The sequence below is a fragment of the Heterocephalus glaber genome, unplaced genomic scaffold (genome assembly GCF_053883595.1).
Source record: "Heterocephalus glaber isolate CG9 unplaced genomic scaffold, H.glaber_assembly_v1.0 deba00000331, whole genome shotgun sequence".
Taxonomy (NCBI): domain Eukaryota; kingdom Metazoa; phylum Chordata; class Mammalia; order Rodentia; family Bathyergidae; genus Heterocephalus; species Heterocephalus glaber.
This window is the reverse complement of record NW_028258142.1, coordinates 56,539,261-56,678,326: the sequence shown is the minus strand read 5'-3', so window position 1 is coordinate 56,678,326 and position 139,066 is coordinate 56,539,261. Positions and strand designations below refer to the sequence as shown.

The 139,066-nt window shown below is 48.6% G+C and overlaps 1 protein-coding gene and 1 non-coding gene across 8 annotated transcripts; one reads left to right on the top strand and one right to left on the bottom strand.

Moving 5' to 3' along the window:
* Window positions 1–19,516: 19,516 nt before the first annotated feature.
* LOC147830146 (U1 spliceosomal RNA) lies at window positions 19,517–19,675 on the bottom strand. The gene has a single exon (XR_015445063.1). It is a non-coding gene; the product is annotated as a U1 spliceosomal RNA (small nuclear RNA).
* Window positions 19,676–40,812: 21,137 nt separating this feature from the next.
* Window positions 40,813–137,519, top strand: Cables1 (Cdk5 and Abl enzyme substrate 1). Of its 7 annotated transcripts, none has more exons than XM_021265161.2 (10): window positions 40,813–40,922; window positions 80,707–80,778; window positions 86,240–86,332; window positions 101,612–101,689; window positions 121,123–121,219; window positions 122,340–122,496; window positions 123,591–123,694; window positions 133,037–133,143; window positions 134,268–134,475; window positions 136,308–137,519. In XM_021265161.2, exons 3-10 carry the CDS (start codon window positions 86,304–86,306, stop codon window positions 136,446–136,448), a joined length of 921 nt encoding a protein of 306 aa, XP_021120820.1. In that variant the 5' UTR covers window positions 40,813–40,922; window positions 80,707–80,778; window positions 86,240–86,303; the 3' UTR covers window positions 136,449–137,519. The 7 variants fall into 7 exon arrangements, with proteins under 7 accessions (XP_021120820.1, XP_021120818.1, XP_087050178.1 ...); XM_021265158.2 differs by lacking the exon at window positions 40,813–40,922 and adding an exon at window positions 41,825–42,767 and having other exon boundaries at window positions 122,427–122,496; XM_004853161.4 differs by lacking the exon at window positions 40,813–40,922 and adding an exon at window positions 41,833–42,767.
* Window positions 137,520–139,066: the final 1,547 nt, after the last annotated feature.

Here is a 139,066-nt window from a genome sequence, read left to right as displayed (position 1 = left end):
AATTTTCATCATGCTAATAGATGTGCAGTAGTATCTCACTGTTGTTTTAATTTGCCATTCCCTAATGACAAGTGATATTAAACACCTTTTTTAAACATTTACTTGCCATCTGTTATTTCTTTCACAGATTGTACCTTTTGTGTTGAATCTAAAAGGTCATCACCATACCCAAAGTCAAGGTCATCTAGGTTATATGTTATATTTCTAGAGTTTTATAGTCTTGAATTTTATACTTAGGTTTGTGATCCATTTTGAGTTTCTATGTAACTGTTGGGGTGTCTATTTCTAGATCACTTGATTGGCTGAGGCTATCCAGTAGTTGAAAAGATTAGTTTGTTATCTGCTCTGTTCCATTAATCTATCTGTTCTTTCACCAGTTCCACACTGTCTTGAGTATCGTAGCTGTATAGAAAGTCTTGAACTTGGGTAGTATCAATCTTCCAACTTTGTTCTTTCCTTTCAACACTGAGTTGACCATTCTGGGTCTTTTCCTCCATATAAACTTTAGAAGCAGTTTGTTCATATCCACAAAATAACTTGCTGGGATTTTGATTGCAACTGAATTAAATCCACAGATCAATTAGAACAGCACTTCGTGTGATTGAGCCTGCTTGTCTATGCACATGCAGTCTCGCCTCATTTATTTAGCCATTTGTTCCATGAAAACCCAGTGTAAAAGAACCAACTGTAAGGTGCTATGAGACCAAAGAAAGAGGCAGGCAGATCCAGGATTACATGGGGTGAGATTTACTGGGGATTTACTGACAGAAGCATCGAGGGTGGCTGCAAAAGCAGTGCACCCCCACATGCTAGGCCAGGGAAGTGTCTTACAGAATGGTCAGGAGAAAATTGATTTCATCTAAGCAGGAATGTGCCTGGCTTATCTCAAGCTAATATGAAAGACACTAGGCACATTCCTAGTTCTGATGATGCCTGGGTCTGGCTGTAATGCTCCTCATACCATTCTAATGGTTTTGTTTATTTATAGTATGCTGGGCATCTTTACACAGGTCTGGGTGATTACAAATAAATATAGCTATGGCCAGATCAAGCTGGATCCCTACACTCTTCCTTGATATCATCATCATCATCATCATTAGAAATGAGGTATTAGTATGTTGCTTAGCCTGACTTCAAACTCCTGGGCTCGAACAGCTCTCCTGCCTCAGCTTCCTGAGTAGCTGGACCTATATGTGCATACCACTGCATCCAGCTCTTTGATATTTTTTACCCAAGTTTTGTAGTTTTCTTCATATAGATCGTGGAAATATTTGGTAGATTTATACATAAGTATTTTGTTTTTAGAGTGGTAACATAAATAATGTTTTAAATCTCAAATTCCACTTGTTTATTGCTAGAATATAGGAAAACAATTGACTTTTTCATGTATTCTGCAACTTTGTTATAATTGCTTATTAGTTCCAGGATTTGTTTGTTTGTTTGTTTGTTTGTTTTCAGCACTGGAATTTGAACTTAAGGGCACTCTACCACCGAGCTACATCCCCAGCCCTTTTGATTTTTTTTTTTTTTTTTTTTTTTTTTTTTGTACCGGGGATGGAACTTGGGACCTTGTGCCTGTGAGGCAGGCGGTGGAACCACTGAGCTAAATCCCCGGCCCTCCTTTTACTTTTTTATTTTGAAACACGGTTGCTAAGTTGCCCAGGCAGGACTCAAACTTATGTCAGCCTCCCTGACACAATGTTTGATAAGTATGTGCCACTGCACCTGGCTCGGTTTTTAATCTTTTAAATCAATTATTTTGCAGTTTATATAGACAATCATGTCATCTGTAAACAATGATAATTTAATTTCTTCCATCACAATATGGATATTTTAAAATTCTTTTTATTCCCTTACTGCATGAGCTAGAACTTCCAGTTTGACACTGAAACACAGGAGCAAGAGGGGACGTGTATTAGTCAGCTTTCCCCTGCTGGACACAATACCCAACACCCACAACTTAAAGAAAGCTGTTGTAGTCAGGGTTTGCAAGATTTAATTCAGGACACATAATTTACAGGATTATTTTATAATATTCACCCAAAAAGTCAAATGCAGGAAGGCAAGAGATCTGTCCATATGCTAGAGACCCAAAGAAGCCAGCCAAGGGCCTGGATCCCAGCAGTGTCCCACACCAGTCCAGCTGAAGGCCTAGAGCCCAAAACAGTGTCCTCCATGAGTCCAGCCAGGGGCCGAGAGCCCACGGCACTGTCTTAATCAAGCCCGTATCAAAGATCTGCACTGAGAAGGCCTGAAGGCCAGTGGTGGGAGCCAGAAAGCCTGCGCCAGTGGGGTGAAGGGTTTGTGCCACCAGGCTGAGGGGTCTGCACTGGAGCCAGGAAAATCCCTCAAAGCATGAGCTCAAAGCTCCCCTGACGAGAACAGCAGCCATTCCCAGAGACAGCAAGGACATGAGCCCCTCTGACAATGGGAAAACCAGAAGCTTTTCCAAGAAGATCAACACCAAACGATCTTCCCCTCCAGTTTTCTTTTTATGCCATTGGCAGCAATCCTCAGGTGGGTCCTTCCATGCCCAGTACCACACTGACTCAGTTCAGCTGGGCGTTCCAAGTTGACCATTAGTTGCTGGCAACTAGCACTGTAGTAGTAATGTGTGGGGTGGGGAAGCATCCTTTGGACTGTTGATTGTGTCCCTGACCTTCAGTGAACCTGCACCCGTGGACTGTGACCTCTACTGGTGCTTCTTAGTCCTTCCTCCTCAAGTGGGATAGGATGGAGGGGGCGGGAGTGACAGTTGTATATTTCCATTCCCCCAGGTCAGTTAGGCTCTGGTAAAACCCCAGCAGGTGGGAATTAGCTGCTTAGTTTTTCCTAAGGGCAAGCCTTGTTCATTAAGAACAGGCTGAGAGTGTGGGTGTGCGGTTGAATGCTTGCCTAGCATGTGTGAGGTTCCGCAAATCAGAGGGAAAAGAAAAACCAATTTAACCCAAAATAACCCAGAAGGCTCTCAGGTGTTTCCTATTCCTCTCAGGTTGGGCGGTTACTCCAGTATTCACCAGGAGGACCCGGTACAGCTCCTGGAGGTAAAGCTCACAAAAGTATGCACTGCCCATCCCCCTTGGAGTTTGTCTACTGTCCACAACCGCAGGCTCTCCTCACTGTTCAGCTTTGGCTTCTTACCAGGGAGTGGCGACTTTCAAGCTATTTACACACCAGTCAGGGAAACAGAAGTCATGATAACTTTTTTAAAGCTTTCTTTTTGTTGATCTTTAGAAGATGAATACTCCACCCAAACATACTGGGGAAAAAAGCAATGAACACATCTAATGAAATGTCCAGTAGCAGATCTTTTCAGTATATCTCTGCAGCAGAGTCATGAATCACGTTTTTAACTATAGACTTCTCAACTTTAAACTTGGCTTTAGCCTTGTACTGAAGATATAGAGAAATCTCCCTATTTTTCTGCTTATATTTAATAAAGCATGGGAAGCTGCTGTGTAAAAATAGGACTGGACAGAAAAGATCTGACTTAACATCAGTAGACCTGGCAGAGAAACTCAGCAAGGACCATCCAACCAGATTTTTCTTGGCCTTTCTGTGTGACAGTCCTTCCTCCTGGGCACAGGGTGGGAGCGCACTGGAATGAGGGTCTTCTGATCTGCCAACAAAGTAGTTCAGAGAATGTCTTTATGCCCACGTCTTAAACAGAAAATGAAGGAAGGTTAGAGTAATATTTCTAGGCTTTATAGTTTGCTTTGGGAGAAGGCACTGTAACATCTTGGGGAAGAGAAATTCTTGTTTATATGGCCAGCCTTGGGAGAAAGGAGAACAGGAGATAGGAGGATGGGAGAAGGTCAAAGAGAGATTTTATGCTTTGAGACCCAAAGGGCCATACTTTGGGGTGTCATTTTCTAAGCCCCAACACAATCAGCCTCCCGGGAGTAGGATAGAGGCCTTTAATTCTCAACACACAAAATGCAATCCAGAACCAGATCAGTGCATAAGGAAGCCACAAATGGTAGCCGTGGCCCCCCTCCAGATTTTGTTGGTGGGTGGTAGGTGGGAGAAGACTGTAAGAAAATTATCCAGGCTCCCAAGTGGTTTTTGTTTTGTTTGTTTTGATAGACAACTGATAGATGGGAGTCTAGGGGTTGTAGCTCAGTGGTAGAGTTCTTGCCTAATATAAGCAATGCCTTGGGTTTGATCATCAACACTACTTTTAAGAAACAGAACTAGAGGGGCTGGGGATTTAGCTCAGTGGTTCCACTGCCTGCCTTGTAAGCGCAAGGACCCGAGTTCAATCCCCAGTACCAAAAATAAAAATAAAAATAAAAAACACAACTAGAAAGCACCTTAGAAAAACAGCTACCATTTATTGAGCACTTATCACATGCCAGACACTGAGCTGGTTGCTGAATCTATTCTTTTAAAAATTAAAACATAATTTACATACCATAAAATCGGCTCTTTTAAAGTGTACAGTTCTCAACACATTCACAACGTGGTACAACGAACACCACTAATTCTAGAAGATTTTCATTCCCCCAAAAAAGAATTACCCTACCCATTAGCAGTCACCAGATGAAAGTATTTTAAAATCAATTTCCTTTGTAACAACAGAAAGACAATTCTAAACTCTTAGTAATGATAGAAGAATTCTGTTCAGGAAGAAGCTTCCTTGGACATAGAGATGTTTCACTGAGTCCCAGCTGCAGAGAGAAGGCAAAGCGCTGTCTGACCGAGGAGAGATTCCCATCAGCCTTGTGGGAGGAGATGTCATCCAGATAGCGAGTAGTGGGTGTACACCAGGGGCAGGGAAAAGGGCTGCACTGGAATGGTGCTTTTGTTGTGTTCACTGACATATCCCAAATATCCGAGCAGTGCCTGGCACACAGAGTGTGCTCAATGAATATTTGCAAATGATTTCATTCTATATTGCTTACACGGTTCTATCTGTATCTACTAACTAGAGTTTTGCAGATCTCCTTGTACGAATTTTCTGTATCTTTTTGATGTGTTTGTCTCCCTGATCTCACAGTTTCTGAAAGGCTCCCATTCAAATCTCCCATTCAAAGCATGGCATTTGTCACTTTCTCCACGTAATTCTTGCCCTTTTTATTTTTATCAATTTCAAGGCTGTATTAGGCACTGTTAGGCGTTGTCACTTGGGATTCCAAACTGGAAGCAACAGAAACTACCTTGGGCTCATTGAAACAGCACAGGTATCTTTCACCATTGTTTGGAGACCGGAAACAGTAGGTTTAAATCTACGCAGCAAAGGGCTGTGCCTGACACCAGGCCACAGGAAAGGTCTGGCCAGGAAACCAGCTGCGGCTGTGCCACCGGTGCCTCAAGCAACTTGCAGGGCCAGAAGTGGTCCCTCCTTCTCTGTGTCACTGCTCCCTAAGCCACATGGGAACAATGTGCCCATTAGCAGAGCCGAGGTCCCATGGATGGCCCTGGAGGCGAGGAAGCCCGAGCAGACAGGGAAGAATTCAGAGCTTCCTCTGGCACAAGAGGAGAAGGTTTCAAGCCAAGAAGCAGGTTGGGCTGCTGGGTGTGCAAGTTCATGGTTACACTGTCTCCATGTGCTTGGTCCCAGATTTCCATGCTTTTTCTGGGAGATACTAAATTCCTAGTTGTGTTTTGCCTTCGCCATATCGGACAGGAGCCACTGTCCTGAAGTCTTTGCCTGCCTGGATCCCTGATTCATGTTGCTCTGTTTGAAGCACAGCAGGGTTGAGGGAGGGCTTTCCTTCCTTCGTTCCTAAACTTCCCACACCTGGCTGCTGGGAAAGACAGGCGCCCTGAACAACAGAATCTACCTCCAGCCCAATTCTTGGGTTCCCTAAGAGTCAAAGTACGGCCTGGGGGTTGGAGAGGCCAATTCTGAGAGAAATGAACAGAAAAAGGGAAATGGGGCTTTGATTTGTCCTCGAGGCTATAATGTATCTACATCAAAAACAATCTAGCTGCATATACCTAAGAAGTCATCACCTACTTCAGATAGACATAGATTTAGAGAAAAATACAATAAGCATGTATTTCCAGGCTCCTAGCTTAAGAAACATTTAAATATCCGTGCAACTCTCTCTGGTCCCTTATCCGCCCCCCGAAGTTGCCACTATTTCAAACATATTGCCTATTATTTCCATGCATGTTTTAAGATTTGAGGTAAACATTTGCATCAACATGTACTTGAGGATTTATCTATGTTGGTAAAGGTAGCTCTGCGGCAGTCATTGTAATTGCTGTATACAGTAGCATCTTTGCATGATTACACCACAGCTTATTCATTGCTTTGTTGGTACATATTTAAATGGTTTCCAGAGTTTTGCTTATAAGCAATGTTTTAGCGCTATTCTTGTTTCTTTTTGTGTTTGTATTGAAAAATTCCAAGGAAATTAATTACTTGGATTAAGGACATGAGTATCTTCAATTTTACTAGAAATAATTGATTTGGTTTCCAAAGTGGTTGTACCAGTCTATACTGTCACTAGTAGTTTCTTCCCATGGTTCCATGTTGTCCCCAATACTCGTAATTATCAGTTTGCTTTTCTCTTTTTCTGATGAAAATAAAACATTATGCTATTTTGTGTTTAGTTTGCATTTCTCTGATGATGGGAGAATTGAGGATCTTGCCTATATTTATTTGTCATTAGAGTTTCTCTTTCTGAATTGCCTCCTTTTTCACATTATTTGCTTATTTTCTATTTATGTCTCTTAATTTGTAGCAATTCTTTACATATTTTGGATACTAATCTTTTGTTGTAGATACTGCAAAGACTGTCTTCTTGTTTATGGCTTACTCTTTATTTATACTATCATTTGTGGACAACGTTTTTAAAATGAAATCAAACCTATATGAAAATTTGGAGTAAACAAAAAAGATTATCGGGGTCTCCAGTGGAAAGCCATGAATTGTTTAGCACTCGGTGTTTAGATTATTCCATTTTAGCTCCCCATTGTCTTTGAGATACTATACAACTCTTGAGCTGCAGGTACTGAAAGCCCTCCAAAATAATTCTTGTCTTCAGACATAAAAATACATTGTCTGGTGGTGGTTGACTTGACTTTCTCTGCCCACAACTCTTAATTTTCCAACCCACCACACTCATGGAAAAACCCACCCTCACATCCATTTGTAAATGTATTTCAGCATTTCTTTATTTCATAATAAGTACGTGACAAAATTCCTATAGCTTTTTAAGAGCCAAATCTGAGCAAGCTTTCTGTTATGTTCTTTGTATTTAAAATAACTGGCTATTATTGCCCCTTTTCTTTTCTGTGTTATGTTTTGAATCAGCTCATGAAGATCCTCAAAATAATCATTAGGGTTTTAATCTAAATTCCATTGGTTGAAGTCACAGATTGCTTTGAGGAGAATTAACTGCTTTAAGGTTTTAAATTTTCGTGTTATATATTTATTTAGTGGTGCTGGGGATCCAACCCAGAATCTCGTGTTTGATAGGCAAGTATTCTTCGTTGAGCTCCATTCCCAACTCAACTTTTTCAAGGTTTTAAGTCTTTCCATCCAAAATATGGTTGAAACCTCCAGATTTCTTAAAATGTTTATTTCATAAAGGTTCATAAGTCTTACACATACACAAATCTTCCACACTATTTGTTAGTTTAACTCTTAGATACATCGTGGCTTTGCTGTTCTAAATGGTATTTTTCAGATGTTTGCTGCTGATGTATAGTGATATAATTGATTCTTGATATATTGATATTATGTTCAGCAACCCATCTATGTTCTTAAAGTTGGAAATTTGATAGATGATCCCCTGGCCAATTCTTAGTTCTTCTTGGATACAAGGGACTCTTTTTTCTGTTTTTAAGCCTACCTGTGGAAGATTTTTTAAAATATACTTTCCAGGGTGTCAGGGAACATTGCAGACATTCCACAAATATCTGTTAAATAAATAATGGACAAATAAAAGCATCTCCACTTGAAGAATTGTTCATTTCTCTATGATACACAAATTCCATATTCGGCTATGTTAGCATAGTATGATATTTACATTCCCTACCTTCCAATTTTATATAAATGAAGTGTAGTTAAAATAAATACATAGAACAGCCCTAAAGAAGGGCGGGAGAAATTGAACATCACAAACTGATATCTGGGGGGGGGAGGAAAGAAGAGGACATTGTTGCTAGGCAACTGACTTCCTAGCAGTTGCTGACCTCCGTCTCATTTCCCTCCCGCTCTCCTCATCTGTTAGAGCCAAAGAAAAGATCATCCAGGATAGCGGGCGTGGGAATTAGGGAGCTTCCGCTGGTGCTGTCTTGGGGCTGGGGCTGACATGAGTTAGAAAAGTCTCTGGAGACAAATCATCCTCCTTTTCTGATGGGAAGGGGGAAAGAGACTTTTCTTGTGCCTGCTTCCTTTTAGTAGCCCTCGAAATAATCCTTATGCCAAAGTGGCACACTTGGGAGTGGCATATTCTCCTTCACAAGGACTAAGATACGCTCACCAAGCTTTTCTTTAAGCAGTAGTGGGGACTGAACCCAGAGCTTCATGCATACGAAGCAAGCCTTCTACCACTGAGCTACACACCCATCCCGTGCTGACAGTTCATGATGAGCCCCTGGCTCCTTCCATCTTTGTCCTCCCTCACCCACATCTCATCCCAGAAACATGTGTGACAATCTCCTGTTCCACATGTCTGAGCCTCTCTGCAGATTCCTTTGTGTTTAAGTTTCCTGTGAGAACCTTATTCTAATGCAAATGTGCATGACAGGACAGAGCTTCTTTGTACAGTGTCTCCATACTGTTCTCCCCAACACTCCCTTCAAAAGTGGATTCCTGCTCTACCCTAGACCTCAGTATTCCCTTTGGAATGTGACTTGCATTCTTGAGAAGTTGAGGGAACAAATTAGATAAATACCTGCTAGAGTAACTCATTAGAGGAATTCTGAAATGGAGATGTCTCAGTGACCCTTCAGATTTCTCCAGGAAAGCTTGCATGGTTGCTAGGAGACCAAGAATAGGTGTTAACCACACCTAGCATGAAAATATTTCCAACCTAAAGCACTGTAATTATATGCAGAAGAATTTTTAGCTGCTGTTCTATTATCTTTGAAAAAGTCAATCTGACAAATATTTATGGGACTAACACATACAGGGTCTTGCCCAAGGCAGAGATCTGATTATGTCACTCTTCTGTTTAAAAGCCTCCTGTGTCCTCTGCACCCCAAAAAGTGCACCTTCACAGAATGTATTCAGAGCTGCTTATCTGACCCAGGAAGCTAGCCTCACTTTATGCCTCCCCCAGCCTCACCCGGCCACTCTCCCCTGTACTGCACACTCCTGAGTCTCCCTAAAATCCCATCCTGCTCTTGAAAGCACAATGCCTTGTCATTCTTCAAAACACAGTTTACAAGATTCCACTTATTCTTGGCAGAATGAATTGCTCATTGATCATCTGAGGTGTGCACGAATTCAATCAAGGAGTCACTTTTTTGTCCACCATGTACTGAGCACATCTCATTTCCCTTCTTTCTTTATGGGGGACAGCTGGGAACTGTTTTCTGCCTGCCTGTATGGTACAGATTTCCCACTGGTGATACGACTATAGTAGATGGTAATTCTTTTATTTCACAAATTATGGTCCTGACTTAATAAGTACAGAGTTGAGGATTTTAAAATTTAAAAAGCAACTAGTAATTATCCCAGAGTGGTTTTTAAAAATTACACACGCTTTGTATGTAATTTTCATGCTTGTATATGCTTAGCACAGTAATGGGAAATGTCTTTCTTTATCCAGGCTTTGTTCAAGTTTTATTAAATTAGGATGCTCCCGTAAGGGTTCTTCTTAAAGGAACAAGCATTGTTTGACACTCCATGGTATCAAAAAGCTCATTCCTAAGGAAAGAAATGGCTTCTCCTGATAACACTAAACAATCTGCCAGTTAACTGCCATCAAGCCTGGTTATTAAGATAGCTAACTTCTGTTTTTCTGTCGACACATGCTTGCAGTTCACTCTAAATCTCGGTGCGTACATAGGCGCTACTTTCTGCAGCTCTGCATGTTGCTGCTGCCATGCATACAGATGTATCTGATGGTGCCACCCATTGTGTAATCTTTTCTCATCACCTCCTTTGTATATGTCTCTTGGAGCTGGAGTGCACTTCCCAACATGATCCTAAGTTATAGCCAGGTGTATTGTCTGGGTCTCCACAGAGAAGCAGAAACCAATTTGGACATTTTGGAGGAAACTTAATATCAGAGGTTCATTACGTAAAGGAAGTGAGTAAAAATGTGAAGCCACAAAAGCTAAAAGGTCAAAGAGAAGAGAGGGTGTTAAAGGAGCCCAGGATTGGGCGTCACCTGACAGATGTTAACTGATGCCCCTCGAGGTAGAAGGAAGGGGTGGAAAATTCCCTGAGCATCTCTGATTCTGATAACCCTGAGCTTCTCATTTTTCTGTTTCTGGGGTCTTTGCCAGGCTACTAAACCTTGTGTCCTGGGAGAGCGCTTCCATATCAATAAACTCTATATTTTTCATCCTTGTATTCCATTTGCATTCATCCAACACCCTCAGAATCCGATCCTATACATATCTTCCTAGCTTCTCCTAGAACATACTGCCTCAACTCTGCAGTTCCTTCAGCAGTTCATCCCTTTCCTCCCTTAGCAGGGCCAGCACTTCCTCTTCCAGGTTGTGTGCAGTTCTTGGGGATGATCATGAGGAGGAGCAAGGTTAGACCTTGGTGAGGCCTTCTCTTCTTCCCACTCCAATCTTGCAGGGGCGTTCATGCCACATCGATTCAGCGAGGGCAAGGAACTTGAGAAGTGCAGTTCTGTTATGGTTTAGATCAAAAATGTCTCATGTGTTCAGAAGTGGGGCTTTTGGAAGGTGATTGGATCATGGGGGCACTGTACTCACCAGTGGATTAATCCATTGATGGCTCCATAGCTGAATGCGCTTTCAGGAGGTGAAACCTGGATAGGGGAGGTGGGCCCCTAGGGTGTGACCTGGAAGGGTGTATTCTTGCCCCCCATACCTTCCCTTTGTTCTGGCTCTCTTGCTTTCTCTCTGTTTCCTGGGTGTCATGGATTGAACAGCTTTCCTCCACATGCCCTTCTCCCATGTCATTTCTCTCTTGAAGCCAGCCAACTGTTATATTTTATACCCAGATGTCCCCTCAAAGCATCATGTGTCACAGGTGGGGCTTTTTGGAGGTGGCTGGATCATGGGTGTGTGATACTAGATTAGTCCACTGATTGGTTTAGCATAGTATTGGGTATGGGTGAAGAGGGAAGATCCTCCCTTGCTCAAGAGGGAGGATCCACTCTGGGTGTGGGTGGCACAAACCAATAGGCTTGTGGCCTGGATGGAATAAAATGGGAAAGAACAAGGAAGTCTCCTTGCTTTCTGCCTGCCATGCTATGGACTGTTTCTCCTCTGTCATGCCCCTCTGCCATGCCACCCCAGCTAGGAGCCAGCCAACTATGGACTGAAACCTCTAAAAACTGAGCAAATTGTGAGTGAAAACAAACTTTTCCTCCTTTAACTTATGGATTTTGTTCTTGAAAAGAGAAAGACAGACCACAAGCCAAAACAAACCTTTCCTCCTTGAAGTTGCAGGGATCAAGTGTTTTGTTCCCGTGATAGGAAAGCTGACCAACACAAGTTCCCTAAGATAGTAGGTGGAAGCAGAGGAGAGGTCTGACAGCAATCAGAGCACTGCCAGAACAAGACCCATGCCTCAGAGGTGAAGCTCTGTGAAGGATTATTCCCCAGCCCATCTCTAGTCTGGGTGCTCACACACTCCTCATGATCCCCTCTCCAGTGATCCTTAGATCATGGGGTCCTGGGAGAGCTGCTCCTCTATTCTTCATGAAGACTTTGGGGACAGATCAATCTTTGTTTTCTTTTTCTAATTGAGGTTTTTGGGGGGTTTTTTGGTACCAGGGATCAAACTCAGGACCTTGCACTTTCAAGACAGGAGTGGTGCCACTGAGCTAAATCTCTGGCCCTCTAATTGAGTTTTGAAAATAATTTCCAAGGGAAAAATGAATACCTTTGCATTATCATCAGGTTCCATATTTAAATTTCCAGTGGTTTTTCAGTTTCTCTCCAAAGAATAGATGTCTGTCTTTCAACATTTAGTATTCAAATACCTGGTCATAAAAATCTTAGTCCTGTTTGCCACACTTATTCCCTATGGATTTTTCTTGGTCTGAGTCTGTGTTTAGCGGAACTTTCAAGTATGTAAATAAAAATAATCTCCTTTAAATTGGAAGTAAACTCATAGTACAGTGCAGGATTATTTGCTAGGCTGAGCCTCACTTGCCTAGAAGTTATTTGCCTAAAACATTTAATATATACTCCCGAAAAATTCTTTCCAAGTCAGGAAGATCTGAACCATTTAGTGTAACAGAAATCTGCAAAAAAGCACCTAGGATGAAGGAAAGCAACACAAAAAATTAAATTTCTGTTAATAATTAGACAGGACTATTAAAACCACAAATTTACTTTCCTAAACTACAATCTTCAGAAACTTTTTTTCTGGTCCTAGGGATCAAACCAAGGTCTTGTGCATGCTAACCAATCCCTCTACCACTGAGATTTACCATCAGTCCTAGAAATTCCTATCTACATTGAAGTCACAATATTTAACCCCTTTACTATTTTACATTCACCTTTTTATTACAGAAATAATAACAGCTTATAGATATTTGGAAAATAAGGAAGAATATAATAATTCTTCCAAAACTCATGTGGCTAGACGTGTAGCTTGGTGGTATATGTGCTCCTGAAGCAAGCACAAGAATAGCTCAGTGGTAAATCACTTGCCTAGTGTTGGGTCCCCAGCACAGCAAAAAATAAATACAGAAAGCCTAACCTCATAACTCCAGCATTCAGAGACAACCTTTGCTAACACTGTCACACCCAGCAGGCGAGGCAACCTTACGGGCTGAAGCACAGCACAGAGCACAGCCCGGGCGCCATCAAGCCTCAGTGATGGAAGTCCAGGAAACCTCAAAGAAGAGCAAAAACAAGACACCAGCCATCCAAAGAAGAGTGGCCTCACTCTGGTGGCCCCCCAAATTCCTCAAGGCAACAACCCCTCCCCTTCCCTTTAAATTCTTAGTTTTCTGGCTGCTCTATGCTGACTCCCCTTTGGATTCAGCCCGCTTGCTGGGTGCCTGAATGTTAAACAAACAAGCCTTGTTGCTCATACAATGCCTGCCCCAGATGGTCTCTCTTTCTTTAATAGAAACACTTCAATGCATGTCTTCCCTGTGTGTGTATAACACATCCATGTGATCGTACCACATGTACATTTATGTCCTGATTATCGATTACTCTTTCATTTTGAGGGTTTCCTCATACTACAATTTTCCACAGTTAAAAAAATTCATTTTAATTGGCTCAAAATATTCCATTGTATGACAGAATTATAATTTATTAAATTATTTTTTGTGTTAGACATTTAGGAACCACATTACTAATTATGTCTTGACAAGCCTGCCTAAGATGAAGTTTTTGGTTGGTTTTTTGTTTGTTTGTTTGATTTGTTTTGTCTTTAACAAGGAACTACCATTATCTTGAAAGAAGCTGAGGTTCTGCTTCTTGGCTTCTGCTTCTCTCTCTGCTGTCTTTGGTTCTGCATTAACTTCATTAGAAGGTCTTCTGATATATTAAAGAATAGGATTGAAATATAGAGGAATCTCAGCCAAAGGAACGATAAGTGGTGATTAGAATGATGGTTTTGTAGAAGATAAGCCTTGTTCTTATTTACAAATTGTAGATCACTGTTAGTATAACAATTTTTAAGAATGCGTATTTAGATGTTTAGTGTATTCATCAGGATGCTTCAGAGAGAATCCACGGGGAGAGAAGGGAGAAAGAGATGGGGTGGGCCAGTGAGGAAGACATGTGAGAGATGGCTGGGAGGTGATTAGGGGAACCGACCCCTTGATTCTGGAGGCTGAGAAGTCCTCTCCAGGCCAACTCATCTGCAAGCTGGAGACCTTCACATGCTGCTGGAGTGACTCAGGCTGAGAAGCCTCAGAACCTGGAAGGCCAGTGGCTGAGTCCAGTGGTCAGAGAGCCTGGAGTTCTGATGTTCCAGGGCAGGAGGAGGAGGCAGATGTCCCCGCTCCAGGAGACAGAACTTCCCTTCCTCTGTAGAGGGCAGGTCTTCCCCACTCTGTCCACCACCCCACCGGGCAGCTCCCTCTGGAAACGCCCTCATAGACACACCCAGAAACAATGCTTTGCCTGCTCTCCACATATGCCTTAACCTAGTCCAACTGACCTAAAATTAACTGTCAGACTTAGAAATCCGTGCTATGTGAGTGATGAATTATGGATGCCAGGGAAGGCTATAACTAGGTGTACATCTATACTTTCTATTCTAGCAGGGACCAGAATTCCCTGGTAACAAACTTTGATTTTAGGCACATTGCTTAAAGCACTCTCAATCTTTGGCCAATGTCAGTAACAATGGTGACATTACTACTGCACCTTATCATCTAGAGCTAATGTTAGAAGCACAAAGAAAGAGAAAGTAGTAAAAGTGATTATTTCTTTTTAAGAGTAGAATTTATTTAAGGAATATTCTGTTAAGACTTTCTTGAAAGACAGATGGCCTACTGATTGGCTGTGAGGACTCAAGCCTTCCTGGAGAGGGCTTGCTCTGAGTATTTAACACCTTCCTTCCACTGAGACCATTTGCAGCTCAGGCATATGGGAGCCAGCTGGCTCTTCCTAACACACAGCTACACATTTAACCATCCACCTAGGGAAGGGAATCAGGGGAGCATTACCTTTGTGGGGAGGAAATAAAGGATGGGGCTATGGTTCTTCCTAGAGCTGGGTCAAAAGTGGCATTCCTGCTTTGCGGATATAGCTCAGTAGCAGAGCACTTGCCTAGCATTTGCAAGGCCCTGGGATTCTATCCCCAGCACCACAAAAAAGAAAAATAAAAGGTTGCATTCCAGGTCAAGGCCATGACTCCCAGCATCAACAGAAGAGCCCAGAAGCCTCAAAGTCAAGCTTCATGTTTACAGAGCTCATCAATTTGTTTTCAAAGAGCTGCTCCAAAGTCAGCAGCTTAATCAAATTTAACCAGTGGACAATCAAATAGCCAGCAGAGGCATCCCAAGAGGGGGAAAGAGGAAGAAAGAAAAACACACCGCCCCTTGAATGTCCTAATCCTTTAAGAACCCATCATGGCAGAACCAATTGCTTCAACCTTCTGTTGCATATTAGCATTCACCCATTAACTGAGTCAACATGTTTCCCCCTTTTGTGCTATGCATTTCTGTAGACAAAACTTAAAAACAATCTCTTTGGTTTCATTGCATATTGGGATGGTCACTCCTATCAGTGCATCACCAGATGGATATTATCTTTTTCAAATCAGCAGGACAGGCAAGGAACAAAACAGGAGAGTTGGGTTAATAATGAGCTCAGAGTTCCCAGGGGACACCAGGAGAGGTAGAGATGGAAGCGATATGGTGGTGAACCATTTTGCCCACCTGAGAGAAGATGTGGTTGCGAACTCCCTCACTCAGATCACCAAACTAGCACAAACCAGAGTGATGACAAAATGAGCACAGTCCAAACATCTCTGGTGAAAGTCTCCTGATAAAAAATAGCATCTAGGGCCAGGGATTTAGCTCAGTGGTTTTTCCACCTGCTGCACAAGCTCAAGGACCCAAGTTCGATCCCTGGTACTAAAAATGAAAAAATTTTTTAAATGAAAAAATAAAAAATAGCATCTGGTGACCCTTGGCATTTTTTGTCCCAGAAGATAGAGGAAGAAAGGTAGCACCAACACTCTATTCAAGGCTGGCCAACCAGGAGGACTGTTGACTGGTGTGGAAGGGTGGAAGTCCTTGTGTTTTACTTTAACCCTTGCTGACCTAAAAAACAAACAGGTTATGAGAATGTTTATCCAAAAGGAATATACTGCAAATGATATAATGGCCGTGATTTGCTTCAGAATTATTTAGTGGCAGCACGAAGGGAGTAGGAGGTAGTTTGGCAGGATTGTCTATGAGTTGGTAATTGTTGAAACTAGGTGGTAGATCCATGGGGGTTCATTATATTACTCTACCATGTATTGTGTCTACTTGGATTGTGTTTGACATGTCTCATGATAACAAGGAAAACAAAACAAAATAAGTATATGATTCATTCCAAAGCAAAAAAACCCAAACTCTTAAAAGGAAGAACGACTTAAAGACAGACAAACTTTCAAAAAAAGAAATAATCTATCAGTAGAGGCTCACATAATCCTCACTGGGAGAAGTGTCTATTTGGGGATGGAGGGTGGGAAGACAGAATCTAAAACAAATGGCTTGGCTGGGTGTGGAACACGTTCTCAAAAGGGTCGTTTGGAAATTTCTGGGGACATTTTTGTGTGGTACACTCATTGCCACCATGCTGGTTCTCAGTGGGTGAAGGGGGCCAGGGTTACTAAATGTCCTTTAATGCAAGGACATAGAACTACCTTGCTGAATGCCAGAAATATACCCAGTTGAATAGTGCTGATGTGAGGAAACCATAGTCCAAAGTGGCCCTTGGAGGAACTTTTCTATTAAGAGATTTCAAAGACACATAGTCCATCCATGGGAAGAACATAGTGAAGGAGGAATAGTAAAGACCAAGTGGGTCAAGAAAGCCAAAGAGCCTGGCATGGTGGCATATGCCTATAATCACAGCCCTCAGGAGGCTGAGGCAGGAGGATTACCATGAGTTCAAGGCCAGCCTGAACTACATAGTGAGGCACTGTCTCAAAAAAAAAGCCAAAGACTGAATGACTATAGACTTGTCAAGTTTTAGGAATCAACACAACACAGACACAGTAGGAATAGAACATTTGCAGATTTCCCAAAATCTAAAAAAGGTCACACAAACATGGTTAGAAGAAAATTGAAGAAAACTCAACTCTCGCCCCAGATACTAGGAGCAATCCTCCCTCCATCCTGGAACTTCAGTTAAAATAATTTTTTTTTCCATTTCTTTTGGAGTCACCATCGAAAAATCCTTTCAATTTTTCTACTTGACTTCAAACTTCCCAATGATAGTCATGCTTAAAACAGCATTTTTGCTGGGCCTTGCACTCAGGAGATTTAGAAAAAGGCCAAGGTGGTCTTTACCCTGCCTCTTCCTCCTCCCAATCTGTACTGGGGATTGGACCAAGGGCCAGCAGTCCCACCTAGTTTAAACAGAATTTTTATATATTTTGAGACAGGGTCTTGCTCAGTTGCCCAGGCTGAGTTCAAATTTACATTCTTCGCAACTCAGCCTCCTAGAGCACAGGGATTATAGGCGTGCACCACCACGCCTGGTTTATACATGCCCAAGCCGTACATATAGTTTAAATTGGCACAGTAAGCAACTGGGAGAGGTAATAAACCACAGGCAACCAGTCCTGTCATGGTGAGCAGGCCTGACCTCTAAAATACAGTTCCTGATCTGGCCTTTCACTATCGATCAGAGACTAACCTCCAGGAGCACACGGTGTGGTTTGGGGGAACAAGACACACTGAAACAACAATTCTGAAACCACCAAAAGACACCACAAGATTTCATCCTAAAGGAGTTGCAGAGATGGTGAATGATGTTAAGTCAAGCAAGGAGGAATAGCCATGGCTTGCAGCCTACAGGGAGCACTTTGTGAAACAAAGAGGTGTGACCACGATTCTAAAAGAGAAGCAGGTTCTGAAGAACCACAGGAGAAAGAGAGGATCCACTTGTGGAAGGTACAGAGCTGGGGCAGGAAAACACACAAAGGCCTCCTCCATGACCATGCCCTGACTTACACTTCAACTCTAACCATTGGGCCTAGCTGACAGGTGCTGGATGCTGCCTTCTAGTCTTTCCCAGCCCTCGGGCATTGCTGGGCTCTCAGCTTTCAGTCTACCTGCTTCTGACATTGCTGCTCAGGTCCTTGGGGGCACTATGTGCTCTGGCCTCAGCTCCCCACCCGGCGCTTTTGGCTACATGCTGCCAGTGCCTTGGCCTGAAACAAATGTCTGTACCTGGGCAGATGGCCAGGCAAGTTCCTGAGAGAGGGACTGAGCACAGCCATCTCCCATGGGCAAGGAACAGTGGTGATTCATGCAATCAGAACAAGGGGAAAGTTTGCCCAAAAATGTTGGTTTTTTCTCCCTATGCTTTGATGCATTCCTTTTTATTTATTCATATTATTCCTATTTATTCCTTTTTGTCTTCTCTAAAAATTGGTTAACTTGGTAGAAAAATTTACCTAAATGCATCATGAATGATAGCCTGGGATAATTTGGAATAAGATTTATTAAAATCTTGGTAAACTGCACCACAAGAAAAAAAAAGTTGGTATGTGAATCCCTCACAATATGGTATCTGGAATCAACTTAAATTGCATTAGTCCAACCACTCCACCAAAAGTCAGTAAATCTACATGAGTCACAATACTGAGATCAAAATAATGCTGTTATGTAACTCATTCTATGATGGGGGTCATAATATTCATGATAGTCTGAAGTAAGTCATGTTCACTCTAAATCTGATTTTTGAAAAACTATACATCATAGATCTCTTATACCTTAAGTTATTTCCATTCACAGTCCTGTAATTAAAAACAATTTTTTTCTCCTAAAAATTAGAAAATGAATGTTCTAATAAAATAAAATGCCCAACTAGACAAATTAGAATGATAGTTGGCTACATGATAAAAACACATTAAAATACAATGCACATGGATCAGGAAAGAGCAAGCAGAACATGATACTTTTTCTTCATTCACTGGCTTTGCTAAGACCATATTTGAATTCTTGGGTTTGTGCTTATCTGTGACCATGTTGGCACAGGCATGAATGTTCTCAATTTTTGAAGGGTGTGTGTGTGTGTGTGTGTGTGTGTGTGTGTGTGTGTGTGTCTGTTATTGCTGAGCTTGTTGGCATACATTTCTCTTAATGAAGAACTTCTGATAAGCTGCAAAAATTTCACAACATACAGACACTTGATAACAACAGCATGTTTTCTTTGGGAAAAGCAACTGGAGATACAAAGCAGTTGATGTTTAAGTTCCATTTATTCTGTGCAAAACAACTGAGGGAGATACTGAAGAGACTCTATGAGGACGGAGTTTTCTAGACAGTTTTTAGGAAGGCCAGTTTTGACATATCATGCCAGTGTATCGATTACTGAGTTTTTAGCAAGACTGTATGTACTCAGCTCTTTAGTCCAATATTTCAGTCATATTCTGCTCCACATTTTAATTCATTCTAAATTGCTAATACCAACATAAATTGATGAAGGGATTTCTGGGCACTAAACCAGAAAGAATGTTTTTCCCTAAAGAGTTCTGGTAGGAAATGAGTTAATGAATCTAGCATGGTGTCTTCCACATCAATGGTTCTTTCAAGTGGTCACTCACATGTCTGCTGATTGATCACTATGCTTAATGCAGATCAAAGACAAGTATTAAAAATTATGAAGTTTGGGCTTCATCAAACCTCAAGCACATGGAGTTTCACTCATTTAAAGCAAATGTGCTTCTTTCTGAAATCTTTTTGGTTTCTGAAAATTCTTTTTTTTTTTAAACGCAAACACAGTCCCCCACTACCACAAATTATGCAGTCCAGTTTCTCACATTTGGGGAAATCGCAGGGGTCAGCACATCTGGAGCCCAGAGCATAAGCCTCACCCTGGGGAAACCGCCTTCGTGATCATGGTCTCTCCCCTGCCAAGTGAGTATGAAAATTCTTCAGCTACTTTTAGAAAACATGGTTTCCATGCTTTGCATGGTATATATACTTTGATTCCAAGAAACATAAATTATAAATACACTTGCATTTACATAGCCTAAAAGCATGCAAATAGCTCCGAATATGTCTGTTCGTACACATAATTGCTTTGTGGCATCGGTTCCACCTGAGCATATCTCCTACAATGGCTGTGAAAAACGAGTCAACAAGCTGGGGACAGGTCCTGAGGACAGGCTGGGAAAATACTCCCTAAATGTGCTGTAAGCAGCACCAGCCAACCAGGCGAGCAGGTCACCTCTAGGTCCCAGCCAGGCCTTTTCCACTGTTCACAGAGCCTGGCACAAGACTCCCAGGAGGCCCCTGTACCACTGAGTACCTCTTAACTCTCACTGAACTCAAAAACAAAAAAAAACCCTCAAGTAAACAATAATTTTATCAAATAGGCTGTTTAAAATCATTTTCCTTAATCTGCCGAACAATAGGAGAGATAACATTAGAGATGGCCAGAAGCCTATTTGCTACCCACCTCCCAATTCTCACTCCCAGGGCTCCTGAATTCTCAGCCCTCAAAAAACAACCCTTCTAGCAAAGTTTCTTACTTTTACTGATTCAGAATACAACGAAACAGACCCCGTACTCCTTTCTTTTTGCATCAATATTCTTAATCCCGTCTGAGAAGCTTGTTGGCAGTTGACAGCCTTCATGGTTACATTTTTTTTCCGTTGCAGTGCTAGGGATTGAACCCAGGGCCTTGAGTATGCTAAGTAGTTCTAGCACTGAGCCACATCCCCAGCCTGACAAATGACTTTTGTTTTGGTAGCAGCACTGCATTCCAGAAACTTCCTTCCACTTTACCTTCCACTCTTGCTCCAGCTAAATCATTGTCTGTTGATTGGTGGCAGTGTTAACAGTAGCTCAAAGGGGAACGAATGCTGAGCATGCATTATGAGGTTCAGGCTTATTCACATGCAAGCGGGGAGAGTTCACCTCCCTTGGCCAGAGCTGCAAACTCCCTTCCTCTTGCTGCACCTGCTCTTCATGTTGGCCACCAACTCCCAGGGGCAGGCTGGGAAGCTGCTGTGGACCTTCAGCCGTGGAAAGTGGACACCTGACTCTGAAAGCCCCAGCAAAATCAGGGAGACCTACCCTGAGAGGGTAGGGGCAAGAAGACACCCCCTCCCCAGAATTGTTTCTGCGGAAACCTTCAAGTCTCCCCCCTGCCCTGTTCTTCTCTCCCTCACTCACCAAAATGCCCCATAGATTCACCTAAAAGTGGTTGTGTTTTATGTAACAGTAACTTCTAGAGAAGACGGTGATGAATTTACATATATATTTTGGGATAGTCTTTTTTCAGAGTCTTCGAAATACTTCCAGCTATCAGAGTTGTTGATTCTTACAAGTCCGTAGCAGCATGAGTTTTAAGCTTGGGGGATGAGTCCCCACCTGAAGTATCAGTAAGAAGTACTGGGGGGAACCAGAAGCTAAAGACCCTGGCACCGATGTAGGCTTTGAAACTTACCAGGGCTGGGAGACACTTTCAAGTAGATGTCACAGTTCTTGTTACTCTGCTGCAACCCCCAACACCCTGAGAAATAAAGGAGCTGTGGAGGCAAAGCCCAAATGCCTTACATGATGCCAGGGACCCCACACAGGTAGACAGTGGGAATGGGCTGCCATGTTGTGATGCATAGCCCTCTGGGAATAGAACGTTTTTCCCACCACGTGAGGATGGAAGATTCTCTGGTCTACACTACAGGGGGCTTCCTGGGAGAAGGGCTGTTTCCAGTCTCGGGAGTAGAAGCCCATCCACCCTCAAATCTGAGAAGATATGGCAGTCAGTAAATAGGATTTAATTCTGTTTCTCATTCACCCAGACACCCTCCCCACAACCCGTGCACTCTGGAAACAGCCCAAGGTTAGGAATCAGGAAGTTTGCAGACTGGTTCTGCTGCTTCCAGACTTGTGGCTTTGGACAAGTTGTTTACCCTACTTGCTGGATTTCTCATTTGTCAGGTGACTTAGATGTGTGTAACCCTCAGAGTTCACACCTAACACGGAGAATTCTGTCTTCCTGCCCCATAGATTCTGTGTCTTTTATGTGGGGTTTGGTTAAGGTTGGCATGATTTGATGTACAGAGGAAAGAGCAGAGAGTTACTGGAGAAAGAAAGAAAAATATGCTGGAAAATGATGAGGAAAAAAGGAGACAGACAAAAGCCAAAAGGGGTAGGGAAATTGGAGAATGTGGAGGGAAGGTGGAGTGATTCCTGGAGCAGCTGCGGAACTTAGGAACTGTTAGGGAGAGCTGGGGGACTGTGGGATTATTAAATTCCCCTTTGGCGTTGCTAGATATTTCCACTAAATAAGCAGATCATTTTATCAGATAGATTACTTAGTTTTCTTTCATCAGCTTATTTAAGAGTGAAATAACAGAAGTGACTGGAAGCCTGTTAGATTCCTTCCCCACCTCCAGCTATGAAAACCTCTGGGGCCCCAGTACCCCCAGAGCAACTGGTGGCACAGGAAAGGTGTCCATAGGTGTCACTGAATGTACTGCTTCCTGGGCTGCTTCCAGGTTTCCAACCTGAAGGTTGACAGAGAATTACCAGCTCCTTTGACTATTGTCATGGGTCAGGAGCCCCAAAAGGTGTGAGGTTCGGGTGACCCCTCTCTGAGAAACCCTGAGGTGACAGCGCCTAAACTTCCTAGAAGCCCCACTTAGGTTTGTGGAAGTCCCTTGAACCTAAAGGAAACCTTATAAAAAGTCAGCTAAAACACTTGTGCACTTGAAAACACTTCCAACACTTCCTGATCTTTCGACATCAGCAAATAATAAAAGGAAGGAAGGGATATCTTAGAGTTGAAGGAAGTATCTGTATTTCTACCTGTGGGCAGGGAGTGTTCTGCCATTGTGAGCGGGCAAGTTTCAATAGTTCATGGGATTATCTGAACGCATATTTTTTAAAAACTTTTCCTTTTTTTTGTCCTATAAGATTTCATTTATTTTATTGATCCCCAAAGTGCAACGAAGTACTTTTATACAGGAATTACATTTAGAAATAAAGCTAGAGGAATTCAAGAAGGTTGAACCATTGTTTTATTTTATTTTTGTTTTGGAAACGATTCCCATCAGATTTCATTGCATGATTTTTCTGTGTCCTCATAAAACAGAAAGCTAAATAAAGGAGAAATAAGTAAACTTTGTTCTCTCCTCACGATCTCCAACGTCTCACCTCCATCACATTTGCAGTCCCCGGCAGGATCACATCATTCAAGTACCACCCCCCCCCCCAAACACGCGGTTCCTGGAACTAATTGTGTAACCCGTTTTTGCATGGGATGAAAATAAAGCAAATCCATTGGAGCACTTGCCTGTGGGACAGAAATGGTCCTGATGGGGTTGGAGTGGCATTTATTTATTTACTTAAATATTTATTTTTGTGGTCCTGGAGATTGAATCCAGGGCCTTTGCACTGAGCTACATGCCCAGCACACACACACACACACACACACACACACACACACACACATCCGCCGCCTTTTAAAAATTTTTAAACAGTTAGACAACGTCTTGCTAAGTTTGCTAAGTTCACTAAGTTGCCCAGGCTGGGCTTGAACTTGTGATCCTCCTGCCTCAGCCTCCAGAATGATGGGATTGCAGGTAAGTGACCATGCCCAACTGGAGTAGCATTTAGATGAACAAAGACCTTCACTCCCAAATCTTTCCACGTGTGGACAGAATGGCAGACCTGACAAATATTCTCTGGTTCTAGGGAACACAGAGCACCTATTCCCACAGTCATAAAGATTGAGGGACCAGCAGCAAGAAGAAACATTCATCCAAATCCCCCCCCCCCCACTGCATTCTCACAGGAGAATGGGCTGTTGGAAATGTGTGCCATGGGGCCTGGATATGTCTTCCAACGGAACAACCACGCTGGTATTCCTGCCTCTATTTAAGGGATAATTTCCTCACTACTGAAAAGCGATCATGATATATGTGTTTTTTCTTAAATAGAAAAGTAATAAAGCTAGTGTGGAACATTTAAAAAACACAGAAGGGAGATAGGAAGAATAAAATCACCCAGAATTATAAAATTTTAGTGTAAATCATTTTGGGCTTCTTCTACGTACATTTATGTTCATGGAATATATATGCATATATGATAAAAATAAAATGCCATACATTTGCTTTGTAGACCAATCTTTTAAAGTTAATCATAGAATGTGACCACATCCCCATTGCATTAAATATTATTCTCTATCAAGACTTGAAGTGACTGTATACTATTGCATTACAGAGTGGTGCTATGATTTATTTTACCAAGTCCCAATGATTACCCATTAATTCCAATTTTCTGCTATTAAAAACAATAGTTCATGGGAGCCTTTGTGAGCAAATCTTGGCAGATGTGAGCAATAAATTCGCAGGCATAAATTTGGAAATGTTGAAACGCCAGGTCACAGAGTATGCCCTAATTTGAAAGGTTTGTGACGTGAAACTCTGAACAACAACTTTCAGCCTCCCCAGTTTTGAAAACATTGCATATTATCTTTAAAAACTCTTTGCCAGTTTGATAAAAGAAAAATGTTGGGTTCTATACCCAGCACTGAAAAAAAAAGTTATTTCAATGTGGTTTGATCATGAATTTCTGTGGCTGTTAATGAATGTGAGAGATTTTTTCATGTGTTTATTACCATTAATATTTTTCTTTTTCTTTTGACTATCCCCCCTCCCCTTTTGGTGTGTTTGTCTTTCTTTTACTGATCTACAAGACCTCTTCAAATGTGACCCTTTGTTAATATACTTGCGAATCTCTCCTGGCTTCTGTTCGCCTTCATTTTATTTGCAGTGTTTTTTCATTTGCAGAGTTTTTCATTTTTATGCAGTAGCAGCAACTTTCTCCTTTATGTGTTCTGACTTTGCTGGTAGACTGTTATGGGTAAATTATGCTCATGGCTTGCAGTAGCTCTCCTAGGGTTTTACAAGATTAAATAGTAACTGATGACAAGGGCCAACTTCTTAAGTGTCCTTACTTCTCCTTAAGTGTCCTATATTTGTTAAGTAGTAAATTGCTTATTAAAAACACATTTTAATTGAGTACATACTATGTTCTAGGATTACTCCTACAGATGAGATAGATACTAGTACAAAACTATTTCTTGGGTCAGGGAGTCAGCTCAGTGGTTCCAGCACCTGGCTTGCAAGTCAAAGGTCCCGAGTTCGATCTCCGGTACCAAAAAAACCAAACCAAAACAAAACAAACTATTTCTTGGTGAATTCCACCAGCATGTCTTAAATAGTTAATGCATGTGAACAGTGAAGAGACCAGGGCAAGAATGAGGGAATCAAGATGAATCAAGAAGACCTCTGTCACTTGAAAAATTTATTGTTCAATAGACTTTATTTTAAATGTATTATTAGGGCCAGGAATTTAGCTCAGTGGTTTCACCACCTGCCACACAAGTGCAAGGACCCAGGTTCAATCCCCGGTACCAAAAAACAACAACAACAACAACAAAAACAATAAATGTATTATTATTATTTTATTATCATTATTATTATCATTATCATTATTATTATTTGAGGCACTGGGAACTGAAGCCAGGGTCTTTGTACTGAGCTACATCCCTAGCCTTTTTTATTTTTTATTGTGATACAGGGTCTTGCTAAGTTGCTAAGTTCCCTGGCTGTGTTCAAATTTGTAATCCTCCTGTCTCAGCCTCCCAGAGTGCTGGGATTACAGGCTTGCACCACCATTTCTACATCATTCTGTTGGCTGTTGAGAGTCAGGAGTCTACAAGACAGGCTGGGGTGGGATGAATTGATGGACATAAACCCTGTGACAGTCAGCTTTCCATTGCTATAACAAATCCCTTAGCTAATCAGCTTATAGAGATAAAAGGTTTACTTTGGCTCACGTTGGTTTGCCCCATTACTTTTGGGTCTGTGGCAAGACAGCACATCATGGAGGCAGTGCATAGCAAAACCACTCACATCATGGGTGGAAGGCTGAAGAGAGAAAGATATTGTGGTCCCACAATCCCCTTCAAGGGCAACAATGACCTCCCATGAGGCCCCCCACATCTTAAAGTTTTCCACCACCTTCTAAAGCACAAAACTAAGGAGCAAGCCTTTAATATCTGGGCCTTTGGGGGACACCCCAGATCCAAACTATAGTCAATGCCTTCTCTTGATGGCAGGGGGGTGCAGGTCACACTAGAGAAGGACACACACAGTGGGAGACACTGTTTTGGCCACCTCTGGACAATAGAATCTGCCACCGATTGTTTTTAGAGCCTTATTATGGGGTGAAATACAATGTACAGTAGTAGTACTGTAGGAGCGTAGACAGATAAGTCCTGGACTCATCCTGGAGAACAGGAGGAGGAGAAGGAGCCACTAGGCAGAAGGCTGCCTAGAACAAATGCCATCTCTCATGGTAGCTGCCACTTCCTGCTGAAAGTTCCTTAGGAAGCGGGATTGGGGTAGGTTCCTCTTTTGATTTTTTTTATTGTAGTAAAATACATATAACATAAAACTTACCATCTTAATCATTTTAAGTGTGTAATTCAATGGAATTCAATACATCCATAATGTTGCACAACCACTATCACCCTCCATCTCCATAGCTCTTCTCATCTTGTAAAACCGAAGCTGAGCCCACTGAACACTCGGTCCCCACTCCCTCCTCCTACCAAGCCCTGGCAACCACCATTCTACTTTCTGTTTCTTTGATCTTCACAACCCTAGAGCACCTCAGCAAAGCAGCATCACATTCTGTTGTCTTTTGGTGACTGGCTCATCTCACTTGGTGTAATGGCCTCAAGACAGGTCCTCTTCCTTACGCATCAGCTGCAGGCTGGGGTCACAGCGCACTCTCAGCCGGGGCCCTGTCCAGACAATCCAACTCTCAGTACCTATCCATCCTGCACAAGTTCGGTCTTCTAAAACACAGGTGTGGGCGTGTGTGTGTGTGTGTGCCAAACCCATTCTAGAAACCAATTTTGCCCCTTCTTTGAGGAAAAAAAAATGATTTATTGAACTCTAAAGAAAACTTAACATCTAAACAGTAGCCTCTGTATATATAGTTAACTGGACCTGAGAATTTCTCTGATAGATGGTTAATGTTCCCTTACATCTTGGAACATTTGCTACACTAAGAGTCCAAAGGTAACAATGTTTCCACCTCCAGGAAAGTAAACTGTTAAGAAGTTTCCTAAATGGCAGGTCCCAGGTAATAAAACAAAATGATTAAATCCCTCTTTACAAAGCCCCTACTAACTCAGTTGAAATAAACAGTCCATGTATTAGAGTTGGAAATTCTATTATTATAGAACGGTCTTGCCGAAATGGGTTGTGACCTCTGTGGAGAATTATAAAGAACTAGATACGGGCTGTTCCTTTAATGCTGTTTGTGCTCATACAAATGCTGCCCTTTTACACCCACGAATGCTTAACTACTGAGTTAAAAACAAGTACATGGTAATTTGGACCACTCCAGAGTCTGCTGGCTGTTTTGTGGTTTTATGCAATTCGTGCGTTGTATACAAGAAGGCTTGACCTGGAGCAGGCATCTAGAGCTGTGTAATTAGAAACACTTCCCAAGGAAATTACAGTGACAACTGCAGGCTTCAGGATTTCCGTGGGAGCCTGGGGCTGCAGATATTCATTACAGGTACTTGGGAGGCACAGCTGGCCCTGCTGAAAACCATGTCCAATGGTTGTGTCACTGAATACAAGCGTTGAAGACGCCCAGAGATGCCCAGAGCCAGAAATCGTGTCTATAGCAACCCACTGCTCCATTTTTAAACTTTTCATTGCTTAAAAAGGAATTGCTTCAGTTTTCTCTCTTTTTTCTCTTTTTCTTCCCACCAATTTCAGAGTTTGTACCAGCACTGAATATACTCCTGGTCTAGCATTTCCTGGTGGTTAATGACTAGCTGGGTTAAGTGCCCTTGGCTTTACTTCCAGCCAGTCCTTAATTGCTGCACCAGGAAGCACTTTCCAATCAAATTATTGTTTAATCCACACAAAAGAAAATGAACTATTATTGCCTTCCACAATGATCGACTTTCCTTGAGCCTGTGTAGGAGTGGTAGAGGTTGTAAATTAAGGAGAGTGTACCTCTGGGGTTCAGGGAGAGGGGCGAAGTGAAGTTCATGGAGAACTGTCAGGGTCGGCTCACTGTGGGGTGGGCTATGCCGGCTGCAGACAGTAAGAGCAGGACGGTCACTGTGCACCATCTTGGTCCCTCAGCCGCTCTTTGTCAAGGCAGCCCTGTAACATAAGCCAGGTGCTCCAAATCCTCCTGTGGGAGAGACTGAGAGGGGAAGGTGGCTTCCTTGAGCAGCAGATGCCTGAAATCTGCAAGCACAATCACCCAGGCTCCTGAGTCTTGACCGTGTGCCACAAGGCCTGGTGCCTGAGGCTCAAGCACTGATCTCCAGCAAAGCTAGCAATGCCGCCGAGGGAGAGTGCAGTCATCGCTCAGGTGACAGGTGGGGAAACTGAGACTCAGGTTAACCTGGCTGGGGCCCATCACCCTGGCAAACGGCAGAGCCAGAACTGGATTCTTAGACTCTCTATCACGGCCTTAAAATTTCTGTAAAACATGTACAACATCCACTTTATGATCTTCACCATTTTCATGTGCAAAGTTCAGCGACGTTATATACAGCCACATGATTGTGCAATGCTCACTGCCTCCCATCCCCAGGACCTTTTCATCTTGCAAAACTGAAACTCTGTGCCCATGAAACACTAACTCCCAGTCCCTCTCCCCCAGCCCCTGGCAGCCAATATTCTCCTTTCTGCCACTGGGAGTTTGACAACTCCAGGCACCTCACAGAGGTTGAATCATATACCATTTGTGTCTTAGTGACTGGTTTAACCTACGTAGCACAATCAAGGCCGTGCACCCTGCAGCATGCATCACAATTTCCTTCCTTTGAAGACTGACTGATACATACGCTCCTTGTTTAAAACGACAGAGTTAAGGTCCTTCGACTGGGTTGTTAAATGAATTGGTCACTAAATGAGGAAAGGTATATAGTATGTACATTAAAATAGAATAAAGTCAACTTGATGACTTTGCTTTTATTTGCATAACTCTTACATGCAGTGCTGTAATGTATAACAGAACATATAACTACAGCATGTAAAGCACAATCAGCAAAAATTACAGTATTATATAAACAAGGTGTACTGTACAAAAAAGACATTATCACTCTATGAACATGATGCATCAAAGTGTACCAATAAAAGAGGGTCGAAAGTCCAAACAGAGTACCTTACCCGTAAGTCAAACATTTGTTAAACAGGTAGGTCATTAAAGGAAGAATGTATTTCAATGTATGTGTGCACCACGTCTTGTTTATCCACTTATCTGTGGTTGGACATTTGAGTTGCTTCCACCTTTCAGCTATCTTGGAGAACCCCGCTGCAGTCAGGGCTTCACCCCCAGCCTCCCTGGGCCTTGGAGGTGGAACTCTTAAAAGAGGGATCCCAGCTGTGACCCCTGCCAATCTGGGGAGCCCCGTAGCCCACTGATCCACACCACCCACCGCCGTGGCCACGAGCCTCATGCAGGGCTGCCAAGATGGGCTCCCAGGCTCACGCTGGCACCTCCGAGGAGGGATTCTGGTGCTCGGGCACAGCTCCTCTGGGTCCACGAGGCTGGGTTCAACCCCAGCACCAAAACAAGACACTGTTCTGTTCTGTTGGAACTACTGGATTCCACACCCAGACCACAGCCTGACCTGGGGCTGAAGTCTGATCTGCCAGGTCGCCAGCATGGTTAGGACAAGGGGTGTTACACACCCAGAGGTCCCACTCAGAGTGGGATTTGTGGGCATGAGGAGCGTTTGGGTTGTCATAACTGATATTTAGCCTGTGAGGCCAGGACTTAAGGTGACCTACAATGTCTGAGGCAGTCACTTACCCATAGAAAAGGATGGTCCTGTATGCTGAACCCCATTCACGTGAGGTTGTCACTCAAGTGTCCTTGTCCTCCAGGAATCTGGAGGGTAGAGACAGTGATCACTATCCCATGTGACATGTATGACTCTGCCCCCAGACTCTTAGAGGCTTTACTTGGAAGAGAGTGTTTAAACTGGGCTCTAGGCTGGGGATTTAGCTCAGTGGTTTCACCACCTGCTGCTCAAGCACAAGGACCCAAGATCGATCTCCGGTACCAAAACAACAGCAAAACTGGGCTCTAAAAGGTGGAGAAGGAGAATCAGGCAACTCAGTGTGCTGCGACACAGAGCTGGCGGTGACTCTGTGGAGCTGCCCAGGAAGGTGAATCCAGGGAGGACAGCAGAGCAGGTCCTGACAGCTGCTGCATTATGCCGGAGGGCGGGTGCAGACCCCGTGTGACCTTGGATTGCATGGGGTGATGTTTTCAAGGCCCTGCCTGGGACACCCAGCACTCCTCAGCCTCCTGACCTTGCCGAGAGCTCAGGGTTCCCTCCAACTCCTCTCCCAGGAGCTGTGCCGTTCCCACGGAGGACAAGAACTCACATTTGTGGAACAGCTACTTGATGTGCCAAGCGCTTTGCACAGTTCTGTTCTCTTCAGAAAGGGGACCCTTGCTGGGGTGGCCAGGAGACAAAGTCTCCTGTCGCGGTCTTTCCTGAATGTTAATTTCAGGAACGTAAATTAGCGTAAGTGGTAAACAATCTGAAGCATCATTTTTACATCAAATCAATTGTGGGTAAATTATGGAGCAGAATGCTAAATAAACGCACATTTTTTTTCTTAACTTATTATTTGAAGGGGTAATACTCATGGTCCAAAACTCAAGGGTATATCAGAGAGTTGAGAATGGAAATGTACACATCTAGTCTCCAACACCTCTCCTAGGAGGTAACCCAGTGGTGACGAACTTATGCCACGTGGGCCACAGCTGGCTGTTTGTTATTTTTGAAACCTCTAAAAGGTTTGCCATCAATGGGTTAGGGAACCACTATTTTCCATTTCTCAGGAATCCTGAAAGAGACATTCTACCCATAATAAGGAAGTAAACATCTATGTATGCAGGGATTTTTAAAATGCAAACAATAGCATAATACATGCTAGCGTTAATAGCATAAAATATACACCCCTCTGCAGCTTGCTATTTTCAGGTAACACATCTTGGCGATCTTTCCACCACATATTCAGGTGAGTCACCCCATTCGTGGAAGAGCTGTACCAGGTGTTATTTGCATAGCTGTGCTGACTGTGAGCCAGCCTTCTGACGATCACTCCCAGTGTTTTCCTATTACCAACAACAGTATAATAAATACAGTCCTGGAATAGTCTCCCTCATACACGTGCTAGAATATCTGCAGGGTAAAGTGAGTCACAAGGTACACTGTACTGTCCAGTCACTGTCTGAAGAGATCGTCCAGCCTGCACGCCCTCAGTGTGTTTCCTCCCCTCTCAGGCAATGCACAATTGACAGCAGTGTGTTCTCACACTTCCGGACCTCTGCCGATCTGATACGTGACAAGTCGTTTCTCCTAAGTCTTTATTTGCTTGTCCTGTACTAGGAAAGAGGTTGAGTATCTCTCTCTATGTTGTGGAGTCCTTTGTGTTTCTTCTTCTGGGAACTGTTTATTTATATCATTTGCCCATTTCTATACTGTGCTGTTGGCTTCTTTCTTATCAATATTTAGGATTTCTTTAAATATTAAAGAGAGGGGAGCTGTGATGTAGCTCTCTGGTACAGTGCCTGCCAGGCATGCTTGAGGCCCTGTTTGAGCCTCAGCACACACACACACACACACACACACACACACACAATTATGGAAAGGTGCAGTTTGTGATAGGAGTTACAAATATTTCCCTCCAGTATGCTTGCCTCCCTCATATGGTCATTTGTAATTTTTTTGTAGCTGAATTTTATATTTTGGCCTCTTTTTGGTTTTATGTCATCCTTAGAAAGGCTGCTCCTCTACCTGAAGTGATTAAAAATATCCTCTCATGGGCTGGGGATTTAGCTCAGTGGTTTTGTGCCCTGCTGCGTAAGCGCAAGGACCCAAGTTCAAGCGCCGGTACACCCCCCCAAAAAAAATTTTCTCACTAATTCATTCCATCAGAAGTTTACTAAGCTCTGACTCTGGCCCGAGCACTCTTTCAGGTCATGGTGTTCAAGGGTTGAACAAAACAAACTTTGCAGAGTTCTTTTGTGAAGGTTCTTTCTGTAGCACTTTCCCAAAGGGCTTTCATGGTTTTGTTCTCTGCATTTATATCTTTTTGCCATTGGGAGTTTCATTTGATGTAAACTGTTAGGGATTCCCCTCCCTCCGCTGGCAGCGAGTTGTCCCAACACCTTTGAGTGAAGAATCCACGGTTTCTGTACTGAATGGAGAAGTCAGTTTCATCACATGCCAAATTCCCACAGCTCATTCACTTGTCAGCTAAAAAGAAGGCCTGGAAGTGTCCTGCCTCAATCTTCACGGAGAGATCCCACTGGCTGTTAGTGTTTTCTGCTCTGTCCTTGGGGGGCTTGGAGGGAAGTCAGTATTATTGACACTTTTTACCTTCTTTAATCATTGCAGTAATCACCTGCAAGCCTTCTCCATTTTGCAAGTGGGGAAACTATGTGGAGAAGTCAAGAGAGTGCCTGCAGTCTTAGTGTTTGGCTCTGGTCCACATATCCTTTTCCAGTAACTGCCTACTCCCATGCAGAAGGAGGTCCCGCCCGGCAGCTGTCAGGTCTGGCCCATTCACAAAAGCTTCGTCAAGCCTTCCTTTATTATACATTTGACATGGAAGCCTAGAGGGCCCAGTCTCTGTAAATTATCAGGGTGACCCTCTGCCCAGGGCCACACTTCTTGCCCCAGGGACCAGAGCAGCAGAGACAATCTGCAGAGACAATGGAGACTGAGTTAGGCCCACAGAGAAAGTTGGGGGCAAGAAAAGGAGTCACCAAGTGTGCATGTCTGTGGTTCTCAGCTGAGCTGGGGCCCAGCTGTATTCCCATCTCTGTGTTCCTTGAGGCCTCCTATATCCTTAGAATCAATTCTCCCTAAGATTTGATTTAGGTTTCTGTCACCTGCAGTTAAAGGGGTGGGGGGTTCTAGGAAAGGGCTTGGGTGAGGCTAATCTTGGGATGGTTTGTTTCCAAAGACTTCTGGGAATTCACCACAGGGGACCAGATGCCAATTCACTTCCGACTTCTGTGTCAGCGGGCAAGTGGAGCACAGAGGTCTGCTCTTACCACAGGGAACATGTCCCCAAACCATGGATAGTACCGAGTCCTATATACACTTCCTTTTCCTATATACACATATATTTGATAGCATTTCTTTTATAAATTAGGCATGGTAAGAGATGAACAATTACTACTAATAAAATAGAACAATTGTAACAGTATATTATAATACAAATTATGTAAATGTGCTCTCTTGAAAGCATCAAGGCAGATATTAGTATTTTCGGACCAAAGTTGACCGTGGGTAAGGGGGATTACTGTGCAATTTGGCCAGGGTGGCAGGCTCCAGAGACCAATGTCCTCTGCTGCCCATGGACTGAGGCCATGTGTCAACAAAATGGTGGGCTTGTCCCGTACAAACTCAAAGCCTGCTTCTCTCTCAGTTGGTTAAAGACATGAAATTGTGATTTACAAAGAAGAGATGGACTCAGCTGCTTCATCGAGCCACTGTGTGAAGATGTAGGAGGGGAACTCAGGCTGAAACTTTGCCAGCATTTTCCCTGCAGATCTGTTTTCCCCTCCTCAGGGTAGGAATTACACCTGCCCACTAGATTAGAGATCTGTATGCTAGTTTTTCCTCATAATGTCCCTGTCCCTTGACCTTTCTTTTCCACTCTTACTGCCAAGTCCAACTTTTCTTGCCTGGGGCCTGAATTATTGTAGTGGAGACCGAATGTTCATGCCTCTGTGCCTTGCATGGCCTGAAATGCCCTCACATGTGAACTAGAGTCAAAGTTCACATAAGGCTTTCTGTGCGGGCCTCTCTGCCCCTCAAAGTCACCATCCATAGTCTCTGACACAAACCTCCACACAAGGACACAGTGGATGGTGACTAGCCACAATCCACTGTGTGACCCGAGGCCTGGCCCTGTGCTCGGCTTTGCGCAGCCAGGCCTTTCTCCTCCAACTGAAGATAAACAGTGGGGCTGTGGTGAGAATGCAGACAAACAACCCTTTCAGGACTTGCACACCAAAGGTCACCCTGCTCTCTTTCCCAGTTTTCTCAAGGGAACGTTAACTCTACAAAGCCTGGTACTCACCTACCCTTCTTGCCCAGCAGAGTACAATGTACAGCAGGAGTTCAATGAATGTCGAATGAGCAAATGTATTCCTTCAGACTCTCTCTTCAATCCTTTATGCACATGCCAGGGCAATATTAGCCAGTGATTTGTTGTGCATTATGTCTAAAGGATATAGACACATATTAGTATTTAAAACAGTTCCTTTCTTTTTGCAAACTTGAGATATTATAAGCAACCTAGTTTCTATTCTGGTTTGTTTGGTTAGCATTGTTTCAAAAATGTTTTTCACATTATTAAAAAAGCTTGGTAAAGATTTTTTTTAATGGAAGCACAATATCCCATTGTTTGAGTGAAATGTAATTTACTTATTTTTCCATGTTCCACATTTTTGGGGTTTTTTTTAAGCTTTATTTTAAACAATGCTGGAATGAATAATTTTGTGCATAAATCTTTGCCCCTGTTTCTCAATAGCTCCTTAGAATTATTACAGTAGCCAGACTTTTTGAGTACTTACCATGTTCTAAGCATTTTTTTTAGATGTCTGCAGTGAATTCTCCTAATAATGCTCCTCAGGAGATAACATCATTTCCATTTCACAGATGACAAAACTGAAGCCCGGAGAAGTAGAGGAATGAGCTTGATACCCTGAACCGGTGATAACAGGGGCTGTCTTTGTCCCTTTTCTGCTGCTAATAACAAAATGCCATAGGGCTGGGGATTTAGCTCAGTGGTTTCACTGCCTGCCTCACAAGCGCAAGGTCCCAAGTTCAATCCCTGGTACCAAAAAAACCCCAACAAACCATAATGACACAGACTGGGTAAATTATAAAGAAGTTTATTTTAGCTCATGTTCCTACTCCAAGGTCACTGTCTCCGGTGGTGGCTTTCTTGCTGCCTGTCTCGAGGGTGCTCAGGGCATCACGGGGCCCTGAGAGACAGGGCGTGTGCTGTGTCTCCTCGCCCTCCCTCCCTCTTCTTAGAAAGCCACCAGCATCTTTATGCATGATGACCTTACCCAACCCTAATCACCTTCCAAAGCCCACCTCTGACCAAGGTCAGATTAGGTTTCTACTCTCTAATTCCTCACAGTGGGGGTTAAATCCCAACCTGCATTTCAGAGAGGAGAAACAAACCATGTTTAAACCACAGCAGGGGTAGAAATGGACCCTGGCTCTGTCTTACTCCTTGTGGCAGGCAAGATAGAGGTGTTTCTGAGGGAATCTGGCCACATCCGCCCACTCTGCTGCGAATGACTGGAAGGAGCACGAACACCACCCAAGGATGCTTTGGGGCTGGACCCACATGCCTGTCGGTGCACCTGGCAGCCTTCAGTCCTGCTGTGCACTCCAGCCATCTGGAAGTTGTGTGTTTGTGAGCTGTAATTACACATGAAGTGGTTTCTTTATTGTCTGTAAGCTGCTTGTTCCTGCGTCCCTGTATAATTTCAAAGAAAATAAAACCAAGGGTTTGCTACAACTTAAGTACAGAGGTAACACAAGAAAGAAAATCCACTGGTTTTCTTGTGCCGGTGTTGTTTAAATTCTGCAGTTAGCTCTGGGAGTGAACGATCATCCTTTGGAAGTATTTGAAATGTATTTTTCCCACCAGTTGTATTCCAGGGATCCTCCAAGGTCATCGGTGGTGTGAGTGGTGTGACACACTCAGAAACACATCCTTGGTCTCTGCCCCTCGTTCCTGGCCCAGAGCTCCTAAAACCCTCAGTTTCCTGACTGATACGGATGCCAGGAGTATGTTCTGTCCTAATATTTGGTCTTTGACCCCAGTTCCTGACACATAGTTTCTAAAAGCCTTGTGATTTCCTGGGTGATAAGAGCATCCTTTGTTCTAATGAGGCCATTCTTGATGGATAGTTTCAGGATGGGTACTGTCACCGGAGAGGCCAAGCCAAGATAACAAGCTTTCTTTCCCTGGGTTCCATCACAGCGAATTATTGAACCAAAGGAGAAGCTCGTGGGCCCTGCTTTGTAGCCAAGAACAGAAGAGTGGGTCACCAGGGGCTCCCAACTGAGGCCTGAAGTGGCGCACAGTCTCATGGGACTGAGCCCTCGCAGGCAGGCAGTGTCTGCATTGAGCCGCAGGACTCGCAGTCAATGTCCCGAGAGTTGGAGGCTGTATTGTTTCCCCCATGTATTTGGTGTCAGAAGTGTCTGTGTGAGTAGAGAAAATGGAGGCTTCCTGCCATTGGGGCCATGAAGCCAGGCTCCTACTGTTTCTCTGTTACAGCTTGTCCTAAAAAAAGGCAAGCACCCACTCCCAGAAACCCACTCTGTGCTGGACACTACAGCCACACGAGGCCAAGCCAAGAGACACACGGCCAAGCCTGGACCCGCACACTGTACAGGAGCCTCTCCTGGAGCGCTTGGGAACGGATGTCACCGTCCGTCCCTCCTTGTCCACAGGGAGAATGGAGGTGAACCCGAGAACTCTGGACTAAACGCATCTGGGCCGTCATCTCCATCTCCATCTCCGTCTCCTCTAGCAAGACTGTGGAGGTGAGAAAGGGTCACTGACAACACTGTTCCTTCTTCTCCCCGGTTTGACAAGCTACCAAAACCTATTCTTGCCCTTGATGAATCAGGAACACTTTTTTTTATGGCACTGTTCGTGCAGTCCAAGGGACACACCCATTGCCAGTTTTTCAGTTTTTCATGCAAGTTAGAAAAGCCCAAAGGCCCCACATCAGCTTTGGCAAGAATTGGAGTAAAATAATAAAAGTTGTTCTTTCTCTTCTCCTTGCAGTGTCAGGGGCCTGGAGACCAAAGGGCCCTGTTTCAGCTCTTGCTGGATGGTGTCAAGGGTTGTTGTTGGGAGTCACAAAAGAAGGGCAGATCCTCTGGCAGGGAGAGGAGAGCTGGGTGCAGAACCATGGTAGGAAATGGAGGAAACACCCTCGTCTCCTCAGCATTGTCTGGGTAGGGAGAAGAGGTGGCTTAGGTGGTCCCGAGGGACAAGTAGAAATAGCCTTATGCTAGGAGGTATGCTGGGGCTGCGGGCTCCTGCAGAGTTTTGCTTTTCTTTCTTCCTTTCTTTTTCAGATACTTACTGCATTATAGTGCACATATTAGCATGACTCCCTCTGCTTTTAGCTTGAGGGCTCCAGAATAAGATCACAACCTGGTTTCCCTGGTACTCACAGAAACTGGCAGGAGATTGGCATTTAGGAAATAAGAGATGATGGCTACAGGTAAGTCATACTGTATGAGCCCCCTGATGGTGTTGTATATACTCGCTGAGCTTGTCTCTGCAGCTCATTTCCCTCAGTTTGAATATTATTTGAATTTGTGTCTCATCCTAGATGTTCTGGGAAAATCAAAGAAGGAAGTCAAATTGACTGTGCCAGATTGTAAAGGAGGAAACAGTGACCCTTCCCATCCCCCTTCCCCTTCCCTTTTCTTCCAGGCCCACAGACGCGACCACAAGTTCCCCCAGGAGAAGAGGCGGGGCATTAAGGACCGCCTCTGGGGCAGTCCCACCTCTAGCTTTGGAGGCTCTCAGCAGACTGAGGGTGGCAGCAACAGGCTTGTTGGGCACCACACTGTTTCCGGTCTGCCCGCACTCGGATAAAACACACAGTAAAATAACCCGGTCTGAGCCCGAGCTGATGGCTAGAGTTTCTCCTGGTCTTGCCTGCTTGGCAGGATCAGCGAAAACTCCAAAAACCTCGAACCTTGAACATCCTGGCCTTTTCTATGCACACCATCTATATTTTGCATTTTCTCATAATAGCTCCGCAGTGAATGCCAGACCCTCTGTTGTAGGTTACATAAATTATTATTACCCGTAATCCTCACAAATCACCCTGGTAAAATATTGTTCAACTTACCTTTACAGATGAGACCACCAAGGCACAACACTTATAGTCTGCCCAAGTTGGGGACCTTCTAAGGTCACATACTTTTAACCTGGGTCTGGGTCTAAAGCCTTATTTCCATTATATCATATAGCTTTTGTTATGCACGATGGTCACTACATCTTTAAATTAATTGTCAGGCTTCTTGATTTACTAAATTATTACTTTTTAAAGAGCCAGTCACTACTTGAAGGTTCTTTTTATTTTTTATTTTTGGTTCTTTTTATTTTTTATTGACCCCCAGTATGGTATGTGTTCATCTAAATCATACATGCATTTTGTGGTCATGCATATAGAACACGTTTTCAGACTGAACTTGAAAAGAGCAATATAAAAGTGAAGGTGGGGAGCGGATGCACCTTGAGACCATAATGTTAATTGACAGAAATCACATGCACGAGCTCAAATATCACATAGCTTCTCTTATATGAGAAACCTAAGTCGAAATAAATTAAAGAGCAAGATAAAAGACAGATAATAGGAAATGGGGAGATAGATTTTTTTGCAAAAGGGAAGCAGATCAAGGGATGGAGGGAGGGGGGAGAGAGGAGAGGGAAAAGGGTTGAAAACCGAATTGAGATGTGTTATGTGCATGTATCAACTCCACACAAGGAATGGGATCATTACGTACTGCAAACAGGTACTAATAAAAATAAAAATTAAAAAAGAAGGTGGGAGTGGGGTGCCTTTGCAGACCAAGAGGAATTACATTTCAGGTGTTAGTCCTCTGTGCCTGCAATGCATAAAGGTGTCGGTGCAATATGCGTTAATCAGTTTTCTGTCCTTGTAACAAATTCCTGGGATAATCAGCTTATAAAGAGAAAGGGTTTATTTAGGCTCATGGTTTTGGAGGTGTCGGTCCATGATCAATTGGTCCCGTTGCTTTTGAGCTTGTGGCAACGAGCCCACAGTGTGGAGTCTGACACATGTGAGTAGGAGCCTGAGGTACAGCAAAACCACTTACCTCATGACCCGGAAAGCACAAAGAAAGGAGAGGACTGGGGTCCCAAAGATTCCTTCAGGGGCAGCCCCACTGACCTAACTTCCTCCACCCAGGGACCACCTCCTGGAGCAGTGGTGGCAAACTATGGCACATGTGCTGCAACAGGCTGTTTGTTATCATTGAAAGTTCTAAAAGGTTCACCATCACTGTCCAAGAGGCTCCACCACCTCCCAACAGGGCCTCCCTAGGAGCAAGCCTCTGTTACATGGGCCCCGGGGACACTGAAGATCAAAACTAGCAACTTCCTCTTCAGCGCACCTCCTTCTCCCGGCTTCCTTTACCTCCCAGGTCAGCTCAAATCCTGGCTCTTGCCTAACACCTGCCCCACAGGCTCACTTCAAATTAAGAGCTCTTTTCCCACATTCTGATAGCATACTGCTTATCTGACACGTAATCAGAGCAAGCACTGTACTCTTCTCTAAACGTGTCCTGCGCTTCTTTTCTATTTTAACTAGCAAGCATACAAGGGTTAAGGGTCACACCTTATTATCTCTTTGTCGCAAGATGGCACTGTACATGTAGAAGTTGCTCAATAACACTTGCTCAACCAATTAATAGCAGAAAATAAATGAATTTAGAATTATTTGGGAACTAAATAGATTAGAATGGCATAAAAACTGTCATTTTAAAAATACTTAAAGGTTTATAAAACACTCCACATGCAGCCATATCTGTACCTCTCAGTAACCCACAGAAGAAATGGGCTCAGAGAGGTTAAAGGACTGGCTGTTCAAACCCAGATCCTCTCTCCAAAGCTTTATTTATTTCCACTACAATTGACTCAGGGATAAACGCAGGATAGCTGGACACTGCTCCTTCCTGTAAAACATCCTCACCAGCAGAGGGCGCAAGAACACGCATGAGTCTCAGTCAAGGCCGTCTACACGCTGGCGCAGCCACAATGAGCTAGGTGACCTGGGAGAAGTATTCAAATTTTCTGAACCTTGTCTTTGAAATATTAATGATAATGCCCTCACCATCATCACCATAGGGTGGTCAGAAGGATTAGCAATACTCTCTGGCTGGTACACAGTAGGTGAATAATAAATCTTAATTCTCATGATCCCCCATAAATTGGCAGAAGCATGGAGTTTAATAGACATTGATTCCAATTTGATGCTTCAATAAATGTTTGGAATGAACTACTATACTTGGCACTTAAAATAGGGAGAGTTATACCAAGTAGGCAAATAAATGGATTTTGATGAAAAAAAATTAACACCCAGCAAATATAAGGAAGCCAACTGGAAAAAAAAATCTTTCTGGATGGAAAGCCTTACATGACATGGCATTGATTTAAAAAAAACACAAGACATCTGGGAGGCTGAGGCAGGAGGATTGCAAGTTCGAGCCCAGCCTTGGGTAACTTAGCCACTTAGTGAGGTCTCAAAATAAGAAATAAAAAAGAGGGATGGGGCTGTAGCTTAGCGCAAAGGCCGGCGTTCCAGGCCCAGTACTAAAACAAACACAAACTGGCAAGACAGAAATCAAAATATTAAGGCATTTCCATAGGAAATCGTTAGCGATGCTTTTGCTCTCTGCTTTTCTTAAAATGTATCATTTTTGTAATTAACATACCACGCGTAATAAAAGTCTTTCTTTTAGAGGAGTGGACTGGGACTCTTCCACTTAACGCTCCCTGACCCACAGCCAGGCCAGTGGCCATGTAAATTAAATCACTTGTAAGAGAGTGAATTGGAAGTTTCAAGGTAGTCAAAGTAATTAAAATCCTGATGAAATTTCCCCGACTTGGGTGCCAAGCTTTGACTTAGCTGCTGCTGTGAGGCTGCAGAGGGAAGGCACAAAAATAAAATAGGAATAATTGTTTGCGCAGAGGGCCAGGCCGAGAGTTTGTCCTGAGCACACGTAACTTGAAACCCACCCTATCTCTTCCTCCGGTTGGCTGCGCGTCTCCGGACAGCGTGTATTTGCTCTCCACTACTTAACTTTCCTGAACTTGAAACGGAGTGGAATTTCGATGGAGAGTTACCCATTAGCTCCAGGGCTAAATTTAAACCTTTAATTAAATTAATCCGTTGATCTTAAACACACTGCTACTCCTTCAGAAAACTGCAGTGGAGGTTTCTTAGGTGTCGCAGAGCTTAATCCAGCGTGACAGTTGTTCCTTGCTGCATCTGGTAAGTCACCCAAACCGCACACTTTAGCTCCGGAGAGCCCCGCACCCCAGCCCAGAAGGCGCTGGTGGGGGTGGAGCTGGGCTCGTCCCGATTCCGGGCCTCTGTTTTGAAAGGGTCACCGCGTCCTCGGGCAGGAGCCCATCTTTCTAGAACACAAGGTGGATGCCAACCAAATGTATGTTTGTGAAGTAAGTGACAGAGAGAAACCGACATATCAATCCCAGTTTATGGGGGGGGCATCATAATCCACAAAAGTTGGCGACAAGGAAGAAGTAGTGTGCCTCAGTCGTCATAGAAATGAAACACGTGTCGGGGCCAAAGTAATTTCGGTTGGCCTTTGCTAAGAAGTGAAAAGCACCAGCACCTTGGGTCGGGAGCGTGTAAATCAAGCCCGGGCACACGAAGATGTTCCCACACTGGGCTCTCACGCGCCCCGGCGCAGGCCTGTTTGGGGGGCGGGGGGGGGTTGCAGTCACACCTGGGTGATCGGGCCGCTTTCAGGTGCGGCGTCCGCGGGGTGACACCCTAAGGACTTACTCGTCCGGCCCAACGGCAGCGCGGAGTGCACTTAAGCGCGCTCGCTGTCCACATCTCCGCGTCGCCCCCAGTGATCGCCCTGCAGCCCCCTAAGTCGGCGTGACAGGTCCCACGCTGGGGCTGCAGGGGCTCTGCTGGCACCCCACTCTCGGAGCCGCGCGCCGTGGTGACGGGCTCGCCTCCCGCACCTGGCTTCAGCACGCCGCGGGAGCCACCGCCTCGGCCCGCGCTCCCTCCTCCTCCTCCTCCTCCCTCCTCCTCCTCCCTCCTCCTCCTCCCTCCTCCTCCTCCCTCCTCCTCCTCCCTCCCCTCCTGCGCCTCCCGCCGCCCGCCTGCGGCTTTGTTTTCCTCCCAGGTTCCACGGCCCACACGTGATTCTGTTATTGCTCGGAGCGCGAGCGCGGGGCGCGTGCACCTACAAATACGGCGGGAGCCAGCGCACGGGGAGGCAAGGGTCGGCGCGGCGCCCCCGCCTGGTCACCGCGCCCGCAGCTAGTCCCGAGCATGGCGCGCCCGCAGGGGGGCCGGGCCACCGCGCACCCCGCCCGCGCCCCGCGCCCTGCCCAGCCCGGGTCGCCGCGGCTCGCGCCCGCCGCTTAACGCTCGGCGCCGCTCGCTCCTCCGGGCGCCGCGGACCCCGCCGCAAACGGACACAATGGCGGCGGCCACCGCCACCCCCGGCACGGCCGCCTGCAGCAGCGGCAGTGCAGGCTCCGACGCCGCGGGTACCGGCGGGTTGCAGCCGCAGAAACAGCCGGGCCCGCCGCCGCTGCCCGCGCACCCCCGGAAGCCGCGCATGGACCCGCGGCGGCGCCAGGCTGCCCTGTCCTTCCTCACCAACATCTCGCTGGACGGACGGCCGCCGCTGCAGGACGAGTGGGGAGGCGACGGCGGCGCGCCCAAACCGGGCGCCAGGGCTCGGCTCAGCCCGCTGCCCACCGGCTGCAGCGCGCTCGCCACGCCGGGCCCCTGCGTCTCGCAGCCCTGGCTGCTGCCCCGCGCGTCGGGGGAGCTGTCACTGCCGCCCCGGCCGGCGCCCATCGCCGCGTGCGTCCCGCTGCAGTCGCCGCCGGAGGGGCCCGGGCCGGAGGAGCTGGAGGAGGATGACGCCTTCGCCAGCGTGCAGGTGCCGGCGGCCGCCTTCCTGGGCTCCGGAATCCCCGGCAGCGCGAGCGGTAGTCGGGGTCGCCTCAATTCGTTCACTCAGGGAATCCTGCCCATCGCCTTCTCCAGGCAGACCTCCCTGGAGCAGCCGGGCCCGGGCGGCGGTGCCGGCGCCGGCGCCTTCGAGCAACTGCAGAGGTCCCGGTGAGTGTCCGGGACGCGCTGCCCTGCGTCCCTCCCCGCGCCCCTTGCGCTCGACCCCGGGCCGGCTCGGGGTTGGAGAACGGGTCCCCCTACCCTTCTTTCCGCGCCCTTGACTCCTGCGATACGGGTCCGAATCCCTAACCACAAGAACTCGCGAAAGAGGAAGGGCCGTGGGAGTGTGTAATCACGTGCGTGTGTGTGCCTGTGTGTGCGTGTACACGAGCCCGGCGCTCGCAGAGGGAAAGCACTCCGCCCGTGCTCTAACCCCAGAGTTGCAGGAGCGCTTTGAAAAGTGGCTCCCAAACCTCCCAGCACGAGGAGAGATCACAAACTTCCTGAAACCGGGTCCAGACCCGGAGGCGCGCTTACAGGCCTGGCAGGGAGCTGGGGGTGGGGTGGGAGCGAACGCGTGAGCCCCTCGGAGAAGTCCGGGGGTTCTGCAGCTGGGGAAGCACTTTCCTCATAAGAAATTCTTCCTGTGTCTCCCTGAATCAGGCCCAGAGGCCACAGGAAGGGGAGGGAAAGCTTGACCCCATCCCCCCAGCGAAGATGAATTTGCTGGCGGTGGTTAAAAGCCACTTGCCAGCTTAAGTTGTCTGCAGCTGTTCGGCGTCTTAGCAAAAGCACGAAACGGTGGACATCTGCTTAATCAGGAAATAGCCGGACCACGTGGCCATATGTTCAGGGGCAGTTGGTGTTGGGCATCTGCAGGGGACCAGAGGGTCTGGAGGTTGGGGGCAGCCAGAGTGGGGAGCAGACAGAAATGCAGCGTGTTTCTTGTTAGTTAGTAAGGCGGCCTCTTGTGAAGTTAGTGATAGTGGAGGCTCCACCTTATCACTAACTTAGGTGGCCTGGATCCTTGGTTTCCCCTTCAGGAGTAGGCCTTTCCCAGCAGTTCCCTGGCTCCCTGTCACAGCCCCTCCTGTGATACTCCCTGAGCCCGGGCTTGCGGTGGCCTGTTGCAAAACCCACCGTCCTCCCTTAGTCAGATGGACAGACCGGTCTCATCCAGAAGTTTGCTCTCTTCCCAGCTGGTGAAGTCACAACCGCGTTGGTGTGGAGCATGGACAGGACTGCAAGGCTAGGGTGTGGGCCAGGCGGAGGCCTGGTGGTTGCACTGCTGAGTTATGGGCTCTGGGCACAGGTGACAGTCCTGCTGTGGTATGACTTGCCTGAGCTCGCCTCTCCCCACTAGCTGGTGAGTGCCAGCCGGGGCGTGCTCACTCAGCAGTTCTGGGCAGTGTGGCGGAGCACTTGACATCACAGCCTGGCCCAGAACCCCTGGAGTTTGAGCCCAAGGCCAGCAGTCGGGCATGACAGGAACAATAGTAAACGTGGGTGTTGTTCTAAGCCAGTGTGCAGGGCTGGCCTGGGTCACCTGGTAGACAGTAGCTGGAGACAGGATTACTTTGCAGTTTCTCCAAGAAACTCATTTCAGGGGATGTGGAGGATCTTGTGTGTTAGTATTTTTGAGCCAAAGAACTTCCAGAGCTGAAGTCTAATCCTGCTGCTCTGAGCCTGTAGGTCTCATTGATCCCTCCCACCCCACTCTAAAACACCCTTCCCTGGCAGTCACGTTCCTCCTGCTACTCCGGAGCAGTACTACTTCTGGCAACTCCAACAGGAAGTTTATAATGACAGCTGTCGACAGAAGCAGCATCAGATTAGAGGTACAAAGCGGGGGGGGGGGGATATAAAACTGATTTCAGAAAGGTCTCTGAAGACAGGCCAGCCAGGCTAGGGATGGTGACCAACTTGGGACATCCTAGGACACTTTGTTGCCCTGCTTTTCAGACCTTTGAGGTGTGCTGCTTTTATGACCCCTGAAGGGCAGGATCACCTGCCAGGACCCGGTGCAGAGTCCTCTTGCCTGGCCTAGGCGGCAAGGCTGCTCTGTCTCCATTCGGCTTTCGTCGTCAGGAGTCACTGCCCCCCGCGGTTCTCTGTGCTGCTTTCCCAGGATGTGCTCTGCCAATCAAACTAGACTTTCCTCAGGTTGATTTCTAGCTATTTAAGGGATTCCACGGCACCTTGCTGCTCAAACCCTCAGCCTCCCTGGAAGCGCTTAGAAATAAAGGTGGCCTCTCTGGCCCACACTGCCCTGCTTGCCGCCAGAGCTGCATTTTAACAAGCCCCCGGGTGATTCCTACACAAATGAGAGTTGGAAAAGCGGGCGCGGTGAAGCTGAAATCTGCCCCTTTTTATGACTTTTCAACTTTCTGCGTAGAGTTTGTTTGGGGTACATAAAAATCAGGATTTCATGACCTGAAACCTTGAAACCCTTCCTTTTTGGTTCCTTCCATTCCAACTCCTGTGAAACCAATCCCAAGGACTTGCTAAACTCTGAAATACAACAGGGAGGACCATTTCTGTGCCAAGCCTTGGTGCGGGGATGCGCTCAGCACTTGTGCATCCAGGCAGTGACGGCATAACTCGGTACACGGGGCTGACTCCCAGCCTCCCTGGGTGTAGGCTCTGTCACAGGTGAGGAGATCCATGGGCCCAGAGAGATTGAGCAACTGCCTCAGAGCACCCCAGCTACTGAGAGGCATGTGTGGTAATGGACCCAGTTGGAGTCAGGTTAGGGACTTGGATCACTGACATCCAAGGCTGGTGTCTTGTACCTAATAAGCCCTTAGATAATTTTCAAGCTGTTAACTATAAATGTGATGTGTGCTTGGAATTCAGCAGGCCACTTTCCGTGGTGGGATTGTATCAGTCAGTGTTTACTAGAGAAACAGTTCTAACACAAAATATGCAAATGTATGAGAATTTACAAGACTGGCTTACTGTGGCCACCCACAGAGTGGGATGAGGAAGAGTGCAGAGGGTCTGTCTGCACACTGGAGACCGAAGGATTCAGTCGAAGGTCTGGAGCTCACTGCAGTGTCCCGTGCGAGTCTGTATCAGGAGGCCTAGGGGTCTGCGATGGAGGCTGAAGACTGAAGGCTCTGCTGGAAGCCAGGAAATGACATCCAGGGCAAAGACTGGAGCTCCTCCAAAGGAACAGAAGCAGGTCCGTCCTTCCTCAGTTCCCTGTTGTACTATCCTGGGGACGAGGTGCCAGAGAGTGGGTCCCCCATATCCTAGGGTGTGGAATTGCTGAGCTGATTTAAACTTCTCAAGTTGACACAATCGATCAGTTATCACAGTGGTGCTATACTCCCTTTCCCCTCATCCCTCCAGATTTAGTCCCATTGTTTGGGGCTCCCAACTTTTCTCAGGCTCTTTTCTTTTGGGGTGCCCAGGGCACCCAGGACTGGGCCTGCGGATCCTCCACGCAGCTCTGGGAAGCCAGCATCGGGTGTGCAGTGTCGGAGGTAGGATGCCTCCGACATTTAGCTTCATGCCCTGTTGTGGTTCCTGTCCACTGGGGCCGAGAGCCCGGATCAGGAGGGTGTTGCTAGGTGACAGGAGTGTGCGTTTATAAGGTGTGTCTTAAGCTTTTACTTTAACAGCTTCATCCTAGCAGCAGCTGGCAGGGGCCCTTGGTTTTTCTATTTCCGGGAGCTCCTGAGCAGCAAGAAGCAATGGAGTCAGGCCGAGTGAACTGTTCACCTGCCAGGAGGGATGCAGGGGGACAGACAGGGTCTGTAGATTACACTAGTTTGGTTTTTGGAACATCCAGGTTTGCATTGGCCTTATGGAAGGGAGGGTGTGTGAGGCAGAGAGCCCAAAGCTCCAAGTTCGAATGCTGAAGCCACCGTGGCAGCTCTCTGACCCAGGCCAGGTTAACCAGCCTCTCTGTGTTTTTTTGTTCAGGGGAGGCTTGGCCTGTGGCTCTGGTCCATTCAGTGTCCCCTGCACTTGGTTTGTTCCTGGAGGCTGAGTGTGGGCCCTGCTCCCTGCCCAGGCTCATCAGGATAACTTAGGGATCCCCTGCCTCTTGTTTTGGGACGGGGATTTGCTATGTCCCAGGCTGGCCTGGAACTCACAGTGATCCTCCGGCCTCAGCCTCCTGAGTATTGGGCTTCTAGGTGTGCACCACCATGCACAGCTTACCTGGGCATCTCTTGTGTGGCACATTCTCCCTTTCTCACCAGCTCCCTGCACGCACACCGACCTACCACACTTTGCGGAGGGAGGCCTTGCTCTATGTGAGGCTGCTGAAATGAGCTCAGAGATGCTGAGTAACTTGTTTGAGGTCCCTCGGCCACTCCTGGTGGCCCCACTTGGGGCTTCTACCCATGCAGAATAGGGGAGGTGGCCGTTCTCCCCTTGCACGGTCAGCACCGTGCTTGGTTACTTTGACCTCCTGTTTACCGCTGATCTTGGAGCCATTTTTCCAGCAGCGTGCATTGTGGAAGCCAAAGCTGCAGTCTCAGGCTGGGCCGGGCTCTGGTGGAATCACTTTTCCCAGACACAGGTGGGCCATGCGCTGCTTTGGGCTGAGGGCCATCGGCTTGTGGCCCTTGCTGATGACAGAGGCATCCTGGGTCCTGAAACCCAGAACGTGGTGAGCTGGGGAGGCACCATCATTCGGGAGCCTGCTGAGGGCAGGTGAGTGCCCATCAGGGGCGGGAGCCCTGGGGCCACCTGGCTCTGTGGGAGGACAGGGGAGCTGCTCTGTGGAGGTGCCCACCTGCCCAGCAGCTGGCCTGGAAGCTCCTGGCACCTGGACTTCGCCTTCTTGGAGGGCTGTGCAGTGGGCAGAGGCAGAGCAGGCACCACGGTGGTGAGATCCCGCCAGCACCTGTGTGGCTGCGATCCTGTCCCCTTCAGGGCCCCGTGTCCTCGGGTGGTCACAGGCAGGGTGGCGCTGGTGGCTGTGCCCCTGGCCCTGACCCAGTCCTCACCGAGAGATGGGAATAACGACCCTGCTCCTCCAGAGCGTGTGCCCCTTCTTTGGACTCTGGGTCTTTTCGGTGTCACCGGATCCCCATCCAGGGGGAGGGGCCAGCAAACTGTGGCTCTGCATCAGGCGCTTTCTTGGAAGAGCCATGCACGCTCAGGAGTGTGTTGTCTTTGGCCGTCCGCGTGCTTTGGGGACAGAACTGTGCAGTTGTGACAGAGACCGCAGAAGCCCAAACTGCTTATTCCCTGCCTCGTTCCTGGAAGAGCACGTGGCCTCTCCCAGCGTTTGGGGCACCAGGCTGTGCCATGCCAGGATGGGCCAGGCCTTCGGAGGGCTGCAGGCTTCCTTTGCCCGTGAGCCCTTCTCCCTAGGCAGCCAGAGGGAGCTTTCCGAAACCCACATCTGACCCACTGCCTGCAACTTCTCCTGTGTCACCTCAGGCTCCGAATCGCCTCTGCCACCTCACCTGCTCCCTGCCACTCCCCCACCCTTAGAACATCTTCCTTCTCTGGGTCCCGCTGGTCCTGGTCACTGCTCTCCCACCACCTGCACCTTCCAGTGCATTTCATTTTCCCCAGTCATTTATTTACTGGAACCAGCTGTGTACCAGCACCTTCCGCAGCCCCTGCCCAGAGTATCCTCCCCCACGGGCTGTGCCTGTGTAGGAACAGCCCAGTTGTATGAGTTGTGCACCCACCCAGGCCTGCTTCTGCCTGCCCAGGGAGGGAGGTCACAGGCTGTCCTTTCCTTCTGTCTGCTCAGCAGTCCCGGAAACAGTTTGTACCCATTTCAGAGCTGTGGACTCTGAGGCGGGGTGAGTTGGAGAAACTTGCCCCTGTCTACTTTGCAGCACCCTGAGGTGGAATTGAAGCCTGGCTTTTTGGGCCCCTGAGCTGGGTTTCTGCTAGACATCATGAGCTGTAGCTGGCTCCCAAGGGGCTCCATGGGGGCAGTGCTTGTTTTGTGTTTTTATTTTTGCAGTACTAGAGATAGAACCCCTGGCCTTGCTCTCGCTAGGCAAGAGCGTTACCCCTGTGCTACATCTCCAGCCCCTCACCCTGCCCCTCTTTCTGGGTTTTTGAGACAGGGTCTCGCTATGTAGTTCAATCTGGCATCGAACTCACTATGTAGCCCAGGCTGGCCTCAAACTCTCAGCAGTCCTCTTGCCTCAGCCTCCCGAGTACTAGGGTTACAGGTGTGCACTACCATGTCTGGCTTTAGTCATTTTTATCATTTACTTTTTTATGTTGAGAAAGGATCTCATTAAGTTGCCCAGGCTAGCCTTGAACTTGCAATCATTCTGCCTCAACCTCCCAAGTAGCTGGGATTACAGGCTTTTGGCACCATGCCTGGCTCTTGGAGGCCATGGAGGACTCTGAGCTGGTTGAAACCATCGTGGCGGAAGTATTTATACCACAGGAATCAGCCAGTAAGCTACAAGTTGGGCTTCCCTACCCCTTCCTGAGAGCAGGTCATTAGCCTGTGTACCTAGGGCTAGACCATACATCTTTTTTTTTTCTCTTCTCCCTCTCTGGGGGCTGTGACAATGTCACTATCAAAAGAAGCCATGTAGGGGCCTGGGGATTTAGTTCAGTGGTTCTGTCGCCTGCCTCGCAAGCGAAAGGTCCTGAGTTCGATCCCCGGTACCAAAAAAAGAAACAGAAAGCTATACCCTTTAAGTTTCAGCTTATGTACAGTTTAAAGCCAAACTTTTCAGGTACAGGAGCTAAAACAGATGCTTAGCATCATGTGTAGGAATCATAAAAGCTTTAGCTGCTGCTTAGTTTACAAACTGTAATGTTGTATTTTTATTTTTGTTGGGTTTTTAAAAGACTCCAAGAACATAAAATCAATTAAAGTTTCTGGGTCCCGTTTCTCTGTTCATAGTTTAGATTATTGCACATGAGTTTATATTCAACAAGGTCCTCATTAGTGTGGTTTGGGTTTACTGCTGCACACTTAGTCACAAAGCCAAAGGCTTGTGAAGCAGAGCATACAGACACGAGTGGCCCAAGACCTAGAATATTAACTGGGGAGAGAGTGCAAGGAGCCACTGCTGTTCCTGCCTTAAAGAACACTGTGTACTTAAATCCATGATAGATAAATAAAAGGCATCCAACGAGTGACCAAAGCAGTTTTTGAGAATGCCAAAGTTTCTGAGTGCCTAGCACATTGATTTTTATTTTAAAGCCCTTCTCTCATTGACCCGATTATTTATAAAGCAAAATGTCTACTTTAATAGCTTGGGGCGGGGGGTGGAAGACGAAGTGCAGGTTTTAGCTCAAGGACAGAGATTGGCAGTTAGGAGGCAGAGGGCTGATCTGCTGAGAGCTGTGTCTCAGGGACCTGTTTTTCACTGGGCTGAATGTTTGCTTAGAGGCTGAGCAGTGGAGGAGGAGGAGGATTGCAAATGTCTAAGGTAACTGGGACTCGATTATCTGTCTTACCACTAACAACTGGTAATACTGTAAGTTCTGCCTCTTGTTCGGTGCTTTATACCTTACAGAGTGCTTTCCTTTATACTTTTTCATCAAAGCATTTCAAAAAGTGGGTGAGAACCAGGCATGGTGGCACACACTTGTAATCCCAGCACTTGGGAGGCTGAGGCAGAAGGATCAGTGCAAGTTCAAGCCCAGCCTGGGCTACATAGTTTGAGGCCAGCTTGAACTACACAGGGAGACCCTGTCTCAAAAAATCAAAAACCAAAACAAACAAGCAAACAAAAACCAAAAAGGCAGTGGAATCGCATAAATTAGAAAGTGGCCATGTGTGATAGAGCTGGAGTTTCAAAGTCTGCATTTTCTAATTTTAAGTTAAGGGTTTTAAAACAAGCAAAAACTGTACCATAGCTGTATCAGTTAAGGAAAACAAAGGTTAGTTCCTATTAAGTACTTTAAAAATGTATTCTCCTTCCTGCCCCAAATTAAACCTCAGAAGAGCAAAAATTTTAGGACCCCATTTGTTTCAGACCTGTGGGCCAGAGTCAATCCAGGTCAGTGTGTTAAAGTACAAAGAAACACTGTGCTGTCCCCCGGGCAATCCCCGCCTGGGAGGACGCGGATCTGCTCATGATAGCCCCTGGATAGGCCAGGGGAACCCTGGGCTGGGGCGTGTGGGGGACAATTTTCCCAAGAACAGCAGCTCTGCCCCAGTAGCCGTGGAGTCCATTCCTCCCCCAGGGAGTGGGCTCTTGCTCCCTTCCCAAATCCATGCCTCGAGGCCTGGTTTCAGCAAGATGTGAGGACGAATTCGGGGAGAGAGCAGCTTTCAGGTTTTTTTCAGCCCCTCGTGGGCACCCCAGTCCCTCTGAGCCTCGGAGTCTTCATCTGGAGCTGCCGGGGGTAGCAGGTGTTAAAAGTAAGAACATGACACGAAGTGCCTAGCAGAGGTTTGGCCTTTAGTGCTTGAGCAGTGAAGTCGGAGCTGCTGCTTCCGTTCACAGCTGTACCCAGCTGGCCGCCCCTGCATCTCCATCAGGAAGCAGTCGAGAAGCTGGACCAACCGGGCCGCCAGGATCACGGGGAACTGATTTGACGGTGCCCCAGGGATTGGATTGCTGCACTTGGTTTCATACACAGTAGGAAAATCAGAGCCGTGAAGGAAAGCGGTTCCCCTCCATCAAGCATGGATTTCACCCCCGTGCACTGGGACCTGACAGTTTCCATCTGCAAAATGAAGCCAGGCGCAGCAGATTCCCGTGTTCATCATTGTGCCTTTGGAGCATCGGTGCTGATGTGAGGAGCGATAGCCTTGCCTCACGTGTACCCGGGGGTCCCTGTCACCTCCACTGGCACCCAGGAGGGGAATGTGACTTTCAGAGACCACTCAGGGAGGTGAACCTTTGTGCCCTCCCCCTGTGGAATCTGTGGCCCTTGTTCTGAGGTCTTTGCAGGGATGAGGGGTCCCTGGGGGATCCACAGGGCAGCGTGGCCATGGCCGGGAGACAGAGTGGCTTGACCTCACCTTACACCCCGTTTCCCCTCCCTGTGCTCGGGTGTGGCAGGGCGAGGGTCGGTCCAGGGCTCCCTGGTGCAGCCCGTGTGGCATCAGGTCAACGTGGGTGTCAGTGTCAGATCTGCACGTGCACCTGTGTGTCAGGCGGAGCTTGGTCATCCAGAGGTGCACAGAGCCTCAGGTCTGCTCCAGCTGGAAGGAGGGTCCCTGGATGGCAGAAGTCAGGGGGCCACCTTGCCTGAGGAGGGAGCAGGTGGCAGCCCTGGCAATGGCCTTGGAGCTGGGCCAGCAGGGCGGATGTGACCTCACCATGGGCACGTGTTGGAGCACGAGGTTGCGCTGTCATGGAGAATGTCATTTCCTTTCAGCATCTTTTTCCTTGCACACATCAGTAGAAGGGAGCCAGGAGACTTTGGAGCAGGGACTGGTGTGAATAGAACTGGATTTTTGGAAGCCGAGGCAGGTGGTGTGGAGGAAGGAAACCGTATCAATACTTTTGTTTCTAACTCGGCATTGTAGTTGTCTTGTCCTTTTTAGAACTTGTGCACTTCCAGAATGCTGAGCTCTAAGGAGTACATCTCTGTTTACACATACAGAATTTAGGAAAGAGTTCCAGGACACTCAGGGACACCTGGAACTTTCTCCCTCAAGGAGGGAGAGGTACTGGTTGAGGAGTAAGGTAGCAGAGTCCCAGGGAAAGGAGGGCCCTGGGCACAAAAGCAGGTCAGGGCTGTGACTGTTACTAAGAGGTGACGCTCGCCCTTTTACTGTGGCTGCTCAGGAACCATCTGGTTCAGGATGGCCCCTCCATGCATCACATTATGGCCTGTAGCCCTGGGGTCCATGTTACGGTAACCGCTTTTGCAGCCCCTGTTTCTGCTCTTCTGGTGTACACTGGCTAGTGTACCCCCCCCCCCCCAGTTTATGTCCACCCAGAAGTTCAGAATGTGACTTCAGGTGGGAATAAGGCCCTGGCGGATGCCATTCGTCAAGTTGAGGCTGTAGTGCACTAGGGTGTCTGCAGTCAGTGCCTGGTGTCCTGAGCAGGCCATGCGAGCACGCAGAACAGAGGACAGACGACATCGACCGAGTTGGAGTGATGCTCCCACACCCAAATCATGCCCAGGAACCGGCAGCACCAGTGCTGGAAGAAGCAAGGAGGGAGGGAGTCTCCCTAGGGGTCCAGAAGAAGCCCATCTTGAAGGTCTGGTCAGCTCCCAACAGTGCCAGGCAGGGACCTCACCTTTAACACTCGACTCATTGGGCAGCATCGCATATCCCACCACAGCAAGCCCCAGTGCCCAGCCTAAATTGCAGGGAGGCTAGAATTTGGGGGCAAGATCCCCTGCTTTTGTCAGTGTTTCGTGAGATTAGGCCCACACTTCTCAGGAGGTGCTCCAGGCCAGCAGCTCTGGGAGCTTTTAGAAAGCCAGCTTCCAGGGCCGGGGATTTAGCTCAGTGGTTTTGCTGCCTGCTGTGCAAGTACAGGGACCTGAGTTCGATCCCTGGTACCAAAAAAAAAAAAAAAGCAGCTTCCAGTCCCTGAGACCTGGCACCCCGAAGTCTATTGCAACAGCCCTTAGTCGAGGTGTGACTTTTGCCCGTTTAGGTCTGGGATCAGCCCCTTCTCAGACCAAGGCTCGTGGTCTGGAGCTTTACTGTACTTTCTGAAATACGTAAACAGTGCCTGGCGCTATTTTCATTTGACTTCAAAGCATTTATCCTAGCACACACGGGTGGAGTGATCCGGGAGCCAGGGAGGCAGGATGGGGTCTCCGTGTCTCTGTCTCCCTGCCAGCCAGCCGTCTGTGAACTTCTGCACTCGGCTCCCAAGAGTTCTGTTCACTGCAGCTTTCCCGTCCTCCTCCGTCTGGTGTTCCTGTTCCCTCATCTGTGTCCTCCTAAAGCATTTTCTATTTACATCTATTTTAAGGTCTTCACACTTTTTCAAGTGTTCACACAGATTTGTTGAAAGCTTTCTGCCTTGTGCCAAGGCCGGGGAATATGGGGGGTGCACCAGAGAGGAGGCCCAGTCACCATGGATCTCAGCATCTGCCGTGGGAGACAGGCAGGAAAAAGGCAACCAGAAACCTCCAAGGAAAACACGTCCTGGAGGGTGCTGAGGAGGCAGTCATAAGGGCCGGAGGACTAGAACATCTGTTAGACATCGTGGCCGGGAAAGGAAGACAGGAGGCCGTGCAGGTGGCTGAAGATGGGACGCGGGACCCGGGCACTGGAGCCGAGGGCTTGTGAGCTGTGTTAGGAGCTGAGGGAGCTGTGGGCAGAGTTGGCTGATACCATGTGCCACCACCAAGACGTCCGCCCCTGAGAAGTGGCTGGAGAGTATTCACCAGGGAGCCCTGTGCTCCGCTTACAGGTTAGGGTCCTGCCGGCAGCTGGGGGAGCTGATGGACAGACAGGTGCTGATGCAGCCAGACCCCTCTGAGACGCAGAGGCCTGGGCTGCGTGGAGATGGCGAGGGCTTGATGGTGCCCGGGGCACAATGGAGGTGGGATGGTAGAGGACATCGGTGAGTTGCCTGGTGCCTGCCGTCGCGGGGCTTAGCACCGACTGGAGTCTCCACAATAGTCACACAAAGATAGAAGACGATCGGTGAGGTGGCTTTGACCCTGCTGGACTCTGATGCGTGCCGTGGTGGTGGGAACTGTGGGTCGGGGAGGCTTGCTTCTGGGTGACAGCCAAGCTAAGCTCTCGAGGAGGGCTGGGAGGGCCAGGGTGACTGGGGCAGATAGCAGGAGCAGGCGGAGGCCGGGGCTGGAAGGACCCGGGAGGAGCAACGGGTGAGGAGAGCAAGAGAGTCAGTTGCAGTGGTCGGGACAGCAGACGGCTGCTTGGACCACAGTGGTAGGGATGGGAGAAGTAAGTGGACTCAGCAGACACAGGGCACAGTGGGTCGTGTTTGAAGATGGCTTGGACATGGAGGGTGGGGGGCACCAAAGAAAGCGCCGGGTTTCTGGTGTGTGACTGATTGGATGGCAGCGCCATCTTGAGACAAGAGCAGGGTGTGGCACGGTCCACTGTTCTGAGATTTTTTTTTTTTTTTGGTATGGGGGATCGAACTAGGGTCCTTGCGCTTGCGCAGCAGGCGGCGAAACCACTGAGCTAAATCCCTGGCCCTGTTCTGAGATTTTTTAAATGCTACTTGGAAGCAAAGCTGTACATCCTAAGAGAACCCTATTTTTTCCCTTTATCTGTTTTCTCCCCTAATCTTATGTCTTTATTCCCCTAATTGCTTGAGAGGATGTATCTGCAGGGCTATAAATAACTTTTGAATGAAGATGTGCATAGCTTCCTTTTTCTCCCAAAGTGGAGGAAAATGTTCATGCTTGTACTCATTTCCAACCCACGTGCCTTAAAAATCCTAATATTACTTCTTAAGGTACATATTGAACAGATCAGTTTCCAAAAACAAAAACCCCAAATCAGATTTCATTAAAAGATAATTTTTTAATTAAAAATCCTTGCACAAGATCATTAGATTTTTCCAAACAATTCCCAGTTCAGTCCTGCACGTATTCGCAACTGATTACCAGGTGCTGACATCTGAGCCATTTCACATATGAGGGGAGATCTGTTCTCCACGAGAAAGAGAGATGTCCCGGTAACTGTGGAATGGAGCGCTGCAGTAACCAAACCTGTGCCCAGCGCGCAGGCAGTTTGTTCTTACCCTGGATTCAAAGTACGGCTGAGTGCGGGTTCAGTACCACAAGCAGCAGTTGCATCTTTTCCTTCTTTTGTTGGTGGTTTTTTGTAACAAGGCCACTTAAGTGAATGCTCCGCCCTCTGAGTTTAGGGAGCCACATGGAAATTGGCTCACATCCCAAATCTGCCCTTTCCTAGGTCTGTGGCTTTAGGCAAGTTCCTTAATGTCCTTGAGCCTCAGTTGTCACCTGCACAGGGAAGGTAATATTTAATCATCACACACTGGGCAGAGTGACTGCAAAGAGCACATCCAAGGATCTCTGTAAAGACCTCATCACTGTATCTCGCTAAGCATCTGATGCGATTATTAAATCCCAGAATCTCCTCTGTTTTACACGTTTTGCAGGAGCTGATATCGCCATATGAATGAGGGAATTGAACTTGAGAGCATTTGCTTTTCTCCCCAAGGGCTGGAATCTGAAGACCAGGCTCTTGCCCCTCTGCCCTATTACCTTTTGATGCATGTAACATTTTATCTTAAGTTTTGTGACTTCTGGAGCAAGGCCAGTTCCGCCTTAGGATCTGGGTGGTGATTCTTGATTCTTGCACTGTTGAGGCTTTTGCTGTCTAAGAAAATACACCAATGTCCTGGTCATTTACTGGCCCAGCCTGTGATTTACCAGGCAGGGCTCTGTCGGTGAGAAGGTAGTGTGTGCTCACAGTTAGGAAAGCAGATTTTAAAATCCAAATGTGTTTGCTACAAACACAAGTGAATAATTGAGGCCAGGCAGCTTGGAGGTGATGGGGATGGTATATTTCATTCCAGTCATCACGCAAACAGTATTTCACAGAGCTGGAAAGAATTTAGTCTGCAGAGCTTATAAAGAGGTACGATGGTTGTTCTGAGTAACTTTAGTTCTTTTGGAGCCAGGAAAATAAAAGTCAAGAAGACGGAAGTATAAGGAAATGAATAAGATACGTGCAGGCTGCTGAAATCTGGCATAAAAAGAAATATTTACATGGAGTTCATCATTGATTTTATATTGTCGCAAATTGGTAGCAGATGCCTGCGTTTCAGACAGACTCCCAGGCTCATCTGAGAGTGTGAGTCGGACAACAAGTCACTCTACCACTTGGAATGCCGACTGATACTTCAGTAGTTTTTTTCTGTTTTCAAAGGGGAAAAGAATGCATATTACAAATCTAGAAAACAGGACTCTTCCAAATGTCAATCAACAGAAGATGCCCAAGGGAGGAAATCTCCAGTTTGTTCTTCTAACGCTGGCAGAAGTAATTGAGGTGACACTTTCTTAGCCTTGGCATCTCCCTCTTGCCTGAGAGTTAGTTCAGCCATGTGCAGCCACATCCAGAGCTGGACACCCCCTTTCCATTTTCCTCCGACCTCGGGGCAGAGGAGAAACACAAGAGCTTTTCTGTCTGGCTGCAAGGCCTCGCTTGGGCTCCATGTGGCAAGGGCTCAGAATTGTGGTGTGGCAGAGCACATTTCCCCTGTGGGTGAAAATAGTTCATTTTGAGGTGTAGGTTTGGTTTCCACAGTGTTTCCTTATCCTATCGGCCGTTTTTCCTGCTGGCATTCGGAGGCCTCATAAAAATAAATTTGGGATGGGCTGACACCTCTAGCTTCCCTGGAGTGCTTTCTCCAGTACTGCCACGTGGGCCCCTGTGCTGATTGTCCCCAGGAAGCCATCAGAGAGTCACCTGGGTGGACAGAAAGCCCAGTCCATGCTGGCTCCGGACCTGCCACGTGGTCAGATTTGGAGAGATGTTCTGCGGGTCTGCCTGAAAGGGAGGAGACTGGGTTGGGAGGATGAGGTCGGAGATGGCGCGTGTGGAGTGAGGCCCTGAGGAGATGGAGGGGCTCCCGGAGGGTCCTGCAGCCCCGGGCAGGCCTGGCGCTGCCCACGTGGAAGGCCTGTCATGTCTGCATAACTCGACAGCTCACTTTAATTTATTTATTTTTGGTATGGGGGATCGAACTTGGGACCTTGTGCTTTCGAGAAGGCGCTGGAACCACTGAGCTAAATCCCCAGCCCTACAGCTCACTTTTAAATCACTAAGCAATTTTCTACCAGATGCTGCTCCAGAGTCTGTTTACCTGCTTACCCATTGAAGGGCATCTTGGTTGCTTGTGGATTTCGCCCAGCATGAGTGAAGGGACAATTCCGTGCCCTTGGCAAGAAAGAGCTCTTGTCCTGCATTCCACGCTGATCCTGGCCGGAGGCTTCTGGGTGGCAGATGGGAGACCCACAGGCTGGAGAGCACCATGAGTGGGATTAAGGGCTTCTGACCTTTCCTCTTTAGGGCCAGGACTCTGCACTTCCACGTCTGTGCTTTGTCCTCCTGCCCTAGCCACCTCTGCGTTAAGGGTGGTGAATTTCTGTACTAAAAATTTGAGCTAATATACTCAGTTCTCATTATTCACAGTGATCTGTTTTATACAGTTGGCGTAGACATGGAATTAGGAAAAGTGGAACCATTATTTCTAGGGGAAATACACAGGTGATCAGAATATACAGTAAATGTTTGAATTTAAAACATTTATTACAATAAAAGACACATTGCCATTAATCACCCTCAAAATGCATTTATCTCAGTATTCTTGCCACTTTCTCCAGCAGTTCTGGAAGTTGTCTTGCCTGAGTGTCTTTCCAGGGTGTGATTAAAAAAATATGACAAGGGCCGGGGATTTAGCTCAGTGGTTCTACCGCCTGCCTCGCAAGCACAAGGTCCTGAGTTTGATCCCCCGTACAAAAAAAAAAAAATATATATATATATATATATATATATGGCCAATGCTTTTGCTGAGTGCCCGCTGATGGAAAAGCAGCCTTGCAAAAACATTACCATGCATCTTCACCCACCTTATCCACCGCATTTGGCACCATGTGACTTCTGGCTCTTTCTCTAAGTCCAAACAACTGTGAAATGTAAACATTTCAGAAAGCAGCAAGAACGAGGGGGAGTTTTTGAGGGGGATGAATGCCACTGTAATAATTTAAAAAATATAATCATTCACCCTAGTTTTCAATCACACTGCATAGGATATCAGATTCCTGTAAGCCTCTGGGCACACCATTTTCGTCGTTTGATCAGAATATACCTTTGCTCTCCATGTGTTTTGGTTTGCAGACCCCTTATTTAATATGTGCTGTTGCATCATAATCAGACTCCATACGGTGCTGAGACTTATACCGGAATAAAACTCCTCTTACATGGATTTTTTTTTTTTTTTTTTTTTTTTTTTTGCCACTCACAGATAAGATTTTTCTTTTTAGTAGTATGTGTTCGCAGTACACAATGACCACATCCCTGTGGGGAGCTGATGTGTATACAAAATGCTTCTTCATTCTTTTCTTGCCCCTTCTCTCTCCTCTCCTCCTGTCCTCCTCTTGATGTCCTTCTCATTGAGAAAGATCCATCTACTTACTGTTACCTATCTTTTTTAATTTTTACATTTTTTTTTATATTGAGGTGCACTATTATTGTTCTATCAGGACTAAGGCTTATCTATATTAAAATACAAAGTCTCAGTTTTTTGGTTTTTTTTTTTTTGGTACCAGGGACCCAACTCAGGTCCTTGCGCTTTTGAGACAGGCGTAACCACTGAGCTAAATCCCCAGCCCAAGACTCAGTTTTAACAATGAGTATTTTAGAAAGAAATATTTATAATTTAATAGACACTTGAGATCAATTTTATTTTTTGATTATACACAAAAGTAGAATGCAAAATTATGCATATGACAATTTTCAGTTAAAATTATTGAACATATTGGAAAGGTGACGCATATACATTCAGTCTGATAAAATTTTATTAAAGAACTAAAATCGAATGGAATACAGGCAAAGTTGAAGGGGAAGAAAATTAAATTAATAATATAAATCCATTGAGATTTCCATTTTAGAAACAAAGAATCATTTAAAATCAATGATCAGTGAAGATTCAAATAAAAAAAAAAAATTATTGAAGGTCCTTAAGCATACCAGAATACAAGAAACAGAAGTAGCACATTAGGTCAGTAGAAAAGAGAATTTTGAACAGTGAGTATAAAAATTAAATAAACCTTCTTTGATATTTAAAGAAATCTCTTGTCTGGACGTATTTAAGATAGAAAAGAAAGGAGGCTTATTCTTTCCTTTTCCCTTTGACAGGAGCCTGATCTGACTGACGGCTGTCATGTCCTGCCCTCTGTCCCCTCACACCCTCAAGGACAATGTAGAAAAACTCGAGCCAAGGTCTTCCTGCCCGCCCTGGGTCTCTATCTTTTATTATGCTCTGTATTTATACTTTGGGTTTCTCACGTAGGAGAAACCACATGCTATTTAAGCTTGTGCCACATGGGTTCTGTCCCTAAAGGACACTGAAGCCTCTTTGTGCTCAGGAACCGCCCCCCCCGCCCCAGACAGTGTTCCAGCACTGTGCTTTGGACCATTTTAAACAGTGGAATTACCAAAAGAAACCCCAGAATGGGAAAAAATGTGGTACCAAGTGGTATGAAAAAGACACCGCGTACAATATGAGCTGAAACAAGCAGGCAGAGCATCACCTTGTTGATGTCACTGGGCATGTGTGTGTTGGGTAACTCAGAGTTTTTACCATTCTGCACACGCATAGGAAAGTTGTTATGGGCATTGATTTAGGAGTCACAAACTTTAGGACACAGGCAAATTTGCAAATACAGAATCTGCGAACAATAAGGACCCTGGGGTACGTATTTTTTCAGGTATTTATGAAGACACTTGTTGGCTGCTGAGGGCTTCCTTAGCTAGACAAGGGGGTGTCTTGGAAGGAGGCCATCCTGTCTTTCACAAAGGCTTGTCTCATTCGGTTTCGTTACCTCCCTGCAGTGACAGGACCAGCACCTTCTCAGATGGTAGAATTTAAGTGCTGGCTTCATAGTGTAATAACGCTTAGAAATCATCAGGAAGAAGGTGATTTTTATCTGCATGACAGTTAGGTGAGAAGCGGCATAACATCGTGATTAAGTGCATCAATTCTTGAGCCAAGCTTCCTGGGTTCAAATCCTGCCTTTGCTGCTCCCTACCTGTGAGCCTCTGGGCGAAATAAAGTAAAACCTTTCTGATCCTTGGTTCCCTTATTTGTAAAATGAACATAATGATGAGCTCGGCATGTGGTGTTAATGTGAGACTGAAGTGAATTCATCCAGATTGAGCTCGGAGATCTTGCCAGGCACCCTGTAGACCCTGTGTGTGCTTTAGCCGTGATGATCATTGAGGTGAGGAGTCCCCAGGAAGTGCATGTCCTGTCCCTTGTGAGGGTTGTAAATAAATGAGGGATCCAGGGTAGGGTGGCTGTAATTGCACGGCTCAGCCAAGAAGGGATTTTGTAATTTTCCGTTTGGGTTACATGGTCTGGGGCTGGAAAATCTGTTTTAGAGATTTATTCATCCAATTTGACTGTCAGCAGATTAAACCTGTGTCATTTTTGATGCGTGGACATCTAATCGGATGAGCAGATATCAGTGGGCACCTGCTAGGTTCAGTAGGCCCTGCCTCCGCGTGTGGATATTTAAGTAGGAGAGGATGAGAACAGGAAGCAAGGGAATGTATAATTATTCATGTAACGAGGAAATTTATCTGTGACCCCCAGACCCCCAACTTTACAGCTCCTTAAATATATTTAAAACTTCCAGTTTCCGCTCTTCTCTCTGCTGTTTAGTACAGAGCAGTCATGGGGACACGGAGGACAGAGCCACCTTGTGTGCGGGGTCCCCAGGCTCATTTCTGCTCTGGACTCCCAATAGACCTCAGGCAGTGAGCCCGCCGCTTAGTGTCATGCACTTTATGCCACCATCAGAAGATAATTACAAAGGATAGGATTATTTTCTGTATCCATGTAATTATGACATGCTAGTGATTTGGGAAATGGAGAGATTTTTCTTCTTTCTTTCTGTATATCCCCACCCCTCCATCGACCCTGGTCTCACAATGGAGGGGACGCTTCAGTTAGGGACAAGTACTGGGCCTTGGTGGGGAGAGCAGCATAGCAATTTCTCTTTGCTCTCATAGAGACACAGGGTCTCAGAACCTGCCAGTCTGTGTTCTGATAGAAAACTTTGCCTGCCCTCCTTACATTAATAGAACGTGCTTGCTGAAGTGTTGTTTTCGGAAAAGTCCTATTTCCTTGAGAGAAAGGGACACCTTTCTGATAAGTAGGTATTTTGTGAGATGTTTTAAGGAGACCTAGTACCCTAGGTAGTTTTTCCACCGCAGACACTTTATCAGTGAACAAGTGGTTCTTTCTTCCATGTCACTGTAGATGATGCTCAGGGCGATGGTACAGGATCCACTGCTAAATGATTCCAGTCAGGTGACTTGACTGTGAGCTTAAAAAAGACATCTGCTTAAGGTTAAAAATAATTAACACAGACACCTAGACAAAAGGTTGTTGCTCCTTGCGAGATTAAAAGTCGTCTGCTGGTGCACCGGATCTTTGTGTTTGTCTCGAGAGAATCTTTTTTCATTTCATCTACAGATAAAAACTTAAGTGGAGAAAATGATACAAGTTTGCTTTTTTTTTCTTCCATAAAAAAAATATCTGGCAAGTCACACAGTTTACAGTACCCTGCCTTTCATGGCTCTAGGAGGACTCTTCATTGCTCTGGAGGGTTGGAAGGCAACTTCTCTAAGGCCGGTTTGAAATGTTCTAAGATAAAAACAGCAAAAATTTTTTAAAAGAGTTGTTGAATTTCAAATAGCTGTTTTGGCGGATGAGGGTGAGTAGAGTTTAGAAATGGAAAGGTTGTAAGCAAGGTCATGCCCTCGGGGCCAGGGCAAGCCTGGCACCCATCAGCACCTGCCTGTGGTCTGCAGGTACTCCAGTGACCCCACCTGCAGGGACCTGGGAATGTTCCCCTGGGGTTGTTCCTCACGGCCTTGTGACCTCTGTGGTCTTCATTCTGAGACTGTTGGTAGAGAAGGCTCCTTCTAAATAAAAAGTGACCTACAGGGCTGGGGATTTAGCTCAGTGGTTCCACCACCTGCCTTGCAAGTGGAAGGACCCAAGTTCGATCCCCAGTTCCAAAAAAAAAAAAGTGACCTACAGTGAGCCCTTAGTGACAATGTCCATAGTCCCAGCTACTCAGGAGGCTGAGGCAGGAGGATTCCATGAGCACAGGAATTTGGAATCAGCCTGGACAACACAGTGTAAGGCTCAATCTCAAGAAAAGACAATAAAGACCCGTGGACTATGATTTTTTTTTTAAAATCTGACTTTAAAATTTTACAAATGGGCTGAGGATGTGGGCTCAGTGGTAGATCCCTTGCCCAGCATGTGTGAGACCATGGATTTGATCCCCGAAGCTATAGCAAATAAACAAAACTAGAAATAACAACTTTTCTGTCGTGTCTCCCCTGTTTTCCCCTAAAATGCTTTACTGATACTTTGGGTGGGGCGCCGTGTTCCAGAGGGCTTTATCTAAATGACAGTTGTGTTTAAATGAGTAGCAACTGGAAAAGAATAAGCCAAATGCTTGTAATCCCATCACTACTTCTGGTGGACTTGCCCCTCCGCTGGGCCCTGGCTTCCCCCGTCATCCATCTGTCCTGCATTTCTTCTCCTGCTGTGTGCGAGGCATTAGAGTTGCACACACTTTACATGTGCTTTTTGTTTACTTTTCACTGTCAGCGATACAGGACCATTTACGTGGTGGTGCTTGAGCTTGAATCCAGAGCCTCGTGAATGGTAACTTCATGCCGTACCACGGAGCTACACTTCTGCTCTGACCACATTTTTAAAGTACTTGGAAAACAATAAGAAAGCTGGGTATTTTTTGCACAAGTGAGAATGAGATTCTTTCCCATAGTAGATTTAACTCAAGTCCAGGCTCCTGAAAGAAAGGTTGGATGCCAGGAAGAGAGCCGTTTCTGTGTTCTTCCCAGTGTCCACAACTCAGACGGAGCAGAGAGGGTTAAACAACACTGTGCTAAGGCTCCCTGCCCCAGTGGATCAGCCAGCTTTGTCCTCACTGAGGCACAGTGACTAATACAGCACCCCTGTATAGAGGGGGAGAAGCTCAGTTCAGTCCCTGGTCATCAGACTCAGGGCAGAGAGATCAAGGCAGAAGGGCCCGAGGAGCAGAGCTGCTTACTTCATCGTGGCCCTGAAGCAGAGCTGCAGAACAGCACAGAGAGGAAGGGGCCAGGGCCAGACATGGACCCCAGGACCGTGCCTCCAGACACACCCAAAAGTGTGCTCCACCAGTCAATCCCTGGGGCAGATCCCAAAGCCAATCCCGTTGACGCTCCATCCTCACTGCCACACTGGATAATCAAAACTTTAGAGATATGGTAAAATATAAATGTCACCATCTTTCGATCATTGTGAAGTGTGCAGTTCAGTGGTGTTGAGCACATTCACACTGCATTGCAACCAATATCCAGAACTCCTTTCATGTTACAAAACTAAAACTCCATACCCTCTAAACAACTTCCCTTAGTTTCACCACGCTCTAGCATGCGTCGGAATTTCGTGCTCACCCACCACGGGTACCTGTGCTGCTTCCTCCTCTTCGCTGTTGCGAATGCTGCTGCTGTGGCCGGGTGTGGATCAGGCTAAAGCTTTGGCTCTTTCCCTATCTTCTGGACGCAAACTCCAGACAAGGGCCAGTTGCAGAGGGAAAGGGAAGGCTGCTTTGAGTACAATGATTCCTTTATGGTGCCCAACATTCAAATTTCCAGGAAATGAGTGATTTTCTGTGTTGGAAGGCAGCAGTTTTAGAGTGAGAGTGTGTGTGTGTGTGTGTGTGTGTGTGTGTGTGTGTGTAAGCATCTGTGACATTAATCACGACCTTTTATTTTTTAGTATTAGCCTTTTCTGTTCCTTGCCTTCTTATCTATTATGTTTTGTTGTTGTTGTTGTTGTTATTGTTTTGGCACTGGGATGGAACTCAAGGCCTTCAAATTGAGCTACATCCCCAGCCCTCTTTTTATTTATTTTAACCTAGGGTCTTCCTAAGTTTCTAAGTTGCTGAGGCTGCTTTCCACTTGCAGTTGTCCTGCCTCAGCCCCTACATTGTTTTTTTAAAACTTTTTCTTCTCTGATATACATAACAGATTTAGAAAAAGAAAAAGAAATTCAAGTTACCCATAAATGCACCACCCAGAGACAATCAGTTAATATTTTAGTGTAGGGTGTGTGCACACGTGGATGGTTTAGGTTTGGCAGTTGTGTTTTGTGGGGGGTGGGTATGTTTTCTTTAGAGACTGGGCTGCATGTACTTTTCGGGCACATTTCTTTTTCTCAGTGTCCTGCACACTGGGAACATATCTCTGTCACTGAGTTTGTTCTGCCCGTGACTGAGCAGCTGCTCCAAGCTCTCCATTCCTGCAAGCATGCTGAGTTCTTAGAGCGGCTCTTGTCAGAAGTCGGGGTGTCCAGAGTGTCCATGCTGAGCATGATTTCTTTGTCTTAGTGGAGCTGGCGAGCAGGGCCTCCCGACTTTCTAGTAAAGCAAACCAGGAGTCCTAGGTGGCTCTGAATGACTACAGTGGTGTAGGGGTGGCAGGGGTGGCACCCCTGGAAATAGAAACCAGATCCTTCACTCACCGCCTTGTGCTTGATTCACTCGACAAAACGGTCCCGAGATGCTTATCAGCGGAAGTCATTTCCCCTCCTCTCCTGAGAGCGTGCTTTAATATTTTTATGTTTTCTTCACGCTGATTTTAATTCTGCATCTCTTTTTCTTTGTTTGTTTTGGTATCGGGAATCAAACCCAGGACCTTGCGCTTGCCAGGCAGGCGTGGCGCCACTGAACTAAATCCCTGGTCTTTTTCCTTTTTTTAATTAAAAAACAATGAAAAGTTTCTCTGCTTCTTCAGGATACTTCCCGAATCTTTGCTCTCACGTGGCTGGTAGCGTGGCCGCGTCACAAACACCGCCGGATGTGCTGAAGGCCCTGGCCCCTCGGGCTGTCCTCCCCTCCCCGTGGAGAATCGGCAGGCTCCGGATGGTCCAGCTGTGGACCAGTTTTTTTAAAAGCTGTTTGGAAATTCTGGGCCTGTTTTATATACCAGATGTCTGTCTCCTTTTTCTAACAGTTTTATTAGGTTGTTTCAAATATACTTCAAAAGGACTTACAAGGTGCCATCCATATGGGAATGGCATGGGTTAGATTCTACTGATTATTATTTGTAGGGTGCTAACTTGGTGCTAATTATCTTAGGGTTTCTTGGGGTGCTGAGTATTTTGACTCATTCAGTCATTCAGAAGGCATTTGCTGTGCACCTAAAATGACTTTGAGCCCTAGACCTAGGGAACTAACTCTAGGGAAGCCAGACCCTGCTAGTGCAGAACCTGCTAGAGGCAGGCCAAGGAGGCTGGGGCCTTGGGGTAGAGGGGGCTGTAGCCTGTGTGCATGGAGCAGTGGGAGGAAGATGGAAGAGCCATTCTGAGGAAGGGCTTGCTGGAACCCATGGGTGCTCCCTCGGGGACCTTGGGAGGTGGCTCTGCCTCACTGGGGAAGGGGGCCACATGGGTCATGGCAAGGATGGGCATGGAAGAAGACTGGGGCCTGCAAGGGTTCCCACCCTTGGTCCATTCCCAGACTTAAAAGTGACTATCAGCCAGCGTGGTGGTGCACACCTGTAAGCCAGCACTCCGGGAGGCTAAGGCAGGAGGATTCTGAGTTCATGTCCAGGCTGGGCAACTGAAAAGTCTTGGTGAGACCCTGCCTCAAAAAGGGGTGGTGGTGGTGCTGGGAATGTATCTCAGTGCAAAGGCCCTGGGCTCAACCCCCAGTATCATAAACAGACCCAACAGACAGATTCCTGTCAACACCAGGAAGCTGGGCAGATGCCTTGCAGGGTGGCACCAGCATCTTTGAGCAGGACCAGGCCGCGGGCTCCTGGCTCCTCAGGGCCATGCAGGATGACCCCACCCCTGGGCAGCCGATCATACTGACAGCCAGTTTGCCCTCACAGAGTGCAGGAAACAGGAGTGGAATTTGCACACCTGTGTTTACAATGGTATGATTCACCATGGCTAAAAGGGGGAAAGAACCCAAGTGTCCACCGGGGAATGAACAAAATGAGGTATACACAAGCGGTGCACTGTCATTCGGCCTTCAAGAGGAAGGGGACTGCTGTGTATATTTTATCATAGTACATTTGGACGAGGAGCAAAGGTGTGCCTGGGCCAGGACTAGAGGAAGCCTTCTGGGCACTCTTCCAGCCTGTTTGGCTCCTGCCCGGGATCTGCACCCGAGGGCACAGTTGTTTCAGTTATCAATGACATTTCGCCTCCACTAGGCCCTGGTCACCTACCTAATGATTAAACGTGGAATCTCAGGCCCCTCTGCAGAAAAGCGAAGTTATCTTTCAGGTCCACGGCCCTGCAGGATTCCAGGAGTGGTGCCCCCTGGAGCCCAAACCAGGTTCCCAGGGTTATCTAACAGCCAAGTCACTCCTCTTCAGTCAGTGGGGAGAGCTTTTCTTTCTTTGCTAACTTTCATTTGAGAAACAAAACTTCAAAGTTGTTTGGAAGCTAAAAGAGCCTCCTTTCATGCAAGGCAGGAGCGTCACTTCTTTTGAAACAAATTTCTGGATAACTCATTAGAATTTGAAAGGACCGGAAGCCAGGTTGCCGTTGCTGTAAGAGGCACTGGAGGTGTTGAAGGGCCACGTGACCTGCAGAGGCCCCCGGGCGCCTTTGAAAACCAAATGTTTCCGGAGATGGCAGTGCTAATTACCCTGCTCTGATCAGTGATCAGCACCGGTTTACACATGGGTCGAGTTATTCTGCTAGATGCCGTAACTGTACACAGATTTTGTGTGGATGGTTCCCCAGCTTCTCTGTTTGGCAGCCACAGGGTGAGGGGCTCATGTGTGGCCGTCGTGGCTGAAGGATGGCCCAGTGTGCCATGGTTGGGAGCCACCAGCCGGAGGGCAGCCAGCCTGAGTGGAAGGTGGACGGCCAGGCACCCCGTGCCCTGCCAGCCCCTCAGTCTCACAGGTAGGTGCTAGCTGCGAAGGTCTGGATGTGGGAATTGCCCCTGGTCACAGTGGGGCTGTCACTTTTCCCTCACCTACCACCTCGGCTCTGTAACCGTGTGGAATCCTGAGTTTCTTCATCTACAAAATAGGAGTCAGAAGATGTTAACAAAAGTCCCGGTGCAGTACTTGGTACAAATTGTTCTCAAGAGAAATATAATGTAATCAGGGCTGCAGCTTTTGCTCCGTTCTGACATCCTTCCTGAGACTCTTCACGCTCTGTGTACGGTCTGCCTGTGCACGGAGCCAGGTCCCCTCCCTCCCTCCCCATCTGTCTTGGAGGTTCGGTGGCCAAGGTCGCTCCTGAGCTGTACCTGTTTCTGGGTCCCAAAGCCACACCCCCAGGTGTCCAGCAGCACATTGATGGGCCTTGGGTCCATTTATGCCCTGTATGTTTTTTATTGCTTTACTAGCAGAAGCCAGGCTGCTGGGATTGTCTGATCCTGGAGAGTGACTCTTGGTGCTGATGATGCCTTCACACTCAGAGCATTTACCAGGCCCAGTCCAGCATCGCAGTGCGCCTCGCGTGTCCTGCCTACTGCCTGAGGATTTCCATTTGGAAGGACACTGGGGGAGTCCAAACTGAGTAGGGACCAAGGACTAAGCAGAGGGGCTGCTCCAGCTTGTGAAGTTTAAGACTGCCTTTTCCCATAGTGTTGGCTGGAAGGGGCTGGGCAGAGTGTGTTCCGTCCCTTACAGATTTGGTTGAGTACTCAGCTGGGATGGGACGAGTGGACTTGTGACCTGTGTGACTGGCCCCACCCCACCTGGGTTCCTGACCTCCAGGATCTGCACTGGCACCAGCACCTACGGAGCCTCCTCTGATTTACCCCTCTATGTCCCCACCCTGGGCTAGCTAGGCTCCTTCCTGGTCTCATAACACCTGGGACCCAGGTCAGCACACTGTCCTTTTCTATAATCGTCTCTTCTTGTGTCTGCCCACCAAGTTGTTCTTGAGAACAGGGCCTCGATCCCTTCGTCCCCCCTTGGCAGCCCAGCACCTCTTGGTGTGGGCACTTGGTGGATGGTGGGGAGTGGCTGAATACATGAACGAGTGATGGTTCAGAGTCTGAGGATTTGGATTCCGGGGTGGGGTGGGGGTGTCATATGCCTTGAGCCTTTCCATGATACCCACCATTCTCCTCTCTGTGAAGCTTTACAAAGTCCACTCTGTGCCCCATTTTGGTAAGTTGGAGTGGTCTGTCTCCTTGTGATCTTAGGAATGTGCTCATTTTTCAGAGAAGGGCTTCATCCCTAAGCTGGTGACTGTCACCTTTCAGCTTCTCCCCAAGCCCCTCCCACTCCTTTCTCCAATCCCAGGCTGGCTGTTCAGATACTCAAAGGGCACCCACTTGACACCAGCCTCTTGAGTTCCTGCCCCTCCAGGCTGAACTTACCTGCATCCCAAGCTCCAGCCTTGGGTCTGACCAGGGTCTTGGAACTGGATTTGTCCTGTCTTCATACAGGGTCTTAAGCTACCTAGAAGGAGAACCAAGTCTTCGATTTCTTGATACTTCTTGGAATCCCCAACCCCTACAGCTGTGAATTTTAATATATGGGTGGCGAAGATGGTGAGAATGAAGACAGTGACAACTTAAATCACACAGTTGAGTCAGTTCAAACTCGAATCCTGCCCTTCCCCATTGCTACCCCTGTGAGCCTTGTCCTTTGTATTACAGCAGTGGTTTCTCGCCTCTTCTTGGGATCATTTGGTCTGTTTTAGAAAGGACAGGGAAATAGAGACATGGATACACATACACCTTTTGTCTGATTTTGTCTCTATTTCCCTTTTTTGTCTTTTTAAAGCTCTTGCTTTAAAAGATGTCATTAAACATGCTTGAGAAAATAAATGGTAGTTGATTGCATTTATTTTTTGCCTGTTGCTTTCTGAAAACGGTATATCCCTCATTTTCCCTGGTTGTTGAGAATGTATTATTTTCCACGATGGCTGTGTGGTATCACACCAAAGCCCTGGCATAAAGGGGCCTTTCAGACCTTCGAGATAGACTTTGAGTCCATTAAGCAATGGAATCCACATCACACCTGAGTGGCTATTCATGTGGCTTTAGGCACAGCTCTTGCTACTCATTCACTTTGGAAATCTTTCTTGAACAGCCTGGTAATTAGAACTGTGGTTGCTAATTATGTATACAGTGAGGCAGATGCACTAATAATATATCTTCAAAAGGCTCTGGGTGAGCTATTAAAAAAGTAAACCACTCTCAGACGCGGTATTGTCTTTCCATTTGGATGACTGAAGGTGGGTTCCTTGTCCGAAGACCAGAGCAGCCTTTAAAGAAAGGGAGTGATTTGCAAGGATGTCTTTGAGGAGGGAGAGGGTGGGCGTGGAGACTGAAGTCTCAGGGCACAGAGAGTGGGGCTGCAGTGTGAGCTGGTGGGCAGGTATGGAATGATGGTGCTGGCCCTAGGCAGAGTGGACTTTGGAGGGCGACGCTGCAGAATCCGTGCAAGTCAGGAGCTGGCCCTTCTCTGGTGAGGGTTTGCCCACGCTTGCTGCTTTAGCTCTAACCTGGTGACTGCTGCCAAAGGCTGGAAAAAAGCCACCCAGAGGGGCTCCTGGACCCACACTCGAGAGGAAGGGATAGGCTTTGCAGGGAGATGGCCGAGTCCCCAGTTCTGTTCCCCACCATCCAGCTCTGACCTGGGCAGGTCATTCAACCTTGCAGCGAAAAGACACTGAACCCTATTGATAGTTTTCAAAGTGAATCTCAAGCCCAGAGAAGCTCTATGAAAGCTTTAGAAGTTCCACAAATGGTATTCTTTTTCCCTGTGTGTTTTTTCCAGCATGTATTTTTTCTACATACATATATCATGTATTTTAAGAGTTTTGTTAAGATACATTTCACATGCAGTCTATTTAAAGTGTACTGCTCAGTGGTTTTTAGTATATCCACAAACGTGTGTAGCCATCACCACTGTCTAATTCTGGAACATTTTCATCACCCCAAAAAGAAACTCTGTGGTCGTCAGTGGTCGTGCCCCATCCCCCACCCCATGTGCCCACAAATCTGCTTTGTGTCTCGACAGATTTGCTTTTTGTGAATATTTCACAGATATGGAATTGTACACTGTGTGGTCTTCTATGTCCAACTGCTTTGGCTTAGAATAACATTTTCAAGATTCTTATTGTAGCATATCAGTACTTTATTCCTTTTTATGGTGAAATCACATTGCGTTTTCTTCATCAGTCAGCTGGTGGACATTCATGGTTATTCATCTGTTCGCTATCTGAATAGTGCTGCTTTGAACATCATGAGGGTGTCTTGGGGTGGATATAAGTTTGCGTTTCTTTTGGATTGTTTCTAGGAGTAGAATTGTTGGTCATATGAGGTGTTTAACAATATGGGGTATAATTTATATGTCCGTGTGTGTTATATATAAAATATCTATATATAATATTGTAGTTATCTATAAAGTATTTTAAAAGTATTTAAAAGTACAGTAAAATAGTAAAAAAAATATAGTGTCTCATATATATAAAGAGCATAACACACCAATGATCTATGCATTGATTACTTAATTATGTACTAATTAACTCACTCTCTTAGGGTAAGTAGATTTTGTGCAATTAGGCTGTGCCTGCCCCATCTATTAAATTGAGTTGGGTCTTGAGATATTTCAGATGGCCTCCCGTGAGCGCACCCACTTATCTCTGTCAATGGAAATTACATTCCTCCTCTACAACCCAGACCGAAAGAAACCAGTTCGATGCTGAGTAGACCTTGAACTAGACGTTGCCCCCAACTTCTGGCTTCACATTTGTTTAGACATCAGAATAGCTTTCTGCTCTGAAGGTGATGGAGTTGTAAGAAAATATTACAATTCCAGTTTATAGAATTTGCAATTATCCTAATCTTTTATATCTTGGGATTTGGCATAGATTTGATTGGGGGGAAACATTTGGCTGCTGAAAAAAAGTTTGAACGCCATTGTTCGGGATGCTCCCTAAGATTCTGGCTTTGGTTTTTGACTTTCTTCCTGATGTGGCCTGGTTTGAAGAGTTCTCAAAAGAGAAATGTTAGTTTGACTCCATGGGACTCTTCAGTTGCACCCCTGCCCCTCCTGGACCACCTGTGGCTGTGGAGTTGTTCATGCTCTGCTTAAGCATTTATGGGGCACCGACTGTCTGCTGGGTAACCTTCTAGTCATTAAAGGGATTTCAAAGAAGGAAAGACAAGGGGTAATTAAACAATGTGGTGAATGATTAAATTAAAAATTGATTAAATTTAAAAATTGATTACTGTAAAAGACACGTTCCTAAGAATCCTCCTCTCCTTCACTTCCAGCACACTTTGCCCATTCTTCTTGCCACTTCCTGAAGCAGTTGTGGAAGTCCTCTTTCGTGAGTGTCTTTACAAGGTGTGAGTTTTAAAACAAACAGATAAATGCTGCTTTTGCGTGCCATCTCACAGAAATGCAAGTTTATGAAAACATCACAGTGTGTCTTTCTCTGCCTTATTTGCCACATCTGGTACTATCTGCCTTCTGGCTGTTCCCCAACGTCAAAATGACCATGAAAGTTAAATATTTTGAATCGATCAGTCTGTAAATATTTAGATGTGACTATTTCCAAATGTGGCAAATGTAGGAATATCAGGACCAGCTTCCCAGGGCAGGTGGCGCTGTCCTGAGGCCAGATGAAGGTAGGATTTGGGTGGATGAAGAGAGGGTGCTTCAGAGTCTGCATTTTCTTTGAAGTAGGATTTGGCCACCCTACGAGATCCCTTCTCCCAAGACCCGATTCAGAACGAGGCCAGCTGTTCTGTGGTGTCCCGTCCCATTCACCTTTTGATAAAGGGAACATAAACGGGTGTCCAAGGAGAAACAGGCAGTTTACAAAGGACTCCGTTGACTCAGGCCCCTGGTAGGAGACAGGATAGACAAGAAAGAGGCATCAATCTTTGTTTCCCTAAACCGCTGTTCAGTGTGGGCCACGGCTAATCTGACTCATAGAGAATAAGGATTTATGAAACCCCACCAGTCTCACGTTTGGTATAAATAATTGCATGCTGTTTCAGGGCTGTCAGAATCCGTTTCTGCAGAGGCCCCTTCAGTACAGAGAAAGGTCAGGCTAGAAACCAGAGAGACACTCCGGGGAGCATTCAGTGCTGGTGTCCTTACCAGGCGGGCAGCCTCTGAAGGTCCCTGAATACTGGCTTGGATATTGGCAGCCCTGCGCGGTTCCCTGCTGGCTCCAATTAAATCACCTCCTGTTGACATCTGGCTCTCCTCGTCCTGCAGGAAGGAAGAGGGTTCACCACCAGGCAGGGCTTGGCTTTCTCCAGTCTGTGCTGCAAACCCCGCAAAGCTGGGGCAGAGGGTCCTCATTTTGCTTTCTGAGGAAGAGTAAATGTGGAGGTGGCTCAGAAGTCCTGAGCATATAAAGGCATTCTTCAAAGCCCCAGCAAGTCCATCCAGTGAGTAAGAAAGAAAGAAGAGTGATATCCCCAGGGTTCAGGCATGGGGGCCTCTGGGTGAGTGGGGCTTGCCTGTATTCCCAGTAACTCTGGGATGCTGAGGCAGGAGCATACCAAGTTCGAGCCTAGCCTGGGCAACGTAGACTCTGTCTGAAACTAAATAAAAACGTGTGGAGGGTGCTGGCAGGGCACGTGTGCCCTCAGTCTTTGAGGAAGGGGCTCAGCCTGCTCCCCAGGAGGCCCTGCAGGTGCTCCCAGCCTCCTGCTGCATTGCTGCGCATGCTCATGTTTACTCCGTCACCATTTGACACCCCGACCCCCTCCACACATGTAGCCAATGTGTCCACTTGGCCCTTAGGGTCCCCCTGTCCCGTCCCTCCTGGAGCCGACCTAGCCATCTAATTGGGAGCTCGTCTATCCTGTGGCTCCTGCCGACTCCTTCCCTGGGCCCAGAATTTGCTTCAGAGAATTCCTCCTCTGCTAAGACCTGTGTCCTGTTCTGCCTGAGTGTGAGAAATCTCACCTCTCCTTTGAGCTCCTGCTGCCCTCCCTTGCCTCCTCCACACCTGGTCTGTCCCGGCCTTAGGCACTGGCCCAGGTGCACATTCCCTGCCACCTTCCCACCTGGCTCAAGGAGCCCATTAGGGAGAATACCTGAACTGGATTCCTCCCGACGCCTGCTCAGAACGTAAGTGCATAGGCCCAAGCTCCTTGGATTGGCACTCAGTCTCGAGGCTCATTTCTGCTCAGGGTAGAGCTAGCCTTTTTATTCAGAGTGCTTTTTCCCTTCTAGGGTCCCCTTCCTCCCTCACTCTGCCTTGGCTTGGCCCCTACTTTTCGTCTCCTCTCCCTGCTTCAAGAAGAAGTGTGTTCTGTAGCAGCATTCATCAGTCCTACAAATCTTTCTGGATCCTGACTTTTTATTTATTTTTTTATTTTATTTTTTTTGTTTTTGTTTTTGTTTTTTTTGGTAGGGGGGATCGAACTCGGGTCCTTGCACTTGCGCAGCAGGCAGCGAAACCACTGAGCTAAATCCCCGGCCCGACTTTTTAAAACCAATATACCCGCTTCTCCGGGTTCTTCTGTTCTGCACATTTGACCCATGTGCACCTCCAGGATGAGGCCATGTGTGACTCAGTGCATCACTGCCACTCAGCCCCCATCCCTGGACTGGCCTCTGGATTTCCTGGTACCCAAAGAGGTCCCAGAAACTGGCCAGGTGCCTTCAGGGTGGCCAGGGGGCCTACATCTGTGCCTGTTTAGTGACCTCCCCTGCAGTCCCCTTGTCATTTTTCATTTCTTTTGAGACAAAGTCTCACTATGTTGCCCCACCTGGCCTCAAATTCCTGGGCTCCTGTGATCCTCCTGCCTCAGCCTCCCGAGTAGCTGAGACTCCGCTTGTGTGCCACCATGTCCAACATCAGAGGAGTTTGAATTTGTTCCAGAGGGGATCATGGTGGATCTTCCACTACCATGAGAGGACGGGAGTTTTGTCAGGTTAGCAGGGTAGTAGTGGACTACAGGGACAAACACCTGGCCATTTAGCCAATCCTACTAACAGGTCTGTCTGCTCTAAGTAGCTGGACACACTGAGGCCACCTCACACGTTGGCTTTCCAGAATTTGGCGAGTCTTATGAGAATCCTTGAAATAAAAGTAAACTTGAGGAAGCCAAGTGCTTTTTGTATTCTCTGTAAACATTTAGGCAGTCACTTTCTTGACCCTCCTATAACAGCGTAGAAACAGATCTTATTTGAACAGGCCGATTGACAACTTGATATTTTTATTTTAATGTGATTCTTGCCTGACTCACAAGCAGGAAGCTAAAACATACCCAGATTAAAATCACTTTTGGACCTTTTTAAAAATGTCTTTAAAAACCCTACCCATTCCTCCTTTTCTTAAAGACAATCTGATTTTCCTTCCTGTGTGAGGAAACCTCCCGGGATCCCCGAAGAGTTTAACTTGCTCCAGTCTCTGGTGCAGTTCGGTGCAGCTCCAGGTTAGCCGGAAGGAGGCTCCCCTTGCAGGAAGCAAGCCAGCCCTGTGCCCTTTGCCCTGAGACCTGGGGGCACTGGCCTCGCTGTCCTGCCCAGCGCGGTGAGCCAGCCCAGCCAGTCTCTTTCCGTGATGGGGATTCCATAGCTGTCCGCTGGGATTCGGTCTGCAGGCTAATGAGCAGCTGTTGCCAGGTGAACAAGTAAGAGCCTTGCTCAAGTTCATTGGCACCTGCACTGCTGGTCGTAGCTTGAGATCCCTGGAAACCAAGGAGCACAGCGCTGACGAACGCGCCCTCGCACTGTGGCTGAGGCCATTCTTAGTGTGGACTAGGAAGTGACAGCTGTGCTTCCTCCCCTGTGAACACACAGGCTTGGGTGCACAAGTTACCTTCCCACGTGAGCCAGCCTGACTTGACTCCTGCGAAAGGAGCATCTGGGATCTTGGCTGTAAACCTTGCCAGCTCGTGAACAGTGCCACCAGAACTCACTTGCTGAATGCAGAGAGCGCGCCTGGGGTGCTGTGGCTCGTAGCGGTGTCCAGCTGTTGGAGTGGTGAAGGAAATACGGTTGGACGCTACCATAGAGGTGCCTTGTGCTGTAGGGAAACCTAGGATCTGAGGAGATAGTATAATTTGATAATCTGTAATTCTTAGGTTTTACATAGTTCTGCACTTTAGGGTTCCTTTTCATAGTAGACCTCCATAGTAAATCAGTTATAAATGACAGATTTACCCTGCAGGTTTTAGAACCACCTTTTCTGCATGATCTGAATGCTATTTCCAGAGCAAAAGAATATATTTATGATGAGGGGGCTGGTGTGTGCAGGAACTACAGTGTGGAAGGTTCCGCCCAGAAAGTACGAGATCTTACATTTCTCCGGGGCTCTGATGGCCACCCTGGAGGCTCATAGATTGCGGAGAGTGTCCACTAAGGGCTGTGTAAAGAAACATTGAGTGGAGGGTTGGGTCCATGCTGGGAAAAGCCTTGAGTCCCTCCTGTCTGATGAAGGTGTTCACTTCAGTCAGCCCGTCTTGATTGAGTGCTTACTGTTTGCTAAGTCTCTCCCTCCCTAGGAAGCCCAGGGCGTGGGGCGGCTATGGTCCTGCCCTGCGCAAGCCACTGTCTCACCTGCTTCCACCTCACGGGGGCAGGAGGTTGGGCAGTGGGCAGCAGACGCAAAGAATGAAGCCGTAAATTACAAGTTTGCGGGTGTCTCAGGACTACACTCAAAATTTATTTTTACTGTGGGTTTTTGTCGTCATAACAACTGATTGAACAGATGTGAAGTCATCATGACCTCAGCTTGTCCGTCACCTGTGTGCTCGAGGTCTCTGACACCCCCACTTTCCACACCTTCGAGAGACGGCCATGCCCTCTGGTGGCCCCACTCATGGCTGGGAAACGGCCTTTTTGTGGACTGAAAGATGGCTGGGCCTGGTGTTCCCCAAGGTCCCTTCCTGCTCTCCAAACTGATGTTTTGCTCCCAGAGAAAACAGAGCTAGGTCTTTCATCACCTGATTCTTTACATAGCCGGCGAATATTCTAGACTTCCTCCATCTGCTTATACCTGATCATTCCCTAGTCTCAATTCTCTACCATAGACAGCGAGTTCCCTTTCCTTTGGTCCTCAACTCTTGTAAGATCCTCCTTGCTGGATGCTGGGGACAAGGTGTTTCCAGGGGGCTGGCTAGGGTCACTTCTGTCCCCGGTAAGCTGATGGGCAGCCAGGCTTCAGATCACTGGTCGGACCTAACTTCCTCATTCTACACTGAGGAATCAGACCCAGCCCAGGGCCGCCTTCACCACGTCACAGGCCCAGCCTAACGCTCCCTTGCGTCCCCACTGCCTCACCTTGTCCCTGAGCTGTGATCAACCTTCTCCACTGGACCTCGGGATGGCCCTGGGGCAGCAGGGTCAGCCCCAAGCCCCTTCTCTTCCCAGCCAACACTCTGCGAGGTGCTCCACACACCAGGCTAAGGAGAGATGAGTTACCTTGCAAAAGGGCCCACTAAGTGCCCCGTCCACACATGGTCCCCACTTTGGCCCTTGTTCCCTGGTGTGCTCAGAGCTGCTGCCCACCAGGACGTGGACAGTGTTCGCTAGGAAGCAGCTGCTGTGAATGCTGGCCTTTCTCCCCAGATGTGGGGCCATTTACCCTTTGTGGGTAGAGGGCACTTTAGAAATGCTGGCCCTGTGTACTTGGAAGCAAGGAATGAGGGAAGGCAGGCAGGCAGGCAGGTGCTTCCCCCCACCCCATGAGCTGTTAGCCCTTAAGTATGTATGGGTTAATTTGGTTCACGTCCATATATCCAGTTATGTACAGAGTCAAGACTTCTTGCTCAGACAGAGCCACACATTCAAAGCACATTGTTATAAAGCAAGTCTGTTGCTTTCGGGAGGGAGGCTGACTGACACGTGTGCACTGAGTGTGAACCACACTGGCCTCCTCGTGTGGCCAGCATGAAGGTCCTGACTTGTAGCTGTTGGAGCCCAAGTATAGGCTGGATCTGGAGATCAGACATGGGCACTTCCATTGGATGATGTCAGCACGTAATGCTTTTGCTTCGAGGCCTGCCAGTCTTCGTGGTTAATAAGGTGGTGCTACGCATTCTTTATCAGTCATTAAAATCTGCAAGACCTCTGCTTGTTAAGTGTGCCCTATGATACAGAGGTGGCCTAGCAGTGAGCTTAGGCCAGGAGGCAAATTGCAGGGTGAAAGTTCTGGTTAAGATTGGCCACCTGGCCAAGCCTCTCTGCCCGCCACAGGCTTCCTGAGGATAGAAGGTGGAAGATAGTGTCACCGAATACCTTGGAAGGATTAGCCAGGGGCTAAGGGGTAAGGTAAGCTCCATGAGTCACCGTGCCCAGTTCGCAGGGTGCACCCTGGTACCTGTGAATGGGTCCTTAGCTTAGGTGGGAAGGGCTGGCCCCACATCTGCTTGTCTCGGTGCTCCTGGTGGCATCTTTATGACCAGTGGACCTTTCTGAGCGCTGTAGCTCCATCTCAAAAAATATAGCCTAGCTGGCTCCTAAGCTACTGAAATTTATTTTCTTACAGTTCTGAAGGAACAGTGCCAGGGTAGTCTTGGGCTAGCAGGGGCCTCTTCCAGGTTACAGACTTCTGACTTCTTGTGTCCTCAGAGGGAGGAGAAGGGGGCTGGGAGTGCTGGGAAGTCCTTTTTATAAGGTCACTGATGCCTTCTTGGGGGCTCCACACTCTTGACCTAATCACTTCCCAGGATGTAGGCGTTTAGTATATACATTTCGGGAAGAGAGGGACCGTTCAGTTTACAAGTAGGAATGTGTGAGTCTGCATTTGTGCATCTCAGGAGGAAGACATCCAGTGTGCTCTCTTTTTAAAAAAAAGTTTTAAAAAGTTCTTCTAACTGTATAGAAAAACATTTATCCTAATTTGGCGATTTTCCCAAAAGGCACTTTTCTTCTCTAGTGTGGGAAGAGCTGCATGGAGCTTTTTGATAGTGGTGTCGTCAAGTTTTGTGCGTTTGTGAAATGGCCTGATTCTCTAGGGGCGACACCTGCTCAGAACATGGCCCAGCTGGGGTGGGGGTGAGGGTGCTGGGCAGGGCCTCCTGTGCTCCTGTGGGATCCAGCTGGAGTTTCTCCACAGAGGGTGGCTCCCCAGGGCGGTGGGGCTTGAGGTGGAGCTTGGAGGTCCCTTGGACTCCGCTTAAGCATGAGTCCCATGAGGATGGGGTGAAGCCCGGTCAGTGCTGTGTCCCAGCAGGCCAGGCCGGCCATCCCACTGCTGAGCGGTGGTGTGGAAAGGATGAGCCTGCCGGGCTTTCCCGGGGCCTGGGTGCATCTCTGCTGCCCCAGTAGCAACCTCTGGCCTCAAGCTGTGCAGTCGTCCCTAACACGTCACTTTATCAGGGTAGAAATTGTGACCGCTTGGCAGAGAGACAGGTGGTAAATATCATCACTTGGCTGCTTTTTCATGGCGGGAGACGCAGTAATAGTGAAGGGAGGATGGGGCGGCCAGTGCACCAGCAAGCGTGACTTGTGCCTCCCTGAGTGCACTGTCACAGACGAGCATAGATGTCTGGGTAAAGCAGATACAGGTGTGGAAGGAGCTCAGGTCTCAGGCACAAGGCATTTTGAGGTGACCCTGCTGGGGCTGGGACCGAAGGAAAGTGAGAGCCAGGACAGTCAGCCTGGTCCTCATAGCTGAACCAGGGTGCAGGTCCCAGTACCACCCCAAAGGGAGCAGTGAGCGGTTCCCATTCATTAAGAATCACTGTGTGGGGGCCGGGGATTTAGCTCAGTGGTTCCAGTGCCTGCCTCACAAGCACAAGGTCCCGAGTTCAATTTCCGGTACCAAAAAAAAAGAATCACTGTGTGGCAAGGACTTTGCACCTAACTGACTTGTAACTACTCTTGTTTTCCCATTTTGTAGACAGAGAAATTGAGACTCGAGAATCAAGGAGCTTGCTAAGGCCTCAGAGCCATAGCATCTCGGCATGCCCTTTTGTGCAGTTGCACAGCTCTGTGTATGGCACACGGAACACCTGTTGCAGAGCCACAGAGGCCAGTCCCAGCCTGGGCGCCGAACCAGGCAGCCTGGCACCTGGATAGGCTAGGGCTTACTTGCCTGCTCTCTTCGAGATTAACTGAGATTTCAGAGGGGCTGCACCTCGGCTGGTTGTTCAGAACCACAGCACCTGCAGGCCACTGTCACAGGGCACTTGGCCAGCCGAGCCCCTGGTGTTACAGTGCTGCCTATGATGTCCCATTTACTAATGAGTTGGCTGCCTTTAAAGTCAGTCCCCTCTGCATCATTCCTTGGTAAGATCCATGCCTTCCCCACAGCTCTGGCCGACTCCTGGAGACCCGGTGGCCCCGAGCAAATGGAAATTCAGTGTTGGTCAATCACAGAGTAAAGCTGCAGTCTGGCAGGAGGCCCAGGCTGTCCTGCAACAGTGGCGATGATGTTGGTGGATGCTTGGTGCACACATTGGTGAATGAGCATCTGAGAAAAGATCAGTTAACAGTCAGGAGGAGGATGAGTGAGGAATATTAAAAAAGAACTTGAATGTCGAAAGATCAAGAAAGGCTCTTAGAAAATTGATGAAGTCCTTGAATAGTTTGCAAAAATGATCTGATTGTCTTACAATAAGTAAGAAAAGGTTCAGTGTAATTGTTCCAAAAAAGTACACACCAAAGACCCCCTGAAAAAAGTTGTTTCATTCTTTGTTTTTTAGAACAATCTAACACATAGTTGAGTTGCCTGCTTTTAACCTAAATTTTGCTAAATATAATAGAAAATCGGCTTTTATCTTATTTTCAGTTTTTATTTAAGGTAAAGACCTGGTGAAACTTTCCATCCACCACCCTCTGCCACATCATTTGCTATGAAATGCATGGTCCTTGTTCAAATGGATTTATCTAAACTTACTGCCGCCCAGCCCTGCTCCTGTACCAGATATTCTTAGTTATCTGTGACCTCTTCTTATTTCAGCCTGGCAAAGAAACTAGATTGAGGGGTTTTAGCAGGTGGTATGGAATTCTTTAGCAGCCAGAAAAGTTATTGTTTTGCATTCTAATGCTGAATATTCATTCTTACTGGTCTGAGAAGTTCTTCTAAATTTCTTCTTTGTTGCTTTTGAGATAATGGCCTTGCAAAGACTAATTTAATTTCATTCTTACAATTTTGAGGTTTTATTTAATGTGGTTTAAAAATTTATCAGTTACCTGGTTCCAATCCCTGATATTTAAAAACTTCAGTTTTGCCTAATAGTCTAGAAAACCTTCACACAAGGCCCTTTGTATACTGTGTATTACAAGAGGCATCTTGGCTTTTTTGTCTGTGGGAGGAATTGCAGCCCTGAAAGGTCCTGTCCCCACGGAGGGTGGCCAGTGTGCAGCAAGGCCAGGTGGACCTGGCGTCCTCAGGTAGGGAGGGAACAGGGCAGGCTGCCCCTTAAAGACAGTTTGTGTCTGACCCTATTTTTTTTTTAACCTTAGTGGGCTTTATTTTCGAGGACCCTTTCAGATTCACAGAAACGTCTGATCCGATTTAACTCGGGTGTTTCCCCCTCTCTGCAGGCGTCGCCTCATCTCCCAGAGATCATCCTTGGAAACCCTGGAAGATATTGAGGAGAACGCCCCGCTCCGAAGGTGAGCTTTTGATGTTCCATGTATGTGTTTGTAAACAGATTGTGGTACAAAATTTTTTTTTTTAAGTCTTGATCTACAGAATTAAATGTTTTAAATGCCCGTCTGACTCCCAGGGATTATGAACACACTCCTAGTATGGAACCCCAACCCTGAGGACCATTAGAATTGAGGGACTTTTTCTCCTGTGCTCTCTTGTTTTTATAGTTGTTGTTTGGGGGGGGGGGGTTGCAGTGCTATGGATCCAGCCCTTCTCTGTACATACTAGGCAGGTGCTTTACCACTGAGCTAAAACCTGGCCTTTCTTTTCACTCTGAAAGCTGCTGTTTAATGGAGGAAGAGCCCAGTACTGTTGCAGATGTGATCACATGGTAGTTATGGTCTTGGGATTCATTTTTAGCAAGAGGAGCAACCAGAACCCCTTAGGAGATGCCTGCGACATCACTCCCTGGCTGGACGCTGGGGAAACCTGATAAGGATGGTTGTGAGGGCTTCGTGGGCCTGGAAGTGGTCCATTTTCGTCTTGGGATTAGAAAAATGCTGGTGAGGCATCTTTTTGGGTGACAGCAGTTGCTGAGCTGTGCATTTCTGTGACTGGCAGTGCTCCCTCCTCTCAGCCTGCCTTCTCCTTTGGTTAGCATGCATCTGTAGAGTCCCAGCCAGGGTTCCCACGCTGCATCTCCTTGTGTTCCCTGCAGCCCTGAGCTGAGCGGGCAGCATGTGGGGGCTCAGCCCTACAGAAGGTGCTGAGAGAGGAAGAGTGGGATTCCAAGTGTCTCAGGGAAGGCACTGAGAGGCAGGCAGCAGGAGAGGGCCTGCAGGAGACCAAAGCTCCAATGGACTTGCTGCAGCTCGGCCTTGAACCAGCATCTACCCTCCGTGAGCCTTGGCCACTTGCTGGGCAGGACTTGCAAGTCCCTGGCTTCCCGCTGTAGCCCGGGAGGTGCCACCCTGGACAGGGTTCCTTCTCCCACAAGAAGCGGAGGCCGGAGTGAGCCCAGACAGGCCAGGGCTCTGATGGAAAGTGTGACCATGAATCCGGTCACCCGTGTTTTCCCAAAGAGACAGCAGGACCAGAGAGTGTGGTCTCCGCTTCCTAGGTCTTTGGAAACATGCACAGCCTCCAAAGGCACAGTGGTAGAAGAGGAGGAGTACGGATGTTTGGGGCTGGTGCTCGGCCTGGGCATGAGTGCCCTCCTGCGGGGGACTGTGACATGTTAGAAGGAGCCATGTGGCCCACTGCATTAACAGCCAAGGGCAAGGAGCTGGCTTTGGTTCAGACTGTGGACTCAGAGGAGCAGTGTTCTTGGGTGGCAGTGAGGGGCATTGAGTGGCTTGGGATAAGGTCGTTCTAACCAAGGTTGCAAATAGAGAAGTCGGTGCATAGAGCTCAGAGGCCCTGGTGCTTGGAGAGGCTGCCAGAGGCCATGGTCTTTCAGGCTGTGTGGCGGCACAAGCAGAGAGACCCTGGGCAGTCGGGCACAGGCTTAAACATGTTCCTGCCTCCTCAGGGATTCCAGGACAAGACCTTCATGCCTCAGACCCAGGAGTCATGGTGTCTCCAGGAGGTTTAGAGCAGGCCAGAGAGGATCATCTGGGTACTGTGTTCCTGGTGGGTCCCCTGTCACCTGCACCTTCCTGCCCAAATCCACACAGACCGACAGACAAGCTGAGGCAAAATGGCCAGTCCACCCCCACTGCCACTTCATGCAGTGCTTCCTTGTAGATACTGCACTGAATTTCAAATGCATTTTGTGCAAATATAACATTTTTTTAAATAACCAGAAACTAAGGCAGTTTTAGAAGTCTTCTCCCCGCCCCCCACCACCGCCACCCCCTGGGACTTTTTTTTTTTAATTAAAAAAAGTTCTCGTATTTATTTAGACATTTCCTTGTGCCTCAGAAATAAAATGAACGGGATATAGAAGAAGGGACACTGGTTTCCGGATCTGGGGGCCTGACTGCTTGGCCTGCCCCTTCTGACTGGCTGTGTGGCCTCAGTGACTCGCTCAGTCTCTCCAGGACCTCAGGGCTCCTGTCTATAAAATGAGAGAGCTGAACGGGCTGGTGCCCGGGCTCTCTCCGATCTGCGTGGAAAGTACCCAAAATGACACTGCCGCATTTTGGGAACTGGGGGGGTGGAAGGCTATTAGCCCACTGGCTTTTAAGCTTAGCATGCAAGCAAATGGCTCCAAGGCATCTATTAAAATTTTTGCATAATTAAGAGCATCCTGTTCTCAGTGCTAACAAGAAAGAGCTAATCTTTTATTAAATTAGTTTTTAATTTAATTCTACCCTAATGTAATTTTTCATCACTTAAAGTGTGTGTTTTTAAAAAGGTATTTCCACATTAACGCAGGAGGCTGTGAAATTAATTTCTTCTTTACCTAACCTGCTGTGACCTGAGCACGCAGCATTCCAGTTTCCTTGGCAATTGTTGCTAACGCCACCGTTCCCTGCAAGCATTGCTTAGGTTCCCTGGTGGCTTAGTTGAATGCTTTAAAAAAGCAAGACAACAAACAGCTTGCTGATTGAAGGGCTAGATTGGTAGGGTATGTCGTCAGGGCTGGGAGCTAGTAGTGAAAGACCTGACTGTTAGGAATTTACCCTGTTGGAAGTCTTGCTTTTCTCTTCCACGTCAGTTAGTGTTTCCCGGAACCACCCAGAACTCCAGGAATTGAGCACTTAATAAAGAGAGGACTCTGGGGAGTTGTCCACCTGCTTGATACTCACCTGGCATCCAAAGTAAGGGGTTAGGACATCTTTAATAGGGGGCTGAGAGAAACCTTGGTTTGTCGGCAGCAAACACAGCCACTGTCAGCACCTGTCCTGGTTTCCCGGGCTGTCCAAGTGTGGGCATTGGTGGCCACAGCTGTTCAGGTCATTGCTGCTGCTACCCCTGCCCCAGCTGGCACGGAAAGCTCCTGTGCCCCTTGTGCTGAATCCAGTTCCCAGGAAGGCCAAGGAATCAGGGGCATGGGAGGTGGGCAGCAGCCAGAGAAGAGTTGTTTCTCTTCCGGGCCGGCATCGGTGGCCACTTCGCAGAGGTGGCGGGAGGAAGCAGCAGAGTTCGCTGAGGTGGCCTGGCCCACTGGCCAGCCCAGCTGGCACAGGCACCTGTGATAGGGGGACTGAGGTAGGGATGAGAGGACACCCTTGACCCCTCAGCCTTATCCATAACCACTGGCAGCATCTTCCTTTACGCTTTCCCAGGTTCTCTTTTCCCAATAGCCCATGTTTTCAGAATGTCCTGCATATGAGACAGAAGGAGCCCTGGTGGCCTATAGACGCAAGCAGCCTATCTGGAGGCATAATGGGAACAGTTTGGGACTCTGGGGAAGAGAGTGAGGCTCTGTCCCCTTGAGTCCTGGCCTGGTCGGATCTGGGTTCCGGGTTTGGAAGCCTGGAGTGGGGGAGGGGTTAGAGGGTCCCCTGTGCCAGTCCTGCCCAGAACCCACAGGAAGCATCTGCTAGGGCCTTTCAGGCAGCATTCTGCAGGTCTTGAAAAGAATCTTTGTTTAAAGCCAAGAATCCAGCACCTGTAACAAGGGCTGCAGCTTTGAGACTATGAAGGCAAAGCGGAGCCAAACAGGCATCGTTTGTAGCTAGTGTGGGTTAATAATACAGCAGTGCTGGAAATTTGTGTGGGTGTGTTTGTGTGTGTGTATGTATGTGATCAAGTGTTTGAGTGTGTCCCTTGATAGTTGAGGAAGCTCGTATATGACCATTTAGCTCTCAGCAGCAGCAGGGAGGGGTCTGGAATACTGACAGTCTCCACAGTTGGGACCCTCGAGTGGCCTTGGTCAGAGTCGTGAAGAGCTCACTGAGGAGGCCGGGAAGACTCTGTCTCTGTTGTGGTCCTGCTGTGGACCCGTGGCCCATGAAAGGCCCTTTCCCAGTGAAAGCCACTGATGAGTATCCGCTAGTGTGGGGTTGCATTCATTCCACTCAGTGGTACTTATCCAAGTAGTTCGTTTCAAGGTGCTGTTCTTGAGGAACAGGAGTGTTCAGTGGCGGTGGGAAAGGGTTCCTGAAAGCCTGACCCTCACCAGAAGGCTGGGCCAGGGTGTATGGGGTGTGCCACGCTCCATGCGCCCTGCCTCGGCCCCGAGAGTATGATTGGGACCCCGTGGGCCTGAACCCTGTCCCTTCCCTGCCTGCTTTGCACGCTGCCTTCCCACAACTCTGCCTCCCGGGTCGCGTTGTCACCCTTTTCCTGAAGCCCTGAATTCGAACTGACTAGTTCAGTGATGCCCTGGAGGAGCTGGGCATACTCTTCTGGAACTCACTCATCAAAGCATCACTCATGGGGCCTGTGGTTAGAAAGGGGTTTTTTGTTTTGTTTTGTTTTTGTTTTTGTTTGTAGCAGAAACCAAAAATATAAAGTCGCAGCTCAGCTCTCTTTGTCAAGAAGACAGACTCCAGACTCTTATTTATTGGGTTTTTGTTTTAGTAATGGTGATGCTGTTGCAGTTTTGTAACTTAAAATTTCCTAAGTAATTAATCCCAACACCCTGGGAGGCTGAGGTAGGAGGATCACAAGTTCCAACCCAACCAGGGTAATTTAGTGAATTAGCAAGACTCTGTCTCAAAATTTTAGAATTTTGTAAAGATGTATATGGCCTGTGGCCTTTTCAGACTTTACAGCCTAAGCAAATGTTATATATTCCAAGAAAAAAAAAGAGTGTTTTGAATCCACGTCACTTGGGTATGGTAGATAGTTATTTAAAATTATCTTTAAACAGCCAGTGGTGGCACACACCTGTAGTCCCAGCACTTGGGAGGCTGAGGTAGGAGGATCTCCATGAGTTTGAGTCTAGGTTAGGCTACATAGTGAGTTCAAGCCCAGCCTGGGCTACATAGCGAGACCCTGTTTCAAAAAATCAAATAAATAAGTAAGTAAGTAAACTTTGAAAATAGCAACTAACTGCATCTCCCATCCTCATTCAGATTTAAGCGGTGACTTCCCAAGTGTAGTCAAATTGGGAGTTGAGGCAACTGTCTAGCTAATTCAGGCCAAAATCCTGCTTTGGAAGAAAAATGATTCAAGGTTGTTTTTAAACTGAATTTTCCATGTTATCTCCCCAGCCCCAGATCCTTTGAATTTACAACTTTCTGTTCCCTTTGCCTATGTTGATTCAGGAGTATTCTTTTTAATATGACAATAAAGAATAATGTCTTTGGAATCGGGATAGGTTAAGTTATTTTAATTCAGACAATAGTTTTCATTAGCTGGCTTTTCAGAGCATATGAATTATTATCCGTGTTATCAAGGAAGTTGTCTGTCACTGGGTTTTTTAAAGCTTCCTTGCTTCCAGCTGCATTGTCTTTATTATCCTGCAACTCCTGCCTGCCTTGGGTGACTTAAAGCATTTGTATAGTCTTTCCTTCCTGTCTTTGTGTGGAGATGTCTCAGCTGTCCAGCAGGCAACTTGACTGTTTTTGAAATGGCTTTATGTTTCAGATGTCGAACTCTCTCAGGTTCGCCCAGACCAAAGAATTTTAAGAAGATTCATTTTATCAAGAACATGCGGCAGCACGACACCAGGAATGGCAGGTACTGCGTTAGCACCCAGCTGCTGCCTGGCCAGGGCTGGAGGGCTTGGTGGGAGGGGACAGGGCGGGGCCAAGGAGACCTCAGCTGAGTAACCAGAGTTGTGCAAAGCTAAGCCCACACTTTAGGACCTGGAGCAGTGGTGGTGAACCTGTGGCAGAGGTGCTGCAGCATACTATTTGTATCATTGAAAGCGCTGAAAGGCTCACCATCATTGCCCTGGAGGACCTTGTGTAATCACCTCCCATTGGCTTCAGAATCACCAAGAGGAATCTCTAGAGAACAGTGCTTCCTAAGGCTTAAGTGAGAGACATAGGCCAGCAAAAAACTGAATTTTTGATAGCATGCAAATAATAATAATAATAACAACAACATCTTATGGAAAACTGAACAGAAAAATAGTTGTTTTTCTGCTGTATTGGTTTTGTTTTCATTCTGCGTGCACTGGTTAATAAACACCCTGCAGACCTGTGCCTGCGTGTGGATTCCACTCTGGCTTTGCTGGCTCTCTTTAGAAGAACAGAACCAGGACTTTGCCAGCAGGTTCTTCCTCTGTGCTGGTTCAGATTCCTGGGCCAGCTGACATTTGATGTAGGTGTTTTTTGTTGTTGTTGTTTTGTTTTGTTTTTTTGCGGTACCAGGGATCAAACTCAGGACCTTGCACTTGCAAGGCAGGCACAGCGCCACTGAGCTAAATCCCTGGCCCAATAGGTGTGTTCAAGATGTGCTAGTAATTAAAAACTATTGTGGTTGAAATTTGTAAGACCTTGATATTAAAATGCTGGACCACAGATGGGCTGGAATCGCTGTTGCCAACGTGCTTGTGACGGACTAGCTGAGCCCCGTGGGGGTGGCCGGTGGGGGTACAGCCCCTCCCTGGGGGGGCCTTGGGTGCTCTGTGACCCTGGGATGGAGCAGAGGTCCTGCCACCAAGACCATCTTGTTAGATCCCCTGGTTTTTAGGGGGGCATATGGGCCTCCAACGCCCTCTGCTCTTCACAAAATGAAAATCATTAAAGGCTTTTAGACTCATTAAGGCCCAGAATTCCTGTCACTTGGTGAAGGAAAATACACTGTACAACCTGTGTAATGATGCTAGTTTTAAGATTTTTAAAAGTTCATGTTCTTGAAGTGTATCCCTAGTTTTAAGATTTTTAAAGGTTCATGTTCTTAAAGTATCCCTATTTTTTATAGGAATAGAGAATGTACTTTTATAACAATTGCAGTGGTTTCAGAATAGCAAAATTGAGATATTCAAATAGTGTTTACATAGTATATGTTCATATTTTAAGTCTGGAGCATTTAGTTAAAATTTACCCCACTGTTTCTTGTTAATCGGAATTCTCTGTCTCTTATGATCATTGCCACTTAGCATTATTGAGTCTTATTTAGTCCCCCTTTTTTTTTCCTTTTGAGGCTTTTATGCCATTTTTAGTGTACTTATCATTTATTTACATTTCTGTTTTTCCCCCTTAATGCCCTTAACCATAACATAAACTTGGAAAGGATTTAATTCCTAGATACAATGACAAAGCTGAAGAAATGCACCAAGTTAGTAGTATTCCTGCCTCTTGCTGCTGACCGTCCAGGGTACCAAGCCAGATCATTCCTGGGCACGGTTAGGTAAGGAGAGGATGTGGTTAATAAGAGATTTGGATTAATGGGATTTCCAGAGCACATCGCAGAGCTGCCTCCCTGTATCCCCATGACCTAGGGATGGCGTGGACACTCAGAGCGCAGGGCTAGCAGTCTGATGGGAGATCTGAGGGGAGTCAGGGACTCTGCCCATCCAAAAATCTGTGGGCCAGAAGGAGAGATGGACGGACCATGGGCTGCAGCTTCGCTGTCCCTACCCAGGTGAGAGCCAGTTTTTCCATGTAAGTGGAACACGAAAGGGACATCCCTTCCTCAGTTTTATTAGCAAGGATGGACTGTCCTCAGAAGGAAGAGAGCCTGGGAGGAAGGCAGGAAGAAAATAGGATTTCAGAGGGGACAGGAGGAAATTGTGGTCAGCAGCTGATGAATGGGAGGATGTGACCCGGCCTTTCAGAGAGGAGAGCAGAAGGTTTGCCCTGCAGGTGCCGGCCACACAGTGGAGGCTCCTGGCGGAGATGGTGGGGGGCCATCTGGATGAGCTCCAATCCCCTCAGGTGGTCTCTTCTGGTGCTACCACCTCTCCTAGGACCTCCAGCTACACAGCCCAGCATCTCAGTCTGCAGGGCAAACCGTAGCCGAGGCTCCCTCGACCCCAGATCTGCTGACCATGTGATAGACCTGTCTGACCCAACCAAGCACAATCTGAGATAGGAAACGGGAAAAAGGGATCGCCTAAAATTGAAAACCTGATACAATGGGAGACAGTACTTACAGCATTTAAAAAGCAAAATGAAAACTCCTAAGTTTGACCTCAGGATCAGTAATATCAAAGTAGCTGCTAAGGAAGAAACCTTGGGCCCTCAGGTGCCTCCGCATCCACTATAAAGAATTACTTCCTCTGTGACCTGAGAGGAAGCTGGGCTGGCCTTCGAGGCGGTCATGGACACCTGGGATGGAAGCATGTGGCTGTGATGCGGGTGCGGTCGCTGTCCGAGAAAAGCACGTGCATCAGTCTGATGAAGATGGTGCGTGAAGCCTTGAGGAGTCACAGTGGACTAATGGTTGGAAACAAACCAGTACATCCTTGGATTCCAGGGACACCGATCTCAGGAAGTTCAGGCAACAAGTGGCTAGGAGATTGTGAAGATGGCCAGACGACAACGGGCCCCTTGGCGGAGCACTTACTGCGCGCCAGGCCTGACGTGCTTTATGGGCTTCAGCTCATTGACTTGAAACTCAATGGGTATTTGCAGAATGCATGAGGGGAGGTACTTTATACACAAGCTTCTGTCTTCGAGCCTAGACCTCAAGGAATGGAAAGGACTCGGAAACCCAGATGATATTTGTCCAACCTTAGGGGAAAGGCATTGTGATGTCTCTAGTGAGCTTTAAATGGGAGATTCCGAGCCTCTGTGACCAGAGTCCGCTGTCGGAGATGTGGCTGGCTCTGAGGACAGAGACGTGGCCTCTGCTGGCTGGGAGTGTTGGTGAAACCAGCCCTGCTCTCACCTCCAGAGTTAGAAGTTAACAGTTTTATGTTGTTTTAAGCCATTAACTATGTGATAGTTTTTTATTGCAACCACTGGAAAGTAATCCCAGTCAATAAGTACTCATTACCCCAGTTTACGGAGCAGGAGCACAGAGCGGGAAACTGGTGGAATTCCCGTCCAGCATGCCACTCTCTGTCTCCTTGTCTCTCTTCCCTCTCTCTCTGTGTCTGTCTGTCTCTCTCTCCCTCCCTCCCTCTCTCTCTCTCCCCTCTCTCCTCTCTCGTGTTATACTAGGGATTGAACCCAGGGCTTTTGCACTGAGCTACATTCTTGGCTCCTTTTTTTCTTCTTCTTCTTCTTCTTCTTCTTCTTTCTTGAGACAGGGTCTTACTAAGTTCCCCAGACTGGGGTCAAACTTTTAGTCCTCCTGCCTCAGCCTCCCAGAGTACACGGTTACAGGTATGCATCTTCATGCCTGGCTTAAAGTTTATTCTCTTAATCAAAGAGACCAGTGGGAGGCAAAAATCCATTCTCTGTAACATAGCATATCATGGTGGAGTGTGGGAAAAGCCTCTGCTGAATTCTGATATTTAAAAATTATTAGGACTCAGGAAAGAATGAGTAAGAAAAACAAACTTGTAAGAATGGTGTGAGGGAGACTCCAGTCCAGAATGAAGTAAATACTGTTAGAAAAAGAAGAAAAGTTGAAGCCCTTGCATATTGCTGCTGGAAATGTAAAATGGTTCAGTGACCATGCAGAGCAGCTTAGCAGAGCCTCAAAAAGCTAAGCATAAAATGATCATGTGAGCCAGCAAGTTCATTGATAGGTGCATCCCCAAAAGACTTGAGAAGCAGCAAACAGACACTTGTACACCAGTGCAGCATTATTCATGATAGCCAAGAGACAGAAAGAATTGAAGGATGAATGGATAAACAAAACGTGGTGTATTCATACGAGGAAATATTCAGCCACAAAGAGCAATAAAGTGCCAATAGGTGCTACAGGCTGTATGAATCTTGATGACACTATGCTGGGGAAGTGAATTAAGCCAGGCACAAAAGGTCAGGTATTGTGCAATTCCACGTATGTGAACCATATCGAGAATAGGCATGCCTTAGAGACAGGAAATATGTAGATTAGAGGTTTCCAGGGGCTAAGAGGAGACAGAGCTGTTGGCTCAGTGGATTTCTACAGTTTCTGTCTGGGATGATGGAAAAGTTTTGGATAATGATATTCTCATACATTGTGCATGTGGTTGGTGACACTGAATTACACACTTAACTTATCCAAAGGCATGTTTTGTGTTACATATATTTTGCTGAAGTGAGATAATAAAATGCCCCGATACTAGTGGGGCTTGTCTAACTATATTCAGAAGAGAAAGGGAAACAGTGTTAAATTTCTTGGGGTCAACGGTCAAGATCAGCAGATGTTAGCCACTGGGCACGTTAAGTGTCTTCAAGCAGAGCTGTGAAGTGCAGGCTGTAAAACAGCACGGGGCCAGGCACACTGCAGGTACTGTGTAATGCTGAATAAATGAATGGAGAGGGCTTTTCCGTGGCTTCTGTCTTTAGGGCTAGATCTGGGGAATGGAAAGAATTTGGAAATACAAATGATATTTAAAATGCCAGGCAACTGTTGCCTTAAGATAAGAAAGTCAAATGAATCTGTGATGGTAGCAGAGGGTAAATTCTAATAATCCTAGCCAGCAAGCCGCAGGCTGATTGCTGGCAGAGATGGGGAACAGATGGTTTGTGTGCTTTTCAGAAACGAGTGTGGAGGTTGCTAGCAGTCACTAGGAGTTCACTAAGGAAAAGTCATGTTAAATTAACTTCACTTCCTTATTGATGGAATAACTAGGTTAGTAGATTAGGGGCCTGCTGGAAACATTCTGTTTTTCAATTTCAGCAGACTGTTAGGCTGTTCTCATTACTGCATATGTCCCAGTGCATAGAGTGGCAGAGAGAGCTGTGGGAATCATAAAGCCAGAGAACCTGCAGCAGCTGAAGTTTGGTAGCTGACCTTTCACTGTGTCAACCCAAGGGAGACAGGAGTAGGGCAGTGTGTGGGGTCCCAAAGGTCAGTGTTAGAATCCCCACCTTCTAGACCGGGGATTGGCGAGGAAGCCCATAGGCCTCATCGTGAGCAACTAGAGGACCCCAGTGGGGAGAAGAGGAGAGAACATGTGTGACAGATGGGACCCAAGACCAGCAATGCTGGGCCCACCTCACTGAGATTAAACTTAGCGGGAATAAAGGAATGTCGTTAGGCTGTCAGCTACCACACAGAAGAAAAACTTCAGAAGTTCATAAGGAAAATCTGTCGGCATTTAGACAGGACAGCGAGCTCCACCTGGGCTAAGAGATTGGAGTGATTCAGCACAGGCTGATGCAGCTTGTCCTCATCAAAGAGACTCGAGGCTTTTGCACCCATCTGTTGTGTTGTGATCAGCAAGAGTGTCACGTCTTGGGACATCGGATCTGTATGAGGTTTGCCCCATGGCCTTGAATTTCTGGAAGGAATCTTGTGCATCCCAGAAGGTGCTATTGTAGGATTCTGATTCTCTTTTCTTTTTAATAGCCTAGTTCTTTCTGGGATTCTGGAGGTTTCTCTAATAACGTTCTTAGTCCTTGGCTTTTGGCTAATGATTATTAAAAATCAGAATTCAACAGGGACTTCTCTCAAACTCCACCGCAACACCACTGCTTTCTATGAAGCCAGTACACTTGGTAGTGGGATGCATGGACTGGAATGCCGCCTCCCGCTTCCTGGCAACCATTTGGGTGAAAATACGGCTAGAAACACATACAGTCTGTTCAACAGTGTCATTGCCACCTGCTTTGACAGGTCCGTTGGCTTCAAGGAGCTGCGATAGATGATGAGCAGTTAAACATTACAGGAGAGATGGGATCAGTGTGCTATGGCAAAAGACTGAAGCAGCTAGGGGACAGGAGGAGTGGCAGGCATGTCGGGGGTTGCAGGGGAGACCTTCGGGGCCAGGGAGCCGGCCACCCATTGGGAAGAGCACGCAGGCGGCATGGACCAGCAATTGTGGAGACCCCAAGGCCAGAGCATGGAGGTGTTTGAGGAACTGTAGGGAAGCTGGCGTGTCGAGCAGGAGAGGAGGAGGAGATGAGCCCTGGGAAGTTGGGGAACGTCTGCTTGTGTGGGGTCCAGGTGGGCACCAGGGAGGGTGCTGAGCAGAGGAGTGGCATGTTCTGGGGTGCTGTGGACACCTGCAATCACTCCGGCCAACCAAAAGTCAAGGAGGAGCATTGCAGGTCACCTCTTTGTTACATAAAAGTAAAGGTGGGTGTGTATTATTTTCTTAAAGTGAATTTATTTTAATGTGAAGTTCAAGAACAACCCAAGGCCTTTAGAAGACTCTTCACCAACACATCTGCAAGCCTTTCATTGAAGCAGAGGGCCGCCAGGACAGCTTCTCAGATGAGCCGTTGAGTGCCCTTGCAGGAGGTGGTTGTCCAGGGGAGCTGCCAGTTACCCTTAGCTCCAGTCTGCATCTCCCCGAACCCCACTGAGTCTGAGGGGAGGAGGAACAGGAAACGGAAGATGAGGCTCGGTCCCAGGGCACAAGATGCACGGAAGATGAGCGGCATTTACAGAGCCTCGCTGAGCAAGGCCAGCTGGTGCCCCTGAGTGCTCCAGAGGTACAACCGAGGCTTCAGAGCACGAAGTGGAGATTCTGAGCATGAAGACTGAGACAGCCACTGGCTTTGGGGACATTTGTGTCTTGGTGCTTGCAGTTCTCAGGGCTCATAAATGTCCATCTCTGAGAAGGAGCGACCCGGGGACAAGAATGTTCGTCCACCGGGCTCTGCATGTCTGCATTGCACACAGTGACAGTTGCCATGTGCCCTGGCAGGACCGCCACCTGTGGCTGCTCCAGAATCATCTCATGGTGAACGGGTCGAGAGCTGCTTTCAGCAGTAAGCAGACTGAGCTACTTGGGGAGGAAGTTACAGCAATTTCAAAGGATTGGAGATGGGAGTGGGTAAAGAACTGATCCCAACATGTCTTCTCTCTAAACTGTGAACCTTTAAAATATATATATGAAGAGAAAATATAGAGAGAGAGAGAGAGAGAGAAAGAAAATTTTAGCACATTTTGCCTGCTTTGTAAAGCAAGATGATAAAAGAGCAAGAATTAAAATGACATTAAGGCCTTTCCTTCTTATACCAGAAGTTTTTGGTGGGAAAAGGGAGATGGTCAGGTCCTAAGTAAGCTTGTTTGCAATCTCATCATTCCACTCATCCACCCAATTTAGTTTGAAAAATGAGTTGGAGGAAGTGGCACATTTCAAAAAATAAACAGGGACGGGTGGCCTTAAAAGAAGAACAGCATCATTGCTTTTTCTTCCTGAAACTGATCCATCCGGCATGATCAGACGGTGCCTGTCCTCCTGGAGGTGAGGTGTAGCATCTGGCCCTGCAGGGCTAGTGTTCTTCCCTTCTCGGGCCTTTTGTTTTCTTTTGTGATACCAGATCCCACCATCCCCCAGCAGGAAGAAACCACTAGATTCCACCGCCCCTCAGCAGGAGGAAGCCAGCAGGAGACCTCAGCCCTGTTAGCATCAGTATTTACCATCAATTTCCAACAGAACCGTGGTCGTGGAGGCCAGCGAGTAGACGGTGGGCCAGTGGGCGCCAAAGCATCACCAGCCTCTCCACTGCGATTTGCTTTGCTTCACCTGCCTGTGCGGGTGACTGATGGGAGGTGAGGAGGAGCCAGCAGAGCTGTCATGGTCACTCAGCACTGAGAACACAGGTGTCTGCGGCATCCCAGTGTGCCTGGGCGCTGGATGGCACCACGCACATCGGTGTTATGCGTACCTCTCTAACAAGCATGGACATGATACCAGCCTTCTTTGTGGTGGCTGAGAGAAATAATTTTTGATACTAAGTGACTGGGCTCAGAGCCTTACGTGTGGGTCTTCGCTGCAGCAGAGCTTATGACCTGCAAGTCCTTGTTGCTCCCTTCAACTGGTGTGATTCACAGGAAGTAAGACGAGTCACAGAGGAAAGATTTACGGGCTGGAAACCACTTCCGGTTGCACAGGACCTTCCCTTGGAAGATCCGTTTTAACCCTCCCCTTGGTGAGAGGGCCAGGAGACAGCCCTTGTCCCACCAGTGTCAAACAGTGCCTGGAGAGGACAGTGTGCTTCTAGATGTTACTGCTGGTGGGTGGCTCTCGGTCAAGGCCACACTTCATGTGCTGCCTACCAGTGCTGTCCTGGAAGAACGGGGGAAATGGCCCTGAGATACCATGCTCAACCTCTCTTCCTTCTTCCTCCCTGTTATAGGCTGGACTGTGTCCCCCCTAAATTTGTATATTGAAGTTGTAATCCCCAGTACCTCAGAAGGGACTTTATTTGGAAACGGAGCCATTGCAGGTATAATCGGCTAAGATGAGGTCATGCTGGAGTAGGGTGGCTGCCTAATCCAGTAGGGCTGATGTCCTCATTTTACAAAAGGGCACCACCCAGGGATAACATTCTGCCTTACGAAGAGTAGGTTGATGTGGCCACAAGCCAAGGAAATACCCAGAGAAGCCAGAACCCACCCCTCGCACCTTCAGAAGGAACATAGCCCTCGGACACCCTGACCTTGGGCTTCTGAAAACTTTCCCGGAACTGGGAGACAGCAGATTTCTGTTGTTTAACACATTTCCGCCGACTTGAACCGCCAGTGGCACATGCGTGACTGTCCCATTGCGTGGCTTGTACCACCTTGTACGATGGGACAGTCATACAAGGTGCCCCCGGTGGTTCAGAGCCACCCAGCAGCGAGACTTGAGTTATGGCCCTGTTGTAAATGTGTTAAGCCACCTGTGGGGCGGCCCTCTCTGTCCGTGTGAGCTTTGCTGCCAGCGCCCACCACCTTGTTCCTCACAGCCCTTCCTCCCTTCTCATTCTTTGCTGCCCTCAAGAGCCCACGGCTTCCATCACCCCCGACCCTTTCCACCCAGGCCGGTGTGTACACACTGGGCTTCTGTCAGGGCACCAAGCATCCAGCTGCACAATTCTTTGGGATTTTTACCACTTTTTGCCCCTTCACCTTTCAGAATTGTCTTGTCTATCTTAATTTCAACTGCAGTCTTTTTTCCAACAACTTGCCTTGTTAAAGTATTTTTCAAAGCATTCAGTGATTTTTCACAGAAATAAGATTTCTTTTCACGTTTCATTAGTTTGTGCAGTCTTTAGTGAACAGCTGTAAGCAGAAGCAACTAGTATAAAGGTTTGGGACACATGTCACTGACCTTGTAAACGTACAGCTCGGCAGGGAGGTGGCAGAGACCCATAGGCCAGGCGGTGGTCAGTGAAGGGCGCTGTGCTTTCCTCAGTTCCTTAGTGGAGCCTGCACACTTTCTCCAGTGCGCTCAGTAGTGCCCTCTGCTTCCCCGTTGGAGGACCAACCCCTGGGTAAACGTGTCCCACCAAACACTGAGCCTTCTGGGGGAGAAGACTTGTCTGCATCCTTCCCCGTCTTCCCTAGCTCCTAGTGCCACACCTGGCCTCAGAGGGAGTGCTCGGGAACTAGCTGTGGAAGGGAGGAGGAGGAGGAGAGAAGCTCATATAACTTGTTGCACAGGAATCTTCTGTAAGCGAAGTTGCTCCTCCTCAGCGGGCAGTGCCCCGGCAGTGGTAGTGATGTCACATGATGGAGGTGGCAGTGGAGGAGAGAAGTGGTGGTAGTGGTGGTAGTGGTGATGGTCATGGTAGCGATGCCCCCATCCAGACTCATTGGGCTGCTCGGCACAGATCTTTATTTTATTTTACTTTTTTTGTACTGGGGATCGAACTCGGGTCCTTGCGCTTGTGCAGCAGGCAGCAAAACCACTGAGCTAAATCCCTGGCCCCTTGGCATAGATCTTTAGATGCATCATCCCATTTACTGTGTGGCAGCCCTCTGCTCCCGAGTGCCCTCACTCCTGACTTCCCTGCAGCTTCATGCGTCCCTGCTGGTCCATGTCGCCTTTCATCCTGTGCCCCGCATGCCCATTCTCACCTGCTGGATGACTCCCCCTCCCCCTCCCCCCCTCCTCCCCCCCCTTCCCCCCTCCTTCCCTCCTCCTTCCCCCCTTCCCCCCTTCCTCTCTTCCCCCCTCCCCCCTCCCCTGTACCAAACCCTGCAGTGCCACTTTCTGCACAGCCCCACTCCCCACCCGAGGACCCTACCCGGAATAGTTCACCCCTCCAGGACAGAAGGTGACAGAATATCCTTGGAAGCCCCCAGATCTCTGCTTTGTCCTGTGCACAGCCCGAGCACCTCTGACAGTGAAGGGAGGACTTCCTGAGGTGGACACGCATCCCGCAGTGGCGAATGAGGTGTCAGTAGGTGCCCAGGAACACTTGGTGGTGTTGGTCTCATTAGGCAATTGTCAGCCTTTCACGAGAGAGAGAGAAAGGGGTCCGGTCCCCCTTCTGGAAGCTTTTAAGAAAGCATTGTGAGAGGAGAGTGGTTCAAAGCAGAGCTGGGAAGGCAATGGGTTTCCAGATTTCGTGCTGTTTGCCTGTGCATGGCACTGTCAGTCTCCACCACTTCACCTTCTCTGGGCACAGTGACCATGCCAAAGAGTGACAGTGCCAGCAACATTGTTTTCCAGAACTGCTCTGCAGAGTAGCACAAGTGGGTGGTTAAAGCAACCAAAAGGGCTTCTCTCTCAATCCTGGAGAGTAAGTGTGCAGGATGAACACTTTCAGGGAGAACCCGCCCCAGCTTCCTCCAGCTTCTGGTGTTTCCCAAGTTCCTTGGTGTCCTTGGCTTGTGGCAGCATCGCTGTAATCCATTTTTCTGTCACTGTATGGTCTTCCTCTCTGAACGTCTAGATGTCCCCAGATGTAATCTGATGTCATCCTAACTCTTGCATCTGGAGAGAGATTCTGTTTCCAAATTTTACGGGGGCAGGGGCAGGCTCCTGCCTCAACATGTCTTTTAAGGGGAACACAGTTTAACCCACAACACCAACATTTTCAAGTATATTTTTCCCTTGCCCCCTGGATGTGTAGGAAATGAGTTTAGGAAATGTGTTTGCGTAGGTTTCTAGTATGCACTGTGGACAACCAGGCTGTGTTCGGGTAGCACTGTATTCCTCCCGCATTGTAGCAAATGTGATTTCTTTTCCCCTGCCTTTTAAAGCTGGTTGCTTGGGCCGGGGATTTAGCTCAGTGGTTCCGCCGCCTGCCTTGCAAGTGCAAGGACCTGAGTTTGATCCCCGGTACCAAAAAAAAGCCGGTTGCTTGTTTTTAATGTCCCTAAGAAAATAGTTCTGCTATCATGGACTGTTCCAGCTGCAGGAGATCAAATCCCATAGCCAACAGACTCCCCGGGCTTCTGGAAACGGGACAAGAAGCCAGCTATTGGCAGAAAACGAAACCCCTGAGAATCCTGGATGGTGCTAGGCATTCCCTGGTTAAATATTGCAGGCACTGGTTTGAGGGGGGTGAAAACACAGTGAAAGTGGCCCGTGGGGATCCAAGAACTGTGAGGGGCTATGTGTCTCTTGGCTGTCTGCTCTGGACACTCCAGGATCCCGAGCAAAGTGTGGCCGTGGAAGCTGTGGCATCTGAAGTTGCAAGCTTCCTACCGCGCACACTTTCCCAAGAGCACAGCCAGGAGGCTGCACCAAGAGGAAAGTTCGAGGCGTCCCAGCTGCAGGGCAGGCTTGGAGCTTCCCGGAAGTGGAAAACAGTGCATATCCACAGGCAGCGTGGCCCATGTGGGCGGCAGCCCAGTGGAGCTTTTTCCTGTACTATTTTTTCCCTCTGGCAGATGTTTGTGTGGAAATGTGACCTTTCATTCCTCACAGACCCATCTCCCTGGAGTTAATTTCTCTTCTGAAGTCTTTTATCTAATGCTTTCTGGTGACCTTGACTTCAAGTGAAGTGTTGTATGTCACAGATGGGGAAAATCATGTGGACGTTTTGTGTGCCATTTGCACATAAGAAAGAGCAGCTCTGGTGGTTGGAGGCAGTGACATAGAAGTGGCCCCTTTCTGAAGCTCAGTGGAAATGGAGTTTGCCTGTCTTATGTCTTTCTTGACCACCAGCAACTGATTTAATTCTTTCAAAAATAACAGGCGCTTGAAGAAGGCCACCAAGTCTGAGTTTCTTTTTGGATATCATTTCCCAGTGCTAAGCAAAGGTTTTAAACATCGCTGTGGGTACCTGGGACCTGTTAGAATCACAGTCATGCTGCTCCAAGTTGCTTAGTGCAGGAATCTGGGGAGCCCAGGCTCCCCAGTTGTTGACACTTACCTACTCTGGCTGAGGCCTGCAGGTGGCCCCTGAGGCCCATGCAGAAGTGTTTCAGAAAACTCAGATCTCCTCTGGCAATCCTGTCAGAGAAGTGCTTGCTGTGTGGGTCCCTGGTATGGATTCCTCCTCCAGCCCCTGCAGAGTGGGAGTCCCTGGACCCAAGAAAGGAAAGACTTTTTCTACTTCCTCCCCTCTCCAGTTGCTTAGGACTGGCCAACCAGAGAAGAACCAGCCCTGTTGGAATTGTTGGGGAACTGTCCAAGTTCACAGTTGCTGTGCAGTGCATTAACACGTTTTTCTGAACAAGTTGCCTTTGGCAGCCTGTCCTTGACCTAGGGGTGAGGACCACCCAGAATGAGCATGCATTGCACACAACAGTGCAGCCCCTCTCCTAGCAGGCAGCTTGTGGTCAAAATGTCACAAGAAGACCTAGGGTGCACTTGCACTGATATTCTCCTCCTTCTGTGAATGGATGTGGGGAGAGGAAGGACACATTAGCACCAGGACATGAAGGACGTGCAGTAATGCCAGGCTGGGGAGTTGGTCAACCTACTCTTTCCTCTGTGTCACGAGAGATGTTGATGGTGAGGGACAGGGCAAGGAGTGGTTCCAGGCTTTGCTCCTGGCTGGATGGTGTGGGCAGAAGGGGGAACTGAAGCCTCCAGCAGCTGTATCATCAATGCTTCCATTTTCCCTCACCCTTAGGGGACCTGCAGGCGGAGCTGGGAGGCCACCTTGGGACACCTTAGAGAAGGCAGGCTGTTGGTGTGCAGGAAGCCCCTGGGCTCCCAGCTAAGCCTCAGGTGTGGCTCTTGCTAGCAGGTTAGAGAAGAGCAGCCCTGGTGGTGCAGAGCTCAAGTTGCTACCTCTGCTGGAGCATCCCTTACCATCACACCTCATCGGCCAGCAAGCTTAGAATCTGGGTGTAACCAGTATATAATGAGCACCAGCCATGGCTATGCTTGCTTCAGTAAATTGGCATGGACACTACTGCACTGCAGGCTCTGTCCCTGGAATCCATGCTGAGAGCCTCAGGGACTTGGCTGGTGTAAGGCAGGTGTGACCTTGAGGTATCGACCTCTGGCCCTTCGGGCCTTCCCAGCCCACTCAAACACAGTGCTCTGTCCTTGCCACAGTGACCAGTTGTGATCTGTGGTATCTGATGAGAAGCATCTCCCTTCGGGGACGCATCTCTACGTTTGGGTTCCACCATTGCAGATGGGTCTTCTACTATGCATGTGGACCTTCAGCTGCCAGGACGGCCTTTGTATCTTCACAGCTGGGTATATAGCACAGAGATCTGGAGAGCTCTGAGCCCGAGGACTTGCAGCTAAAATTCAGCCCAAGAAGCTGGTCTGCAGGGAGGACAGTTAGTTCCTACTTCCTGAGTGGGCATTCTATTTGCCAGGCACTATTGCAAGGATTCTCTGAGTGTGGACCTCAACAATCCAGGAGGATGGCTCCTAATTTATCGCATGTTTTAGGTGAGGAAACTGAGGCTCAGAAGAGTTTTAGTGAGCTCTCGGAGGTCAAACAAAGGTGCCAACACTGGTGTTAGACTCCAGGAGCATTGTTTCCGGCCTGTTAGCCATGAATCCTCAGAATGCTGCTCCTCATCCTGGCTGCGTTTCAGTGACATCTAATGGGCAGTTACGGAGGAGCTGCTGGGTACTGACCCTTGGACTTGACCTCTGGAAGAGGAGCAGGCACATGACTAGCAGCATGATCACACCTGGAATAAGGAATAGAATAAGCAGCCCTGACTAGAGCAGCAAACTCAGCCAGGGGCAGGAAATACTCCCTGGAGGGGCAACTTCCTGAGCTAGGTTTTGAAGAATCAGTAGGAGTTTACCAAGTGTTCCAAGGCAGGGTATTCCAGGCAGTAGGGACAGCACAGGTGTAAAGCAGCAGGAGTTTTTAAAGGTGGGGAACTCTGAGAGTGTTAGCAGGGTGACTGATGAGGCAGGGAAGTGGGGGCCTGTTGTGGTGTGGACCCTGGAAACCAGCGCCAGGAGCAGAGACTGTTTGCCATGCCCCGGAACTGGACTAGCCCAGGACTGGAGGCAATTTCCTATCAGTTTTAAAACAAGCTTAAAATTCCCAAATCCTGATGCATTCAGTAGTAGTATTTCTCCAGGAGTTGTTATTGTGATTATTGAAGGGAATTATTACACAAGTAAATAAGCCCCGGTGTATGATACATATTGACCTTGTGCTTAAAAAGAATGTTTTTAAAATCTCTTCTATTCATTTCCCCATTTTTTTTCATCAGCAGTTCCCTTTGGCAAAAGCTATTCTCAGAAGCCAGGATAAGTATATGGGAGGGTTGTTGTTTTTTTTAAGTGGATTTTGATTACATAAGAGCATCATGTAGAACTGTTTCCAGCAGGAATGGAAGCTAAGACTGATTATGTAATTGTTCCCTTCAATCTATTCTCAGAACCTAACTAACATGTTGCCAGCACATAAAAAGCCTAATGATCATTATGGCATCTGAGTGTCTTTCCCGCTCACATCTGACGCTATTGCTACTGCACTGTTCGCCGCAGAAGAGAAAGCAGTGGTGGAAGTGTGGCATGACTGTTCGCCAGCACTGGCTGCCCCAGACTCTGTGCTGTCTGCTCTGTCTTACACCCACAGCCTGCAGCCAGCACCTCTCCCGGGAGGAAGGACGCGTGCACCGCTGGGGCTGCACGTGTTCGTATTTGGGTGAGGAGAGGCAGCATTCTGCTGCGCTGAGGTTGTGTTTTGCAAGGAGAGCAGAATACCATCTGTCGGAGGAGGTGGCGGGAGTATGCAAATAACTGCTGTGAATTCCGTGAATGCTTAATTGCTGTAGAAATTCTCTTTTTTTTTTTTTTTTTTTTTTGAGTCTTTGCATTTAGTTTGTTTGTTGTTTGTTTTTTCCCCCACTTTTTAGAATAGTCCTTATCAGTGGCAGAAGATCCTTCTGTAGTATATTTTCCGTGCTGCCATATCGCGACAGTACCCAAGCCGGGTATGTATATGCATGCATGCTTTGTGGTTCTCTGGGTGAAAAGTTCAGATGCCAGTGTGCAAATGTGGCTTCCTTTTCCACTTGCTGTGCTTTGATGCTGCAAATTCAGTGTTTGTGAATTTGAAAGAACAAATATACCACTTTCTTTTCACCAGAGAGCCTGGTTGCTGGTGTGTGTGTGCATGTGTGTGTGTGTAGATGTCCGTGTGTGTCCCCACCACACTGCCTGTTCTTTATCAGTGTGTGTTCTGTTACCCTTTCCGATACCATGGAGTAAGAACAGTCCAGGGCCCACCGGTTCCCACAGGGTCATGATGACTTTGGGGAAAAGGTAGGTCAGAAAGGAACCAGACCAAACCCTGTGACCATTCTGTCTCCTTGCATCTTGGGGTTGGGTTTGAAACTGATCGGCAAGCTGGAGCTGCCACCACAGACAGGGCAAATATCAAACCCAAGTGGCACCAGGATCACACACAGAGAATTAGCTATAGGCCAGAGAAATGGTCCCCTCTCTCCACCAACTAGCCCCTCCTTTAACTCTGAAAAAAGTAACTGAGGCCCTGTCCTGGCCAAGTCCCCTCCCTGTTACCATCCCTGTGGCCGGTGTTCATTTCCTGCACTGCATCGAGATCCTGGCTGCCTCCCCCGCCCCATGTCCCTGCGCCCTGTGCTGGGCATCAGGGTGGCGCCAGGACTCAGCAGGGCAGCTCCCTGGGCAGGATGTCAGGGCATCACGGTCTTGGCTCTGGCCTCCATTCATGAAAAGCTGGAAGTGCCCTCTGGTCATCATGACAAACGCTGCGGACTGCTGCCCCAAAAAGGGAAAGGTGGCCCCGGGAGCTGACTCATCGTTTATTCATTTTGCGCCGTCTCCATGAGCTCTGCCCAGGCCTTGCTGCTGGCCTCGTGGACCTGTTAGATTTGTGGACTCTGAACTGTGAGCTCCATGGCCAGAAAACAGCATTTCTATTTGTGGAAGCCTGACATAGTAGTCAACTGGTTAGTTGTGTGCCTTGCTGAACACTGATAATCATATTATGTATTGAGCATCTATGTACTTGATGCTAGTTCTTTTTATCATCTGCATCCTTATAACAACCCTAAAGTTCCTGAAAGTGTTCCAGGAAAGAAACAGCAAATCAAGAGCTCTAGGGCTTCAGAACCGTCCGGGGGTGGCCATGGGTTGGCCTGGAGGACTTTGCCGGGAAACTTTCTTCACCTGGCCAAGCTGCTGTAGCTGTTTCTGAAGAGCAGGCCATTTCCTAGGGGAAAGGGCCTGGTAGCAGCTCACTGACCCCAGAAGGGCGATGGCTCAGCATCTAATTGCACGTGGTGGCCTCAGGGCCTGGAGTATCTGAGTGTAAGCAGCCTCTGGGTGCCCTTGGGGGAGGAGGGATCTGTATCACCAGTAGGCGGCTCTTTACCAGCACCTCCCTTCCTGGCCAGGGCTTGATGGGACTTCGGAGTCTGCCGCAGCTCCCCAGGCCTCCTTGATGAGTTTCTGATTGAAGCATTCTGTCCTTAACTCCAGCCCATTCCTTCTTTCATTTTGAGTCCTCACCACATGACCAGGTACTGGGGACACAGGGAGTGAAGGATGAACCCGGTTCCTCTCCTTCTGAACTTACAGCCTAGCATGGGAGACATAAAGTTGCACATGATTAATCACAGCTTTGAATAGACGCTATAGGTGTCCCAGCAGGGACCACTACATCTTTAAGACAGTTTGGTTTCTCCATGACTCCATCTTTGAAGGGTCCGTGTTGGGTTCCTTTTTACAGGGAGGATCTGATGTCCATATTCTAGGTCCCTTTGATGCAGTATCAGGTGCTTATCCTCATTTTATAGATAAGGGCTTCTAGAGTTGCAGTCTGAAACACCAACTTCAGGCCAGAATGAGAATTTGAACCCCTATGTATCTGAAGTTTTCCACGGCCCTGGCAGACAGGCCAGACAAGTGCTGTATTTGTGGAAACTTTTCTAGGAAATGGGGCTTCTCTGATATTGCTCCCCGAGACCAGCTAGGGCTCATAGAGCACACGAGCACTGCTTCCCAGCATGGTGCTGGGTGGGCACGGAGAGGTGGCTGCGGCCAGTGGAGAGGGAGGAGTCAGACTGGAGAACTTCAAAGATTCAGGCATTTTCAACTGGACAAATCCTTTACCTCTGTTTTTTATTGTTGTTGTTTGTTGTTGTTTTTGGTACCGGGGATCCAACTCGGGTCCTTGCGCTTGCGCAGCAGGTGGCAAAACCACTGAGCTAAACCCCCGGCCCTCCTTTACCTCTGTAAGCTTCTGTTTGCTCCTCCACAGAATGGGGCAGGCAAACTGCATGTCAGGCTGTTAATTGGAAGATGAAGGGATTTTCTGCAAAACCAACTAGAACATGTTTGACACCCAAACCATCTCTGTTGTGCATATCTCAGGTCCATGTGGCTCTCCACATTTTTCTTTCCTTTTCCTTTCCCTTCTTTCCCTTTATTCTAATACTGGGGATTGAACCCAGGGTCAGGCTACATCTCCAGCCCTTTATTGTTCAGTTTTAAGACAGAGTCTTGCTCAGTTTCTAGCCTAGAAACTGTTCTAGCATGAATTTGCCATCCTCCTGCCTCAGCCTATTGGAGCGCTGGAATTACAGGTGTGCACCATCATGCTTGGCTGGTTCTCCACGTCTTTGAAATGCTAGCTGGCAGCCAGATGGTGCTAGGAAAAGGTATCTGTCTGTGTGTGGGTCTCCTCCCTGCTGCTGGGAAGGCCCACCTCATCGGACTTTTGGGAGATTTGCCCACTAGCCCTGGCAAAATGAAGGGTGGAATCGTGGCACATAACCTTTTTACATCTCAGAGACGAACAGATTAAAACCCACCACTCCTGCGAAGTTTCTAGATGAGGAAAGCAGGGTAGAGAGAGATGGATTCCGTAACACAAGAAGATTCTTTGTCATACCTTTGAGAAAGAAAAGATTCTTTGAGAAAAGAATGTGCCTGTTTCCGCAGGATATTCTTTCTAGGCACATAAGAAGCTATGAGTACAATTCCAAATGTTGTCTTTTCGCAGCAGGATTAAGAAGCATTCTCTTAATTTTTATAAGTAGACATCCTGTTTATAAATAATAGCCATTTACCATGATTAAGATCTTTTTTTACTAAGAGAAAACAACCATGGTCAAATCATTAAAAATATACCAGTAAAAATACTAGTTGATGTAGTAATAAATACATACACATTTCAAACTACTTTAGTTTGCATAGATGATAATTAGTGCCCACATGGAAAATTCCTTTGGCCTTGGCATGCTCTCTGACTTGGACAGTCATCGGAGTGCCAGGCCAGGCCGTTAGAGTCATGAGTTTGTCCTTTCTGCTTGCAGCCAGGGCACACGGGGCCAGCGGCACTGGAACTCAGAGCCCTGCAGCTTCTAGCGCCCCTGTGCCGTTATACTTGTGCACTTGGAGCAGGCCACATGTGCCTGGTTACTGCAAACAAGCACGACCCCAACGAAGGGGACAGTGTACCATTCCAGCCTCCTCGGAGAAGGTCCTAAAAACAGGAAACTCAGAAGTTCCTCCACCTTTGTGCTGGGAGGCATCGGCCAGAACTCCCTGACCCTTCTGGGTGTTTTCCGTCTCCTCCTGCTCTACGACAGCTTCCTGGCTCCACCTCCCAGCTCTTTGCTTGCCCTGCCTCACCTCCCACTGCGACCCCAAAGCTTTGTTCTTGGCTTGAACCCTAAGTGCAGACTGGCTGCTGACATCTGCTGACCAAGGCAGACCAGTCGTAGGACAGTTTTTACCATCTGTCCCGTCCTTCCTGTCTGCATTCAGGTCACGTGTTGTGCCCCAGTGAGTGGAACTGGGTGGAGACTGGTTGAGGACACTGGGGACAGGAATGAGTTTCCAATGAAAATAGCTGGGGTCCCCAGAAAGTGCTGGAGAACACTTGAAGTGCCCCCAAATCTTCCAGGAAGTACTGTGCTGTAGGGAATCCTCCACCCCGCCCACCTGCCAAGCAGACCACCATCCCTGCAGGCTGACGGCAGCAGTGATATTGCACTCGGGGTCTGTTTAGCACCCACCATGCGCCAAACCCTGTTTGAGGCATTAGGGATGCAACAGTAAATATGAAAATGACCCTGAGCAGAAGTAAGCTATAGGTAGATGAACCCCCAACAGCTTAGCACCCAGGGAGGAAAGTCCTGAGCAGCGTGTACTTGGAGCATGGAGGAGGAGTGCAGGGAGATTGGACAGAGCGACCAGGAAGTGCTCCCCAGAGCAGGTGGCTCTTCCAGCAGACTCAGGTTCGAGGCCTTGGGGGCAGGGAGAGGCGGTTCCAGACCTTGTGTTGCCTTTGGAGATTGTCAGGGAATGACCCAGCTCCTCATGAGCTCCCGCACACAAATGCCCATGGCCTGCACGTTGAAAGAGTTCAGCAGTTTGGTTCGAACTGGAATCCTGTTTCCAACTGATGGTACAGTGCCCAGCCCTGTGTAGTAAGGGAGACTAGGGATAGGAAGGCGCCAGCTCCCTTGGGAGACCAGGTCCCGGGATGTCCCCAGTGCTCACTGGGCCTTCAGTCTCCCTCCCCTGCTCAGTATGGGGGTGCTGTTTTCCTCGTCTCTCCAAAGATCCTGCAAGCTCAGTCTGTCTTCGCTCTTATCAGCACGGCTGGTGTAGAAGTGTTAAGTCTTGTTGAACAGGGGACTAGTGAATGAGACATGTTGTTCCCACTCCCCACCCAGCAACAGTCCACACTTCTAGAGCTGATGTCTGAGTCATTAATCTTCATCAGCTTTTTAAAATTTGAGATCTTAAAATATGTGCAGATCTGTCTGGTGCCTTTCTGCAGTGTTATTTGGTACAGTTTTCTATGTGGGCCCCAGGATAGGGGCTTAATCAGCCTGGGCTCCAGAATCATGTGAAATGCTTGGGGTTACTCTGCAGACCACTGTGTTAGTACCAAGCTGATGTTAGGATCATTTCCAAAGTGACCTCCAGAGCCTCTGAGAGATGCAGACAGCCTCGGTCACTTGACAACTTCCCCCGAGTTCAAACTCTGCTTCCCAGCCTTGATTTACAAGGAAGGATTTTGAGAGAGGAGCGCATTTCCTTGGGGCTTGCTGAGGGTGTCATCAAACATTGGTGTGAACGTGCTAAACAGAAGTAATAAACTTGAGGCCCAAATGATGCTTTTGGTGCTGGCCGCTCACTGCGTTTCCCCAGAACCTTACAGGGCAGGTGCTCAAGGTGCCATTTTGCAGGAGGGGCTGCAGTGGAGAGGGAGCTCAGCTCAGAGGCGTCCCAAAGTGCTCTGCGCACTTGAGTGCCGAGTGTGTTTCCCTCCCTGCACAAGCACCCCTCTGGGCGAGGCTTACTGTCTCAGGACCAGCGATAAGCAATACATGGCACGCTGGCCGGTGGGTACACGTCTGGGTGACAGTGGAGCTCAGAGGTCAGGACCAGCTTGGCTCTTACGTGTGGGCACGAGGGCCACCTGGTGGGGACCCTGGCAGCCAAAGTGGTGGGTGTTGGCTTTTGGAAGACTTTGGAGGTTGCTGGTTTACCCTGTGGTGTTGGATCCTCCAAGGAAGACCCCAGGCAACTCCGGAGTGAAAAATGTGTGTGATTCCCCATGTGGGTGTGTGTCGTCCTTAGACCAGGAAGGTGTGTGAAGGCAGGAGGTCTCCAGGTGGTGTGGACGTGTTACTGGCTTGACACCGAAGCACCCACTCGCCTCCCCAACACCTTCCCTGCTGCCCGTGGGTCACCCCTCCCCGTCATTACCAGGCAGCGATTGAGGGAACCCTGAAGGAAGGGCCTGTCCCAAGGCTTGCGTCAGTGCATGAAAAACATGTTGCTCTTAGTTAAGCAAGAGTACCTAACCTTTCGTGCAAGGGTCCCTGTTCACAGCGTCAGATGCGTCTTCATGAAAAGGGGAGTGGCGAGGCTCTTAAAATACTGAAAACCGCCCCTAAAATGTTTGATTTACAGAGTTGCTTATGTACACGTGACCCTTGGGGAATCATCTCTCAGATAACGAGATGCTTCTGATAACTGTCCGGTATCTGATTTGTTGCTGTAGGAATTCAGATGAAGCCCTGCACCCCCGTAGTGGCCCTGAGGGACACAGGTGTGGAGCACTTGGGGTGTGTGCTGGGTTGCAGATAGCAGAATCCTCTGAGGTGGAGGTTGGGGCCGAGTTTTTCAGCAGCCACAGATTCCCCAGGAAAGACCGAGACCAGCAAAGACACCCAGGACAACCCGGCATGGGCAGTGCAGCTGGGGCCAGAGCAGAGCCGTGCCCTGGTGCCTTTCCCATGGAAACCGCTGCATCTGGGCTCCCCACCCTGGGTTACCAGAAGTTCCAATCCCCCCATCACATCTACTCCAAGCTCCACGAGAGCACTTCCACCTGGCAGAACCTAGGCTACCTCTGGGGCGCCAGGAAACATCATTCTTGGCCTTCCTGTGTGTCATGGGCTGGCCTGTCCCCTGCCACAGTGGTTCACAGAAGAATATTATCTATCCTCACACTGATCCTGGGGAGGACACTGAAGAACTCCAGCCCCAGGAGCCTGACCCAGCACGGTCCCCAGGAGGGAGCCCATGGGGCAGAGAGGGCCCCCAAGATGTCCCCTCCCCGTAGCCATGCTCCCTTAAAGGCCTCAAGAGAGTTTCTAACCAGAGTCTCAGGTCCCCACCGAGGGTCCCGCTGAGCCCAGTGACAAGCAGCACCAGCTGTTGCGCAGCCCAGAGCCAGCCAGCCCCTCTTTGCCCACTCAGTCTCCCTCCATGTGGTGCTGGCCCCTCCCCCAGTCAGTTCTGTGATAGGAAAATGGGACTGAAATCAAACTTGGGAGCCCTTGTGCCCTTGTGGTTCTGCTCTCGTCTGTTTGCTCAGCGAAGGCTTCGGCCTTGTCTGTCCTGGTCCCAGGTTTCCTTACACAGAGACAGGGCCCTGAGGCTGCGCCTCTGTTCTCCCCTCCAGCTGTCTCTCACCCCAGCCCCAACAAGAAGCCTGTGCTTCCTTACCAAGAACTCCTTCCCTAGGTGCGGAGTTTAGAAGGCTGATCAGTCCCGACACCCGCCAGGGTCTGCTAAGAGTCCCTGCCTGCAGTGCCTTGCTGAGGCTCACGGCCCGGTCATCCTCTTCACAGCTTGTGAGTGTGGACCATGTCTGGGTGCAGCTCTGTCACTCGTACACACCCTGCCTGCTTCTCTTGAATGGGTGTGTAGAGTGTCTCTGAGGGCTGCATCTCCAGGCTGTTAAGAATGGCTCGTGTTCTCGGAAATCAAACATACATATATGTCATTGTCCCAACAAGGGGCAGCCGACAGCGTCCTGTAGGAACAAGTGCTCCCGGGAGCCCTCAGCCTGGTGCTCGGTCCAAGGAAGTGACGGAATGGGGAGCGTCAGGCCTGGAAGGAGCGAGCAAGGAATCTGACATGGACCACAGGGCCCTGCTTCCCTCTGAGTGGCCAAGTCACATCCACAGTGAAAGTCGCTAAGCCTAAAGGGATAAAAGAAGGCCTCAAGCCACACTAGATCCAAGTGCTAAGTCCGAGCTATGTCTCCCAGCCATGTCTCCCAGCCAGGCAACTCCCCAGTGGCAGCCTCACAGCCCATGGTGGTGTAATTTCACCTCCCTGGCATGCTGGGCTTTTTAATGCTGCTCACAAACACTTGTGCCCTAAACCACAGAATTCCTAGGGTTTTGCTGAGGTCACACCTAGCTTCTGTCTTTGCCCTGCTGATATCCGCTGCTCACCCAGTTCTTTGTCAAATCAAGTTATCCGTACTTCTCCAAACCAGTACCAGTGATCAAAAGTAAAGTAACACACAGCCCTCCTTTGAGCAGATCACATGACTTTCCTTTGGCTTCTCTGTAAATGAGGGGACATGTTTGAGCGAATCCAGCATAGTGACAAGAGTGCGGTTTTCCCAAGCTCAGTACTGTGCCGAGCGTCACCCTAACCTGGAGTCCCTCTCCATGTCCAGTGAAGCCCCAGCCTTGGTCCTCATTGCCGGCCCTTTGTGCAGCCCAGAGTGACCAGGCTAATCGCGTGCAGGTGCCAGGACTCAGTGGACACTCGTGGATTGAGGACTGCCCGTGGAGTGTTTCCACTGCGGTCAGGCTATGAAGCCGTGAACCTGGGGTACCACTGGTCATTACCAGGGGCAAATAGCATCTCACAACACCCACCTAAAGGTCAAGATTGTTGAGCAAAACATCCTTCCGGGAGCACAGAAGTCCTTCTTGGACATGAAGGCAGCCACTCCTCCCTGGGGTGTCCCTAAACTCATTCATTCAGGGATCTTTGAGATGGAGGATAGTTGAGGCGATGCCAATTCCAGTTTCCATAAGTGCAGTGATGGGGAACTCTGTTCAGCTCAAACGAGCTTTTAGAGCTTCAGAGAAGGACTTGGAGACTGTCTAGTCCTTCATTTTTAAGCTGCAGAAACCATTCTCCCATCACAAGTTTACACAGAACTCAAAGTAGATAACCACAGAAATGCTCTGGGGAACAGAGAATGGGGATAAGAAGGCCCACTCCGGGAAAACACAGTCCTTGTCCATCCTTGCCAGTGGGCATCTGAAGCCCATGGGTCAGCTGGCAGTCAGGCACCTCACTGACCCGGGTGTGTAAGTCTATGAAACTGAGTTTCAGGGGATGGCCCTGAGCACCTGCCAGGCAGCCGTGGATGCCCACAGCGTGGCAATGTCGGCTCCTTTGGTGTCCAGTCACAGGGCAGCTTTGCTGCTTTCAACCTCTGTTCTAGCCTGGTTCATATGAGGGGCCCCAGCAGCGTGGTCCCGCAGACACAATGGACTGCTCTTGAGATTTGGAAAGTACATAAACAGAAAAGGAGGAGAGACATGACTGAGCCTCCCCTCCTAAACAAAGCCACCATGAGCATTTCCAAGTCTCTTTTCCCCATGCGTGTACTTGTCTGAAACACAAAAGATGAAGACGGTTGTTTTGCTCTTCTGCCCAGCTCCCACCTTGCCTGACCTGCTGGTGGATGCTGTTCCACGGAAAGAGAACAGATGTGGCCTGTCTTTTCCACTATAACTGTAACATCAAACCTCCCCTCTAAACACTCCCCTCGGAGGAGGCTTGTAAATTGTACCATATTCTGGAAGAGTCCCAGTCTAAAACCAGCTCCTCTTTCCTCAACCAACAGCTGCCAAGGCCAGCCAAGTCTTCCTGCCTTTGATCCGCATTAGTCATTGGCTTCTCTGTTCCGGCGCAGATCTGTGGTTTGGTTTGGCAGCCCTCAGAGCCTAAAATGACTTGGAGGCAACTTTCTTGGCGTGCTTCCTCTTGGTAAACAGCTCGCCCAGCACCTCGAACCAGGGCCACTCTGCTCTTGTTCCCACCAGCCACCAGCCTGTCCTCCCAGCTGCCCTGCCACCACCATGGGCCCAGGGATGCACCATCTGGGAGCTGCCAAGCAATTTATGTGTTTAGATGTAGGTAGGGAAGAAAATGTGAAACACCGGAATCACTTGGGAGAAAAGATCTTGGTGTCCAGAGAAGGAAAAGCTTCCGAGAAGAAGGTAGAATAAAGCAAACCTGACCTTTAGATTGTTGTTGAGGGTCAGTCTCAGTCCAGGATACCGAAAGGACTTGAAAAGACCGTAAGCTTCACATACTCTTAGCATTTGGCTTTGTTTTCTCCTGGGCGGTCTTGAAAATGTCAGGTTCAAATTACACTAACAGAAGAATGGCTTTGAGAAGGAATTAGACATGGAAAATGTGATTTTAAAACTGGTCCCAGTTATAGAGGAACCTAGTGAACAACTAACAGAACCAAGCATTTCTTCCCCTGCAGATAATAGACACACGGGCATCGAAACTTAAGAAGCTGGGAGGAAACTAACGTTCATCTTCCCTAAGTGAATGGGCAATTCAGAGCTTGCTCCAAAAGTAACTGCCTTGCATCTGTTAAGATTCTTAAGACACTCTGTAGAAGTGGTGCCAACAATTTGAATACTGATGGCAGAAAAGAGGCTCGTTTGAGGCTTTAGAGACATGCATACCTTGAGCAAAAATATGAGATTCCTGAAACAGCCAAGGAGGCTAGATTACGGCCAAGGCCCAGGAGATGCAAAGAGGTGACGGAGAGAGAATGGCTTCAGAAAAGTTGGAAATGAGTGAGAAAGAGGAGGAGACTAATGGAACATCATCTCAGGAGTCTGAATTGGCATCTTGGGCAAGAATTGCTGAAAGAGCTCTTGAGCCCAAGGCTGTAAATTCATCTTCTGTTCCTGCCTCTGTTGAGGCCTGTTTGCCACAGGCCTCTGGTGCCAGTCAGTCAGTGTGGTCCCCACAGACCTCTGTCTGCAGATGGAACGGCCAGGTTCACCTGGAGGTCCATGCGGGCCTCACCTGGGTCCCTGACACTCCCAGGAGGGTGACTTCTCTCTCCTTGTTACCAGCCTGTACGTTCCCATCCCTAGGACCAGAAGATAATGTTGTGCTCTGAATGTGTTAAAGGGGATAGGATGATAAAAAGATTAGCTATAATGGGAGAGAAAAAACAACACATGTTGGAGACCAGAATATGTCACCGAAAATATGCCACCTTAAGCAGTATTATTTTTATCTGAAGGCAACTGGGCAGAAGCAGACAAAGAAATACTTTCTGTCTTCCCACTATTGGCCAAGAAAACAGGACATTAATATACACAGACGCCTATCTCTGCCAGGACAAATGATAGAAAGTACATAAATTGACATGCATCTTAAATAATTGCAGGACTAAACCCTAACAACTTCAGTATCTCCTGATGCTTTGAGACAGATGTATTATTTAGCTAATAGAAAATAGTTTAGTTTCAATTTTGTTTTAATAGAATTTTTGGAGCAGTTTTAGGTTTGCAGAAACTACAGAGTTGCCATACATTCTTCTAGTTTCTTCTGTTATTAACATCTCACTTTGGAGTTCCACGTGTTATTGATGTTGTTAACTAAGGTCTGTAGTTTCTATCCTTTCTTCCTCGTGCTGGACATTCTATGGGTTTTGTTGTTGCTGTTGTTTGTACTGGGGACTGAACCCAGGAGGTCTGTGCCACTGAGCTACATCAGCAGCCTTTTTTGTTTGTTTTTGGTACCGGGGATTGAACTCAAGACCTTGTGTTTGCGAGGCAGGTGCCGGAACCACTGAGCTAAATCCCCAGCCCCCCCTTGTTTGTTTTTATTTTGAGACAGTATTTCACTAAGTTTCCCAGGCTGGCTTTGAACCTGTAGTCCTTCTGCCTTAGCCTCCCAGCAGCTAGCAATACAGGCGTATGCCTTGTGCCTAGCCTTTCTATGGGTTTTGACAGTTGTTTGATGACATTCATCCGACACAGTGCCATGCACAGCATAATTCACTCCCTGAAGGTCCTGGTGCTCCATCTGTCCCTCCCCCCATTTCCTAAGAACCACAGATCCTTTTGTCACCTCCATGACTTTGCCCTTTCTAGAACACTATACATTTTGGTACTGGGGATCGAACTCCTGACCTTGTGCCTTCGAGGCAGATGTGGTGCCTTAGAACACTATACACTTTGAATCACACAACATGTGGCTTTTCAAGCTTTTACCCACAAATAATGCAGTTAAGATGTTTTGGGGGGGTTTTTTTGCTGTTGTTTTTCTTACTAGTTTATTTCTTAAAGACAAGGTCTCACTATGTAGTCCAGGATGGCCTTGAACCTGTGATCCTCCTGCCTCAGCCTCCCAGTGGGGTTATAGACCTGTGCCATCACACCTGGCAAGATTTATCTTTTCATAGATCAGTTTGTTGTTTATTTTAAGCTGAATAATACTCCATTGTCAGGAGGTAGCAGTTTGTATTCATCCACCTACTGAAAGACACTCTTGGTTGCTTCCATGTTTCTTGGTAATTCTAACTAAAGCTGCTGAAAACAAAACAAATGAAAAAGAGAGAAGGACTTGGCTTCCTCCTATTCTTCGCCCTCCAACTTTTGCTCGTAGGGTCAGAGCTCTTGCTTACACTTTGGGGGCCAGTTCAGCTGCATCATAGGCTGACGGGGCGTTGTGCGGTTGATGCCCCTTTGCGACACAGGCTCGGATGAGAAATGTGTTCCACCTTCCAGCCTGTCGCCTCAGAAACTGAGAGCACAGCCCACCAGTGAGTGGGGAACTTCGGGTGTTGTGTTGAGGGCTTGCCCCAGGCTTGTCCCTGTGCCTCAGGGAGGGGGTGCCAGTGTCCAAGCGCTCTTTATTTCCCGAATCATGTAGAAAGCAGTATTTCTCTATCTAGGAATCTGACCAGAAGAAAGGAAAAATGATCCCAGTAAACTTGCAACTGGGGCTCATGTGAAAAACCAAACTAGATGATTCCAGGGGAAAAGTCTCCGTGATGTGTGCGCAGTGCAGGCCCCTTTGGATGACGTCCCCGATGGCGTGGTAGCCGCTGGCCTCACTCCCTGCAAGTGCACTGGAGACGCGTGAGGGAAGCAGCCTCCCGGCGAACACGGGTGTCTCTGGGGGGGTGTTTTTCACTCGTCAACAGCTTCCACATGGTGTTTATGTCTTTAGCTTTTGGCATTCAGGACATTCAGATGAGGTCATCCACTTGGGCCCATTCCCTGAGTGTTGATCGTTTTGCGACACGGAGACCAGCTTCTGCTATTCTGAGACAGCCTTCAAGCCTCCATGCTCCCTGTCCGCTCCAGGCCCCTTCCTCCCGCCCGCTTTCCCCAGAAAGTTCTTTTTCCGTTGTGGAAAATTACACATTCACAAGCTGCTTCTGTCCTCACACCAAGCATATTCCCACACAGAGACCGATTCTGGAATGATCTCATGGGTGAATCATGCCATTATCCGGCTGTTTATAGGAGCTGCCTTTAGACAAAGATTTTGGTGTAAGCTACGTTAAGACCCCATCATTGTCTGCCAGTCGGCCTTGCGGGTATGGCTTATCCATGAAGTGCTGAGTGTGAGGAGGCAGGACTTCTAGGCTAAAAGCTGCTTTTGATTTCACTGTTTTCCTGTCAGCCGTGCACCTTGTTCATAGACTCAGCTTCTAGGGTGTAGCAGCCCTGCTGTGAAGCATGCAAGCCACCCTCATCCAAGATGGCACCCACTCCATGTCTGAAGGGGCAATATGTTAGCATTCTGTTACTGAAACAGTGCAGGAGACTGTTAATTTATAGAGAAAAAGGTTAGTTTGGTGCATAGGTTTAGAAGTTTTAGTCAACAACAGTCTGTTGGCTCTATTGTTTTGGGGCCTGTATTGAGGCAGGCAGTACATCGTGATGGGAGTATATGGCAGAGCAAATTCTACCTCATGGCCAGGACTCAAAAAGAGAAAGGAAGAGGAAAGGCCTGGGTCCCAGTATCCCCTTTGCAGGCACACCTGTTCACCTAAGACTTCTCGGTAGCCCCCACCTCCTAAAGACTCCTCCAGTAGTGCCACAGGCTGGAGACCAAACCTTTAATACATGGGCCTTCCAGATCCGAACTATACAGAGTGGGAAATAAGTCTTCTTCAGCTAAGCTAAATACTTATGCCATGGGGTTTCAGTGGGTGTGTAATCTCTTAATTAAAATTAGTTCACAAGTGGTATTTCCTTTCCTAATCCAGCTTTCAAGCTTTGCTTTCTGTGCAGCAAATCTCTTTCTTCTTTTTGAAGGGTCTAGAAATCCTGTTAATATTTAATTGGCTCTTAAATTATTTACACATCGAAGCGTTTGAGCTATTGTTGTCCTTTAAAGAGCAAGTGCCCAGTGGAGATCCTGGCTGGTGTTCCAAGGTCTTAAGCTTAGGGTACCATTGAAGAAATGATCAAGGTTAGAAGAAGTCAGGACAACCTTGTCTTAGAAGCAGAAACCCTGGAACATAGTTCATTGCATTGCCTACCCTTTTTCCATCTACTTCCTAGGTGTAAAGTATTAGATCATATTTTTTAAAGCTTAATATTGGTTCATTAATCATGCTCCCTAAGGAGAGAGCCATAGCTTGAACTTCCTGCTATCTAACAGGGAATCTTGTTTTCCCATCAAGATCAATTATGTGCATTATGGCTCAGTGAGCAGCCAGGTGGGCCTTTGCCAGCGAGCCACAGGAAGGAATGAAGAATTATTTTGCCTTTTACAAAAGGTAAAATCAAGAATCAGCCATCTGATGGCTAATGGTGACCTAGGCAATCCCCTTTGAGCGCCAGGATATCTGTCCATCTGCTGTGATCAGGTGACTCTGCAGTGCTGATCCGCAGTGTTTGCTTTGTGCCATAGAAGCCAAGACTAAGGACTGATCCAGGGGTTTCCTACCATGAAGCTGCAGACTTTCAAAGAGAGCCACATTAATGAATTGTGCCATCCTGTGAAGGATGCTACACCCTCTACATAACCAACCTGTTCTCTTTGCTTAGAGTATAGCTGCTTCATGGTGGTCTCCCCAAATGTACTTTCCCCCTCCTATTTTAACCCCTACTCCCATACCCATCTTCCTGAGCTCCTCCTCTGGCCCCTCCAACCACTCCATGCCTGCATTGGCCACTTTCAAACATCAGGCTTTAAAAAAGACAAAAAGCCTTGTGCTGGTTTTCCAAAATGGACTTGTTTTGCCTACTGCCTCTGCAGAAGTTACCAGACTTGCATAGACTGAGCAAGGCATGGTGATCTAGGTTCTGTGATCCCAGAACCCAGGAGGCTGAGGCAGAAGGATCACTGTGATTATGAGGCCAGCTTGGGGAAATAGTGAGTTCAAAGCCAGCCTGAACTACATACTGAGACCCTGGCTAAAAAAAAAAAAAAAAAAAAACCCAGCAAAACAACACACAGAATGCGAAATGAGCTCATGTAGGGAAGCAGTCTAAGCTACAGTGTTACCCAGAGCTGTGGGAGATGGAAGGGGAGCACAGTTTTGTACAATATCCACATACGGTTTTGGCACATGCCTCTTCCATTTTTAAAAGGAGACAGACTATAAATAAATATTTGAACTCTCCATGTATCTGGGAAAAAGTAATTCTCTAGGCTTTTCACAAAAGTTGCAAAGTCCAACTTCAGTTCATTTTTAATGACTTTCCTCTGAAGCTCCACGTTCTCCAGCTCTGTCTCCTGGTACCGGACGGTTAATTCTGGCATGTGAGCCAGCAGATATTTTTATTTCCATAACCATTTTATGAGAATTCAGAACAATGATCTTAGAAAGAAAACATCAAGATTTTATCTCCATTCCACTGGGACTTCTGCCTGATTCTTTTTCACTGAGTTTTTAGGAGGGTTTTTTTTCTGGGTGAATCTGCGGCACTCAGCGTTCCTTTCTGCAGGGTCCTCTAACTCCTTAGCTTCTGAGACCAGGGACACCAGAAGCCGTGCTGCTTTGGCTGGCTTTGCACTAACACAAGACCTGAGCAGCTATACGTAATATTAGGGGGCATGATGTGAAATCACTCTTGTTATATAGGTCAAATAAGGCCAAAAAAGGGCGATTTCCTAAGGTGTATGTTAATAGCAGGTTTCAGTGATGTTAATCAGAGCACTTAGTTAAGAAAAACCAACTCAAATTTTTTAGCCTCTTTTGGAAAGATGTTGTATTTCTCAGATCCTGGCGGTCTCACTGTACATAAACTTAGCTGTAAAAAGAAAGTGATAGCCGTTAGAAGTGGCGTAAGTGAACCCTGTTGTATTTTCTGTGAGGTGACTAGATGGGTGTATGTCTGTGCACCTGTGTGTACAAGGGGGACTCTTAATTCATACCCACCCAGGTGGCAGCTTGAAGCCAGTGGCAACTTCCCCCTGAATCTGAAGGGGAAATGTATAGAAACGTGTGTCCCCTGCCATCACGAGCAGTCAGTGTCCTAGAGAGGTTGTGACATTTGTTGCCATGCCAGTGAAGTTTTTAAAGTGTAAATGTAGTGGACACCGTGGACCTGCTTTAGTGTGCAAAAAGAGCTCATTCCTTCTCTTCACGTGACCTATCCGCTCCTCTGGCTCAGGACTGAAGGGTTTTCAGGTTCAGGCACCTCAGGCATCTGCCCTCCCCGGGATCGTGTGAAGGAGCCGTGGGCTCCTGTGATGTCCACACACTGCCAAGGCCCCCTAGTGTACCCTGGTGCTGCCCGCACCCCACTCCACCACACCCGTGACCCCTCCAGGCCAAAAGATCCACTGCCCTGTGCCACATGGGTGTTGCTAGGAACCTTGTTTGAGGGGTGCTGATAAAGTGCTGGGCATGGGGACCCCCTGGCCCTCGTTTCCACCTGCTGGGTCCTGCTTCTAGGACACCTAGCAGCGTCCCTGCAGTGACGGGCTTAGAAGGTAAGCATTCCTGACACAACAGCCAGGAAATGGCCAGGCCACCGGCTGGGAAGAGAAGTGGAGCACCAGATCCAGGTCATACATGCATTGTGTGTGACTGTATCATCTTGCCACAGGAAGTCACCAGTCAGTGGCAGCCAAAGTACTGACACGCACTCAGGCTGGGTCCAGCGTAGCAGTCACTGGCCACTGTGGCCATGTACATTTAATTAAAATTGCATATGATTAAAAACAAACTTCTTCGATCAACAGGTCACATCTCAAGCACTCAGTTGCCACATGTAGCCAGTGACTGCCAGGTGGGACAGCACAGCTGGAGAGACCCCAGCATGGAGCAAGAGTTCTGTACACAATGCTGGTCTGTCCTTAGCCCTGTGTGGTGCTGGTGCAGTTGAAGGTGGACCTGCTCTCCTTCCTTTTCTTACTAGGATTGGCCCCAGCTGTTTAGAAAGCAGCGTGATGTAGGTAAAGAGCCAGCAGGAAGTTTAGACTCCAGCAAGTCACACGAATTCTCCCAGATGGGTTGCTGCAGGAGGTGTGCTGGAGCCTTGCCTGGCTCCCTTTCACGTGGCCCCAGGAGTCTCCAAAGCACTTGGAAAATCCACTGGGTCTACAAGTCCCTGTTCTTTAGGCTTTGTGGTTTAGCTCGGGGAGAGGAATCTTGGATTTATAGAAGCGCACACAGTATAGTTTTTGCTATGGCTTCAATTTATGTCCTCCAGGAAAGCACCAAGAAGCGGGCTCTGGGAGAGGGCCGGCTGGGCTGGCTCTGTTAGCTGTGATATTCATATTTAGCAGTGCACAGACAGTTGGGGTGAGGCTGCCCTGGGGCGCAGTGGGCTACGAGCCAGAGGAGGAGGGGCACGATGGGAAACAGCATCACGGCATCTCTGTACACCAGGACCGGCGAGGCAGCCAGACCGCTGCCTCTCTGTAACCCCTTCTTCAGCATCTTGAGTCAGATGTTGTGTAGACGGTACAGAAATGGAGGCCCGCACTGTACTGCACCTGGGAGTGCTCTTGATGCAAGCCCACCTTAGCACTCCTGACCTCCCTCAGTGTTTCTCCCCAGAAAGTCAGAGCAGTTCCCTGCTTTTCAGTTTCTTTCAGCCCCAAATAACAGTCTCTGTCTGGCTAGATGGAGACAAGGAAATTGGAGGTGCGGATTGGATGCTGGGCGCAGCCTCGGAAAAGGAGGAGTTTGTGGACCTGGGCTGGAGGCCCCTGACTGAAGCCACAGCCTTCTGCCCATCCAGCTCTGCTGGGGTCGCTCCTCTGCTCCTTGCTCACCAAGAGATTTCCATTTCATCTTCTGGCGATCAGGTTTCGTGTAGTGGGCGTCCCCCTGTGAGTTCAGCATCTCCGGCCTGCATTGCTTTAAGGGGTCTGTGGGGAACCATCCTGGGGCTCACAAAGCAGGTAGAGCCACAGGCAATGATCCTGTGGGTATGGACAGTCCCAAGGTGCTGTGGCCTCGCTAAGCCCTGCTGTCCCCTGGTGTCATTTACATAGCTAGGGATGAGCAGGAGAATGGGGAACACACTGACTGAAATAAAAGTGTTCAAAGGGAAGAAATCCTATGCAGTGTGAAGGCTGTGTGGTGGTTGGCTGGTTGCCTTTGTTCCGCATGACTTTCGTGTCGTTCTGAGCGAGGCAGTGCCTGGCCTCCTGGGGAGACTGCTGTGAAAAGCAGCGCTTCATGGGTGCTGCAGGTCGATACTTATTTTGAGAAGCGGCCTCGCAGACTCTGCATTGGAGGTCGGACAGGGAGCCCACTCATCCTCGTCCTTGGAATACACGTAGATGGGGCGGTGGCGGAACAGAATCAGAGACCCTCTTTGTCCTCCATTCTGGACAGTGGCCCTTTCTCTCTTCTCCCCACCCGCCACTCTCTTTCTCTCCTTTTCTCTGCTTATCTTTGGCCCAGAAAGTCTTGCCTTTGTGTCTTTCCGTCACACTTGGGTTTGCTCGGGTCCTTGGTCCCCACAGTGAGAATGCTGTTGTTGGCGGTGGTGCTCACCCACAGGGATGAAGTGTCGTAGACAGAGGCTGAAGACGGGTCTCAGAGGGCTTCGTTTTATTTTATTTTTTATTTTTTTTTGTTTTTGTGGTACTGGGGATCGAACTTGGAACCTTGCACTTGCGAGGCAGGTGGCGGAACCACTGAGCTAAATCCCTGGGAGGGCTTCGTTTTAGAATCACCTGGGTATCACTTAAAACTCTGGACGCCCGGGTCCCACACATACTAATGTAGAATGTCTAGGGGTGTGAGCCACACAGCCTTTGGGCTTCAGAGATGCCCCAGTGATCCTAGTAAACAGCGAGAGTCGGGAAAGTCCTGTAAGGCAGAGGGATCATGGTGACTCTGTCTTGCATCTCCGAGGCACCAGAAAGAGCATCAGATGCACAATCAGTCACTGTCATCGACCATCCCGGTGCTCTTGGCAGGCTATTTACCTCCTTTGCACCTCGGTTTCCACCTCTGTAACATGGCTCAGGAATAATACTTGTCTTACAGGGTCACCTCAACCAAAAAAGTGGTATGTGCAAGTCTTTTGGAATTGTGCAGTGCTATAGAAATGCTTGTTATTGATGGAAATTATTCTCGTATAGATAGACGTTCCTCTCCTAGGTGGCTTGGCAAGGCAGTTGGGGTGACTGTGTGGCATTCATCCTTTCATCACCAGCGACAAACCTGATGATTATTCAGGACACTTATTTCTCCTGTTTGATAAAGGAGAGGGGTCACGAGAGGAGGTCTGGCCAGCTTTAAAAACCACCCAGCAGCTAGAGCCCCAGAACCCCACTGTCTCCAGCTCCAGGGACCGGTCCCTGGCTCCTGGGTAGCAGCTCATCCCTGAGGACACAGGGCCTTGCTGAGGAGGAAGGGACATCAGCAAACATTGCTCCCTCTTCGGTCTGCTTAGTTGGATCCTGTGTATGTCAGAGTGAATGAAACAAGGCAGAGCTGCCCAGAAGATGGCTGCCAACCCCCCAGGGAAGGGCGAGGAGATGCCACGCCTATCAGGGCCCACTTGTTCTTCAGTGCATGCGCGTGTGTGTGTGTGTGTGTGTGAGTGTGTGTGAGTGTGGTGTGGGGGGATGAACATCATCTCGGGGTCACACCAAAGCATTTCCCCTGGCTTCTCCTCAGGGACTTGAAGTTGGATGGAGGGAGACAATCAACAGGCGCCATGAGCTTGAAAGAGATCATTGGTCTGGAAGGTGTGGAGCTGGGAGCTGATGGGAAGGTAAGGCTGCAGGCTTTCCATCCCGGGTTCACACAGACACCACAGTTGTCCAGAGGCAGAGGCAGTGAGACCGACCACCTGCCTCCCTTGTGAAGCGGGAAGTAAGCCTGGGGCAGACAGGCGTGTGATGCCAGCCCACCCAGCTGTGCTGGGGTGCAGGAGAAACCCACCCAGCCAGTGAAGCAGTAGCAGCAAGGTGGGGCTCCCTGGGCATGCGCCCGTCTCCCCGTACTGCTTACAGCTGTGTGACACATTCGAGTACTTCACACACGCATACACATATCCACGCAGGTACCAGGTAGAGTGCTGGTTTGAACATCTGTTAACTGGTGGTGTCGGCAAGACACACTGCAGCTGCTAGAAAAGAGTTTGGTTTCTTACGGTCCCGAGAAGCCTGCAGTCCCTCAGCCTGCCACGGTGGCCACTCACATTCCGCCCCTCCGAGGTGCAGCGAGCTGCTGGGTGGCAGACATTCTCCATCAACCCACCAAGCCTGTTTCTCTGGGGACACTGTCCAGCACAGGCTGCTGGGCAGCGAGTGACTGTCACCCTCCTCAGCCCTGGGCGGCTGGTCGCCTCTGTGCATGAGTGGCAGCGTCCCAGGGCTTGGGGTGTAGGTAGGGTGCACATGAGGCGCTTCCCCAGGCGGGTGAAAGAAATGCACTCGCTCCATCCTTCTTCCCAAAGGGTGGGTGCTCACCCAGGACCGAGGGGGCATGGAGTCGAGCATCATGAACAGCCTCTGCCAGAGGAGCGGAATCAGCCCTTGTCAGAGACTCTGGGATCCTGATGTGTTCTGGAATTCTGCATTTGGTGGTTTATAAAAAGCAACACAGGATGTGTCTGGCATATAGCAAATTCTGAGGTCTTGCCTTGCCCACCATGTTAATAGTTCTACCACCTAACAGAAACAGTTAAAACTATACATCAAGCCTGTTCAAGTGGGATTTGGGCACAGATTTGGCATAAGCAGGGGCCAAAATATTTTTCATGTTTCAGATCACACATTTTAAAAAATAGACCTGAACTTGGGGTTGCAACAAAGCTCGGTCAAAATGCAAGCCCAGCATTGTCTGGAAGCAGTCACCGGTTTGGTTTGTTTTTTATCTTCATCTTTTAGACGGTTTCTTATACCCAGTTTCTGTTACCCACAAATGCCTTCGGAGCCCGGAGAAATACCATAGACTCCACCTCCTCTTTCTCCCAGTTCCATAACCTGAGCCACCGCAGCCTCTCCATCGGCCGGGCCAGCAGCACCCAGGGCAGCCTGGACATAGGTAACTGCGCCCGGCGGGGTCTGGGAAGCTCCAGGTGGGAGGTGCTGGCTTTATTGGGCCTCACTCTGCACGGAACGGAGCACAGGAGTCTGTGGGCAAAGGGACTTTGTGGAAGCTTGATCTCAGGCTGTGCAGTTCACAGCCAGGTCACAGGTGACCTCTCTGTTAGGTACCTCAGCTGCCGAGCCAGCAGGGTCCCGCCGAGGCTGCCTGCACCAGGCAGAGGGAACTGGGTTTCCCAGCTCCTCGCTTGCCATTCACAGTTATGTCCCACATGGTCAGACTGCTTGACTTTGGCTCCCTCCCCCCAGACAGTTGGGCCCTGAAGCGCAGGATCGGGCTGAGAATTTCCTCCGTGGTTATTATGGTGGACACTCTCAGTGGCCACCAAAGGAACATTAGCAGACCCGGCTACGCCCACCCAGGCCTTTGTAAGCATTGGCACAAGGGCGAAAATTAAAAGGCTGGGCTCCAACATGAGATCCTCCTGCCTGAGCCTCCCAGAGTATTGAGATTACAGGTATGTGTCACCATGCCTACCTTATTTTGCCATCTTTGTAAGAATTGGCACAAGGGCAAAAACTCTAGGGGGCACCATTATTCCTACTGTCAGAAGGGATTCCCAGGGAATGGGAACTTCTGTGTCACCCCGCCTCTGTCCTAGTGTCCGGCCACCCGTGGTCATTCTCGGCTCCGTGCATTGGTGACTGCCCTGGCTGGAGGTCATCCACACACGGCTTGGCCTCCTGGATGCATTCGCCCAAGTCGTCCCTGAGGCTTGAGTTACAAAACTTGGTCTGAAAATCTAGACGATGAGCGTTGGTGGGGCCACATTCCACCCCGGGTGAAGTGTGGGCTCTCCCACTTTGGGGAGACTGATATGTGATCTTGTGAAATAGAAGAAAGCATCAGAATGGTGAGAATTTGTTGGATCCTTTGCGGGGTGGAACCGCATGGAGACAGGGCTGTCAGCTTCCCCAGCCCCGCGCCGGAGGCCCGCCGGCTTTCGGGAGCCGCGCTTGGTGTTCTCCAGCTGCCTCTGCCTCAGACTCAGAGGACCCGGTTGCCTCACGCCGTTCTCGTGTTCTCCCCAGGTAGTGACCTGGGGGAATCCATGGACTATGACCCCAATCTCCTGGACGACCCTCAGTGGCCTTGCGGCAAGCACAAGCGAGTTCTGATCTTCCCTTCGTACATGGTGAGTAGCCACAGAGGGTTGGGTGCTTCGCTCTCCCTGCAGCCTCCTCCAAGGGTGGCTCGCTCGGGGGACTGCACCCCAGGGGTGACTCATGGGGACCTGGGATTCTGCTGGTCGTGCCTGCAGATGCCACTCTTAGGGTGTGAGAACTCCCAGCCTAGGCTGGGGTCCTTCACCTCTGAGGGGTGTCCCAGTTCACAGACCCCACTGGGGCTGCCCCGGCTCGTGCCTAGCAACACCATGTACTAGTCAGCTCTGATTGGGTCTCCATGGAGACTTCAGCCTCCACGTGCACTGGGCGGGGATGACGGGACTATCTCTGGGGATGGGTGTCCTACTTTCCTTGCTGTTCTTCATAGGCTCTTGCTGTTTTTCCCTTTGTGTAATTTTGGTTTCTGCTCTTGGGTGACCACCAGTGAGAGCTGCTGCTTCTCCCGACACTGGGGTGGGGAGTCCCCGCCAGGGTCCCACATCCTGTCTTTGGGCAGACAGACCTGTCCTGATTCTGGGCCAACCAGAGCGCTGGCAGCAGCAGTGGGAGGGGAGGACCAGGCTGGCAGGTAAAGCACGCAGCATCAGCCCAGAAAGCCCCCTCTTCTGCTCCTCTGTAGGTTCCTTCTCTCCCGCACTGTCCCCAGGTCTCAGCACTGAGCTGGAAGGTCCCACGCGGTGAGGACTGTAGATACCACAGTGAAAACCAGCCCCGCCTACTGAGAAGATACCAGATCTGGGGCCCGGGATTTAGCTCAGTGGCACCGTGCTTGCCTCATAAGTGCAAGGTCCTGAGTTCGATCCCCAGTACTGGGGGAAAAAAAGACACCAGATCCGCACTCACCAGTGTAACTGTTGTCCAAGAGAGGCCAGGCAGCTCCCAGGCCCCTGCTGCTGGCTTTCTGCATGTGTCCTCTCATCACTTGGCAGAGTTCAGAGGTCACTGTGATTCACCACACTGAGTCCAAATGAACTCCCAGAGGCAGTTATTACAGAATGACCCTGCTCCTCTCTCCCCCACTCATCCCAAAGCTCCTAACCCAGAGAGCTACACCACAGCTATGCAGAGTTTCTCTCTCCACTCCGTGACCTGTGCATTTGAAAACGGCTCATCCATCTTCCTCAGGGGCTAACACCTAGTAAGTGCTCAGTAAACAAACAGAACCACTGCCCTACGACTCAGGAGGGTGCACCGGAGAGGTTTTTCCTTGACTGAAAATAAGAATTCTTTTGCAGTTCACTGCTTTATAAAAGTTCACTTTGTTAATTAAGCAACTTGGGCAAGAAACTGTGGCTCAAAGTCTGAGTGAGGCTCTCACCGTTGAGGCTGAGACCACAACTCCCCTCTGAGGGCCCTGTCCCTGCTGGCTACCTCTGACTGCTGACCCGAGGGCAGGGCGTGAGGACAGCTCTGCAGACCAGCAGGGTCACCGTGTGTAGGTGACCAGGTGACGCGAACGTGCTCTGTTGTGGCTGATGGTGGGGTTTGGTGGGAGCTCCTAGTGACAGGTCACATTTGGTGACAACACTAACCTCTCCTTTTACAAGCCTGGTGTCTGTCAGGTGGGTGCCCGACCCGATTGCTGTCTTTTTCTTTAAGTGATGTCACAGTGAACTTTAAGGTTCTGGGCTAGAGCATGTGTGTGCATGCGCATGTGCATGCTCAGATAATTTTTGCTCCATGGCCAGTGTGCTAGATGGCTTGCCAAGTCAGTATACCTGTCCTGCCCTCCTCGTTTTTATGGATCATTTTTCATTCCTCACGTTGAGTTGGCAGTCTGTGCTTCCTGGAAGGGTCCGTGTCTTAGCGAAATAGGCTGTGGGAATTGCATCTTGTTGGTCAGATCTGTGACACCCGTCTCCTGTTCTGGCCGCAGCCATCATTATGTTGATCAAGGGCAGGTATAACTTTGGGAGCTACTGTCTAAGCTCCTGCCTGTGTGTGTGTGTGTGTGTGTGTGTGTGTTACAGAGTGCCTCAGCCCTGCTCCCTAGAGAGAAGCAGGCATGGATTGGAGGGCGGTTTCTTGGTCGTTTGTTCTGATCTTACAGGAACAAGAGTGTGAGTGTTTTGTGTTTGCCTTATTTTTGTGTTAATGATTACAGAATTTGCACCTGGCTGCGCCTTTCCTTCTCCAGTGGACAGTGAACCAACCACAAACCCCATTCTCACTGATCTCAGTGAGTAGGGAAGGCAGACAGCCAACAGCAGATAAGTCACTGGAGCCATGCAGAAAGCTGTCTTGGAAGAGTGATAGGTGACAGGGAGAATCCAGGGTGGGTTCTCCACACGAGGAGACCATGATGTGTCAGGGAGGGTGATGAAGTGTAAAATGGCCCTTTCCTCTGGTGTACACACAGGCCCTGGGCTCGGGGAGCTGCACATGCAATGGGCCCAGGACTCCCAAAGTCATCCCATAGCAACAAGAGCTCGAGGGTCCCTGGATCCATGCTGCAGGCCCCTGGGGTGCATTCAGCTACTGGGTTGGTGTGCCGAGCTCACTTTCCATCATCCAAGACAGGCTAATGTCAGGCCCATGAGGCCAACTCTGGCTCACTCTGCCCAGGCCTTCCTGCAGCCGCCTTTGCCTGCAGGTGAGAACAGACCCTGGGGCCACTCGGCCTCAGGGTCCTACTGTCCTCCAGCCTCCTCAAGCCCCAGGGACGTCCCCGAGCTGTCACCCGGTGTTTAGGGTTGCCCTGTCTGCACAGAGTTTCAGTCTCTGCAGAGTCAGACAACCCTCAGAGCAATGAGCTAAACCTTCCACCTCTCAAATCCCACAGCAGCCATATGCAGTGGAATTTATACACAATCACTGCACCCATTAAAGTCCACAGCCCCATGAGTTCTCTAAGTGCCCTTCCAGTCCATGTAGGATGTTTCTGTCCCCTTAGAAAGTCCCCCCGCGGGCTGGGGATTTAGCTCAGTGGTGCCACCACCTGCCCCACAAGCACAAGGTCCCGAGTTCGATCCCCGGTACCAAAAACAAAAAAAGCTAAAGTCCCCTCCCCTGTGGCAGCTAACTTCTGACTCCATATTTAGTTTTACCCATTCTGGAATTTCATGCAAATGAGGTCATAGAGTGTGCACTATTTTTGGGGGGTCTTCCACACACCTTAATGTCGGTGAGATTCACCTATGTGCGTGTATTGGTATTTTCCTCCTGTTTTGGAGTGGTATTGGATCCATACAATCTCTCCACTCTCCTGTTGATAAACATTTAGTGTTTCCATGCAGGGATATTAGGAAAACTGCTAACTTATACAAGTCTTTTTATGGGTACCTGTTTTCATTTTTCTTGGACGAATTCCCCAGGGGCAGATCGTAGCCAGATAGCAGCCATCCAGGGTGTTGTGGGATGTGTATTTCCTGGGTACTTTTTCTAAGAGCAATGTGAAAAGGCCTCTCATCCCCACACAGAGGGCATGCCTGGGGGGAGGGTCCAAGGCCTGTCATCTACAGCGTGGAAGTGGCCCCCTTAGAGAGGGGCCTCGCACTCTGAACCTTGATCCATGCAGGTCATTCCTGTTATTGTCCACTGTGAAAGGGCAAAGGTGAAAGGTTGGACTTGAAAGAGAAAATCCCTGGGGCCAGGTGTGGACAGCAGGTTGCAGCTGCCCGGGGTCCAGCCCTTGGGTGCCTGGAAGGTGACCATGGTGGCAGTCCTGTGTTGAGCACCTGCTACATGCAGGTTCTTGCAGGGCCTCATCCGGGGGCAGTGCAGGCGGGCGGGGGCCCTGAGTCACCACCGGATGCTTCCAGCCTGGTGTATAATTAGAGCCTCACTGGAGACCGGCTATTTATCATTGGAACCTGGCCGTTCACGGTGGTAGTGGTTTTCATTGTTCTTCTCCCCCTTTATGGGTGTGGAAAGCAATTAAGAGGAGAAGGCAAGGGAGAGAGCTGAGGTAATGCCAGCAGAGCTAACCCTGTTCCCTTGGATCTCTGGATCCTTTTTTTTCGAAGGACAAAATCCCTCTCTTTCTGCTCAGACATCAGAGAGGAACCGGGGTGTACCCTGTATGGTACCAGTAGGGATGTACGTCACCGGGACTGCTGGGTGGGTGGTGGCTGTGACAAAGTGCCTCTCCTTGAATTCACTTCGTAGTGGAACACAGGGCCCTGCGATCCCTGGTGTGTGGGAGTCACCCTTTGAACTGGGTTTTTCAGCAGTGTGAGCTGCTGAGGAGTGGCAACTAAGACTTTCTGGTGTCTCTATTGGTTTGTTTTCGCTGTCCCAGTGGCTCCAACAGTTTCCTGCCTGCAGGGTCCCCCCCTTTGCAAGGTCCCTTCCAGGCCCCCGGTTTCACCTGCCTCCTCTACTCCCTTGGGAGGCCTGGGCCCCTTTAAGGCCAGTGACAGCACGTGACAGAAGCATGGCTGGGGCTGGGAAGGCTTCTGTGGAAATCTGGGCCGTGGACGCAGTGGAAGACCTGGACTGTGTAGGCCCGCCACCGCTAGGTATGAGCGTTGAATTAAAATGCCTCAAGCCTGGCATGGCAGAGCACACCTGTGACCTAAGCACTCAGGAGGATCACTGCAAGTTCACAGCCAGCCAGGCTACATATCGAGACCTTGTCTCAAATATCATAAGAAAACAGCCTCAGATTCCTTACTGAGCTGGCGTGGTGGTGGCAGGGGATAGGGTATTTTTTGGAAACTGTGTTGTTAGATACAATCTGCATCCTGCACAGTTCACCTCTTCAGTGTGCAGTGCATTGGTTTATATATTCATAAAGTTACATGGCTGTAACCATAATCCATTTCAGAACATTTGCATCATCCCCCAAAGAAGCCCCTTCCCCTTTGAGCTGTCCTCTGAATCATGTACTGCCCCAGGCCCCAGTGTCCTCTCTGGATTTGCCTGTTCTCTATCAGTGGAGTCATACAGGATGTGCCTTCGAGTCTGGTTTGTTTCACGTAGCCTTACATTTCAAGGTTCATCCATGTTGTCACATGTATCAATATTGTAGTTTTTAATCATTTTTTTCCTGTAAAAAGTCCCAATATGTACAGCAGCATCTGCTCCCTTTCTGTGTATTCTTGGGGCGGGGCCGACCAATTTGTGACCTTTTTTTGAGGCAGGGTCTACCCCAGGCTGGCCTTGAACTCATAGCAATCCTGGCTTAGCCTCCTGAGTGCTGGGATTTCAGGTATGCACCACTATTCCCTGTTCAGGTCATGATTTTGAATAAGAGATGCCCCGTGGCCACTGTTGAAGAAACACACACGTAAAAGAACATCCAAAACCACCTGGGGTGTTCGAAGACACTACACATCTACCCAGTGGCACTACCCAGCAGTTCTGGAGCAGTGGAGGAGCAGCCAGCAAATCCCTGGCCCTGAACTCACCTTGCACTGCCTGAAAAGCAAAAACCTAAACCACTTCACATCAGTAAGGGAAACTCAAAGCTCCTCCCCCAAGGGGAAGGAGGGGGAGTCAATCCAGGGAACCCGAGGGGTAGAAATTGCTGCACATACAGCCCCAGGCTGTGTGGGCCTGCTCATTCCCATGGCTTCCCTGTCCTCCCCAGGAATAGGGCAACATGTGCAGGACAGCTGAGACGCCATCTGTTGATGGTTAGATCGATTTCGTTCAGGTCTGCCCTGTGTAATGACCTGCACATGCGCAGGACCTCTGCTTTCCCAGGGCCCAGCTGAGCTGGAAGTGCTGGTGCCGGTGGATGAGTAGAGGGGAAGCAGAGGAGCCCTGATTCTGCAGGCTTCAGGGGTGGAAGGAGCTCCCCAGATCATAACCTGGTCTTCCTGCCTTTCTCAGGCACAGTGGGGAAACTGAGGCATGGGGAGGCTGCATGCTTCCCCATCTCCAGCCCCTGAAGAGCCCTGGAACGTTCCTGCCCAGGGTGGGGGTCTCTCACCCCGAGGGCAGTGCCATTCTCCAGCGAGCTCGCCTATTCAGATTCCTGTGGAGAGGGGCAGAGATGGCCAGGCCCTACCAGGCTGGTAGACTGTGCCCATCAGCTCAGTGGGCCTCCACCCTCTCCTGCCCTGCCCTACATAGCCTTCCCTCCCTCCACAGTGCCGCAGCGGGTGCCTTGAGCCAGGCTGGGGCCCACATTCAGTCCCTTGGAGGCCCCTCTCTGCTCACCCCAAGTTAAGGCCAGACTTGTTTTTATAAAGAGCACAGGTTGTCCAATGTCTGCACCATAGACGAGGTAGACTCTTCTGGCAAGGCAATTAAGCTGTGGCCTTTTCCTGTTGGAGGGGTTCGGGGTGCCCCCCAGCCCTGTTCCTTCCCAACTCCGCTTCCTGTCTCCTGTGCGGCACGCTGGGCAGTGGACAGGGCTGCTTTGCAAACTGGATCTCTGGACATTCGGGGCTTGGGATGGCCTCCTGCTCCCAGCCGACCTTTCCCTCTTCCTCTTTATGCAGCTATGCCAGGCAGCTGCGAGAAAGTGCATTCAAGTGACCTCTCCCTCTCTGTCTCTGCAAAATGCAAGCGCTGCAGGTGGGGCTGATGTCCATCACTCTCGCAGCCCAGCCCACTGTCACCGCCACAGCTGGGCCAGGAAGGGCCCTTCATCTGGTGAATGCCAGGGCCTGGAATCAGGTGACAGTGACCACAGCCTGTGTCCTGAGGCCCTTGGTTTCTAGTAACCCGCTGTGGCAAAGCCTGGGCAGTGCGAGTTTGCATAACTCACACAATTAGCTCAGTAGGTGGACTTGGCAGGACCCACATTTGGACCTCCTGAGTTCATGAGAGAACATCGGCCCCAAGTTTAATTTACTCTCTGCCAAGCCCAAAAGAGTGGATGGCAGGGGCTGCTATGCCATGCCTGCAGTGCAGCCTCCTGGGACCAAGTCCCCAGCTCAGCACTGTCCATAGAGAAGTTCTCAGATGCCCGGGAGGTGCACCTTCTAAGGGGAACCACAGGGCTCCCTTGAGGCAGACAGGAACATGCCAAGGAACTTGGCCTGCCATCCTCCCAAGTGTTTCACAGAGTGGGGACATCATCACTGCCACCTGTGGGTAGGGGTGACCCATCTAGTACCAGGATCTGGGCCACGTGCACCCTCGGGCATTGTGAGGTCTTGGCTGAGCAGAGGTCCAGGGCCAGGTTGTCACCTGGAGCCACCCACTAGTGTCCCAGTGGAATGTCACGTGCAGCTGAGGGTGAGCAGGACATGGATGGCCCTGCTGATCAGGTGTCCCAGGGCCCAGCAGCAGGCAGGTGGTGGAGAAGCTAAAGGAGGAAGCTGAGCCCCAAGGGCTTAAGCACTTTGCCCGAATACCACTTGGCAGAGTTGGGTTTAAACCCAGGCTCCGCTCCCAAGTCTGTCCTTCCCCTGAGAACCACAGCTCAGAGAAGCAGGGACAAGGGTGAGGCTGAAGAGAGAGCCATCACAGCAGGCAGAAGAGGCAGGGAGAGGAGATGCCCGCCAAGGCCAGCTGGGGCTGCCGAGGGCTGAGGTAGGAGCAAGCCACTGCTGGGGGCAGAGCTGTGTCCCCAAAACAGATGTCCTCACCCCCAGGACCTTAGACCGCATCCCTGTTCCTATGAGTTAGGGTGTGGTCAGACTCGCCAATGTGATTGTGTCCATGTAGGAAGGCAGATACCCAGGGACAGATAAACGGAGTCCCCTTGTGAAGGCAGAGCTCGGAGCAAAGCACCCACGAGCTTAGAACAATTTCCAGGAACTCAGAAAAGCAAGGAAGGTTTCTACCCAGAGACAAAGCAATAGATTCTATTGCAGAGGAGCAGAGTCCGGTGACTCGTGGGTCCCAGGCTTCCGGCCCTGGCACTGGGAGGTGAGGCAGCTTGTCACAGCAGCCCCAGGAAGCTGATACAGTCACTGCCAGGACGGAGCACCTGGGCTGACGAGGATTACACTGCCTCCAAGTCCAACCTGCCTCACTCCAAAATGGACTTAAGCAGACAGACTGGGGGGACCATTCTCAGGCTCCTTCCCCGGTGGTGTGGACGTAACAGGCTTACAGCAGTCCAAGGTCACAGCTCCCTGTCCTGGATGCCCTTGAACTTGAGCTTCCTAAGGTGGCCACTGCCTGGGCTGCTGGTCCCTTTCTCTGGACTCCTCCTCTCTGCTGTGCCCTTGAGGACTTCCAGCCACTTGGAGGCCACGGAACGTGGGGCCATCCAGAGAGGCTGCCAGCCCAGTGAGACATGGTTGCTGCCTCTCTGAAGATGGCATGGGGTGCAGAAGGGGGTGGAACTGGTCCAAGAAACAGCTGTTTCTGGGCTTTGACAGAAGGCTGAGGTTTGCAGAGATCACCCCTCAAATGTATTCTATCTAACTTAGAAAAGACTCAAAGTAGCAAGGTGAAGGCCAAACAGATGCATGAATAACATGTCAGGCTGGCCTGGGCCTCCAGCTCAGAGCCATCACAAGGGCCCATCCTGTCTCTGGTAACAGAAAAGCAGGGCAGGGCAGCGGTGGTGCAGAATGTCGCTTGGCCCTGTCGGCGGCACATCTGTGAACCTGGGCGTTGTCATCCTGGCAGCTCCCACGTAGACCATACTTGCTGGGGGCTGAGTGCTGGGTAGGCCCAGGACCTCAGGGGATCAGCTGACTGGCCCTTGCTGCCCCGGGATTCAGCCTGGAAATAAATACCCACTTCCACTCATCTCACTGTCAGGAAAAGCAGGCCCTGGACAGGTCAGGATGTGAGTGTCAGAGCCTGTGGAACAAGACAAGGTCTTCAGGGAGTGAATGGCATGGTGCCTTCAGGTGGTCAGAACCTGGCCCGGAAGTGAGAGCCAGTCACAGTGGAAGCAAAGGTCATTGTAATACACAGTGCCTGTACGCATCGGTTACAGTTGGGGTGCAGAGCCCCGCACACACTGCACCCTAGTTGGTTTCAGAAGAAGGGGGCTTATTACAGAGTTGGTACTAAATGGCTTAGAAAATCCCTGGGATGGCTGGATGGCCCCCAGTCTCCTGCAGAGCCCCACTCCTCCACATCAGGACACAGGCTCATGACAGTAGCCCGTGTTGTTGAACACATGCTGTATGCCAGTTACTGTACGGAGCATGTCCGGCAGCTCTCAGAGCAACTGCAGCACCAGGAAGCTATGAGGGGTCCAGTGTGGGCTGAACCCAGATCCGTGGGAGTCCCAATTCCACGCCCTGAGCACTGCATTATGTACGAGACAACAGCTAGAAACACAGCAACTGCGAGGGCTTCCCTCCCTCTCTTTTGAGGTCCACGGGCCAGTTTTTCTACATGTTACCCCATCCTGCCAATAGTGGTGATTTCTTTTCCCTGTACCTCCAGAAGGCCATAGTTCTTGCAGGCACTGGATACCACTTGGGCATTGTTAGTACACGGGCCCTTATTTACAGAATGACTTGTCTCGCCCCCTGTTACAGACCACAGTAATCGACTATGTGAAGCCCTCAGATCTCAAGAAGGACATGAATGAGACCTTCAAGGAGAAGTTTCCTCACATTAAGTTAACACTCAGCAAAATAAGGAGGTATGGGCAGCTCCTGTCACCTTGAACTCTACCCTGCAGCCCCTTCCAAGCCGCTTGAGGCTCCTGCTTTGTAGGAGGGATCATTTCATGTTGCCTGCATGTAGCTCGTAAGTTCAGTAAGATTTGTTACAGAAACCCAGAGAGACTGGGCAGCACGCAGGTCTGCTATCTCTCGTGCAGGCAGAGCAGAGGAGAGTTGGCATCCAAGGGTCTGAGATAACCTCCCACAGTCACCTGCCCAGGGGACAGCGAGGCCCTGCCTTTAAGCAGTTACCAAAGCAGAGACAAACCCTGTTCCCACACAGCTGACAAGTCTGGCTTTGTGGTGACCCACATCTGCTGGCCACATAGTCAAGATGACCGACCTCACTGGGCCAGAGAGGACCTTGTGTTGTATCCATGACAGCAGAATTTGTGTGTGTGTAGTAGGAGTTAGGTTGTACACTCACATGATGTTGGAATATGTGCCAATGTTTATACCAGCGTGTACTCTAATACAGATGTGATTCTGGCATGTTCCAAGCCACAGAATCAGAAAAAACTTTGTTTTTAGGAAAAGTTGAATGTTCACACTCGCCATTTGCTTGGCGGTGTCCTACAGACGCCAGTGGTCTTGCTTAGGTGGACCTTTTTCTGCCACAGTTCATGAACACAGCTGGTGTCTGCTATAGGTCAGACCAAGTACCTGATTTATTTCTAGAGTGGTCTCTGGAATGAGCAGAGTGCCCACGTGGTGTCCCTCTTTGACTTTGGACAACCCCAACCCAAGTGTCCAAGGGAGACCCAGGCACCCCCTGTGTATAGTGGGGTCCTTGCAGGTCCCGTGTTCATTGGTTCATTGGTCCCTCCCCCTGCCTGGTCTGGTGCCTGTCATCCTGCATGTGGTGATTTTGGCAGCACTGCACCACTGGGTCTGGAGCAAGAATGAGAGTAAACATGGCCTACGCAGTGAGACCAACAGAGAAGGTTCTAGAACTTTTGACACTCATAGGGATTTACTCTTAACCTGCGTCACCCCTGGGAGTGAAACAAAAAGAGGCTTTCTAGATGGAGTCATTGTGTTGAGGTCCCCTGAAACTCTTAACTTCTAACAAGATACCCCACTGCTGCCCGTCTTTCTGTAGCCTGAAACGAGAGATGCGGAAGCTTGCCCAGGAGGACTGTGGCTTCGAGGAGCCCACGGTGGCCATGGCCTTTGTCTACTTTGAGAAGCTCGCCCTCAAGGGGAAGCTGAACAAGCAGAACCGGAAGCTGTGTGCTGGAGCGTGTATGCTGTTAGCAGCCAAGATCGGAAGTGACCTCAAAAAGCACGAAGTCAAGCATTTAATTGACGTAAGTGACCTGTGTCTTGCTGGCTGGAGGCAGACACACTCAGTCCTGGGTCTTTGCAGAAGGGCTCTGGAACTGACCACAGTGAGAAATGGAGATAAAGGCTGGGAAGTCGTCCTCCCTACCCAGGATGGCAGACGCCCCATCTTAGCCATCTTAGAGCAGAGGGGTGAGCCACTTGGACAAGACCAAGCTGAACAGCAAGGCCCCAAGATTTCACATGGTTAGTGCAGCGGCCCACCTGTCTCACTGCCTGGCTGTCCTTAGTGGCAAAGAAGAAAAGGCAGAAGGGAGGCGAATGTGGGTACCTACTGTATAAAAACAAGTACTCTGTAGGTCAGTGCTTCTGATTTTGGGAAATGCTGTAGCACACCATCCAGCTTACGCAGTAATCCGTGAATGTGGGTGGAGGTGATGGCTAGATGTCAGCCTAAGCTGCGACTCCCTGGGCTTGTGCAGTTGTCCCCACTTGTCACTTTTGCTTTCCCCTGGCTTCAGTGATCCGCAGTCAAGCACAGCCCAAAATATTACCTGGGACATTCCAGAAACAAGCAGTTCGTAAATTTTCAACCGTGTGCCATTCTGAGTAGCATGATGAAACCTGGTGCTCTCCTGCCCAGTCCCACCTGGGACATGACTCACCCTCTGTCCGGCGTCCCCACTGGCATACGCTCCTGACCGGCAGTCACTTAGCCATCTTGCTTCTCAGATTGGCTGCTGACGTCACCTTCGTCATTCCGTCACCTCACCCCACCACGCAGGCACTGTGTCATCTGCATCATCGCAGGAAGGGTGGGACAGACAGTAAGACATCGTGTGACAGACAGGACCCACACACCTTTCACTAGAGTACATGTTACAGTTCTATCGTGTTATTGTGGTTAATCTCTTACTGTGCCGAGTTTATAAATTCAACTTTACCATAGGTATGAAGTCTAGGAGCAACCATAGTAAATGTGCAGGATTTGGTACAATCTGTGGTTTGGGGCAAAGGCTGATACTGTTAATGCAGAATGTAACAATGCAGTAGCAATGAACCAAACAAGACCCACCCCAGTTACTGAGGGTAATCAGCAACCACCCTGCTTGTTAGATTTCTCTTTTTATTAAACCAAAAGCTGGGCTTAAGCAATAGCAGGAGGGACTGAAGTGTAAATCTTCATCCGGCCTGTTCAGCACTTCCGTGTGGTGGTTGTGGGTGATCTGTAGTTTCAGTCTAAGCCCAAATAACTTATCAGTGGAGTCACAGGTAAATTGCATATCAGGGTTGCAGTTTACCACACATTTGACCTTGGACAGTGATCTTGACTTCCCATCTGTAAGATGGAGATAAATGCGGCAGCAACCTTGTGAGAGTCGGAGGAGGACCAGTGAAGGCAGGATGCACAGCCAGTGTGGAGACCCGTGTGCTGGGAGTGCAGTTTGTCCTCCAACACTCACGCTGCAGTGCGATTCCCACCACTGCAGCTGTAAGAGGTGACTGGGTCGGTAGGAAGGATCGGCCCTGTCTCTTGGGAGATGCGTTCTCCCAGTCTCCGAGCCTGAGCAGTCACTAGGGAGTAGGCATTACAGAGCAAGGCTGCTCGCCCTTTGCTTCCCACCATGCAGTGATGCAGCACGAGGCCCTCACCAGATGCGGCCCCTGCCTTGGACCTCACCACCTCTGGAAGCTCTGTTCTTCCCAGCCCGCCCATCACAGGTATTTTGCTAGAGCAACAAAAACCAGATGAGCCAGTGAGTTTTCCTAAAAACACGCACTGGCTAATGGCTACAGGAGCTGCACTTGGAGAAATCCAACTAAAATGTTTTTTGTGTCTTCTTGAATTTTATTGCAGAAACTGGAAGAGAAGTTCCGGCTGAACCGGCGAGAACTGATTGCCTTTGAGTTCCCAGTGTTAGTGGCCTTGGAATTTGCACTCCACTTGCCAGAGCATGAAGTCATGCCGCACTACAGACGGCTGATCCAGAGCTCCTAGCACAGGCCCCGGGAGCTCAGGGGAGCAGCGCTGACTCCCAGAAACACAGACATGGAGCTCCAGGAACCAACCTTCCTCGAAGCGTGCTCGCATGCGGACGCAGCACTGGGAAGCTACGAGTTGGCTGCTGCTTGGAGCCAGTGAAGAGAAGATGTGTGCTGAGGAGGCCCCTGCTCCCCACCAGCGAGGACACTCAGCTGCCTGACCCGCTTCTCCCGGGCACATTCAGAGCTGGCCCTCGTGGCCCGGCCCCTTCCCTACAGACTTCTTGCCGTGGAGCACAGGCTGCTAGAGCAGATGAGCAAACTGCAGGATTGGGGAAGGCTTTGAAAAGACTCCCCTCCCCGCCGTGTCAAAAGCACGTGCCAATCTATTTTTGTATCAACCGTTGGAAGTGCACTTTCCCCGGGCAGGTGGTCCTGAGCATCTGTGTGCACATGTCTGCGCTCCCCTGTCACCTTCAGAGCCAACATTGGCTGTTCTTTCCCAGTGGTTTCTGGACAACAGCTGCTCGGTTCCACATCGACAGCCTCTGCCCTTAGGAGGTGACATTGTTTTTGTCACCGCTCATGCCACCAGCTGGACAGACAAGCCTCAGTGTTGGACGGGTCGTGTGGAAGGACGTGCAGTGTGAAACGCTGAGTACCTTCCCGCTGTCACACACTGCGTGTACCTGCTTAGCCTGCACTGTCTCCCACTGTGAGACTCGGGGCCACACCCCACAGCATGTCCCTGTGCTCTATGTTAGAGTGCATCATAAGCACATTGAGTGTGCTGGGTCTACAGAAGTGTTTTATAAAAACCCACATAAGGGTGAGATGTGAGATTGGTATTTGTGGCTTCTGCAGCTGGCACAAACTGCATTTTGAGCTGCAGTCCAGCTGATTACAGAGGCAGTGGCTCCTGAGACCGTGTACCTAGCATCTTAGTGCAGATTTTGGGTGACCTGTCCTGATCCTCTGGAATGACCCGTATTGAGGCCTTGTCACCTGCCACAAGACAGCAGTGTCGCCTGGCTGAAAAAAGCTTGTGGTCATGTAAAAAGAATTAAAATATTTTGTTTTATATATACATGTATGTGTGTATGTAGACTTGTCCCACCAGCCACCTTGTCCCTCCACAGCTAATTCCTGTGCCTCCGTCCCTGATCCAGAGCCTCTCACATCACCCAAAGAAAGGGGAGGATGTGGGAATGTGGGAAGCAAGCACATGTAGCTTTTGGTACCATAGTTCAAAAGAATCCCACAGTCCCACCAGATAGATTTTTTTTCTTGAAATAAGATCTCTGTTGCCCAGGCTGACACAACCCCTGGGCTCAAGCCATCCTCCTGCCTCAGCCTCCCATGTGGCTTGGACTACCATCGTGTACCACGGCACACAGCTCCTACAGGATGAGAAATTTAAACAGCAGCTGGTAAGGAGAACAAGGAGTCCTGGGCTTCCTCAGCCTTCGATTTCATGATGCTTAGTCCTAAATATTTCGCTAACAAATTTACTTGGCCAGAATCAGTTTTAAAACACAGATTTTGACTGGGGAAGAGGGAACATGATGAATGTGGTCTCCCTGGCTGATCAAAAGCTAGATCAACTACTGTTAAGGCACTAGTTTATGAAGCAAGTTGGGGAGCACAAAGTGTTGAAAGCATCTCCTGCTCTGTGAAATGCCCTTGACCTTCCCTCTGAGCTCCGTCACCTTGCACAATCTCGGGGCGTCCAGTGACAGCAGGGCAAGGACAGCCAGAGTCCTTCCTGGTGTCTTGAAACCCGGCTAATACTCTTGGACTTGGGGTGATTATATGGGTTTTGGCATCTGTGAGATACACTTAAGAAGTCAATGGTTCACTTTCTTTGGTTGGGGGCAGGTACTGGGGATTGAACTCCGGACCTTGTGCTTTGAGGCAGGTGCAGTGCCACTGAGCAAAATCCCCAGCCCTGGTCCATTTCCTTTTAGACACACGTTTTAATTGTGAGGGTTTTTGGTGCATGGATTTGGGGGTTGGGAGTTGTTTTAATTTGGGAGTGAGGGCCTCCACAAGAGGGCAGCCATGATGTCAAGATGTCTCCTCTTTCATGTCCATGACACCAGCATTCTAGAGCCAAAGCTGAGGAAGAGGGTGAGGATGCAGGTTGCTGGCAGAGCCGCCCCTGTGACAGTACATTCCAGACCCTTCCCTGACCTTGGCCTTTGGCAAGGAGCCCAGGAGGAAACCTGAGCCTGCAGGGCGAGAAAGTCATGCAGACTGGTTCCAGAAGAGTCTGAGGCTTTGACCTTTGACCTCTGACAGCAGCTCTGGACTCTTCTGAGCCTGGCTCCCTCCCAGGGCTGCCCTGAAGCTTCCCACACACCGATGGCCATGAGGGACCTCTGTGGCAGGCCTGGCTGTTTGGGAACAGATGGGAATCAAACAGGTCTAAAGATGGCACCAGCCTGGGCTGGGTGGGTCCCCAACTGCCATCGTACCTGCCCTGGGCCTAAGACCCTGCCAGCCAGCAATGTTTAGAAGCCACCACCTTTCTGCCTTTCCGCTATAAAACTTGTGTTAAAACAGGAAATCCATACCTATTGCAAATGCCGACTGTTTTCCTTGACGTTTTTCTTTTTCTAATCAAAAATCCCT

Bases quoted from the DNA above. Each gene is read 5' to 3' on its own strand.
- Cables1 (XM_004853161.4), top strand. From the start codon at position 42,115: ATGGCGGCGGCCACCGCCACCCCCGGCACGGCCGCCTGCAGCAGCGGC. The intron at 80,779-86,239 runs GTGAGCTTTTGA...TTTATGTTTCAG, and splicing joins GAGAACGCCCCGCTCCGAAG to ATGTCGAACTCTCTCAGGTT. The intron at 134,476-136,307 runs GTAAGTGACCTG...ATTTTATTGCAG, and splicing joins AAGTCAAGCATTTAATTGAC to AAACTGGAAGAGAAGTTCCG.